This window comes from Coenobita brevimanus, chromosome 66, assembly GCF_032717465.1.
Source record: "Coenobita brevimanus isolate Jiangsu-jjx chromosome 66, ASM3271746v2, whole genome shotgun sequence".
NCBI classification, from domain to species: Eukaryota; Metazoa; Arthropoda; class Malacostraca; order Decapoda; family Coenobitidae; genus Coenobita; species Coenobita brevimanus.
In genome coordinates this window covers 593,200-737,378 of record NC_137019.1, presented here as the reverse complement: position 1 = coordinate 737,378, position 144,179 = coordinate 593,200, and the positions used below count along the sequence as shown (strand labels likewise).

At 43.2% G+C, this 144,179-nt stretch overlaps 2 protein-coding genes across 2 annotated transcripts in view; both read left to right on the top strand.

Annotated features, from left to right (window-relative positions):
* Positions 1-30,555: 30,555 nt before the first annotated feature.
* On the top strand, positions 30,556-106,285 carry LOC145405223 (uncharacterized). The gene is made up of 13 exons (XM_080276643.1): positions 30,556-30,622; positions 49,636-49,827; positions 54,534-54,652; positions 57,072-57,177; positions 60,239-60,319; positions 65,805-65,914; positions 66,399-66,439; positions 67,642-67,791; positions 72,201-72,347; positions 73,281-73,298; positions 88,992-89,209; positions 94,996-96,265; positions 103,921-106,285. Exons 1-13 carry the CDS (start codon positions 30,620-30,622, stop codon positions 104,115-104,117), a joined length of 2,652 nt encoding a protein of 883 aa, XP_080132769.1. The 5' UTR covers positions 30,556-30,619; the 3' UTR covers positions 104,118-106,285.
* A 33,011-nt stretch (positions 106,286-139,296) lies between these two features.
* Positions 139,297-144,179, top strand: part of LOC145405384 (uncharacterized) — an 83,435-nt gene continuing 78,552 nt past the window's right edge. Inside the window, exon 1 of the mRNA XM_080276791.1 lies at positions 139,297-139,767. Within this exon, the coding sequence (XP_080132917.1) occupies positions 139,495-139,767 (273 nt within the window). The 5' untranslated portion in view covers positions 139,297-139,494. The remainder of the gene's footprint in view (positions 139,768-144,179) is intronic.

Below are 144,179 nucleotides of genomic sequence, written 5' to 3'. Positions count from 1 at the left end.
TTCCTCATATACCGCTCCATGACCCTACCCTGGACATGCCTTGTATACACGCTCTACCCTACACGCACCCAGCACACACACTCTACCATGCACACACGTTATCCTGCTCATATATCCTACTTGCACACACTTTACTCTGCACACAGCCTACATTGAACATACTCCTGCACGCAACCTACTGTACACACACCCTACCCTGCGCATAACCCTGAATGAACCGTACCCTGAACACATACCCTACACTGAACACACAACCTGCACACAACCTACCTTGTACACATACTATCCGACACAAATGCCCGCGCGCACACACACACACACACACACACACACACACACACACACACACACACACACACACACACACACACACACACACTCACACACAAGCAATATTATACACACATACACACACAATACTACAAACACACACACACACACACACAAACACACACACACACACACACCGCTCGCTGGCTCAGTGGTAACGTTCTCGCTTGCCATCTGGTAGACGGGAGTTCGCGCCTCGCTCAGGTTGCGAAAAGTTTCACTGACGAAGTGGGTGGTTACTGTCGCCCTTGAGCAAGGGTACGGGTGTGTGCATGTGTGAAGGTCACAGCCTTGCCCTTAGATCGGACTATATGAGCTCTCAGCTCCCTTCCGGGAGGGTAAAAGCTGACGATCACGACCATCACGTGATCCTGACCGACCCTGTGAATTACACACACACACACACACACACACACACACTACCCTACCCTACTCACACTTTCCTACAAAAAGCGGTATCAACAGACTGCCCAACAAAATGAACCACACCTCTCTTCACTCATCATCCAAGCTTTCTAAATTCTCGATTCCATCACACAGGCAAAACCTTACACATTAACATGCTATATATGATTAATTTGCCCTGACAGCACACACACACACACACACACACACACACACACACACACACACACACACACACACACACACAGTCATAAGAAGGAATGTGTGGGTAGGCGAGGAATGGTTGACGGAATGATGAGCAAGTAAAAGTACTGACGAAAGACAGAAGTGGATTGATGAAGTATGTGAGGGAAAAAACCAAGACAGGAGCCTCACTCTTAACCAGCTCAGTATAATGGCGTCTTTTCTATTTTACTCTGGCTACTTTCAGACGATTTTAATCAACTTAGGGGTGAGTTTTCGAAGCAGAGACGTTAAATATAGCTATCACTTACTTTTCTACCGGAGGCTCTCGTAAACAGAGTATAATCATTTGGCAGCAGACGTCCGTAGGTATAAAAGGACCTTACCATACTGCAGTGGTTCATTTGGCAAGGAATGGAATGGCAGCCATCCCGTCAACGTCCAAATAACAAAAGGGGTGGAACTCTTGTCATGTGTGTCACAGTACGTACTCCATGCATCAATTTCTGTCTTTCGTCAGCTTCTTCACTTCCTCCTCATCAGTACCTATAATTAACTTTTACGTATGGCTTTCCACATTTCTTTCTACTCTTAACCTCACTGACATATACCCTTTTCACCACCGGAAGAATATCCTTTCCCTCTATATAACCATACAGTAGCCTCACAGTCTTTAGGCTTTTGATTAATAGGCCTCCTTACTCCACGTCTTTCACGAGTCCCTGTATTTCTTATTCCACGTAGCTTACGAGATCCACTATTGTATTCCTGATTAGTTCTATTTCCACTGATTTCGTGCTAAACTTTTCGAAATCCTGTCGTACCAGTGACTCACACCCACGCGTTAATGTGGATACTATCGTACCCTCAAGCAGTCATCGTGTAGCCTCTGTAATAAGCTTCCTATTCCAAATCAAGGCCTTCATAGCACCAGTCAGTTTCCAACTATCCATTTGCTCCCACTTAACGCTTAACTACACTCACTTTCAGACCTCATCGCTCGCGGACGCTGAACCACAGTCCAAAGAAATTACCCTTCATAGTCATCAGTACAACCATATTATACCCGCATCTGGCAAGTAAAATGAATGTAGAGAAATGTAGCTTTCCTTCACCCATATCATCATCATTCCAGTTCTGCCTCGGCCCACCCAATTCACGCCACTCAGTCCAAGTATCCGCTTCCACCTCGCCCATTTCACATCCTTACTTCCGTCCCACCCAGTCCACACCTCCACATGCACTCCGCCTGGTCCACATTCGTAACCCCACCCCATCCAGTCCACTCCCCTACTGACCCACACTATATGCCAACCTCCATCCCCACACTACCCCCATCACACCACTACTCCACCCACACCCCGTCCAACCTACACCAACACCTCTGCTCCCTATCCACATACACCACATGCTCACCTCTATCCCCATCACATAAACCCGTTCATTTCCACTTCAAACATACACGCCATCTCTCCATGTTCACCTCGCAAACTCATCTCCATCACAATCTGTCCTCAACCCACTATTTTCAAATCCCTCCAACCCGACCCAACGCATACCTATCCCATCCATACATCTTCATCTACACCCTATCCCACCCTCACCCCACCCCACCCACAAACCTCCATATACACCCCACCCCACCCACCAACCTCCATCTACACCCTACCCCACCCACACACTTCCACCCATACTCCACCTACTCACAACATTCATTCTTACACGACTTCAACTACACACCTCCACTCTTACCCTACCCCAGCCACGCACCTCCATCTCCTCTTCACCCTACTCATGTACCTCCACCTCCTCTTCACCCCATCCACACACCTCCACCCATACCCCCTCCCCCGCCACACACTTCCACCCACACCCTCCCCTCCCACACACACACACCTCCATTTTCACACCACTTCACCTACACACCTCCTCTGTTATCCCACCCCACCCACACTCCTCCACCCACACCCTACCCAGCGCACACTCTGTCCCCGCCCACGCCACGCCAGACACCAAATACGGAAGGAAAGGTGTATTTTTACCAGGTATTCCACAAACACGGCATCATTCAAAGCCACCCCTGCACATGTCCCCCCAAGCCGCCCTAACTCACCCTTGCATCTCACACTCCACCCTGTCATCTCACACTCAACTCTGCCACTTCATACTCCACCCTGTCATCCCACACTCCACCCTGCCACTTCACACTCCACCCTGTCATCCCACACTCCACTCTGCGACCTCACACTCCGCCCTGTCATCCCACAATCCATCCTGCCATCTCACACTCCACCCTGCCGTCTCACACTTCACCCTGCCATCTCACTCTCCACTTTGCCACCTCACACTTTACCCCGCCACCTCACACTCTATTTCTTCCTACCATCTAGCACTCCACTCTGTCACTTCACACTCCACCCTGCCATCTCACACTTTACCCTGCCACCCCACACTTCATCCTACCACCACACTCTACCCTGCCACTTCACACTGTATCCTACCACATCACATTCCACCCTGCAATCTCACACTGCACCCTACCACATCACACTCTACCTTGCCACCTCACACCTCACCTTGCCACCCCACACTCCACCCTGCCACGCCACATTCCACCTACCACCCCACACTTCACCCCACCACCTCACTCCCACACTGACACATTCATATAAACCGCCTGGACGATAAGGAAGTGCAGGTTGATGGTAAACAATCTCAAGGTGATGAGCTGTTACCGTCCAATTATAGTGTGTCGTAAGCCCCACCAATGATGCTTAGAACTGTGAATTAGGCTGACGCTCTTCATCATCGATCATATAACACGACCTATGAAGACTCTTGCTCCCGTAAACACTATAAACATTACCCTCAGATTATATATTTAACGTAACTATAACGGGAACGAGTTTAGCAAGGCTCGTTAATCAAAGCTGTGCGAGCGTCAGAAAGCTAGATGTTATAGAAAGCAGTTATATTACAGTGATACATCGGCGTGTACAGAAATAACGCTTGTACAAAAAACAGCACTTGGGTAATAACACATGGACCCCAGTAACTATACATACACATGATGTCTGAAGTAACACGTGCCTATAATTATTAACAGGTACTCACTACACCTGACTTAAAACACCTGTATCACCTGTAAAATGACTGCTTACTGGAGCAGGATCCGTACTCATACTGCATATGCGGAAACAAACCTTCACCTTAATAACAACTACACCAAATCACTTCAATAACCCACAGCAAATTAACTGCAGTAACATCCACACCTACATCCTCTCGCAATAGCTTCTTTTTATGTTTATTTTTGTATTACTTTGTGTATTTTATGTGATGCTGCTTCGTCTATTTTTCTTTTTTATGTCCAAATGTTGACCTATAAGTAACTAAGCCATGCAAACTTTCCCTTTACTTTTGTACACTCCATGTGGCTATCCCATTTAACTGGGAAATAATTTTGTTCGGTGTGCTTGCCATCGTTATCATAGTCGGTTTGTTTTCACCTGATGGAACTAGGTCGATCCCACAACCTGAGTACTAAGTTATGGTTGCATGAAGCTCGATAGGTCTTCGTTATGAGGCAGAAATGAGTCTCCTTGGTAACTAGTCCCTCCAGTCTGACTATACTGCCATCAACTAAGCTGGAAGGGTTTAGGGATCATCAACAGGTGACAACAAACCGACTACTGTTATTCACCCACATATGTGCTGTTAACCCAAGCCTGTGCTGCCGTGGGTGAAGTTTCTGCTCTAATGCTTGCTGAGAATAACATGAGAATAACATTGTATTTTTATTTATTCTTTTATGGCTGTTCGGCGGCAGTGAGCTTTGATATTTACCCCGCCATTATTAGCTCCTGTAATCAATTAATCCATCTGCCCTAACGCTTGTTCTGTTTTCCCCATCTCCAGCAAGACCTCCCCCCCTTCTGTGCCCCCTCCCACAACACCAATAACCCTAGCAGCGCCATCTACCCCCAGGATCCGTTTATGCTCGACTACGCTCCCCCAAGGGTCAGTTGCCGGATTGGTCTATACCCTTTTCACTTTAACTTGGCCTAAAATTGTGCAGTCTCTTCATCTTAATGCTGAGTGTTTGGAACAGATTAACACTACAATGATCCTAGTGACGAAAAGGTGTTCTGGATAGGATGTAGAGCCGAAGCATTGATTTTTTCTTGCTTTTACTGCTAAGCTACGTGATTTATGCTACACAAGGACAAAAATCTAGGGCCAAGTTAAGGTGAAAAGAGTATAGCTGCCCATTGTAGTGCGTTTTCCTTCGTTGGCTTTTTATTTTGTCTTTAGGTTTGATTTCGTTAGTTTTATTAGTGCTAGATTTGTTTTGATTAAGTTTTAGTGTCTCAATGTGTTTTGTTTTCTATGTTGTTTATCTTTTTTTTTATATTCAGTTGATTGTTAGTTTTAGATTTTGTTTTGTTTCATTTATTTTCTTCTGTATTTTTATGTACCTCGTCTTTAATATTTGTAGTTTGTTTATGTTGACTTTGTGTATTCAATCACTTTACTTTTACAATCTTATTTTTCAGTATAACTTCCTTAGTGTTTTTTATTATTATTTTTTTCGACGTGTAACCTTAGTCTAGTCTGATTTTTCTCTTATTCGTGTTTCAGTTGTATAATTTATCTAACATTATTTATTTTTGTTACCTTGACAATTTTATTTATACGAGTTAATGATATATTTTAAGTGTCTGTTTTACCTGTTAACTTCCTGTTACCTGGACTACCGTTGTATATCCAATTTGCTGCCTTACACTGCTGTACTGACCAAACCTGTTTCATGGACAAGAAGTTACATTTCCAAAGGTACTCTCACGTCTCTAGTTTTGATAAGAAAAACAGAAGGAAGCGACTTTTTTCATATAACTCTTATTAACATCTTATCTAAATAAACCTCCTTCATTCAAACTAATCTCCTCTTTTCAACACCTAGCGTTAGGAAACTTGTCATTTGCATCGTGACTGATTCAGAGTTGGTTTATGTTAATGAAGAACGAGTATGATATATAAATAACGATGTGTAGGAAGAAGAGTAGCGTGGGGATGGACAGGGGTGGTAAGGGGCAGGGTAAAAGGGTCAGAGGGGACGAGACTGTGAGGTGAGGGTGGGTAAAGGGAGGATAGGAGGATGGAAGGATGGGGAAGGGAGATGAAGCACAGAGAGAGGAAATGTGATCATTGGTCGTGCTGTATGTGGTTTGGATATTTCGCAAAACATATTCCCTGGCGATTTATTTTACAATTTACACCTGATGCAGCTTATGTCACAATTAAAACGATATCAACAACGGACGAGGGAGGGTTGAGATATGGCATAAAAAACAAATCGCTATGGAAAAGACGCTACGAAGACTCCTATATAGCCTGGAATACGGCCCTGTGAGTGGCTAAACAGAGCACCGACGAGGAGGAGGGGGAAGGAAAAGACGAGAGGGAAGAGGGAAATAAAATGTATGTGAATGGATAGACCGGGTGCCATACTGTTTTAAAGGCAGATGCAAGTGTGTGTGTGTGTGTGTGTGTGTGTGTGTGTGTGTGTGTGTGTGTGTGTGTGTGTGTGTGTGTGTGCCATTAATATGTATTCAAACCGGTGACGTATGGCGTAGTTAAAAAGAAAAAAAGGAACAAACGCAACACATCCGCCGCGCCAGGGGAAAATAAAGCAGCTGTACAAGACACACAAGTTCCTCTCCAGCTCATCACATCTAAATCATACTGGAAGCGAGGCAGGCGAGGCAGGATCAGATAGTACCCTTGCTTCACCCTTCTCCCTTCACCCTGCCTAAGTAATGTCTCCGTCCTCTCGATCCTCTACCAGTTGTATGAATGTAACGTCAGAATTGTATTATTTTACAGCGGGCTTTCTCCTCAAGCTTAGTTAAACTCTACAAGGACACAGCGCTCACTACATCTAATATTTCTGAGGCATGGTTGGTACTAATGACAGACTTGAAGAGATTGGTAAGAGCGAGTGAGGGGCAACGAAAGTGAGGGAGGAAATGGCATTGTCCTCCTCCTCCTCCTCCTCCTTCATTTAAAAACACCGTCCGAACTGCTGTGCAACCGGAAGTCTCAAGATAAAATATGGATCTGGCGTCATGATTATAATTAAATATGTCTAGTGTGGAAATGCTCCGTCTCGAGACCTATGCAAAAAGATTGGTTTAACCCTACAACCTTTCAATACACACACACACACACACACACACACACACACACACACACACACACACACACACACACCAGCTCCACAAAACAACACACTTGTGACTGATGGGCGAGTAAATGAGGATCTGCAAGCATGCCAACAGCCGCAGTCTCTAAAGACGATATTCTCGAGGGATTTGAACGATCAGTATCATTTCTGGGGCGTATTCTAAGTGGCTTTGGATATTTCGGAACACATCTCCGTTTTCGACTTATTCTGCACATTATTTCTTTATATCCTCTTGTATATTATCGATGGGAACAATGTCGATATTAAAGAGATATAACTGACATGCAAGAGAATGCTAAGGTGTAATATGCAAAATAAATCACTATGGAGGAGTTGTTACGAAGTCTCCTCTACCGCCACGAATACGAGCCTGTGTCTTATCATTAGCCTGTTTATCCGTGTCACGTTAAGCCCTTCACTACGATGCCGTCTAGTTTGTTGTATTCTTTCCACTGCCACACGACTATATGCAGTTTAAGGAAGAGTCCATGTAGGGAAGAGGTTAATGACGACCTTATTCTACACTCTTGCCCCGAAAAAATTCTCCCAAACATAATGTAATCGTCCACCGGTTGCAGGATAATATGAAAATTGTCACCGTAATGATGGGGCTGATAGTCTTTTGTATGTTACTGATGCATATTATGCTCTCATCAAAAAGATGTAACTCAATAATATACTTGATACTAATATTTTTCACAGGGCAGGTAGTCAGTGTGTGGAGTGCAGTGGTAAACTGTAGAGTACTGTAATTTAATGTACCCCATTGTACTACACAGTAACGTACTGTAAAGTGCTGTGCTATTCTGTGCGGTACTGTGTTATGCTACGTTGTGCTGTGCTGTGACGTGCTCTCTTGTGCGGTACTGTATTATATGGTGCCGTGCCGAGCCGTGCATAACCCCTTACTTGCCAGGGCCCCCTGGTGTGTGCTGCTGACCTTCCAATGTGCTGCAAGTGGGGAGTCGGTTTTGTGGGGGGTAGGGGGGGAAGAGGTTGTTTACAGGGTAGGCTGTACAGTATGTTAAGAGTTGGCAGGTTGCGAGATGGATGGTGTGTGTGTGTGTGTGTGTGTGTGTGTGTGTGTGTGTGTGTGTGTGTGTGTGTGTGTGTGTGTGTGTGTGTGTGTGTGTGTGTGTGTGTGTGTGTGTGTGTGTGTGTGTGTGTGTGTGTGCAAAGGAAGAATGTCATGTCTATCTCTCAGTCTTTTCTCCTCTCTCTGTCTCGTCATGTCTCCTAAATGTCATGTCGAATGTAATGGACCTGCCAAAACACATCACCCTCATATCATATTACTCTCTCTCTCTCTCTCTCTCTCTCCCTCTCTCTCTCTCTCTCAGACTCATTATTACTTCCTCATTCTTGTCCATTCAGTCCCAACTACTTACTCGCTCATTCAAAAATTCTCTCTCTCTCTCTCTCTCTCTCTCTCTCATTAACTGCCTCACTTCGAGTATAATTTCTGGCTCATAAACGCTACAAAAATCGTAAATGTCATCGAGAGAGAGAGAGAGAGAGAGAGAGAGAGAGATGAAGTATGCAGATTAAGCAGAAAAAGGATGCAGAGAAACAGAAAGAAAAATAAAAAATAAAAAACAAGACTGAAAAGCTGGAGAATATAATGTTTTTGGCTGGGCGATAAAGCCAGATTAAGATGGAAAGATGGCGACAGGAAGGCGGGGAAGGAGAGGAAATAAACAGGTAAAGCACACACACACACACACACACACATACACACACACACACACACACACACACACACACACACACACACACAGAACCCAACAGGAAGGCAAAAGCTGGAGATAGAAACTGATGACGATGATGATGATGATGATGATGATGATGATGATGATGATGATGTCAGGTAAACAGGTGGAAAAAGATACGGATGGGTGAGACGTTATAATAACAGGGACGATGAGGCAGCAGAGAAGAGGACGTTCAGGTAAGGACGATGACGGGTGGTTCAGGGAGACACAACCGCGGATTTAATTATCGATCATGACGATAAATATGGAGACAGTGAACGATAACTTCTGAAATCCAGTGATGCGATCTTCGAAACCCATCAAACTTTTCAAAATGTTGTGTAAGAGTTTCATAACTGTTCGACTAAAAAGTGGGCCGATATTCCTAACCGCGACTGTACAGCACACTCCCGCCCATTACATTATTTTTTGTTTTGTTTTCATTTGTGGGGTTCCGAGCTAATGAACTGGCATTCCAACACATCTGACTTTTGCTGGGTAGGTTGGCAAGATCTCATTACGTGCTGACGAGAATCTGACGCGGTTTCGAGACCGCGCAAAGAGACTGTTGAACGTGTGTCTAAATAGGCAGGCTGAGGAAAACGGAAGGAACGATGATGTTAAGTAAAGGTATGGCGGTAGGAAAAGAGAGAAAAATTAAAAAGACAAGTAGAATGGAAAGTAATGAGAAAGTGGGGTCCCGACAATAAAGCAAGCTAAGGAAGATGACGAGAGATAGCAAGGTATGTAGACAACTAGGAAAAAAACAAGATGGCGATATGTGTAGGTGGGAAGGTAAATGAAGGAAAGAAGATGATAGGAGAAAGGAATGATGAAAAATGGGGAGGGTAGGCGCGGACGATAAGGTATGAAAGATGGTGGTAGATGGGAAGATGTGTGGGCAAGTTGCAAGAGAACAAGAAATGATGACGATAAGTAAAGGCAGCAAGGGGAGAGATAATTGGAAGGACGGGGAGAGATAAGGCAGGAGAGAGGTGTGAGAGACATAATACGAACGGGAGGGAGGAAGATAAAAAGGGAGAGAGGCATGAGGGAGAGACGGAAGAGAAAATGGCAGGTACGAAGAAAATCTGATACAAGAAAGACACAGGAACAAAGGAAGGGGTGCTAACAGAAGATAGACAGATGAAAAAAGGAAGGAAAGAGTAAGAGAGAAAGAGGAAAAGATAGAGACGGAAGAGAATATTACGAGGGAAAGAAGGCGACAGGTGGAGGAGAAGGTGATGGAGGAGAGTAAGGGAAGATGAGGGCTGAGACCGACAAAACATGGCGGAAGGGAGATAAAAAAGTGGATGCCGGAAGAGAAAATGATGAGAGGGAGAGAGGCGAGAGTGAGGGAGGGAGGAACAGAAGTGAAAGGGAGGGAGGAACAGAGGTGAGTGGGAGGGAGGAACGAAGGTCAAAGGGAGGACGGTAGGGACTGAGGCGAGAGGGAGGAAAGGAAGGGAAAAAAGGCAGGGAGAGGGAAAAAGGAAGGAAAGATAATGGGGAGGCAACAGAATTGAGAAGGAAAAGAGGGAGGGAGGAAAGATAAACGGAGGGAATAATGGATGAGGGGATGATGGTAGGAGGAAGGGAGATACAAAGTAAGATAATATACAAGAAAGATAAAGAAAGAGTTAAAGATGAAGAGTATGAAAAAATAAAGGATGAGAAAGAAATAATGATGATGAGGGGGAGAAAGACGGGGGAAGGGGGAAAAGATGGAAAGTGGCACATGTATGAAGATAGGGGTAAGAGCATGAGAGGAAGGAAGGAAATAAGCAGAGGGGAGAGAAGATGACGGAAGAGAGGGAGGGATGGAGGGAGAGAGACATGAGGGAGGGGAGGGGAGGGGGGCGGTAACCTGACACTAGAGTTCCACATTTAGCGCTGCTCAACTGGGACCGGGATTTGCCAACAAGTGTGATCGCTCCCTCTCCTGCCTAACTCTCTCACCCTGTACTTCATTCACTCTCACACTCTCTCACCCTGTACTTCATTCACTCACACTCTCTCACCCTGTACTTCATTCACTCTCACACTCTCTCACCCTGTACTTCATTCACTCACACTCTCTCACTCTGTACTTCATTCACTCACTCTGTACTTCATCCACTCACACTCTCTCACTCTGTACTTCATTCACTCATACTCTCTCACCCTGTACTTCATTCACTCACACTCTCTCACTCTGTACTTCATTCACTCACACTCTCTCACTCTGTACTTCATTCACTCACACTCTCTCACTCTGTACTTCATTCACTCTCACACTCTCGCTCTGTACTTCATTCACTCACACTCTGTCTTCATTCATTCTCACTCCGCACTTCATTCACTCAGTCTGCATATCATTCACTCACTCACTCTACACTTCATTCGCTCCCTCACTCCACACTAATTCACCCATTCCCCATTGTGCTCTCTCTCTCTTTCTCTCTCTCTCCTTACTGTACACACAATCCTCTCGTGCATTCATCATTTTTCACTACTGCCTTCATTCAGTCTCCTTTTAGTCAGTGCTTTATTCATTATACACTTCTTCACTATTTTCCCCATTCTTTCCACTTCTTCATCACTTCCTTCATTTATTTCAGTGTTTTTCTGCTTCCGTCATTTCCTTCAGCACAATATTTCCTTCCTACTTAATTTGTGTTTTTCATATCCTCTTCCTTCGCTTTCTTCCTTACTTCCTTCAATCATTTAACTTTTTTCACTGCCTCTTTCGTTTCTTTCATATTTTTTTCAGCAGTTATTCATTTAAATTGCTCACTGCTCAATTCCTCCATTATTATTTTTAGTGTTTTACTTCTTTAACATTTGTCACTAAATTCGTCGAGTATATATGCATCGAACATCTTTTCTCCATTCATCCATTAAAATATATTCACTGCCTCTTTCTTTCTGTATAAAATATTTTCACTTAACTGATTTTATATTTTTTTCATTGCTACCTTCACGTTTAACTCTTTTTTTTTAAGCGTGTGCCATGTGTTTACTTGTTTCTACTTCCTTCATTTATCTAACATTTCTTACTACATCATTTATGATAAATATATATATATTTTTTTAACTGTTTCTCTTTGACGTTTCTTCACTGCTTATTTCTTTAACATTTTCTCCACTACCTCCTTTATTCATTTCACTTTTTCGCCGTTTCCTCCACTGATATTAATTATTCACGGGTTTCCTTATTCCTTTCATATTTTTTATTTTCCTTCATTAATTTCAACCTTGTTTTTTAGCCTTTCCTCTTTCACTGCACCCTTTTTAAAGTCTCCCTACATCTGTCCCACATTTTTCAGTATTTCCTACATTCATTCTTCATTAGCTCAGTACTCCCTTCATTGTCTAAGCTCATAATACATTGTTCCTCTTATTCATTTTACTTTTCAATATTATCTACAGTATTCTAGCGTTCAGTATTACTACGCTCACTCATTCTCTGTTCACTAAATCATCATACTGTCTCTTGTTTCAATCACTTCCTCCTGTTCACTTTATATCTGTTGTGCTATCCTTGTCTTATTCTTCTCTGGCTAAGAAATAGAAAGTACTGCGAATATCGAAACTGGGATCGCAATGTCCGTGTGACATGTGTTTCTATGTAACTGTATATAATTTCTCTTGATTTTACTCCTCTTCACGTCCCCTTTCTCATACCTTCTAACTTTCCCCTCTCTCTCTCTCTCTCTCTCTCTCTCTCTCTAAGTCGTCCTCTAATACAACCATTTTTTCCATTGGTCTTTTCCCCAACCCCCTTTCTCCCTCAATTTCTTGCTCTCTCCCCATTCCTGTGTCTCACTCTAACAACTCCCTCTAACTCCACTTTCCTGTTTCCCACACCCTTACACTCCTGCTTCCTACTCTCTCACTTCCCAAATAGCTCTCCTTCGCAGTATTTCTAATCTTCACTTTCTCCCCAAATTCCTCTTCACACACTCTCCTCTCCAGTCCCTCATTTTCTCACACTTTACTCTACTCCTAGTTTGCACTCCCTACTCTCTATTCCCTTTCCTTCCCACTGCACTCTTAACGTTACTAATTCTACGCCCCGCACCCGTCTTTGCACACCTCATTTCACCTTCATTATTACCGTCCTCCACAACTTTCCTAACCCATTTCTCGTCTACATTCTACGATGCCTCCCATCTCTCTCTCTCTCTCTCTCTCTCTCACACACACACACACACACACACACACGCACACACACACCAGCAAACCTACCCTTTGGCCTAAATATCTCTCCTCTTTGCTCGTACACAACACGACTAACGCAAGTGTTGGCGTAATCAAAGCACTGATAATGAAAAATAAAAAAATAGTATAGGGGCCAAAGAATAACATCAAAATAAGAAAACAAAAGTATTAAACATGAAGCATTACAATTTTCTTCCTAAAACTGACAACATCTGACTTACGGCCTACTAAGGTCAATTTGTCTGGGATCACATGCTTGGTGAGGACAGGCTTCGTTTCGGAATCTCATTTGTTATATTTATGGTTATTATAAACAGTTACTTTTAGAATATTAGTCTCATTACATTACCTCTATTAAGGGTATACATTATGTTCCTTTACTTCTCTATGGAGTGCAGAGAGGGAAAAGGAATGTTACCTTTTAACTGTTCTAGCTCTCGTCCTTATACTCCGTCTCTTCCCCCGTACTCTACATACCCTCAATCTCATTATTCTCTATGGTGACACTTATATTAGGATGACTTACCATACGCTCCCCCTACCACCCTCTTCACCTCCCATACCAAGAACCATGTTTTAATCTTTCTCTCCAATATATTTCTGTGTCTGCGAGGTTAATCACTTTTTCCTATTCACTATTTCACACTATATTGATATAAGAAGGATATATAAATAAAATACATGGAATTATCTATATTATAATGATCCGATTTCTGTATGTTTGTTGGTTTGTTTGTTCCCGTAACAATGCAAAAACGGCGCAACGTAGCTCAATTTCTGTTAAAGCAAGGTACTGTTAAAATGCTCTAACTTGAAGAATAAAAAAAAAAAAAAAAAAATTCCAGTCCAATTGGGTCACCGGTTCCCGAGTTATGACTCATTTCTGACCTTTTGACATTCAGCGAAGGCCGCCGAAGGCAGCCTTTAAACGAGTAAGGTTTAATATTCCAAATAAATCGTTACAGAATAGGTGCTAAAAAGTCTCTCAAGTTAACAATAATATGGCTCCAAGACAAATAACAAAACTAGAGAAGAAGGGGGAATGGCTCTCTCCCCTTCCTCCTACCATTCTCATTAACTTCTATCCCTCACTGTCCACCCGATCCTCGAACCATCCCACTCCCCAACTATTCCCCACGACCCCATAACTCAGGGGTTCCCAACCTTGTTAAGCTGACAGGCACACAGCTGTTTTCTGGATAATTATGAGAACACCACCATAATTTTGGATACTAAGAAGCAGTTCAGTTTGTAAGACCTATTTTAAAGACCATAAAATCTTTAAATTACTTGCATGGAAGATTCACAAATAAATCTTGTACAAGTCGGATATATATATGGAAGTTATCAACATTTACCAAACTTGCACATTATACACATAGATATATAATGGCATACACACCAATAGTTTGCCTCTTCAGATAATATTTCTAAATAAGCTGCAACTGTACATTAATCATCCACATTCCAGATGATCCCGTGTAAATGAAGACTGCCCAGGGAAATTCATCAATGTTACATATACTGCACCTTATATAAGTTATGCAGTTTACTCACATTACTGTAATTTAGAGAGTAACAGAAAATAATGACTAAAACCAACCGCAATGGAACACTGGCATCAGTGATTGCTTATGCATTTATAATCAGCAGGTTTGCTCGATAACTGATGAGAAGTCTTACATCGTGACTATCAGCTCTTTGTCAGACTTTGGCCTACAAAGAGCTGATACTCGTGAGAATGATTTTAACCACTGTGAAAGATCACTGCCAGACCATCAAAGAGCACAGTGGTGGTCGCAAGCAATAGGTTGGGAATCCCTGCTCTAACTCCTCAACTATGCTTCAGTACCCAATTTCTTTACCCATCTCCCATTAAGTATCCATTCCTCAGTCATCCCCACAACTCTATCACTCCCATCTTTTTCCTCACTATCCCTAATCCCTACCTGTCCACTACTCTCCCACTCCCCATCCATCCACACCACTGTCTCACTCTCCTATCCCCCTTCCACTCCTACCTTTCAATACCATCTCACTCCCACCTATTCACTACCTTCTTACATCTTATTTATCCAATACTCCTCTACTCCCCGCCGCCCCCTTCCATCCTCACTCCTCGGCCAGCACATATGTTTGCATTCCAAGGGATGACGGAATGACACACACACACACACACACACACACACACACACACACACACACACACACACACACACACACACACACACACACGTACACAGTACACACAACTACACGAACACGCACAAATGCACAAACGCATACAAAAACAATCACACATGCTCGCCCCCCCCCCCCTCTCTCTCTCTGATCTTATAATAGTGGGGTTGATATGAAGGTCGGCATCTCGCAGGCCTCCCTCCTGGTCAGCATCCCGGCGCATCACATTGGCAGTAGAGTGAGTGTCCGCGGCCCAGCTTGGCACCCATGACGCGCCGCCCAGTAACATGACACCGGGGGGCAGCCAAGGGACGGGGTACACTGGGCGTGGACTGCTGACTTTACCTGTGCTATTCGACTATTTCTTAATTTTTCACTTCATTTCAGTTTACCTCATTTTCTCTCCTCATTTTACCTTCATTTTCCCTCTTACCTCAGTTTACTCTTGTCTTTCTCACCTCAATTAACTTTAGCTCTTTCTCACATCAGTTAACATTCTTTCTCTTTTTACTTTTCAGCTTAGCTTTTGTTTTCTTCACTCCTCTCTCTCTAACTTTCATTTTCTGGGCTTCTCTGAGTTGAGTACCTGGGCAGATAAGTATTCCTTGCTGACCCTAGATTACATTCCCCTACTACTTTATCGTACTACATTTTTCGAGCCAGCAAGTACAGGGCATATTTTAAAACCGGTGTCTCTTTCTTATCCTAGACTTACTTTTTCTCTGTTTCATTTAAATTCAATGACAAATTCCTTTTCTTTTTCATATAACTTTAACCTCTTTGCTTCGAGAAAAAAATCGCATGGCAGAAGTCACATAATGTTGTTAGGAAGTAATCGCATTGAAGAGTTTACTGAAAATATCTTCCATCGCTTAACTACCAATGATTTCACCTAAGCTAAGTAAACTCGCCTCGTGATAGCCAGAAAAAAAAAATCGTATCAGAGGGGATAATGGAAAGCTTCTTATCTCTTCGCTACAACAGTTTTCTCCTGACCTGGATATAAGTCGTCGAGGGTCAGCTAGAATACTCTTAATATGTAAAGCATTATCTAAATGAAAAGGTTGATCGTTCTGCTTTCCCTTTTTTCCTTATTCATTCTCCTCCTCTCTCACTAATTTCCTTTCTCCTCTCCTTGCATCCTTCCACAACTGAGTCTCCCACCTCACACCTCTTCCATCTCTCTCCTCATCTGCCTCATTTCATATCACCTCACACTTCTCATCTCCTCATGTCCTATCTTTACTTCATGTTTCCTTTATCATTGTACTCCCTCCTAATTTTCCCTTACTTCGTTTCCTCTTCTTACGTTTCCTCCTCTTTTCCGTGCTTCATCTTCTTCCGAGTGCCTCTCTGCAACAATTACTTTTCTTGTCCATATTCTGTTCCTTTATCACTTTTCCAGTCCAACTCTTAACTACTCCTGCTATTTCCCTTCCACCATTATCATCTCTCCCTACCTATTGCCTCACCACCCATCCCTCTCTCCGCTTCAGTCGTTTGTCTCCTAGCCTGCTTCTCCTTTCGCCGTTCTTCTTCCTTCGTTTCCTCTTCATGTCTTCTGTCTTCCGTACCTCTTTATCCCTCCCATACCTCATCTCTCATTACCCCTTTCTCCTTACTTCTTTTATCTCTCCTGCTCCTCCTCTTCCTACCAATCTTCTTTCCCCTCCATTTTCTTCCTTCCTTTTCTCATATCCCTTCCTTATTCCCTTACTCCCCCCCCCCTACCTTGCCTCTCCTTTTTCCCCCAGCCTCCCCTTCCCTGCCCTGCCTGTTCGTGTGTTGCCCACCATCCCTGCCTCATCTACCTTCCCCTGTCACTCTTGCCCTACCATGCCTTACGTGCCGACCAGCTGTCCATCTCGTGCTCTAGCTGCTGGCTACCCTTGACATACTTCTGTCCCTTCCCCTGCCAACTGCCCTCACTGCACCTTAACCTTAACTAACCTAACCTAACCTAACCTAACCTAACCTAGGCCTAACTTATTCACAATCTACCGTTACTTCATCCAGCTAAACCTATCCGAGCCTAGTCTAGCCAAGCATACCCCAGCATAGGCTGGCCTAGCCTAATCTAGCTTAACCTATTCTAACCTGACCTGACCTAAGGAAATCTAGCCTAATCAAATCTAACCTAAGCTAACCCAGTCCAACTTAGTCTAATCTAATTTAATCCGGCCTAACCTTATCTAATCTAACTTACCCTGACAACCTATGCTAATCAAACGTAACCTAGTCGAACCAAATCCTGCCTGATCTAGTTTATCCGACCCTAACCTGACCGAACCCAGCCTAACCCCATCTGACATACACCCACCCTAAACTAAAGTACTTGCCTAACCTAACAAAATCTCTCCTGCTTTAATCAGCCAGTCAAAATCTAACCTAATTAACTCTCTTTTCTCGCCCCTTAGCTAACCTAACTTGGCCTAATCTAAATTACTCAGCTCTCCCTTTCACGCTACTCACCCTACGCTACCACACACACACACACACACACACACAGAGCGCTTGACAGGCCCCTAACGTGAACATAATGGCGTCATAGTTCACATACTTCATTATCCACACGTGAAAAGAAGTACACGGGCACAAAAATAAATAAATAAGACGAAGCAGAAGAAAAGAGAAAGAAAAACTATATAACCTGTCATATACATCATTAAGACATCACGTGATCTCACTATAAATACACCATCACCGAGAGACTTAATCTGTTGCTTATGCTATCATATCGCCATCCACGCCGTCAAAATACAAAATAACCAACGCTAAGCAAGGTTACTATAGCGTCAAACCTTACCATTATGTAACATCGTAATACCTAAACACTTTACTCATACGGTTAATAGACAGTAAACTGCTCCGTATATATTCTACGACAGTGATGGATAGAATGAAACACCTCAGATACGGTGTCTAAAATCGCCCGAATGAATAAAAAATACAATAAAATATATAATGATCTAGGAGGGATTAATCTGTTTTTCTCAGCCTCTGTCACAGTGCACGTTGAAATGCAGACAGTTAAGGTCAGATATAATGAAACTCATAAAATAAATAAATTATTATCAATAGTGTCTATTTATACTTCCCTTAGCCTTCCGTCACAGGCCTTAATATCGTCATCATTTCTGTCTCCCTAAATCCCCACTTCCTCGTCCTAACCTGTACTTTCCCATTCCTTTATTTTCTTGCAACCAGTTCATCGCAAAATTCATCGATACTAAAATTCATTTGCTAATAATCAAGGTAGAAACGGTTCATATTAACTAGAAACAGAAACTATCACCACCAGCATCTACTGTCCAGGGCTTAAAACAGCTCTCTCTCTCTCTCTCTCTCTCTCTCTCTCTCTCTCTCTCTCTCTCTCTCTCTCTCACGAATGCTGGGTTTAAAAGTCGAAAATTTCCCTCAAGTTATGGTGGGCCGTGTATAATCACAATGACAATTCTATGTCTCTACCACACTCATCCATCATCATTACCAATACCCATCCCAAGTACCACTATTACCAACAGTAGGGAGCACCAGATGTGAGTGATGTGGCTATAAATACTAGCACCATCACCACTGTCACTACCACCATCACTGGCATTATAGTACCCATCAATCACCTTAACTAAAACCATCTGCTGCCAAACGCTAAACACACTACAACCATCGGTATCACGGCAACTTTTTTTTTTTTTTTTTTTTTTTTTTTTTTTTTTTTTTTTTTATGTGTCCGACTCTGGGCATAGGCTTCACAGCCTGCTATCAAGGCCCAGCAGTCCTTCTACATACCATACACCTCTACATGTCACCACTTCGGCGCTAACACCCACCGTCCATATTGAATACATGCTAGGGCTGTCTCATACAGGACTGGTGTGTTGGTATTAGCGGGGGTATTTTTACGACATGTCGGCGGGTCTACTGGTAGATCAGTAAAGCCTGATTGAATGAAATTCAAATCCTTAAACTGTTCCCTGCCTCAGCCGGGATTCGAACCTGGGTCCGTTAGGACTGCAGACCACCTCTCTACCGATTGAGCCAACGCCTCCCCCACCGCCTACTACCATTAAGCCACACTTACCACAGAAGCTACATGACATCCTCGTAAACTGTACATTTAACTGAAGGTTTCCATCAAGGAAATATTCCATTTAAAATTAACCTTAGAATATTACTCAGAATAGTTACAGACAGTTGTTAGGGCATTATATATATATATATATATATATATATATATATATATATATATATATATATATATATATATATATATATATATACTCAAACGTTCCAGACAGTGGCATTACGATAACACTTTGTGACATCAGTTTCCCTCTCAGCATGATGAGTAAACGTTAGTCCTTAATACGAGACGCTAACGAGAGCGTGGGTGTGTGCTTGTAACACCATAAACCAGCTGGCGTAAGGGAGAACTGTTAGACCTTGAAAATGGGATTCGAGCATAATTTCACAAACGAAGACCGAGGAGGAGGAGGAGAGGAAAGAAATCTACTAACACCTTTCTCGACCGTGCCACATCAACCCATCAATCCCGGCACACACCCCTGTATACCCCACGTGGCGGTGCTGGCCTAACAAACCAAACATTGGAGCCAGGATGTGGTGTGGTGAGGGCCGGGGGCTGCCTTAATACCTCCCATCCCACCCGCTTCCTTCAACACTCACTTCCCAGTTTACCTCCACAACTTCCTCTCATACCTTCCTGGATTTATGTCTAGTTCGTCGTAAATCTCTTCTTATTCCACCTGTGTAACAATGCCCAGGTTCTCCATTTTTACAAACGCGTTCAAGGTTTAATAATCGTGTCTCCTTGGTTTATTCCTTACCTTTTTTTTTTTCTCCTACCTTAGTTACTTACCTTCTACATATTACGAACCTACGTTGTCGGCTTATCTCTTCCCGTTATAAACGTTAACTCTTGCCTCCAAGCTGTACGATAACAATTAAACTCACGTCCTCTTTCTTTAGAAACATTTATCGCGCTTAAGCGATTCACTACGAGAGGTCTTTCAGATCCCTTCAACACAAGGGCGTCATTTCCACTCTGTTCTAGTTGACATCTGACTCTCTTGTTCAGCTTAGGATACATGCTGCCGGGGGTATTTTAACTTTCCAGATCGAAAAAGACTATCCAAAGCCAAATAAAGTCGTCAGGAGATAGCAAGCATGAAATGAAAAGATTTTTTTTTTTTGCTGAAAAAACTGTCGGAAGGTGGTCAGAATGAACTACAAAACAAAAACTATCATCCTATCATATTACTGCTGACAGATTTTTTTTTTTGATATGCGTTCACAGACACATCTGCAAGACTCACACACCTTGTTCCCGCTGTGTATACTGTTTGAGAGCAAGTATAAGTAGAAGTGAGATGGTAACATGGTGGCAATGTGTTAAGTTGGCGTGTACTTCTCTCGTATTTTTCACTTAAACGGGGCTCTCAAAGCTGCTTCGTCTGTTTGCCCTGTCTGTGCTCAAGGTATTGTCATCATTATCATCATCAATATTGATCTTCTTATCGATATCATCAAACGCTATCCAAACCACCGCCACCAACGTCACAACCACTACCATCATTATTACCGTGACAATTGCCATCAATATCGGAAAAACCACGACCATTATCACCACTACGACAGCCATCATTACCACCACCACCACCATTATCACCACGACCCAACCAATGCCATCACCACCGCCATCACTACTCTCACAGTCACCATCAACGCCACCATCACCACCACCACCGCTACTGCCGCGACGACCACGGCCATCATTGCCACCATAACCACAGCCATCAATACCACCACATTACGACCAGTTTCACCACCACCACAACCACGACCACCACCATCGTGCAGAGATTACATCAGTGACAAGAGACAATGGATGAGTGTATTCCTATTATTACACCCCGCTGTCATGTTAATGGGGCCAACACACTGACCGCACCATATTATACACCTACGTCCACACCAAACAGGGTCTGCTACACACACGTCCGCATCTCACAGGGGCTGCTACACACAAATACGCACCTCAAAGTGCAAGGGTGGTTGGGAGCGGAGACAGGGAGGCGGAATTACAAGTGAACAAGTCGGGGTAGTATAATATGATGTATTGTAGCTGAAATGGATTCGAAATTATACACTGTTTTTTTTAATTGGTGTGTGTGTGTGTGTGTGTGTGTGTGTGTGTGTGTGTGTGTGTGTGTGTGTGTGTGTGTGTGTGTGTGTGTGTGTGTGTGTGTGTAAGGTTTTTCCTATTTCCGTAAGAGATTTGGTCTTGAGGAAGGCATTAAGAATAGTGACTACATTGTTGTACGACAGTGGTGGAAGGGGGAGGGGGAGGGGGAAGGTGGGGCATGAGTGAGGGGGAGGGGGAGGGGGAAGGTGGGGCATGAGTGAGGGGGAGGGACGGGATGGAGGAAGGTGTCTGGGAATAGGGCTGCTTACACGCCTCCAAGCCATAGATAGGTAAATGGATAAACAGGAGTGGATGATATATTTTCTATTTTTGTGTTATGACGGTGTGAGCGTGTGGTATGGCTCCATTTACGTGGCATGAGTATTTACGTAACAGTGTGAGTGCCATGCCAACACACCACACCACTCTCACGCATGTCCACGGCTGCTTGTGATAGCCTTACCCCTCTCTCTATCTCTCTCTCTCTCTCTCTCAAAGTGGAAATGGTAGAGAGGAGTAGGAAGAACAGATGGAGAAGAGGTATTAGGAAAATGACAAAAAAGCAGGAAATGGGAAAGACGGAGAAAAAATGAAGACACGAAAGGATAGAGAAGTGAGGGGAAGGATGAAGAACACGGGCGAGAGAGATGGAGAGGAGAGATGAAGGTAGGAGTTGAAATATGAAAGAAGAGGGAGAGGAAGGGAAAGATGAAAAACAGAGGAGATAGTGAAGGGGAAGAAGAAAGGAAAAGTGAAGGGAGAGAGTGATGAAGAAGGGATGAAAGAAGCAGGAGATATGGAGAGAGGAAAGTAAATGAAAGATGAAGGGAAGGAGGGTAGGAAAGAAGACAGTTTGGCAAGCATCATACTCCCGTAGACACAGTGTTGCCACAACCTTACGATCACACACACACACACACACACACACACACACACACACACACAAGCAAGCAAACACACAATAAAATAAAGAACTAGAATGGCGCTCAGTAGAGCGCATACCTCCGCCAACGCCCTATCTCGTAATGTGAAAGAAAGTGAAAAAAAAAAAAAAATCCTGGATCCGCACCTTTATCCGGATCCGCACCAAAATTTAATGGAGTGTATTCTAGGCCAAGGCACATTCTTCTACCAAGTTTCGTGGAAATCCGTCCAGTAGTTTTTGTATAACCTTGCTCACAAACCAACCAACCGACCAACAAAAAAACGGACAGGGGTGAAAACATAACTTCCTTGGCGGAGGTAACTAAACCGCACTCAGAGAGCGCATATCTCCGTCAATACCTACTTGTACAGTATTTCACACAATACAGATAACCACTAAAATTTAATCAACCCCTCCTTGGCCCATGACCAACATATCCACAAAATTTCACTGAAATCCATCAACAACTTTCAAAGATATCTTGCGAATGCACAAACAATAAACGGTCCAGAACCGGGACTCAAACTTAGATCGCCACCAATATTTAATCAATTCTTCCTTGATCCATAACCTATATATTCACGTAATTTCACTGAAATCAACAGATAACTTTCTGAGATATCTTGGGGACAAACAGACAAACACGGGTGAATAAATAACCCCCTCCAACTTTCATTGGCGGAGATAACAGACGGGTTCTGCCACCAGGTGACCGACGTCGCGTCATGACGCCGTCATAGGGGAATAAAGCACTGGGTGTGGTGAGCAATGGAATGGGCGGGATGAGTTGAAATGCTTGCGGCGGAACTAGGGCACGAAAATATAACTTGTGAAAATGAGTGTTGTAGGATTAGTGGAGTGCAATGAATGTTCATTTAAGAATATACTGTACTCCAAGAGTGATGACCTGGGAAGGGGAGTGGGTAAGGAAATGGTCGTGAGGGACAAAAAACAACATTGATGGAATGAGGTGGCATAGTGGTGGAGGATGGGGAAGATTCAATCAGTTCATTCCTGGCCCATGGCCACCCTTCCATAAAATTTCATTGAAATTCATTGAGGACTTTTGGAGATATCGTGTAGACAAACAAACAGAAAAACACAGGTGAATACATAACCTCTTCCAACTTCGTAGGCGAAGGTAATGAGGTGAAATTGTGGTGGAGGATTGGGAGGGGCTATGAGAGTATGCTCTGTGAAAATGGGTGCAGTATGATGAGCGGTTTGAGTCCTGTTTTAAAATGTTCTCCAACGACACCAACAGAAGCAAGACAAACTTACGTTGCTCAAATTAGCCTGGCGTTCTTGCGACACACGTAAAATAATTCAGTGATATATCACCCTCTTTGACTTGTAGGGTTACGAGGTTAGGCTACCGCAGGCCAGAAAACTTAAAAAGAACATCACCTGATTTCATTATATATATATATATATATATATATATATATATATATATATATATATATATATATATATATATATATATATATATATATATAATCTAGCCGCCTGGTCACCTGTGGGAAATCCAAGCCTATGTAAATACAAAGCTACCATTCCAATTGGTACCTTCTGACCAAATCATCAGATGTCGGAAAGCATACCACTGTGGTATTTTGATATTTGTAAATGAAAATTCACTGCGTCTGCGTTCTTCAATAGAGCATTAGAACAGATTCTCAGAACATCTTCGAATATATGAAGGCAATACTTACGAGGGAAGGCAAGGATGACATAAAGTGAGGTCATGTACCTTACTCTACCATACTGTGCTAATTCTCTCTCTCTCCCTCCCTTCTTCCCTGACTGCAGTCTCTCCACCCGCACACCTACCTCTTAGTGTCCGGATTTTGTGAAAAATGTATAATCTAACCAATAAACTCTGTAGTTAACGTAATTATGTTCTAGAGTCTAAACCACTGTCGATAAATTTTTCCTTCACCATACGAGGTCTCTCTCTCTCTCTCTCTCTCTCTCTCCTACTTTCGTCGTCAGAATATGGTACAGTACCTGATTCCTGCACCACCAAATTATTCCTGACATTCCACTTGCCCGCTGAGAAAAACAGCTCTTAAATGCAATATTCGTACCGTATGTTATTGATGTGGCTTGAAACTGCGTATTTTCCCCCCCCCACTCTTCTCTCACTCTCATATCCCTCTTATTTTCTTTCTTTTTTTTACATTTTTCCTTTCTTGAGTTTTTCTTGTATATTTTACTATATTTTCGTCAACTTCTAGTCTATTGATGCGTTACCGGCACTGTGTGAAACTTGGGTATTGTACAGAAGGAATAGGTATTCTATACAATGTCTAGGATTTTTTGGCAAAGTATGAAATAAGCTTAACTCATTCTGACCTTTTATACTTTACCTAGGGATTTTAATAGCATGCCTTGGTATTCTATAGAAAGTCTAGCATTTTTTGGGCAAACTTTAATATAATAGACAGCAGGGGGATTAGGCTGGGATAATCTATAGGTTAAGTTTAAATTAGGTCATGCTGAGTTAGTTCAGGTTAGGTTGGGCTAGGTTCGATTAGGTTAATTTAGAAGGCATAGATATGTTACGCGTTTATCTAATTAATCAAACCTAACCTTACTAACCAAGTTTAATCTAACCTAAACTTAACCTAGCTTATCCCAGCCTAAGAACACAGCCTAAAGTAACCTAATGTAAATGAAATGACTGATATCACAGTTTGCCTGTTTGCTGCAATTTCGTCGTTTCACACATTGCCTAAAACAAACTCGGTAATCTACAGAATACCTAGGAATGTGTACAGATGATTTATCTTTTACCTTGTCTTGAAGTTTTAGGCAATCTGTATAGTGACAGGTTTCCCACTTTGCCGGTAACATATGCACGTCATTTTATTCTTTCTGTTTCCTCTCATTTCATGCTGATGTTATCTCATATTTTTCGATCTTCCTCCCTCTCTTCCTCCCTCACTTATTCCCACATGTACGCTCCTCTCTGTGTGTGTGTGTGTGTGTGTGTGTGTGTGTGTGTGTGTGTGTGTGTGTGTGTGTGTGTGTGTGTGTGTGTGTGTGTGCCGCCAGTGTGTCGCCTGTACCACAAGAACCCTCCCTTCGGCAGGAGGGGAGGGGAGGGGCGGGGTGGAGGTGGAGGTGGAGGTGGAGGGGGATCTAGCTAATCTTAGTGTGCCAGGACTGTGGGTGTGGGCGGGAGTTTAGGACTGGGCGTGGCTGGGTGGTTAGGTTGTATTAGGTTAGGTTAGGTTAGGTTAGGACCGGTTGAGTTGGGTTAGATTAGGTGAGTGTGGTTAGGTGATAAGGTATGGAATGGTCAAGTGAGAAACGGTGATTAGGGGTAGATGAGGTAATGTGGTTAAGTTAGGTATGAGTGTGGCAGAGTGGTTCGACTAGGTATTATAGGGTGGTCAGGTGAGAAAGAATGGTCAGGCGTAGAAGTGGTAATGGGGCTAGGTTAGGTAAGATGTGTTTAAGTGTGAGTGTGGTAGGATGGCTAGGTACGGTAGGGTGGTCAGGTGTGGCAGTGTGGGTTTGTGATGGTGTGGCAATATGGGTAGGTGTGGGAAAGGTAAAGTGCTTAGCTATAGGTATGGTAAGATCGTTTACCTGTGGCTGGGGAAGGTTGGGTAGACGTGGAAGAATGGCTGGGTGTGTCATGGTGGTTGGGAGGTGGTGTGGTAGGGTGGTTGGGTATGGTGCAATGGAGTATGTAGTTTAGTGTATAGATGGAGGGTTAGGTGTGTGTGTTTGGCGTGTGGCTAATATCTCACCTGCAGCTGAATGAAAACTGCGTGGCGGTAGCCCACCTAGAGTGATATACAGAATACGTGTTGGTACTGAAAGGTGCAGGCAGGAGAGAAGGTGAAGCTGTGGTCGGCATGAAGAAAGACTCCTACTGTATACCTTATGTCGGGTGGCAAGGAATGGTTGTCGACTGGCGAAGGTGGTGTGTGTGTGTGTGGGGGGGGACAGGGTAGGGTCTGTTGTGGGTGTGGATGTGTGAACAGGAAGATGTAGATGTGGGTGTGTATGTTTGGCGTAAGGGTGAGGGAAGTGCGAGGGAGGAGTGTCTGAGTGTGGGCGGGCTTTGTTTAGGTATGCGTGTGGACTGGTGGGCTGGGTGTGGGAGGTGAGACAGGAGGATGCGTGGGTGGACGTGTGTGGATAATAATGGCTCAACTGACATGATGAAGTGTACAAGAAAATGCACAAAAGAGTGGAAAAGAGGGTAGGAAGAGAGGTCGCTGAACTTAGAAATGGGAGAGTCGCAAGGTGCAGATGTAAATGTGTCGGGGATAGATTAAAAAAAAAAAAAACAGTGTAGGTAAGGAAATTAATTGGGTGACAGGTGAGGATGAGAGGGTGACAGGTGAGGTTGAATGAGGTTATGGGGGTGTATAGGTCGGGGTGGGGGTGGGGGTGGGGATGAGTGGGTTTACAGATGAAAGATAAGATGGGTTGATGCGATGAGTGGGTGTGGGATGAAATGCTAGACTGCCTGTGAGGGTGCATGAGAAAATGGATGTGGTTTTGTGTGGATGGATGGATCAAAGCGTATGTGGCTCAGTGGGTGGATAGGTGGTGAATTAGGTATGTGGATGAGTGGATGGAAGGGCGGAAAAATTGATAAGCAGAGAGATGGAAGGTTCACTGGTTGGATGTGTTGACTTATAAGGTATTCAGTTACTGGATGTAGAGAATGACGAGTTGATGGATGGGGGATAAGCTGACCTAGTGGGTGGACAGGCAAAAAGTTCACTGATCAAATGGATAGATAGACAGAGGAAATATTAAATGATACAGGATGTGGACGGATGGAAGACCGGGACCCAAAGTGGATTGATGAACGGGATGCAGACTGATACAATGAGAGGGTAGGTGGATCGAAGATAATGATGTTCAGTTATTGGCAGAGTGAAAGAATATGTGGACGACTGGAAAAGTAGGTGGGTGAGTGAATGAAGAGATGGAAGGTGGGTGGCTGGGTGGAAAGTTATTTGAGTCAGTGGGTGGCTGGGTGGAAAGGTAGGTGAGTCAGTGGGTGGCTGGGCGGAAGGTTGTGTGACGATACGGATGGTTGGGTATCTGTCGCGTGAATTATCTTTAGGGTGACTGGTGGGAAGATCAGGAAATAAATTATATAGATATTCGTGAACACTAGCCAAATTCCTTCACACAGACAGACACACACACACACAAACACACACACACACACACACACACACACACACACACACACACACATGCGCTTAAATAAACATTCAGACCTTAAAAACTAAGTGTAAACGTACAAACAGGGGAGGAAACAATGAGGGGAAGTGGAGAGAGTGAGGAGAGGAAGAGAGGGAAAAGGGGAGAGAGAGAGAGAGAGAGAGAGAGAGAGAGAGAGAGAGAGAGAGAGAGAGAGAGAGACTGACGGACTATCACGGACACAGCTGAAGAGAATCAATGTGTTAGCTACAACTATGTACAAAATTACAATACTCGTACATAGGTGTATGCATGTATATCTGTCTACCAGTCTACTCATCTATCTACACATACACTCTCTCTCTCTCTCTCTCTCTCTCTCTCTCTCTCTCTCTCTCTATACATATATATACAGTGTATATATAAAATGTAGGCTAATGTGCAAGGGAAAAAAGACAGACGGAAGTGGGAAGCGGAGACAATAGGAGAGTGAAGGCAACAGGTGTAGGCGCTAGAAAGTGCCCCGGAACACCATCCTCCAACATATTCTCACAAACTCACAAACATCTAAACAGCAACTCATCACACAATATCCTCACACTAATCTCACGTTACACTCAAATTCCTTCACACAGCAGTGTGAAAGAATTTGTATTAGGGTATGTGCAGCTGATGATATGCTGACAGACTTGGAAATATAAGCATCTTACTTTTTACTGATATGTAAATGCCTCGTGTCTAAGGCATCCCTGTTTGGACAAGAACCAAGAAGGAGAAGAGGGGTTGAAGTTACAGGATATAGATTTTACAGGGGTCATTAAGGCAGGTCATCAATTTCTGCTTTATTCCAATCATGCCACTGAATACGACACGCAACAATCTAAGTTACACTCAGGTATACAGTTGTTTTGCTGGGTAAACAGGAATAAGGCCGAAACAGTTTTTTCTAACAGTTTAACCGGGAGCTACTAAGCCGTTTTCTAGATCCGACAGTCCAACCAGAGGCCAACAAGTGTCGCCACATATCTACATAACACCACTTGGACGCTAATATCCATCAGTCTACAATGTGAACTACAATGACTGTTTCATTTAAGAGAGGCGTGCTGCTTGTACGGACTGTTTAGCGAAAGGATGTTGGATCCAAGGGCGTAGATGGGATTTAAAACACGGGATGGCCAAGCCTGATGATGGGATGGTCCATGAAGAACAATTTAGCGGGATCCGGGGGGCACTGCTCTAGATTTCTGAGGTGGCTACAGGGGTGGCCATTCTGTCTACGCCAGTTGGTGGAACTTATGACGGGTTATTGATTATGTTCAAGAAAAAGGATGTATTTAGTCCTGCACGTTCCTCCGCCACACCACGCTAAGGTGTCATTAACTTAATCATTTCAGCCCGGTTAAGTATTTGTCAACGTGTTCTTGCTACTTCCAGACGCTTTTACTCAGTTTAGAAGGGATATGTCGCACTAAGCGGATTAATGAAGGCCACGTCTGACCCTTCCAGTTCGACATATGGCTCACGAGCTTAACGTAACGCAAAGTACATCTTTAAGGTGAAGCTCTCAGTCAGTATTGTTTATTATGCCTCAGACTTACTCTTACCAACATTTAACCACAACACTTCGATGGCATTGTTCTTATTTTACTCTTGTTACTTTCAGAGGATTACATTCAGTTTGGAGAGGCATCTTGGTACAGGAATTTAATGGAGACTGTTTCTACGGTTCCCACAGCAAGACGTTTCCCCAGAGTTAAACAAAAATTTTGAGGAGGCAAGAAAAATAATAAAAATAATAATTAAAAAAAAGACGAACTGAAGGAGCTAATCGCCTCGTACATGGGTTAACAGGAACAGCCCTACAAATTCCAATTATAATACTATTAATGACAAATAGACGGATAGACAGAGACAGATGTTTAGCAAGACAGACAGACTGGCAGACAGACAACAAACAGGCAGACTGACAGACCAAGGGAGACGTGCAGGAGGTAAAAACATAGCTTCCCTTTATCTTCGGTGCTGGAGTCAAGAAGTAAAGACTATCAGGATCTTTTGTGTACTATCTGTGTGCCATCATTGAATAAATGTCTAATACCCCCCCCTCACACACACACACACACACACACACACACACACACACACGCACGCAAAACCCCAGCACATACGCAAAAACTCTCAAGCACTTAACAAACACAACAGCCACACAGAGGCACGTGTCGTCAGTATTAATCACTCACCAATTTTACCTCCACACTCGACCAACATTTCCTCTCTCTCTCTCTCTCTCTCTCTCTCTCTCTCCCTCCCTTCCGTCTTCCTCATTAACTCTCCCCAATTCTTCCCTTTCATTTCCACTTCCTACATTCCTCCTTCCTTCCTTTCTACCCCCCTTCTCTTTTTTTCCATCTTCTCTTCCTCTTTACCACCCACGACTCCTCTTTCTTCTTCGTCCCAGTTCTTACATACCTCTCTCTCTCTCTCTCTCTCTCTCTCTCATCTGCGATCTTTAACTTTCTATTTCATATTCATACTTATAATTTTCTCTCCATCCTAGCTCCCCCAATCTCTTTTACCACACCCTTATCCCTCTCTTCCTTTTCCTAATCCTCCTCAATCTTACACTGCCTTCTCCTTCCCTTATCCAACCCTCCTTTTCAGAATCTACATAATTCTTGCATTTATTATTCCTTGCTCTCTGCCTTTTCCAATTTATCTCCCTCTTGGCCACTCACCAAATCTTCCATTTACTGATCCATCATAATTCTTACATTTTCCTGTCCTTCCTCTCTCCCTCTTCTATCTTTCCTCTTTCCCCCTCCCTCCTCTCCAACTCACCCCCCCCCTCTCACCTCTTGCCTGCCACCTCCCTCACCACCCCAGCGTGGCCGCCTCTTCTTCCCTGTATGTGTCCAAAATACCATGTTGGCTCAGTCCCCTTTAGTGAGGTGGTGGTGGCCGGTGGGTGGTGTCCCAGCTCTAGACTCGTTCACACTGGAATCATGGTACCGTCACAGACACTCTCATTTGCGATTTTTTTTTTCCTTTTTCCGAATCCGTAAACCTTAAAGCCGACCTTCCCATTTGTTTTTCTTTTTCCGAATCCGCAAACTAGAAAATCTGTTAACATCCTCCATCTCTGTAAGATAAAGTTTTGTTAGTTGCAGAAAACAATTTTTGTATGTCTACTCCCGGAAAGCATATTGGCATTCTGTGTTGCGAGTATTACTAGTTGCAAATGTTTTATACCGTTAATAACTAATAAGTATAATCTTGTGGTTGCTATGTAGTGATTTTTGTTGCATTAGATAATAATCAGATACCGTTCCTTTGCATTCTCAAAATATTATGCCATTTACCTGTGTTGTAAAAGTTGGTTTCTGCGCTTTTGTCATTGAGAAAAATTCCCAAAGTTACATCTAAAATATAGTCAAGTTGCTTCATATTATAAACAAACATTTTGTCCAATCCTACGGTGGAAACAATTTCTTCTTCACAAAAAATTTTACACCTAAATTCTGCAAATGTCTCAAACTCGCTTGCTTACTTAAGACGGAGATGCTAATAAAAATTGTACCCACGTCCAGTCCTCTCCAAATACTACCTAAAAGTATGTCCCCGTGAAAATCTGAATCTCCTTTTTATGCTACTACCGAATGTCTACAGATGGCTAATGTTTATGTTCACTGTTCAGTTTTATAGATCGTTAACATCGGTAATACCTGGCCATAGCTAATATGATGTCCCGAGAGAAGTGTTATTCTTGAAGGTTTACATATTGTTAAGTTTACTGTAGATAACATCAAAACACTGTTCACATTTCTTACTGATTTTTTTGTCAGTTGTTATAAGTGAGTCATAATTAAATTTTTACATTGTACCCTCTCCTTATCGTTATGAATGACACCTTTTTATCATAGCTTAGTTATTGTTTTAAAAAGTTTTCAGTACTACTACATGCTGGTTGGGTTATCATAAATGTAGTTAGTTCCACTTAGATCTCTTTGAAAATTCTTGCTCATTAGGGCAGACTTTGTCTTAGTGGTAAGATGTGATGTAACCTACATATCAGAATTTTAGACATTTTTACCTAATAATTTTTTTTAAATGACAAGCCTTTCAGCAAACAGGCTCATTCAGTTGACCACCTCTAAGCTGTATACGCTTACATCACTAGATATTGTATGAAGGTGTTTCATTTAGCCAGAAGTTATGACTGTGCATTGAAGAAAGTTACTGAGTATTTTGGCCTTCGGTCCCTTTATCCATATGTGCTGCATTGATGACTGAACACCAGCTTTTCATACTCAGCTGAAATGTGTCCATCTAGTTAGGTGTACTAACTACATTTTAACATCCCTGGATGTATGTTAATGCAATTTACATTTAAATCTTAGTTCTAAGCAAAGAAACAACTTCGATTCACACCTATAGTTACGAATCCGTGCAAAATCTTACAAAGCGGTACAGTGATGAGAGAGTAGGTTTCGAAAGGTTTAACAAGCTCGTAAACTGTGGCTGTGGACTCCAGCAATGCCAGTGCACGGAGCGGGTGTAAAGTACGTACCGAAGAACACCAAATATCATACCCTGTCCACTATAAATTCGCCTAAAATTAACATCTCGATCTTGAAAGCTGAGCTGAAACAAGAGATTATAACCACAGTATGATGCTAGTCACGAGGAAGTTCTATGGAAAGGACGAAGAGCCGTAGTATTTTCTTATTGTGCCACTGAGCTCAGGGAAGTAAGGTGCAAAAGGACGCAAACCTCAGCCAATCCATGGTGGACAAAGTAGAGGTTGATAAAAATACCAGGACTCCCGTGGCCTGAATGTTGAGGCCCATTCCCCAAGGCATGCAATTAATAGTCCTCGCTCTTTTGTATCTATTCTTTCCCCGTACTCTGAACCCTGCCTCATCCCTTTCTTCGATGGGAAATATGGATCAGGATAATGATGACGGGCGCACCATATACTTCTATATATCGCTATTTATGTTTACTAGACCGATAAAAGGCAGAACATATCTGCACTTCAACATGTACTAGATAATGCAGGTCTTTCCTTATCTCTTTCACTATGATGATGTCCTCGTTTATTCCCCTCATGCAATACGGTACAACTCTGTAAGGATTTCTCGCAGTGAAGTGATTAATGGAGGCTTTATCCAACTCCAGCAATTCGAAAAGTGTCTCACAAACTGAGGAACATCGACTAGAGATGGCAATAATGAAGTAAAAACCACGTCACCGTATTACAGGAATTCAACCATGCTGGAATGAAAAAGCATGAACACAGAAACACGTTCGCCGAGCAGACTTATGAAACAGACATCTGAAGGCGATGACATCAGTCGGATGGGACGAAGAATCACTTAGCTTCCTCCTTAAAACGAATGACAGTGGAAGAATTAAGGAATACATGTAACCCCATAACATTACTCCTCGACAACAAGTATTTGCCTGTAAGCGTTTCCTATCAGTGTGCACTTATGTTCCTTTCTATGAAATTATGTCTCTATCTATTTATAGCCCGACGCCCTAATCCCTCAAAGGGTGGCCGCAGACAAAACGCCTTCAAGTCGCTCTGTCACCCACCACCATTTGACTGCCCTCCTTCCAACTCTCTCCCCTCTCCCTCATATACCTCTCAACTCCATAATGGAGTGTTGTACATTCTTTACGAGGGCCACAACATACACCACAGCTCATTACATCACAAGCTGCTAATTCACCCAAACCGCACACACACACACACACACACACACACACACACACACACACACACACACAGAGACAACCACGTTTACAGTGACGATCCTGACACAAATTAATAACCACACTGAACCCCACACTCCAACACCACCTTGTACCACACCTCTACCCTACATCCCTCCACACCTGTACTCCACACCCCTCCACACCTGTACCCCACACCCCTCCACTTCTGTATCGCACACTCCTTCACACCTCCATCCCACACCTCTCCCCTACACCCCTCTACACCTGCACCCCACATCCCTTCACATCTCTACCCGACACCCTCCATATCTGTAGCCGACACCCCTCCACACCTGCACCCCACACCCCTCCACACCCCTAACTCACACCTTTCCACATCCCTACTCCACATCCCTCCACATTCCTAACCCACATCCCTCCACACCTCTACCCCACACTTCAACCCCACAACCATCCAGACCCCTACCCTACACACCTCCATACCCCTCCACACCTGCACCCAACACCCTTAAACCCCCGCCACAACCCCCTACAACCAGGCCACACTCAGATAGCATCGCTGCATCTGGGTCACCCATAGATTCCCGTTTTTAATCTACATTCGAGAGTTTTCCTTGTGACGTGAGCCTGAGGAAGGAAAAGAGCGAAAGGGGACTTCTGTGGGGGTATGGAGGAAATAGGGTGGGGGTGGAAGGCTTTCTTGGGTGGCTGAAGAAGGGAGGGAGACTTTTGAGAGTGACCGAGGGAGGGAGAGAAACTTCAGTGGAGGGCTGGGGGAGTGAACGAAGACTGGTGAGTGTAGGGACACAGGCGTTCTTCTGTGAAAGGCTAGAGCAGGGTGCGAGGGAGGGCAGCTTTATGCATGTGAGAGGCTGAGAGAGGAAGGAAGGATATGAGAAAGAGGCACAGAGGGGGCTTCTGTAAGATCTAGAAGGAGGGGACGGAGACTTCTGTGAGAGTCAAAATGAGGGAAGGGAGACATCTGCGAGAGAATGAAAGAGGGAGAGAGACAGAGAAATACTGTGATGAGCTGAAGGCGAGAATTGTGAAAGATCTGTGAAAGGCTGAGAAAGAGGAACTACTGCAAAAAGCTGCGGAAGGGAGGGAGGGGGGATATCTGTGAGAGTTTAAGGGAGGGGTGATGGGAAGTATTCTGTGAGATGGAGGAGGGAGAGAGGGAGGGAGGGAGAAGGGGAAAATCTGCGTGAGACTGTGGAGGTGTGGAGAGAGAGAGAGGGGGCCTGATTTAGACCGTGATCCAAGACACTATTATAGCCTTGTGGCCTGGGGTGGCTGTCAGGCCCTGGGATGAAGGCAACACTGAGCTATGGGAGGTCGATAGCCATGTAGGGGGGCGATGAAAAAGAGAAAGAGAGAGAGAGAGAGAGAGAGAGAGAGAGAGAGACAGACAGACAGACAGACAGACAGACAGAATGGAAGGTAAATAGACCTGATAAGAACATTAGACCGTGTGAGTGAATGCGTAGAGACGAAAAATAATATGGGAAAGGAATGGAAAGGAAAAAGAATAAGAGAGATGATGAACAAAGCAATCATCATCATCATCATCATCATCACCTCCGATATCGTCGTTCACACCCGGTATACCCTCGGAAGAAAAAAGTTCTAGTACCCCACGCCCACACCCACAGCCACACCCACACCCCTTGCTTCCTTACGGTCGAAAATGAGTGAAGGGCAACTCTGCTGTGAGACAAAGTAACACCAAAAGAGTATGAGATGAGCGTGAGATGACGGGGGAGATAATGGAAGATGAGAAACGTAACTTTTGAGGCGCTGATCGTTGGAGAGGATGGGGTAGAGGTGGCTGTTATTGCTTTCGAGCATTGCCAGGGACGAAGAATGTCCGCTAGCCGTGTACTATGGTGGGGGTTGCTTGAAACATAACAAAAGGCATCGGGCAAACCAGAAACCCTGCACGATACTTGTGTGTGTGTGTGTGTGTGTGTGTGTGTGTGTGTGTGTGTGTGTGTGTGTGTGTGTGTGTGTGTGTGTGTGTGTGTAATATTAGGTGGAGGATATACAGGATATATTTTGGGACACGAATATTAGGAGAGAGAAGTCACAGTTTCATTCCCGCCTCTACCCTGTGTACAGTATGGTCAAGGTCGTCATGTACCTATGCCAGTACAAGATCGAGGTGGGGGAAGGGGGACGGGGATTCTCGTCAAGACCCTCACCCTCCCCTTTACTTGCCTCGACTAACACGCAGGGAATACGTGAGCATCATTCTTACTGCCATTCTTCAGTAGGTAGGAGAAACAGACGAATGGGTAATAGAGAGAATCATCATCATTATCATCTTAACCTTTTTACCTATATTAAGACTGGCAGGATCCAGAAAAAGTGCCACACAAAAATAGGAGAATTTGTCCTCAGAAACTGAACTAACCCATACATTCTTCCACTCATCATTCGAGTTCTATTCTCAGTTCCATTCCAGAGGCAGAATCATCCACATTTAAGTGCTTACCCTGAAGAGAAGACTCATTTCCGTCCATTGCCAAAGGAAAAAAAGTGCACCCCTTGTCGTCTTCGTCACCAGACACACGACTACCATCTTTCTCTGTCATTTTTTGCTTCCTCCTCGTCAATATCTCACTTTCTCACACATTCACCTATCAAGTCATCATCTTCTTGGCCATCAACACCCCCTTCTTCAGACTCACTCATATTCACCACCACAGTCACATCTCTTTTCTTTATGTGACCATCCCGTCTATAAGTACTCACTCCTCTACCCTTATAATCATCAAACTTCCTTACTTTTCGTCATCCACAGCTCTCAGTATTTCCTATTTTATCCACTCAAGGCACCCAGCGTATAATTCTCATCCGCCACATTTCCACTGTTCTCCCTCCAAACCTTTCACACTAAGGTCATGGCAGAATTTCACACCTAAATGTTTACGCCACCACAAAACACCTTCCTGCAGCCTCATGCATCCCCTGCACTCAGTTTCCGGTTCAGAATCAAGGCCTTCACCGCATCAGCCACGTTTCTCTCTCACACGACCATTTTGTTTTGCACTTTTTCATACTTTTCGCACTTTTCTATCACTGCACGAAGGTACTTAAAACCTTAGACTAAGTTAAGTGTTTGTCCACTCACTTTATCTGTATTCAGTCATCACTTTACCCTTTCCTGCATTCACTATCAACACCAAATCCCTCATACCATCACCAGTCTTGAATTAGATAACCTTAGCATGTGTCAGGATAGAAGCTACGGTATTAGCGATGAAGCGCTGATATGTGGAGGTGTGTGGCACTGCCTTTTACGCATGAGGAGGAGGCTGCAGGCCCTTAGGGAACGGATGTTATTGTGTATGTCTAAAGTTACACACACACACACACTGCAAAAGTCCCATTCACAGTTATAAAGCACCAGATATCACCTACAGACACCCTTTTTTACATATTTATTCATATACCATCCTTATCATCTTCATTCCTGCTTCATGTACTCTAGTTTTGAGCTCTCTCATAGCCCCACTCAAATACACAATGAACAACCAAGGAGACAGCACACATCCTTGTCTCACTTCACAATCGACAACGAAGCACTTAAAATTTCATCTACCTGTACACATGCTTTACTACGATACTGCTGCATTTCCCTACCACACCTAGCAGCACTGGGAGACGCACTAGTCTGACGCCCCGGAATAACGCCGATATATCCTTTATTAACGAAAGGATTTAAATAATGCACTGTACTTGCAAACATCAGTCTATGGCAACCAAACACTGCACTTGAGAAACACCCCAACATCTGAACACATAGAGAGGCCGAAAATGAAATCAAGTTCTCTCACCAGTGCGGCGCTGAGTGAGCATCAACTGGAAAGCTGTATTAATCCACTGACTACGCCATACTCGATAACTGCCCGCGTACTTTTGATTCGCCTGGTTGAATTAACGACTTCTTCCTGGCTTTCGGGGATGTGAAAACAAAACTCGCACACTCTTTAGTTAAATGAAAACATTTTGAGGGAGACTGCAGCCATCAAGGAAGATAAAATTACACCCAAAATTCGCTATTTTTGGAGCACCAGGATTCAGTATGCTTAAACGCTGACAGAGATCGCTTTAACACTTCGTATATATGTGGATGAATTCTAATGAAGAAAATAAATTATAAATGTAAAGCAACTCGATTCATTAATAAGGGGAATATTTACATTACTCTGGAGCCTCAGAGTACTGAAGTATTCTGTATTTAGGCAATACGTAAGGCCAACCATATTGTAAAAAACACGAGAGAGAGAGAGAGAGAGAGAGAGAGAGAGAGAGAGAGAGAGAGAGAGAGAGAGAGAGAGAGAGAGAGAGAGAGAGAGAGAGAGAGAGAAATATCGACTAACGAAAAAATCTACATGAAACAACTGCAAAATGAAAATCTTTTTAATGAAAAGAGAATAAACTTATTAGTGACGGAACCTGTAGGAATGGAAAGCTGGGAGAGGGGAGAGTGTGAGAATGAGAAAGAAAAGAGAGAGTGAGAAAGAGTGAGTCAGAGACAGACAGTTTGGCAGACAGACCAACAGCCCGAAGGACATTTGTATAAGGGGATGGGTGGGAGGGGGGAGGGGTAAGTACACACACACAAACAAACAAACAAACACACACACACACACACACACACACACAGAAAGAGAGAGAGAGAGAGAGAGAGAGAGAGAGAGAGAGAGAGAGAGAGAGAGAGCGAGAGAGAACAACACGATAACACGTAAACAGAAAATAGCGTGCAAAGTGGCGGAATGAGAAGGTTAGCGGAAGACAAAATACGAGAAGAGGAAGAAGGACGCACAATTACCGGAAGAAAGGAATAGCAAATAAGAAAGAAAATGACAAGATGTAAAGGGATCAGGGGATGGGAAATAAAGAAAGGCAGATCTAAAACAATAAGAACGGATGATGTAAACAAGAAAATGTAAAGGAAACAAAACAGAAAAATTGAGAGAGTCATAAAACTGTAAGAAGTAAAGATCTATGTCTATCTATCTATCTATTGCCAGACGCCATAATCCCGTGGCCATTTGACTCTGAGTTATTTGCTTTACAGGGAGGGGCACTAACCCTCCACCAACCCACTTGACACGTAGGCAGCACGTATGGTTTGGTTATATGGTTACCGCCCAGCGTTGTATATGGTTTCTTGGCTTACAGGAAACCATTCAGCTTGTCACTCAATGTAAAGCCACCTCTAACGGAAAGAAATGCATGAGGTAGTGACAGGAAAGATGGGAGAAATAGGAAGAGAGGAGGGCAGGCACAGAAAAAGAATGATGAAGGCTAAGGAAGAAGTAGGCAGCACTACATCAAGTGAGTGGATGATGGTCGCCACCACCTACCACAAAAGGTCTATGTGAAAGGAAATAATAAATAGTACTAGAGGTGTTAATTAAAGGCTGTATCTAGTCCCCCCAGTTCGATAATCTGTATTAAGGTGGGAAAAAGAATAAATGACGTCATGGAGCTGAAGAGGTTAATAGGTACTCTTACGATACAGCGAATAAGATACATCTCTCTCTCTCTCTCTCTCTCTCTCTATCTATCTATCTATCTCTATCTCGTGTCCCCATTCGCACCGGAGTGCATACCTAGAAATCTATTGGCGTATCTCCCCTCCTAACCTAAATTTCTAGAACCAGCTATCAGAAGGGACCGAGGTGACACGAGATCACCATCCCAATAAAATTTTTAGGACATACCACGCCACTCTTCACTTACACCCAAAATAGAGTACAATCAGGGAGAAGAGTCTGTGTGCTACTCCACTCCATCAACTTTACACTTTGATTATGTCCGTCATTCTTTTTCCCCGACACACCATATCAGGCAGAACCATCTATGGGAGGTGAAATACGCCAAGCGTCTCTCAGCTAAGGAATATCAGCCGGCAAAGGAAGCTCACAGGTAGAAGAGGTGAACTGTTAGGCGATGTTTTGCCCCATGCTGCTCAGTCAGGGAATCAACTGTTTTCTGTTCGGTCTGAATATCTAAAACTACTGTAGCACACCCAATGTCTGGACTGGACTATTCATGTCTGCCTCAGATGGCTCCACATTTAAGCGATGTATCCAAACTTTAGGGAGATAAGTAGTTCCCTTCCAGTAACGGCGCAAAGTGCGAGATAACTGACGGAATACTTAATAACTTCTTCTCAGTTCTGTGTTTCTAGGTCTCTTTCAACACTATGTGTGTTTGTGTTGATGTGGAAGAGTGAAGAGCACAATAATAGACGGTGTGATGATGTCCTTTATTATGGTATACTGACACAGGTGTAACAATGCTGCTTACGTTTACCTGCGTCATTAAAAAAACGAATACCAGCGATGAGAGACAGGAGTATGGTACACTACTTGCTGTTACATGCAAACTTTTAACTCCTGCGACACAGAAGAAAGGAGATGTATAACTAGGTCTTTACTTTCGCCTGTCTTCATGCTTCAAAAGATCCATGCTGTTACTACCTTTATCCACTGTATAGAGTCAGGGGACAATGGTTCGCCAAATACTCTACCACTCCTCCTTCCCTCCTCCCTTTACTGGCTTACATTCCTACTCTGACAAAGGCTTGACATTTTCCTCTGCGAACAGATAACCCTCTGATACGATGCGTCAGAGATGAAAGCCATGAACATACCGTTATCATGAAGCAGACGCAGTGGAATATTGGGAAAACCTATCTTCATGCATGCTTATGGGAAACTCAATATTGATAATGCTGAACGATAGATGAAACTCATAAGACTCTCACTAGATGTTGGTCATAAGCGTTGAGTCATGTCCACGTCAGTAAGGGTTAGTGCGAGTGGTGTGGTGTGAGTGTGGTGGAGGTGCTGGTGTGAGTGTGGCGGTGTTGGTGTGAATGTGGTGGTGTTGGTGTAGCGTGGTGGACCTGCCAGGGAGCGTATTTATAAAGAATCATAATTACTTTACAGGAGAAAAACAAGTCTCAATAATATTTTACTATCATAATTTTTTGTTTCTCGTATTTTTCACACTGATATTAACTCCATTCGATGTGAAATATTTGATGCCTACATGAGGGAAAGTAAACGAACATAAGAGCTTATTACACACGACTCAGGGAGAGTTTATAAATACGGTTCCTGGGCGCCTACCAAGTGGAGGGCATGCTTCGTGGCCACGGCGTGTTAATAGGCACGCCAGAAAAATGTGAGACCCCCTACTCTACAAGAATGATATTTTAATGCTCCCTATCTTATCTAAATCACAGTTAAGGAGGTTGAATAAGAAGATAATAGGCTAGACTGAAGAGTGTCTGGCTGAATACACTGATGGCGAACTAAACCTGCTGTAATTGGCTAGTTAAAATACTTAGTTCTCCGTGCCAATACATGCTAGCGCCAAAGAATGACTAAACCTCACGACCTTTGCGTCTCTGTTTACATTCGAATAACACTGATTCTCACGTCCCTGGGTTCACCTTGCATAACAGCCTTTCTAAAAGCTCTTAAAAAACACCTATAAACCTTGGTACACGCGGAGTTAGGGAGTCTAGGAAAGTAAGTATATATAAAGGATGCTACCCCTTCAAATCGAGGACACTTATTTTTATTTTCTGCTGGTATCGTCGCTTTTATTAGCTAAAGAACGCAGCAGTGAAGAAGTTAGATATATCTAACAACTCTGCTCGAAAATTCTCTCTTAAACAAAGTAACAATCGTCTTGTGGAAGCAAAAAATAATATATGAAAGACGTTTTCTTCACTACAGGATTTACATTTTTCAATGATACCCGTGTCTCTACAGATATCGTCAGAAATAATTTTCATTGGAACTATGCTTCACTTTAATATTCACTCCAGTTAATCTCTTAATTGCTTGGCAGTTGTGTGAGTGAACGTACAAGTATAAGAAAGCAATATAACACACAGTTTAAGCTTCAGAAAGTTACTGCACCGTGGGGTTATTGGGCCCGATTTATTTTCCATATTATAAGCATTACATGAAACACCTATTGGAAATTTAAGCATTCTGTTTAATCAGAACGTAAGAATTTACTGTGAGCAAGCATGGCATAAAAGAAAATATTGTATCGTTTATAATAACTGAACTAGATATTCTTAAAGTCGTGGGCCCAGTTGCTCCGCACACACACTCATGTAAATGGGCTCAGATAACTGGAAATTCTGCTTATGATACCAATACACTACTACTGATTCACTTGTACAGTACCAAAATTAACGAACAATTACATCATCAAATAAATGAAAGAAAGAAAGAAAGAAAGAAAGACAACTGTGCCTTAAGAGGGAAAGGTTTTTTAGTTAGCCGGGACAACGGGAGATGAAGATGGCACACTATCAGGATGGCAGGTTGTGTCGTGCTTTCGGCAACAGTACTTGATCTCCAAGCTGCTGTTTTCAGGTTACACAAGTTTCATTAACTTACCAACATACTGGTGATTGGATTTCTCTGAAGGAAACCTAACTGGAACATAATCTCCCGGCTCTTAATTTCTTTTCCAAGACCGTCGTATCATCTGTATTAACTGGATGCTTTTCAATCTCGTGCATTTCTAACTTGACTTTTTCATTGATGATAACTTCTTTAACTAGTATGTGTATTATTATCCTACAGAAAACTTACTAAAAATAATCTGCGGTAACATAAACAGTAGGTATTGTAACATAATAAGGGATCAGGGTACATATAAACAAGAATATAAATAAGACTAAATACTTGCTTCACCTGTGACACACGTAATTAAGGCATCCACGAGGGTCCATTCACTAACATACGATGGGCCCCAATTGTCCCAGGGATTTTAATAGAACCCCTGTCAGGTGGAAAGATTTTCAAGTTGGCTAGGTGCTACCTTAGCGTATTTACCGTACAGTTCCTGTATAAAATATCTGAGGATTTTGTAGTATCCTTCATGTTGTGCAGATGCTTTGCCTTGCCTTATTTTTTTAAAGGGAAAATCATCCTCTTTGGGGAAAAAAAAAAAAACTACCATAAACAAGTTCAAACTTCCTGATTAGACTCTCATTTGTTCATAAGGAATCAAGAATTAAAATCTGTACTTAAAAAACTTATTTGAAATAATATTTCCATTTCAAATTAGCCTCATAAGTATTTCTTTTTTTTTTTTCTTTCCTTTTATACATTGTGAACCGTCCGAGACACGCATTAGTCCAGTCGGCCCCTTCTATCCTATGGCGTATTTAAGACTTTGGTCTTGGTACCTCCTGCCGATTCTCTTCAGCTTTGGATAGACTTTTCGAGCTGGAAGGGTTAGATACAGCATTGATTAACCCCTTCGTCACTACAGGTCGTCCTTAAGGTCAACAAAATAGTGTGGAGGAAGAGTGGATAAACTGAATAAATACTTCATCAGAGTTAAAGGGGCTAAGAACTGGTTATGTTTCCCTGGTTCCAAGTACTCTTCAGACACAGCTAGAAAGGTAATTAATTTCCAGGCTTTACCTGGCCGCCATTCCATTTATACATTCACACATTTGATACACACTGCTACAAACAGAGTATGTTGGCGTGAACCGGTTTGTGTGTAGCTGACAGGAGGAAGTGGTGAGGGAGATTAAAGATATCTCCGTTTCTGACTCAAAGGCTAAAAAATTGTGCACAAGAGGGGGTGGAAGGAGGACTTAATGTTTGTTTGTGAGAGGAACATCTGTCAGCTGAGATGAGGGAGAATATTTGCCATTAACAAGAAGAGGAAGGAGAATATTTGCCATTAACAAGAAGAGGAAGGAGAATATTTGGTTTCAGCACTTTCAACTCGATGGGTTCCTCCTGACAGCCCAGCCCTACGAGATGTGGTGAAGTAGGATTAAAGAACAAAAAAAGAGAAACGTAAAAGTAGGAGAAGCATCAACATTATGGTCATAGAAATGGGACCCTTTCATTCCCACATCACCCGAACCTTCGAAATCGTGATTGTACTTCAAAAGCAAAATGATCTGCGCATATATACCCTATCTGTGTTCTTCCAGTTTCGATGCGTTTAACATACAATTATGAGGTACCAGAGTACGTCAATTACAAGGTCAGAACACTGGTGCAGCCCTTGTCACATGCATCTCTCAGCATGCTACATCCACTCATTTCGTTTCCTTGTCAACACCTTAGCTTCCTCAACTTCCACGCCTCGCTATCCATAATGACCTCATTTCTCATATCCAAGGATTTTTTTTTTTGGCCTACCACAGTTAATATATTTGCTGGTAAAAGAAAGACACTGAGAACATATATTAATAAGATCAAGTTTGCGGATTCCTGGTGGTATGGGATAAAGAGAAGAGGGAGAGCATCTGCTTAAATGACAGCAGTATGTTCGCTTGTAAGAAAAATAAGGCGTAATAAGAGATAAAAATGACAGAATAAGACGTAATAAGAAATAGGAATGACGGAATAAGACGTAACGGGAAATACGAACGATAAAGACAGTCAGCGGGATCAAGACAGTGTTATAAGAGGGAGAAGGAGAAAGAGCGGGAGGTACATACACAAAGGAGGAGAAATATTGCTGTTGACATTAGTTCCGCTTTCTCTCATCCTGCGTGTAGGTAAAGGACTCTCTCTCTCTCTCTCTCTCTTTCTCCTTCGTTTCCACCTCATATCAGGGAAGGCTCAACAGGGGAAGAGCAGGACTTACGCACGCAGGGACACACAAATAGACAAAGTGATGGAAAAATAAGTACAGAAATAGATAAACACAGCCAAGTAAACAAGGAAATCTATACAATTTGGCCACGATTACGAGAAGGCTGAAAACAGGAGAACGAGTGCGGGAAAAAGCAGATGACATAGACGGCATAAAGATAGACACAACCTGAGGCACAAAATTAATTAAAAAGTTGGCAAGGAATAGAGAAAGCAAGTGAGGACCATGGAAAGAATTGTGAGGAGTAGGCGAGAGTAAAATATTGGGAAAATGAGGGACAGAAAGGAAGCAGTTTGAGAAGGTTTGAGAATGATCGTAAGTAGGAAACAGACTGGGAGGGAAATAATAACCAAGGAGAACGTTGGGGAAATGATGAAAGCCGATAAGATGGAGTGAAGAACATGAGAAAATCGGAAAGACGGAGAAAGGAATCAGTAGTGTTGAAGAAAGAAAATGAGGGAGGGAGGGAGAGAGAGAGAGAGAGAGAGAGAGAGAGAGAGAGAATCGTGCCAAACCCCCGTCCCAAAATAAGCTAACATATGCCGTTCTGCCGAGGTCTCTCCCTCCTTACACTCTCTCCCTCCACGCTCACACTACTTTACGTACTCAACACTCACACTTACACACACTTGCACACTAATCACCCTTGTAAATTCCCTCATACTTGTGTACCCCTTGCCTTCCCCACAGTTATACACGTCATTCACATTCACACTTCTTTACTTAATACTTACGCACATATTCACACTTACACACTATTTATACTCCGTTTAATATACCCACGCTTCACACTTGTACTTGCTCCCGAGGCCCAGTAGTCCTCCTAAACACCATACACCTCTACATGTCACCACTTCGGCGCTAACACCCACCGTCCATATTGAATACATGCTAGGGCTGTCTCATACAGGACTGTTGTATTGGTATTAGCGACATTAAAACAATATAAATAACATCAAAGACAATACTAAGATGTAATCCATCCATCCATCATCCAATCCTAAGTTGCCCCATGAGAAGCGAAGGAGCCCAGGGCTAGGCAAGTTGGTCCTGACATTTAAGAGGAGAGTGACCAGCCTCACTCATCCTTGAGTGGCATTATATGCATAACAAATCGGTAAGGAAGATGTGCTACGAAGCTCCTACATCACCTAGAATGAGGGTCACAAACTCATAAAGAAGAAAAAGTACTATGAGTAAAGCCCTTACTCTCGCAGACTAAAGTGGCTCCTTGGTATCTCTTCCTTACCAGAATATTTCAGGATCTGATATGTTGATATATTTTTGTGTTATATGTTTTTGCGAGAAGTCGATATAAAAGAGCTACAACTAACAAATAAGAGAATAATATGCATCAATATGCAAAATAACTGCTAAGGAAGAGGCGCAAGAAATCTTCCTAACCTGACAGGAATACAGACTTAATATTAGGACTGAGAGAGGCAGGTATGTCAAAATTCAGATATAAAGTATTTCATGATCAGCGTTGCATTGACCACCCCTGTTACCTGCATCGACTACAGGTATTTCAGTATTTCAACCACATGCTAATCTCTGTACGGTACACCTAGATACATTATGCGTACCTGCGTGCATAAATACATACTCCAAAGTCAAATAATTTCAAAACGCGGAACTAAATACCGACACCATATAATTTGTATGATGGACTGGTAAAAATGAATAAGTGAATTAAGAAAAAAGGTTTGATGCATCACCCAACACTGCTTTATATAAATACTGGTACACATTCCGAACATCAGCTCGCGGAGCCCACGCCCCATGTGCTACCACTAACACACTCAGAACTTGCTCGAAACTAACAATAACTCCCACCGACGATTTCCCCAGCAACCAACTGTACACACCATCCTCCTCACGCACTCTAACACCCGAGAACTAACTGTAACCTCACCCTTAACGCACTCTAACCGCTAGAAGAAATTTAGGGGAATTTCCATATTAACAAATCTAAAAAGCGGGTCCATCAAAACCATTTACAGTAAGCAAAAGAGTAAATTTAAATGGTGAGCGTGACTTACTGGGCCAGCAATGGTTAAATGTCCGAGTAACACACACCCCACGCGCCCAGCTGTTCAATATACAAAGGACGGGTGCAGACAAAGAGAGATTTATTACTTGTTAAAATACACCAACCGTATCCCTGTATGTGACTCTCCGATAGCTGCATTAAATTATAATCTTGGCATAAAATGTCGCTTGCTGTAGTTTATAAATGGATATATGTAGTTGCTCATATAAAAAAAATGACAATTACACGACAAAAGTGCACCAGGAGATAACTATAGTTTACTGTATTTACCGCCATATTAGACATACCGGAATGGAAAGTGAACTTCTTATTTTGCTGAGTTTTAGAGGGAACACATTACTGGGCTTTAGTAGCAGTCATTAACTTCCTCGTCAGTGCTACCGTACACACATTAACCTACATTAAAGAAGAAACTTAACTTAGAATGAACGTTTCCTTTTACAAAAGCAAGTACCATGAAACTGATTTTATTATCCAATGCGCCAGATATATGATTATTATTTTTTCAGTGTATCTGACTTTCTGCAAAGACTTGTTAGTTTGTTCCCCTCGCCCCAGCGCACTATTCAACCGATGTAGTTTCTGCGGATCACCATTAGTTCTCATGCAATCAGCTTGGGCACTGCTTGCCCACCACATTTCTTTACAGCACTGAATTTCATGCAGTATGGAAGGGCAACAATGACAGAATTTCCAAAGACATTTGCAGATTAGATGAAGAGAGGTTATTTGTGAGTAAAACGCTTTATAGTGAGATAATTATATGGCAAGTCACCCATCACTACTGGTGTTTTATGTGTTTCCTTTTGTGTAAACCATTAGTTTAGTGGGCAAAAATTACCTGATGTTTGTTTTTAGTACAGGTCCAGTAAATGTCTTAGTCGAGTAGCTTTCATTAGGTTTCCCTGAAAAGCTTTCAGTGTCAGCGGTTACAAAAGTCATGAATTCAACTGTTGATCAGATACTGACTAAATTATTGTCCTTGGCTCAAAATTTATCGAATTGCTGTTCAAAGACAGGCACTTAACTTTCTCAATACTATATTTAGATATTAACCGGTGTAATTCTTTGATTGTTAGCATAATTAGTAGTAAATTAAAGAAGCATGTGTGTGTGAGCATCAGGTGGTGCCTCAAGACATTACTCCCCCACCTAAACCCAAGCGGCGGCGGGGCAGGACAGGCAAGAGGGAGGGTCCAACAGGGCGGAGTCGCAGCTCCAGCACCGGCCTGCCTTTCCTCTGGCCAGAGGTGGACAACGACCTCATGGAACGCAAGATACGCAAGGGATGGTACAAGGTCGATTTTGGCGGCGGGCAGGAACCGATGCTCTGGTACCTCCCCACATACAAAGACCGACTGAACTTTATGGAGAGGCACGCTGGAATGAGCACAGCCTCCAAGCTCGACCTCAACCTCAAGGCCACCTCCGTCCCTCCACCCAGCAGCTCCTCCGTCAAGACCGTGGACAGGAAAGGCAGAACGACAACCACCACTACCACGTACCGCTTCCCTAGGTCCAAGTCCGTCTATGCCTACCGCACCGTCCACAGACCCGAACTGGGTGTGTACGCCAGTCCCAGCCGCCTCTCTTTCTTGGATCTGTACAATCCCCCTCCTGGTCGTCTCTGGTCGCTGCACTACTACCCTGAAGCACGATGCCGCTCGCTCAGTCCCCCCGTCCGAGTGGTCAGCCCTTGGAGCGTAAGTCAGCATCCACGAGCTCCGGTTTCAAGCCAGCCAGTCTCGTGTCCTGCCCCCTCATATTTATACCTTCCTAATTGCACGCAAGTTTATTTCTAGTGGTCGAGCATTTCTTTTTTTTATTATTTCGTTTGTGGCTGCCGTGTTGCATTTGTCCGTGTGTGTTGCAACCAGTTCGCACACCCAACCACCCACCCACCCAACCACCGACCACCTCACGTTCCATGCAGCCACCCAACTTTCAGCTCCTCACCCACCCACCTACTCAACTTTCCATCCCTCGGGCAACCCCTCGGCCCACTTCAGCCTTACCCCCATCCCTCAAGCACCAACCAGTCCTTCTTTCCACACTTCACCCTCCCTCCTCACCCTTCCATACTTCTCATCCCTCACTCCCAACTTTCCATTCTTGCACACTCTGTCAGGACTATGAAATTACTTCGTATACACAAAAAAGTAGGTTCTCTCTTTAGTGGTGTTGACCTACTGTTCACCCACGACCCGTACAACCTCACGTCTCACCACAACTAAACTCTCACTCCTTCACCACAACTAAACCTCCCACACCATCACCACCACATACAGGCTCGGATCGATCCATGAGTCACTCCAACTGTCCTACAACAATGTCAGTGACTCTATACCCTGTGACATCTCTACAGGACACTGTTGGAGATTACATGACACTCTTGTGTGATTACGTATGACAATTTGGTAGATATGGTATTGTTTGGACTTGGAAAGGCTGTGATAACTGACTGACTCTCTCATTCTGTCTATATACTCTTTCGATACTTTATTTTTTTTTTTACAAGAGGAGGAACTTCATACATCTCCAGGTAGCCTATTATGGGCGGGAGGGAGATACGAAGAATGTAGAAAATATGGGGAAGGGGAGGAAGGAAACCAGAAGGGGATCCCAGATTATATGGATGATGTGACTATCAGTATCAATTCTACGCATCTCTCTCTGTTTCCCTATTAATATAACTTATACGTGTCTCTATAAACTTTACGTGTCTCTCTCTCTCTACATAGCCTATGTTTCGCTGCTGCGCCTGTAGATGTCACCCGTGTTTCTGGTGCGTTATAATAATGTCTGTAACGTGCCTTAGATCGTCTTCGTTGTCTCTTCTGGTTCGTGGCGTCACCTTTGAGAGTACAAGGGGTTTAGTGGTAGTGGAGTCCATGTTTAGAGAATAACAGTGGCGTCTCAACGTACTCGTGTCGTGACGTAGATGTCTCAACAATGTCCTTACCTCTAGAATAAATGAACACAAAATAAAGGCAATAAAATAATATTCAAAGCAATAAATAAATAAGATGCATATTTTTAACATCATGGAAAACAGTAAATAATGAACTTAGTAAATAAAAACTTTGGCTAATAATACAACCATTGCACGTTACCAAAACAACGCGTTCTCTCTCCCGCATCCATACATTTACGAACGCATCAGTGTCTCACTTGATAAAACGTGTTCGTAATTTCACAAACACCAACTACATACTCTAAATATGAAAAAAATAATTACTGAGTTAACATTAGTCTTTGAAACATAGATGAAACACTGTAGTCTACATACGTTAAGCTTCATGATCACTTTACCACTTATTAACTAATGGTAAAATAAAAGCACACACATAGTAACTAACACCCCAGGTAATACATAGCAGACAAACAAGTGCACGTACATTACCAGACCCCAAAAACGTGCAGAGTTCGTACTTATAATGATATAAGCCACGTAGTGTTAAGTAAAACGTGTCCCTGGACCCCTGCACACAGCACTACTCTGTACAAAAAGCACGTATACTCATTCTTCCTTACGTGCCCTAGGACTCGTACACGTCGCCGTACTCGTATTCGGGAAGCACGAGCACGGACATGAGGGAGCGGAGCACGTCCCCCGCCCCACTCTCCACCGCGCAAGTGTCCTCCTACAGACCGTCGGCCGCTACTCAGCTCATCCTCAACAGGGTAGCTCTCGGCCGTAGCTCGCTGCCCAACCCCCCGCCAACCTACCACAGGGTACGTCTATAATGCACTCACGCACTCTCAGATAGAACACCCAGCATTAACCCCTTTAGCCCGACGACGTATCCGCATTCTCTTCATGCCTCCACCAGACGGCCTTATTCAACTCCGGCCAGACCTCTAGTGGTGAAGGAGTTAAGGAGAGCTGTAACCTAACTCCCCTAGTTCAAAAAGTCTCTCCTGAGCTGAATATAATAATCTGGTGGTGGCAATAATAGAATATAAAACACGTCATCGGAATCAGGTGGTTAAAATGTAGTAAAAATTGATAGTACAACCAATTGGAAACTTGGCAAAAAAACAGATTTACAAAATCTGAAGTACACAGTTTTGAATTTGCAAATGCTGGTGTGCACGGTGCAGATGTCTACGGTAATGTATAGCGAAATTTAAGCGATGTTACTCAATGAATAACTCTATGCTTCCCACGCGCTATATTTCAATATAATACTAATAAAAAATTCTTTTACAGTGTACTGCTGTTTATTATATTGTTTCTCCGTTATCTGTAACCAGTATTTACAGAATATTTTGATTATGTTTAAACATTTCCGATTCTGTTATGAACTATCTCTTTCGCACTCTATTAACTGCTGATTACCTTATTTTTTTTTCGTTATTATTTATTTATTTATCCTTTTTGCCAGTATAAACGAAGTTATTTTAATGGTCTGCAAACTTACGCTTGCATTCCGTTACTTAATCCTTCTCTCGAATTTTATCATCAAACACCATTTCTTTTCCCGCTTTTATTTGAACGCTGGACTCGTTTGCCCGCTTTTATTCGAATAATTTCCGCGCTGACTTTCTCCGCTGTTATCATCTGGTTTGGACCTGTGATTTATTTTTCGCAGTGATGCTTCATCTCTCGCTGCTGCTTCATCTGGAGTTTATTTTCCTTATTTCCTCTTTTGCTCATTTATGCATTCATTACATTATCATTTTATTTCTGCTTCGTTTTAGACAGCCATGTTATTTGTCTACATTAACTCAGGTACAACATGTAAAAAATGCACTACAGTTTTGTTATATATTACTAACGAGAGTCAGCTGCAGTAGATATATATATATATATATATATATATATATATATATATATATATATATATATATATATATATATATATATATATATATAGCTTACCATAGTATAACAAATATTTATTTTACCTTTATACTTTATTTCTATGCACTTCACTTGCCATTAACATTCAGTGAAATGTTAAAGATATGGCACTATAAATTAACCTATCACTTCTCTAAACCACATTATAAATCGGCCCTTAAAGCACCAACAGAAGTGAAGCAGGATCATGAAACAACTTCTGCCCCAAACCCTAGACTCAGAAGTGTCCATGGTGACGACAAGCTTAGAATCATATGAACACGGATTTTGAGCACTGGGTGTGGACACGAGTTTGAACACAGAAGCTGTTTAATAATCAATGGTTCACTTACAACTAAACTTTAAAATCCCAGCTAATATTCTGGACTGTAAGCTAACTGTAAATGAATGATAATGGTGGAACTATAATTTAATCCTAGAGGTAACTTGGTATCGCACGCTTACCTTGGCTCGGCAGCCTGGAACGGGCCACACTGGAGGTAAGTCACTGCTGGAGGCACTGATAAAATCACACATGATGTAGCATTCACACGTGTGGGATTTTTCAGAACTTATACGCAAAGAATATATATATATATATATATATATATATATATATATATATATATATATATATATATATATATATATATATATATATATATATATATATATATATATTCTTGTACCCCTCAAACTGTTTTTTCTTCACTGGTCCACTCTTCAATTTTGGCTTACTTTTGGACAGTCAGTAGGCAACAGTTTGTTTTTAATTTATATCATGTAAATAAGAATGCAGTCCATCTTATGGGTGACATTGTACAAATCTTTTGATCTTAACAGATTTAACGCATTTTGAGTATTCAATCTTGTCACTTGAGTTTCAACTACTTCGTTTGTGACCAAACTCACTTAAACATTCCTCTTCAGCAATCTTATATTACCCGACGCCTCTAAATCTTACATCTAGTACAGCTTTATCAGTGTGGCTTACTTTTTATTTATTGAACTATCTGTGTCATAACTTTCATTTTTTTAATACCTTAAATTCATGAGAATTCCCCAGTCCATTCACCTTTCCCCTCTGCACCCAAGTCACTCCTGTTTCCATCCAATCACCTCCCTCACCATCTTCTCTTTCGTATCTACATTACTCAAGCACCCACCACCCTCGGCCCTTCCCTTTCCACGTAGGACTATAGTGTTAAGATTTTCACTCCTCTCAGCCACCTCCCATCGCCCTTATAATAAATACAGCCAGTTCCGGAAAATCATATCACTCCACTTCCAAAACAAATAATCATGAAACTCTTACATGAAATTCTCAAATACACTTGTAACACATCCACTACACCCCAGTTTCTCCTCCAATGCCTTCTAGTACTTGTATCTCCCCTTCCTCCTCCTCTCCCATGTAATCTGGTGCCAATATCCCTCCTCTCCCACGTATACTAGTGCCAATATCTCCACTCCCACGTATTCTAGTGCCAATAACCCCTTCTATCCCAAATAATCTGGTGCCAAGATCCCCACCTCCCCCACGTATTCTACTGCCAATATTTCTTCCCCAATAACATGAATCCATAGATAGATAGATTGATAGATAGAAGACAGATAGACAGATAGATAGATAGAGAGACAGATAGATAGATAGATGGACAGACAGACAGACAGATAGACAGATACAGAAAACTGTTCAGTATGCATGCCCAATCGCATCTCCCATATATTTTGATCATTTCTTATCATCATCCCTGACTCCACTCCGTTTGCATAATATATACTACTACTCATATTCTCTACCCACCTACATTGCTCAAGTACTTTAAATATCTTCTCACTATTCACATCTCATTATATTTAAGTACTCATTAACCCTAGACACATACAAAACTTATGTATTAATCAACGTCCCCTTTTCCAGTTTCTACGAGTCACATATATTCAGTGACTCCTATTCGCGAATCTACCTATATTGCTCAAGTAACTATTATCTTACTCTTTATCATACATTACTGAAGTACTTCGTGTCTCAATCTCCCCGTCCTTTCCAAGTATATTCACGTATTTATTTCCTCTTGTCTTCCTGTCCCACTGATTAACCGCTTCAGTACAACGACATCAAAGACTAGTTTGTTCTCGTTAACTTCAGGCGATTTTAGTTAGCAGCAACGCCTCTGGTAGTGATGTGGCTAAGGATGACTCTTTCTAACTCCTTTAATTTGAGAGGTTCCTTTCACTGAGCAAAATCGTCTGGTGGTTGCAAGACGTATGAAAAAAGATGTCACAGTACTGAATGGGTTAAACAAGTACAAATTACACATTCACTTTCCCTCTCTCTCATGTAAATTCAATTAGTGGAGGTACTTCCCATGTCTCTCATCCCTCCCATCTCCCATTCCCTGGCTCCTTCCTTCTCCCACCTCCAGTGAAATTCAGCTCACTCATATCCTCCTTCCTTGCACCCATGTACACAGCTCACGTGCATACATATCAATTTTCTCATTCTACATCTCTTCAGCTCTCACATATTTTCAAGTACTACCGCCTCCTTAACTCCTCTCATCCCCTTCTCCCTCCCTCAAAATTACCATACTTTCACAAAATATACTTACGTCACCTACCCTTCTTTTCCCTCCCTCCCCATCCCTTCCTTGCCCCTTCCCCTCTTCCTCCCCTTCCTTTCCTTGCCCCTCCCCCTCTTCCTCCCTTTCCTTCCTTCACACCCCTGTTCCCTCGCCTCTCTCATCCCTTTCGTTTCCTTTCCCTCTAAATTATCAACTATTCTCAAGTAGCCAAGCCACGCTCTAATCCCCTTTTCCATCACCTTCCCCTCCTCTCTCACTCCCTTTTCTCCCCTCTCTTAAAATCATCACTCTTTATCAGGTAGGCCTACTCATACTCCCGTCCCCCTTCCCTCCCCCACCTTAAAACTCTCATGCACCCTGAAATACTTATGCTCCCCTGCTTCTTCTCATACACTCCCCCCTTTTCGGCTTTCTCCCCATTTCAAAACCACGCATTTTTAGTTTATCATTCCCCTACGTCTCCCCTTCTCAACAGTATCATGCGCCCTCAGTTACTCACGCCCCTTCCCCCTTCCCTCTCCGATTCTCCCCCCCCCCTTCCTTCCTTCTTCAAAATACTCACCAATTCTCTGTAACTGACCTCCCTCTCCCCCAGTGCCTCAATATTCTAATCTATTATGCAGTACACATGTCTCTCTCATTCTTTTTCCCCTTCCCACTCTTCTCCTACCCCCTCTCTCCCGTCTCCTCTTCCTCAAAATTCTCATGCATTCTCAGCTACTCCTTCCTCCTCTTCCTATCCCCTTTGTCACCATTCTTACGTATTCCATAGCACAGCACTTCTCCCCCAATTCTTACTACCTTCTCCACATACCACTGCCTCTCCATCCTTTCACCTATTCTCAGTTACTCATCTCTCTCTCTCTCTCTCTCTCTCTCTCTCTCTCTCTCTCCTCCGCCCTTCCCCCCAAATCATCACATATTCCGTTGTCCATTCCGCCCTCCCCTCCTCAACACTGTGACGTATACTGCCGTTCTCATGCCCCCTCCCCCTGCCACCCCCACAGGGCTACCCCCCGATGGGTCCTCCCCCACGCATGATGCCCAGGTACCCCCCCGCCTACTACGACTACGACTACGGCTATGGAGGGTACTACTACTACCCCCCTCCACCACCACGCATGAGGTAGGCAGAAAGGAGACACAGGCAGCAAGAAAAAGGGTTAGAGGGAGAGGTTGAAAAAATGGTGGATGGAGACGTGGATGAAGAAACTGATAAACAGCTGGAGGTGGAGGCGGTGTTACGGGCGGAAGCAGAGGTGGAACTGGAGGCACAGACGTAGGCAGAAATGGAGATAGATGATGAGGTAGTAGTGAAGGTGGAGAAGGAAGTAGAAATAGTGATGCAGGAAAGAGGTAGAGAGAGATAAAACAAGGGGTAAAAGGAGAGGTGAAAGCAGATAAAGGTAGAGGCAGAGGCAGAGAGCGTTACAGCAAAAGATGGAAGAAGAAACAAAGGTGGAAATGGAGACAGGCAGAGGCAGACACGAAGATGGGAATAGAAGTAGAGGTTGAGACAGAGGTGGAGAAGGTATATGGTAACAGAAGAAGAGACGAGGTAGGAGAAACAGACGTCGAGGTGGAGAAGGCAGTAGAGACAGGAGTCAGTGGGAGTGAGGGTAGATTTGGGGGCACAGGGAGCAGTAAGGTATAAGGAGAGGGAGAAAAAGAAAGAAACAAAGACGGATTTGTGAATGTTTTTGTAGATATTTATGCAGGAGGGAACAGACAGACGTAGAAGAGAAAGCTGTTGTGTAGAACGGTAAGTACCTGAGCTACGCGGGTAAAAAGGACAGTGAGGATGTAGAAGCATGTAGGTGGAAGGTAAGTATGTGTGGGAGTGTAAGCAATTACGTCTGAGCAGGTAATGTAGGAGGAGAGGAAGAAAACAGGTGTGGAAGTGTAGGTGTGTAAAATGATATGTGCTGTATTTATGCTCAGACAAATCAAGCAGGTAAGACAGATGGGATGTAAGTGTGTAGATGTGTAGAACTGTAAGTACTTATTCATTAACAGGTAAAGGAAAATGTATGACAGGTGTGACGATAGCTGTTATATCCTTAAAATAAGTATAGAGTAAATAAATAAAACAAGTGTCAGATATTTATGGAAAGTGATAGCTGATATAAATATAAATAAATACAAACATTGAATGGTTGATAGTTTAGTACAGAGCAGTCAAAGTTTAAACCCGTCTGTACGATATCTCTTTATCTGTTTCATTCTTGGCGCCACGAGATTATTCTCTTTAGCTTAGGGGAGACTTCTCAGACTAGAAAGAGTATAATTCAGTAACCTCCTCAGACCAAGATGTTTTTCCTAGACCTGAACATAACATCCTGAGGGAAGGAAGAATAAGCTAAAACAAGACGTTATTGCAGAGAATGCATTATGTAAGACAGATGTATGAGTGGTTGTAAATACACGTGCTCGGGAGGCTAATGAAGATACGAAGTACAGTATATGATTTGCGCCAACTTTCTGTCTAACCCCCTTCTGACGACCCTCAGGTATTTCCTAATGAATGTGTCCAGGCATCTTAAAATGAATAGAAGGTGCTTCTGGCTTTCTTTGATTTGACTTTACTTGAGAAGGGGACAGTTTTGCTGGATCTCAACCTCTGATAACAACAGATTACTTAATATGTATATACAAAAGAGTTATGTATTAAGTCTGGAAACTATTAATACACTATAGGGTAAAGAGAAATATCAAACCATCTATCTAATCCACTGTATTTCAGCAGTTTAATTACATCGTTAGTAATTAAAATATTCTCTCTTCCCCCCCCCCTCCTCCAACTCTTCCTCACTCATCTCCTGCTTCCAATTCTTCCAATCTCCTTCCATACCTCCACCTACCTCCTGCCCTACCTCCACCATTCCTAACCCCTTCTTTTACTTTTCCTGAACCGTTCCCTCAACCTCTTTACCTCATCCCCATAATCCTGCCCCTCCCCCACTCCCCGTTTATCCTTACCTACCTCACCTAATCTCTGTCCTCACATTCTCTCTCTTTCGTTCCTACCTTCTCTTCTGTCTCCCCCTCCCTTTCCCTCTCCCTACATTCTCCCCTCTCCCACCTTTTGCTTGCTCTCCCTCTCCCAATTTTCCCTCATTCATTCTACTTCTCTCCCTCTCTCTCTCTCTCTCTCCGCATTTTTTCTCACCCACTCCCACTCCCTACATTCTCTCCTCTTTCTCCCACCCGTGTTTCCTCATCCCTTTCTCCCCACTCCCTACTCTTTCTCCCCTTGCTCCCCACCCCCTACTTTTTCTCCCCTTTCTCCCCACCCCCTACTTTTTCTCCCCTTGCTCCCCACCCCCTACTTTTTCCCCATCCCTGCTTCCTCTCCCCATCCCATATTCTCTCTCCCCTTTCTCCCCACCCCCATACTTTCTCCTTTCTCACCACTCCATACTTTGTCTCCTCTTCCTCCCCACCCCCTATTTTCTCTCCCCTTTCTCCCCATCCCCTACACTCTCCCCTTTCTCCCCACCCCTACTCTTTCTCCCCTTTCTCCCCACCCCCTACTTTCTCCCCAGCCGGTACGACAACTACCTGGATGATAGTGAGGTCTACAACACTCCCTACGTGCCCAGTTACCGCCCCCGAGTGGTTGACATGGATGACACCGAACTCAGGGACAAGGTTAGTGACACGTTCATCCACGCAGCCGTACGTGTGTTGGCTCCTATCATCCGCCAGGCAATGATACGCCGCCTTGTGTCATCCGCCAGTTATTTAGAGTTGTGCCTAGTTTCATCCGTCAATTATTTATATTTGTGCTTAGTTTCATCCGTCAGTTATATATATTTGAGGTTCGTTTCATCCGTCAATCAGTTTTTCTTACTCCTGTCAGGTACATATGTGCTTAGTTTCAACCGGTGGTCAGTTATTCATGTGCTTAGTTTCATCCGTTTGTCAGTTATTCATGTTAGTTTCTTCCGTTAGTCAGTTATTCATGTTAGTTTCATCCGTTAGTCAGTAATTCATTTTAGTTTCATCCGTTAGTCAGTTATTCATTTTTGTTTCACTCGTTGGTCAGTTATTCATGTTAGTTTCATCCGTTAGTCAGTTACTCATTTTAGTTTCATCCGTTAGTCAATTATTCATGTTATCATCCTCCATTAACCTTACCATCCGTCAGTCAATTACCTGTGTTCGTAGCTTCATTCTCCAATCAATTTCATAAATGCTAAATATCATTCGTCACTCAAAAATGCTAGTTCTCATCCACCGGCCACCAATTTCTTGTTTCTCATCCGTCAGCGAATCATCAACGGTTCAGGTTTATCACCCATCAGTCATAAATGTGTAAGCTTTCTCATCCCTTAATCATCCATGTCCTATTTCACATCCATTACTCAGCCGTCGGTGTTGTAATTCTCTCATTCGTCAGTCATATGCAAGGTATGTTTTTTTTCTCTCATCCACCGATCACCTGAGTCTTATTTCTCACCTGTTTGTTATTGATCTAGTCGCTATACCGTTTTTCACTCTAACTTGGAGCGGATATTTGTCCTTCTGCAGCTATTTCACGTAGCACAGTTGCAGAAAAAGACAATACTGCGGTTACACATCCTTTCATAGCACTTCTTCGTGACTAGCATCGTATTCTAGTGTTAGTCTACTATTACAGCTCAGCATTCAAGGTGGAGAGATGGCAATTTCAGGCCAAGTTTGAGTAAAAGGAGTATAGTTATTCATCCGTCATTCATTCATACATTAGTTTTTTCCTCCGTTAATAAAAAATCTAATAAAATGCATTACTTCTCTCACCCGTCAGTCATCCATGCTTATCCTCTAGCCGTCATCCATCAGTTAAACCGTCTCAATCTTCCATCAAACATCATCTGGCATCGATTTTCAAGTGTCATCCGGCCACACATACCATCCACGTCAACCATCCACCATCCATCACCCGTCATCCGTATGGTTCATCTGTCATATCAATCGTATCTTTTTGTCAGCCCTCCAAGATATACGACTGTAGGTCATAATAGGAAAGCTGATCTCGACAATACCATGGCGCCTTATATTGCTGCTGACATGAGGAGAGTTTTTTTCAGAGAGGGAGAGAGAGAGAGGCGTGTGTGTGTGTGTGTGTGTGTGTGTGTGTGTGTGTGTGTGTGTGTGTGTGTGTGTGTGTGTGTGTGTGTGTGTGTGTGTGTGTGTGTGTGTGTGTGTCAATATTTCCACTTCTTACACTACAAAATCCCCCAAGAAGCACAAAATCGTCTGAAGATAACAAAAGGAGACAATTTAAAAGGCGTCATGATACTGAAGGGGTTAAGCGTATGTTTCTGTCAGATGTCCAAAGTCCCACGTCTGTCTGTCTGTCAACTAGGAACGTGGAGGTCATTTATGAGTGGCCAGGAATAAAGGGTTGGTCATATCTCTTTAAATGTGAGTCACCATCCATCTGTCATAGACCCACGGACAACAAACATCTTTTAATATTTCATCCTTGAAGCTCAGTTATATTATTCCAGTAAACACCACTTCATTTATCAGTCATCCACCTTAATTATTTATGCATAATTCCAGGAGACATCACCACATTTATCGGTTATTCATCTAGCTTACTCATTTACCCATCTTACTCATTTACGCACCTGTCCATGAGTTACTGTCTCAGCTGACCAACCATCCCAGCAGCCATAAACTACCTATCCATGCAGAGTAGTTATAAGCTGCTCCACTACATCACACCACTATCCTTCGATAATTCATCCAACAGTTATCCATCATCTTTAATTCCGCGGTTCATATCCAAGCCCATCCACTCTATACTCCAAAAAGATTTAAATATTCCACTATTCAAACTCCCACCATATAGAAAATGTCAAAATATCACCAAGTGCCTTCCTAAGAACGTCTGTATGTTGGTAAATCATGTCACTTCTTGGCTACTTATCTTATTACTAAGCTTCCAAAGGCATCTTTTTATGGCCATGTCATTCACTGCGCCATCATGTCAAATTTAGTCGTTACCTTGTCGAATTAGGCGTGTGGTCATGTCATATAATCAGCACTGTCTTTTATGTTTTTTTCCCCTCATGTTTACACCCATCTCTCACGTCATATTTTTCTCTCACCATTTCCCTCCTTTCTTGACATTGCGTCTCCTCCCGCACTCTGGCCATTTCATCTCCACCTACTCTCTGACTACTGCGTTTACTGAGTCATGTTTAATTTTCATGTCACCTGAGTGTTGTGATGATGAAGTGTGAGATGAGGTGTGCTGTCTTGCTGTGTATGATGTTGCTGTGATGTTACCTCATGTTGACGTGATGGGTGATGTTTGTGCTCTGAAGGTGAATACGTGGTGAGGTGACGACTGAGGTGTTATGTTGTGAGGTGTTATGTATGTAATGTGGCCATGTGATGTGTAGTGGTGATAGGGATGTGATGTGGTGCTGCAACTTGAGGTACTGTAACGTGATGAAGTGATGTTATGTGGTGATGTGGCGTATAATATGGTGACGTTATGGTGTTGCTGTGACGCTATAGGGGTGTGATGATGTGGTGCTGTGACGTGTGATGTGGTGACGATATGATGTTTTAGAGATGCTATGGTGATGTGACGCTGTGATGATACTGTATAGTGACGCTATAGCGGTGTGATATGTGATGAAGTGACTTTTAGTGTTGTTCTGGTGCTGTGACGCTGTGGTGATGTGACGTGTCGTGCTGGTCCCCCCCACAGAGTGTTCCCCACGTCACCACCACCACCTCCACCACAACCATACCCCGGACAACCAGCTACACAAGACCATACTCTCCCGGTGTAAGTGTTCCTATCTGGGCCCTCCTACACCCGCTGTAACTCACACTCTCCTCTTGTATCTTTCCTTGTATCCCTCCTAGTTGCCTCTGTACCTTTCCTTGCTGTACATCTTCTCACATATCCTCCTTACTTGTATCCCTCCTTGCTGCTCCTGTTTCAATATAATCCTGACTCTCACCCCGGATCGCCTTTCTTGCATCCTTTCTAGCTACTGTTTTCCCTCCATATCGTCCTTACTTGTACCCTTCCTAGCTGCTCTTCTATTCGTTGTACCTTTGATTCTCCTGTATCTTCAACATTGTACCTTTCCTAGCTCCTGTATCCCTAGTAACCCTGGCTGTTCTCCAGGATCCTCTTGATTAAATATCTTTCCTAGCCGTTCATCTTTTCCTGAACCCTCCTAATAAGTACCGTTCTGAGTTGTCCCTGTACCCTTCTGTACCTTCCCTTCGCATCTTACCTAACTCCTATAACCCTGTCTGTAATCTCTGTATCTCTTCTTACTTGTACTCCTCCTGTGCTCTGTAGCCTCTTCATTCTACTCTAGCCACAGCACATTTTCCCAAACTCCCTGCCTCTCATCCAACACCTCAACTCGTTAATCCTGCTCTGTGATCCATAGTGTTGTGTCTCGCAGAGCTCAGGTACTAGTCTGTGGTTTTGCAATATGAGGGACTAAAGAGTTGAATACTGAAATATTAAGTCACTTGCCGTACGTTCTGTTACTATAATATTTTGTTGCATACTGTGATATGTGCTTGTATAATAAGATATATACTTCTTTTTACTGCTCTATTCCTTATACTCCTACGCTGTATAATGATAAAATATGTGACAAATGGAAGTTGCAGGAATCTTGTTCGTATTAATATCATTACTGACAGTTCTAATGACGTTAATAGAAATGATAACTCTCATAACAATATTAATACCAATCATTTAATAACAGAAACAACAATAATAAAATAATAATCATAGTAATAAAACAATTATAATAAAACAATAATAATAATAATAATAATAATAACAATAATGATAAATATAATGAGTCGATACAGTAAGGTAAAAATGCCATCAACAATAAAAAGGTAACACCTACTCCTTATAATCCAACAACCAGCTGATACAGGACGTACAGGCAGCAATATGATAACCCAGTCGCAAATCCCATGTCAGTGTAATCTCTCTCTTATCACATCCCTCTCCCCCTCACCCTCCTTATCAGTCCCCCTCCATCACTATCTCTCGTATATATCCCACCCTGGCCTTTATCACCCTGCATATTGAACACTCTATAAGCACACCACAAATACGGAGTAAATCTATGTTCCTGCTCAATATTACGGGAAACTTAGTAACATACTGAAACGTACAACCCCAAACACTCAGATTCTCAATGTATTTCGATCTTCTCCATTACGTTAGTGGTCATTGGGAATACAATTTTGCCCCGAGTCTGGTGTCAAGTTGGCCATGTTTTCTTCCTTCTCCCTCCTGCTCCTCCATCCTCTCTCAGTCTTTTCCCTCTCCGTGTCCCTTTTTACCTTCTTCCCTCTTCACGTTCCTTTCCTCTGCGTCCTTTTCCCATTTTACCTTCTGCTATTTCTGCTTTTCCTCCTTCTCCTCCTTGCGTTCCCTACTTCCATCTGTCCCATTTCCTCCTTTCTTCTTCATCTTCCTCTTTTGCTCCTGCTCCTCCTCCTCCCCTTCTCTTTTTCCTTCCTCCTCCTCCTCCTCCTCTTCTCTCTCTCTCTCAGCCTACCAGGAGAGCACTACCCCGCTACTAAAACCCACAACAAGCCACTCCGCTACTCACAGTACTCACAAAACACTAAGACAACTCACTCGCACCACTCACACCCTCACCCTTTCATTAAGATTCCGCTTTTTCTTTTTTTTTTTTTGCTGGTACCGTTTTTTTTGTTTTGTTTATTATTTCCGGGAGGTCCCCGTAGTGAAGGGGTTGGCATCCTCACCTCTCACGCTTACTGTCATTCATTGTTTTTTCAATGACTGTTTATATTTTCCTTGCGCCTTTTTTTAACATTCGTTTTCTTGATAGTGTTTTTAAATTCACTTTTCGTATACCATGTTTTTTTTTATTCATTCTCCTTACGGTCTGTGTTTGTCATTAATTTTCTTTATACTGTGTTGTATCATTCTTTTATACATACTCGTACTTTGTTTTATCATTCATTTTCATTACACCCTGGTTTTATCACTCATTTTCCTTGTGCCAGATTTCCATCACTCACCTCCATATTCCTCGTTTTCATCAGTCATTTTACTTAAGTGTTTTTTTTTAGTCACCCATTTTTCCCTATGCATAGTTATCATTTTTCTTGTGTCTGTTTTTGATCATTCCTTTCTCTTGTCATTTTTTTTTATTCCTTACGCTTTGCTCTTCTCTAATCTGTCCTTCTATTAGTTTTACAGAGATTGCTTCCTTTATTTCCGTGTCTCGTCGCTTTAGTCATCCTTTACCGTTGCTCTTTGTAAGTTACGTTATCTCATGAATTCTCGTTTGTTCAGTAGTGAGTAATATTTTGGCCATTTACTTTCGTTCTTTCAGTAGAGATCAGTATTTTGGTTTTTAGTGGTCCATGTGTGTTGTAACTGTAGCGAGTTGAAAGTTTTATTTATTTTTATAGTTTCCTTTATAATTTTTCACTGTTATTTTCTTTTGCGTTATTATTAAGACCAACAGACGATTTTGTTGCTTTTAGAAAGGGGGGTCCGGTGGTAGTCAAGGGGTTAATGAAGACTGTCTCTACCCATCCTCTTAGCTGAATAAAACAGAAGATAGCGAGGGTAAAACTGAAACGAGGCATTGACGTAGTGGCTTCATGTCACCTTTATTTTTCTTTCACCAATAAATTCATTCATTCAGATTTGACACTTAGAGCTGAAGGGTTAGATACAGCCGTTAGTAACTCCTTTACAACAAGAGGTCTTTCCTAAACTGAATAAAATCGTCTGGAGGTAACATGAAAACAATGAAAAAAGACTTCCTCGTAGTGAAGAGGTTAAGTAACTCCCTCCCTCTGATTTCATTTTATATTTCCTTTGCGTTATCATCTTCATTTCATAATAATGTCATGTGCTAACTATCGCTTCCGCACATTATACTGTAGTAATTTAGTCAACATAGTAATTATAACATGGAGAGTAATACGTGTAGAGTAGCAGCTAATAATAATAATAATAATAATAATAATAATAATAACAATAATAAATGAAAACAAATCTGTTAACTGCTTCCCAGAGCTGAACAAAACACTTTTTAATGAACTGAAAATTGTTCACAGTAGCTTATATTAAACTCTGTACACACCTTCAAATCATATCTTTTCGTTTTAGTCTTTTAGTTCTCTACCCTCCTTTCTTTATTCTCTTCCTTTCAAATATTACCTCTCTCTCTCTCTCTCTCTCTCTCTCTCCATAATGTGTTCATTATTTTTCTCCATCCGCACCTTTTTTATTTTGTCTCCCTTCCTTCCTCATATTCTTATCATTCTCCTTTCCCTCATTTTGCTCCGATTATTTTGCTCTTCTTTCTCTCTCTTTCTTTTCCCCCTTTGTTTCTTAGTCTCCAATATTTCCATTTGCTTTTCCATTTCTCTCTCTTTCCTCCTTTGCACTATTATCATTCTCTCGCTTTTCCTCATGTTTCACTCATACCAACTTCCTTTTTTAGTTTAAAGAAAAATAATGCTAAGCTTGGTCTCACAACAAGCTCGCCACAATAAAAAAAAAATATATATATATATTTCTAGGATGTTAGCTTGAAATATGTTTCGCCTTTAAATACAAGCAAAATCTGAGCCCTCTTCTTGTTGGAACAGGAGAATTCGCAGCTCTTCTTCTTTAGCGATTTATTTTGCCTATTAATCTTTCATATCTTCTTTTTTTGTTACTGACGCAAACTATGTCCATATGGAAAGGGCATTAGCGGCAAACGAGAATATCGCAGTGTAATATGCAAAATAAATCACCGAGGGAAAAATGCCACGAAAGCTCCAAAGCCCACGAAAATATGGTCCCCAAAGAATCTCTAAGTTGACTGAATGACTTGTCCTCTAGCTCTAAAAATCTGACTGATTCCGTATTTCGATTATCAACTTACGAGTAAATAATTATAAGATTTCAGTGTTTAAGTTCAATCGCTAATGTGGTGTCGTTTAGTTTGTTTTTCTTTACCCAAAACATCTCTTATGTCAATGAAAACGATGTAAATATTCAATTCAGAATCTTTGTCACTGCAAAAGGAGACCTTAGTAAGAAAGTGCAAGATAATCATATGGAAGATATTTGGGAAGTAAAAAGGAGCTTAAAAATAAAGACATAAGGCAGAGGCTAGTGATGAGAGTGAAGAAAACCCAGACAGATTAGATTAATGAGTTGGTGGGGAGAAGGTATGTGTACCTGGGTCAGAAGTAGAGGCAGTGAGGCAGTAGGACACACTACACTACACTAAACTTAACGCTTCTGAAGAAGAAGGCCGTTTACGTAGTGGCACTGATGTAACCATACGTATACTGTATCTACGTTCCTTAACTCCCTCCGCATCTCCAAAAGATGGATGGTGGACTACGAGAAGAGGGCAATTGCAGCCTGTAGACCATTGGGTTCACTTCCAGATGAAACCATAAGAAAAACAACAACACTCCATTACATTGCTTGCCTCAACCCCTCTGCAGTAGTAGCTCTAGGCCACCTGTGTAATTCCTCGCCTGGGATCACAACTTTAAGCCATGTCGTTCCCAAAGCCTACATAAATCTCTATTGATTCATATTCTGCCCAAATCCTGGAAAAATACTGTTCTTTAATAACAATCATCGTCATCATCATCCCAACCAAACTGCCTCGCTGCACGAACAATGAAGTGTGGAGTAGCAAAATCACGTCAGTACAAACCCTCAATCCTTGCTTTCAGTCGCATTTTACAAGCAGGACGAAATACGTGGCCTGTATCTAAATATAAAATAATTGCGCACATTAACCTGTGAGATGCTGGCAATAACATAAAGGATGTGATCTTGGGCAGTAGTTATTAGTTGTGTTATAATGCTGCTTGCTTCCACCCTCCTGTAGTTTCAGCTGCTGTGCTTGTCGGTGTAGCCAGAACCGCTAGTACTGTGAATGTTCTTGTAACCTCGGGCGCTACTGAGTTGGCCTGTGAGGTAACAGGAGTGCAACAGAGGCACGCACGATCCTTCTTTAAGGCGTAGTGGCAGCATCAGCAGCTTCTACTAACAGACTAACACTAACCAACAGGCGGCCGTTGGACTACACCCACCGGCCCCGCCCCACCATCACCCAGCACCACGGGGCCCAGAAGAGAACCTGGCTCTGGTGCCCCGGCCCGAGCCAAAGCTGTCTCGAAAGCACGGCAACGAGGGCCCCGGGTTAGGAGGTGAGAGTGAGGGCGACCGTCACCTTGCCCGTCTGGCCGCCCGCTACCCGTCTCTCTCTGAACCGCAGATGCTCCAGGACCACGTGGACAAGATGAGGATTAGGCTCAAGTCCCTCGCTTACTCCCTCGACCCCACCGGACCCGTGCCAGAGATCATCCTGCCAGAACGCACTAAGAAGTAGGTACACAACACACTCTGCCACACGTCACTCTACACCATACTTCACACTACACCATATCACACACTATACCGTACCAGTCTTCACCCTATTGCTCACCACAGTCCACACCATACTGCACACCACACCACACCTCACCTAACACTATCACACTACACCCATACTACACACCACAGCTCACACTCTACCACATTACATTCAACATCACAACGCATTTTGTCATCACACACACACACACACACACACACACACACACACACACACACACTCCAAAATACATTTCTCTTACGAACAGTATAAGTAGCCATTAATTCATGTAGAGTATCTGTATGTACGTCTGCAGTTATTAATAGGGTGAAGCAGTGTTCAATTTCGTAATAATAAAGTGTGTGTGTGTGTGTGTGTGTGTGTGTGTCAGAGAGAGAGAGAGAGAGAGAGAGAGAGAGAGAGAGAGAGAGCCTGATCCATCTTTCTCTGTCGCAGGGCTGTCGGCGCCGCTACTGACGACAAGAAGTATTCGTCGGGTGAGATGATGTCCCTCGTTACTTACCTCACCCTCATTATCACACTCTCTCACTTTCAGCCTCACTTACTCTATATTCTCCTTCTTGTTCTCTTACTTTCATGATTCTTATCTCTTACTTTCTTCCGTTTTTCATGTTCACCTGAGTGTTCAATTTGCCATTTTGTTTGTACTGAAAACAGTCATCCAGATTATAAAACTTATTGCATTTATTAAATTCTAGCATATGATAAGTGGTGTATATATTATTAATAATGCTATTTACATTACTCTTTTTCAGGTAATTTTTTGCCTTTACAATACAACCTTACAATTCACTTGTAAAATTTTCTGATACTCTTTACTGAATTAAGAATTAAGAATTTAGCATTAAGTTGCTATTCACATTTCTTATTTACAAGTTACAAGTTAAACATAGCCCAAGAATGATATAATACAAACTTTTTTCACGAACAAATGTACAATCTATAAACTTCCATATAAACAAGTTACTATAATCACAGTTTCTATTGATATATATATATATACATGATGTAAATATGTGCTAATCCCCTTCCTTATACACCCCGCCCCAACACCCCCTTATATACCGCTTCCCTCCGACCCTGTGACTGTGTGAGTGATCCATCTAAGACCTGAGGCATGCAGTGTGTAGACGTGTACAGTATGTGTAGTGATGTCTAATGTGTATGTGTTGAGGGCAGTGTGTTGTGGTGTGCGAGTGGTGACCTGCCTGAGTGTATGTGCAGCGTGTTGTCGGAATAAGTGAAGTGTAGTGTGGTATGTGGCCACGACTATAGGCCAGAGAGAACATCGCAGAAGAACTTATCAGGTTACGAGTCACACGTACATCCCTGGATACAGTTTACTGTGCAGAACTCCGATCACGATGTGGACATATGTCCGCAAGACTCAAGCCAAGCACACACGGAAGAAACAGGTGTGTGTATATACCATCAAGGCACGCACATCAAGCTGTACGCTTACCAGGAGTCCTCAAGTGCACTAAAAGGCCGAATAGAGTACACACGGCCGATCCATGTTGCTTCATGAAGCAACGTCTGCATTTGTATGAGTAACCAGACACATGCCATGGTCATATACGGAGTTGGAAAGTCCGTTACGCTGGTGTGATGCACACGGGCAAGAAGTGTGTATGCACCCTGAGACGATGAGTGCACATCTGTGATAAACAAAACGCAGGTCCGAAGCACCTGGCGTGCGTGGAGTTCGCCGGGGGTCAGCCGCAGTGGAAGCGCAGGGCACGGGCACGATACCCCTCAGACGACCCCGACCACATCACCGCCATCTGCAAGGCCGAGTATCTGGACGGCGACAGGGAGAACAGGCCGGGTAGGTCAACAACTCTCTCACTATCTCACTCACTTGCTCACAATGCTCGCTCGCTCACTCTCTTGTGTTTCTTCGTTCATTCAGATTATCTCTCTCTCTCTCTCTTTCTCTCTCTCTCTCTCTCTCACCCCTACTTTACCGATATATCACTTACTCTTCGGTTCACTATATCTTGATTCATTAGTAGCTCTAGGCTTGCTCGCTCTCATTAGATTACTTCCTAGCATCTCTTGGTTCGTTTTCTTTTGAGTACTTATTCCCTCTAAGCTCACTCTTGCAGGACTGATCACTCACTTGCTCTGGACTCACTCTACTTGGATCGATGCTTACTCGCTGTTGACTCACATAACTCACTTTGTGGGTGGATGATCACTGACTCGCCCTTTGCTCACCCTGTATAGTGCAATAAATCATTTACATACTCCTTACTCACTCTGGTTAGACTGACAGATCCTAACCCTTGGTAGTTAAACTCTAGGCTCTGTTCTTGGATATTAAGATATTTAGGAGACATCAGCCTTTCTGTCTACCTATAGTCTTCCAAGGCGGTGACCTCTTCTTATTTTCAGAACTGCCCTTAGTCTCCTTTATTATTTTCCTTTATTCTCAGCTGTTTTAAATGTAAAGGTATGGTCGCCATGCTCTTATATTTATCACAAACTTTCTACTTCGCCTCTTTCTATTCTCTCGCTCTCTCTGCTATCCTTCTCTTCGTCTTCCTTCAGTTCTCTAATTCCCACTCCTCTCCACCACCTGTCACCTTCCTCTTCATTTCACCATACTTTTCATTATATTCGCTCACCTTTACACCTTCCATCCTCCCCACATCTCTTCTATCACCCATGGCACCTCCTCACTCTAGGATCTTACTCTTCTCCCCATCCTCTTCATATTTTCTCCCCCCATCTGCATCTCTCTGGCTATTTACTTCTTTGAACTTCTGTTGGCTGACATGCATAGTGTACACTGATGCCTGATGCTAATATCGTATGCACTGAGCCTAGTGTGTGTGTGTGTGTGTGTGTGTGTGTGTGTGTGTGTGTGTGTGTGTGTGTGTGTGTGTGTGTGTGTGTGTGTGTGTGTGTGTGTGTGTGTGTGTGTGTGTGTGTGTGTGTGTGTGTGTGTGTGTGTGTGTGTGTGTGTGTGTGTGTGTGTGTGTGTGTGCGTGCGCGTTCATCATGAAAGGGACATCTCTTAAATGATAAAAACATGCCCCCTCCCCTTTAATCTCTTTAAACCATGCAAAAATCAGTCATAAAACCATCAAAGTCTCCCACATAAATGCCAACAACAGCCAGTTAACCACTTCACAACGAGGACGTTATATTACTCTATTCTTGATGCCTTCAGATAATTTTATTCAGATTACAAGGGTCTTTTTTGAGCTGAGGAGGGTTGGATGCAGCCTTCATTAACCCCTTCAGTACAAGACCCTCATTCCAAATCTAATTAAAACGTTTGGAGGTAACAAGAGGAGAATTAAGAGAAAATAAGACGTCATTTAGTGAAGGGGTTAAGGTTTCTTTTTTAACTCTGAAGCAGGTGACTGAGAGAGAAAAGATGGAGGTGGCGTGGATGATGTCAGGCCCGGCCCCTGATGAAGGACTGGGAGGCTCAAGAAATAATCCACCGCTCCTTCACTAACTCCTAAACAGGCACAAGACTCACCCCTCGATAACTTATTTAAAAAGCTTGGACCTAATATCCTTTTATTTTATGTTGGATTCTATTTTATTTGACAGCGCGCGATGGTAACTCGATCCGAATCTGATTGTTAGGTTCATTTTTGTGTTCTTTTTATTTCCTTCTTAATGATTTACTTAACATCGAAGGAGTGTTGGAAATGTGGCGCGGCGCGGTGTTGAGTCTGGTCAAGTGGCAGCAGCTTGGGCATAACACACCCGCCTGCCAATAACGCTGAGCTCACACTAACATCAAAACATTTCGTCTACTTTCCTCGACCAAGAAGTGATCAAAATGAAACATTTCTCTTGTACATGACTGCAATAATCTTTTAAATACGTATAAATAATTTCCATAAGACCGCATATAACTGTTCCTTAATGTAATATTACTCTCGTCATCCATCGGGCACAAAAATGAAACTCATAAATCGTGTATACTGAAGTAACTGAACTAGATAAAATACAACTTAAAGCGAATAGCACAATGGCTTCGGTGTAACAGCATCAAATATAAAAATCACTTTAATCTGCTGATGCTTGATTATATAAAAAATTTGCCAAACAGACACAGGAGTCTGGATTAGAATTTAACGAAAGCATCAAAGTGATGATACATGGTCTATGCGCACAGGAGTTGTGCACACCAAGCAAAACAATAACCTTAATATGATCACACCAACCCACATTTACGCAAGAGAATATGTCACTAGTTGAAAACAAAGGAACTAAGATTACACTCTTAAAATTTTAACTTTAACTCCGACATGAATGAAATGAATTAAAGAAAACAAATTGGCTGAGCTGCCCTCTTACTGTTACCGCGAGACTGTGACTGGGTGCAGATGTGGCGGTGACGAGGTCGTGGTGCCCGCTGACCTGACCTAGCCTACCCTGACCGCATAGGCCTGCCACTGTGTTGCGCACCTCAGGCTGTCCTTGTCTTGACCCCATGTCCTTGTCGAGTGAAAGTAGCAGAAGTGAATCGATACTCTACCAAGGAAGCGAGACCACTTGACTAGAAACCCAAAATTCAGGAAAATAAACAAAAGAAATCTAACTCTGAAATCACAACATCAAACTCCTTAGCTGACAGAGGACGAACCAACGGCCCAGATACAAGCACCTAAACACACATCCCATCCAAAATAATCCCATTCACGACAAGAAATTGAACGTGTTCGTCCCGGTGGGGGGCTCCTGGTCCTCTCTTAAACAGCCCTGGAGTTCAATGAGCTGCCCAGGCTGGCCTCTCGCCGCCAACGCTACTACCCTGAAGACGACCAGATGAAGGACAACCTGAGGATCAAGTGCCTGAGTCACTACAAGACCACCCGCACGCAGGCTGGTAAGTGTCCTCTCCCCATCCACCCCCTCCACCACACCCACATGACCCTACCATCTTGAGAGACACTTGACCAAATTTATTGAGGAAGAACAATATAAACAAAATCCCTTATGCAATACTTTATGAAAATAAAAATAAGCTGTATTACTGTGACGATTGAAGCTCTCTTTCTTCTCGTATGATAGAGCAGTTTGTTGAAGCATCCCAACACGGTCTCTTAAAACAGGTGCAACAGCAACGGGCAGGTTGAAAAACTCAAATACAATAAACGGTATGGCAGCAGTTAGACTATATAATGCTTTGACTTATCTATATGAAACGTGCAACGCCAAACACTGTGCAACCACCACGACAACAACGACGGCGGCGGCGACAAAGCGAAATACCGTGAGAAACTTACGCCACATCGCCGGCAGGTTGGGGTGGTGATATATGGCAAGGTCTGTGCCGTCCACCCCGTCCAACGGTACCATTACTGTCTTCTCGAGCGTTTCTCCTCGTCTCTCGTTCTTACTCAGTTTCTTTATGTTTCTTTAACCCTGGCAACTAAGGCTGCCTGCAGCGCTAGCATGGAGTACGCAAGGTGGCTGGTTGATAACTTGCTTCTCTCGGAGTGTAGCATCGCTCACTAACCCACAACAGTAACCCACAACTACAAGTCTCACACTAACACCAACAGCAACCCTAGATATAGCCAGTCTCATGACTGTTTTATATATAGCATCATGCATCAACTTCTTTAACATTAAAGATAAGGTTATGTTTTGAGATCTTTTTTTTTTTTAATGGCACAAAGGATAGACTTGTACCCTAATTTGAAAAAGTTTTCAAATATCATGGATATTTTTTACTGCAAAGTTTTGTTAGCTTAGACTAGTTTGAAAAAAAAATGAAATCAAAACTGTCATTCTTTTAAAAATATTTTGTACAACGGTAAACGTGCAACATGGTGAAATTTTGCATGTATTTTCCAATAACGAAATTAGCAAATAAGACTGGCCTTTACTTTACATCGGCCAATATATTTTTGTCTATACTATAATCTAAAACAGATTTTTCCCATCATCCAATAATGATGCTAAAGATTACACTTAAGTCTAGTCACATATAGTATAATACAGCAAAGCAAAGTGCTACAAAAACACACAAATCAATACAAAATCACGATTACACAATCAACTAAGACAAACGCTGCTAACATTACATAGTACAAAACATCGTGCCACCACCAAGTGGCCAACTGAACACCACAACCCACAGCCCAAACTGAGCATTCCCTAGTCAGACGGCATAGATATCGACCCCCAAGTTCCCCACTCCCTTCTGACAACCCTTCACGGTACTTACACCCACGCTCCCGGGTCCTCCCACCTCACCAGAAAAGGAAAAAGAGAAGCTTATCCTGAAGGACCGCCTCTCCAACCGGATCCACCAGTTTTTCAACAGCACCCTGAGCCCTGAACAGTTCGACAGATATCTCAAGTCGTACCGGGAACCAGGCCAACCAGTGCCAACCAAATCTACGAGTAAGTAAAAGGGAGCTGTAGGCCACATTAATTCAAGAGCATAGAGATACTGTAGCTTGAGGTTTATGATGGTCGCTCACTCCAGCCGATACAAGTGGTGTGAAGACGGTGAGTAAACACAGGTTCTATGAGGATTCTAACGTTTAAACATTTTGATATAAAAATATCTACTGCTGCTTCATGCTCTATCAAATTATACCTCCTGCCGCTGCAATAATACCTGCCTCTAACTGCTATACTGCTGCACCTGTTACTTCTTCATAAACTTCTGACTGTCATTTCCCTGTAGAAAAATAAGTAACAAACGGGATCGCATCAGCTTCTAACCTATTTACGAATTAACGTAATGGTAAGCGAAGAGCTGACGTCGACTAATACTCCTAATGCTTTGCTGTAAACTGTTAAACATAGCCACTGCCTGATATTAAAATGACAAACCTCCTTAGAGCGGTGGAGATAACGAGAACAGAAGACAGCAAAGTAGACAAGACGAGAAAAGCAAGTATGGTTGAAGGCGTTCCTGCACTGCGTCTCTCCGAACTTGCGTAGCTGAGAGTATAAACGTTGATATAATACAGCAAGTTAGAACCCAGTGCTTAAGAGTGGTCATTTTTCATAATAGCTCGTAGATTTTTCCAAACCTCATTATTATTATTATTTTTTTTTACCTTCACATTAGAGTCTGTCAGCAGTAGAATTCATGACAATTTTATCCTCAACTGTAACACTCTTTTCTCCTTTAGAGTATTTGTAGATATGAACCAACCCATATTTTTCCATTACTGTAGTTACCCCTCCCTTCAGAAAAACAGATAGCTAAAAAAATGAATCTTGTGCACTCTTAACTTTACCGACACCCCACCCCTGAAGGCCTCCTCACGACCCAACCATTTTTGTGTATAAACAAGGCTCTTTTTTCTCGTTTATTTACAGAATCGCAATTGAGGGAGCGTAAGTATAAGAGAGCCAAAGGGGCGTTTTACTGTCTTTTTCGTTTATTCTTTACTATGCATGGCTCGCGTCCCTTGTATTTTTGTTCACAGAAAGCATTTTTGTGTTTTTAGATTTTTCGAGTCTACCAACCCATTTCTTCGTCAGAAATAAGAAACAGACCATATATTTTTATTTATTTGTTCTATCATTTTTAGCAGGTGCTACTGACTGTACATGTGCCTGTACTGTGCATGCGACTCCCCTCTCCCCCGTCCATATAACATCCGAAGCCCCCACCCCATTCTGAAGCTGCTCGTGAAACCCCCAGAGTCCTTGCATGTGTTCAAGAGGCCTCTCTGGAGCTTCAGTCCCGTCCTGAAGTGCAAAGAATATGTTCATGTCGAGTTTCTGTTATAGTCTCCCATTTTCTTTTCTTTTTAATCTGTTTAATTAATAATCATCGCAGCTCGGGAACAGCAACATGAAGGAAATTTATGATGCATCTGCAACATAAGCCGCAAAAGAGATGAAAGATTATTTTGCACACGGTTTTCGTCACTTATGAAAGTTACCCGTCGGAGAAGTTAATACTGCCAGCGGAGGAGTCAGGAATGGCATTTTAAAGCAGTTTTTAAAATATATAAAATCTGTGAATCCAGAAAAAGTACAAAAAAAAAAAAAAGATCTGTATGGGTTGTGGTGGGTAGGGGAGCTCACCATCCACTCACTCGATGTAGTGCTGTTCTCGGATGTCTGCTCTTTCCTCTCCTCCATCCTTCATTTCCTCAATCCTCTTCTGTCTTTCTTTCCTTTATTCTTTCCTCGTCCTTCTACCTACGGATGACTTTACACACTGTCTTCTGTATTTCTTTCCTTCATTCTTTCCTCTTCCTTCTGCCTGTGGGCGACTCTACACTGAGTGACAAGCCAAATGGTTTCCTGTACAACAGGAAACCATTTACTACAATGGGTGGTAACCAAATAACCAAATTTTGGCGCCTGGTGGTTTAGTGGGTAATTACGGCGCTCCAATCGGATTGAGCTGGTGAAGGTTTATATCCAAGGGATGGTTAGAGTTTACTGCTCACGTAATGCCACTCAGGGATGAGTGAGGCTGGTCACTCTCATCTTAAGTGTCAGGACCAAAAGGCCTAGCCCCGGGCTCCTACGCTCTTCATGGCGCAACGTAGGATTCGATGATGATGAAGGGGTTTTGGTAAAAAAGTAAGCCAGTGGTACCAGGAAAAACATTAGTATCACATACAATACAGACACTACAGGATACAAAATATTTAACAAAAAAGAAAAAAAAGAAAAAAATTATATGCGGAAGGTTTTGCGTATGATGCGAAAGTGCGATTTCGAGACGATCAGCAAAGAATAGTTTGATTCATTTCACCGCGCATTTTTCTTTTCCTGGATCCTGCCCCAATCCATCTCTCAAGGGGGGAGTGAAGGTTAGGATGATGACCATGACTGACAACCAGCGAATGTGGAAACAGCAATTTGAGGGAGAGGGAATTACAAAAACCCTATTACATATGCTCTTCAGACAAAATAATTTTTCTAGTATACATTTCTCAAATTTCATTAAAGCTACCCATACATAAAATAGAGAATAATGATAATCACCTACAGTATGCGAAAATGTGAATAATCACTAGAAGAATATCAGAAACAAGTTATATACGTTGTTCGTGTTGGCAGTAAAAGATGTGAGTAAAGGCTGAGTTGTTGGGTGAGTGGTGGTGTGTTGTGTTGTGTCACGTGATACTGGGGGAGGCCAGGATATTGGCACAGGATAGCGTGATAGTGGTGAGGGGTGGTGGCATGGTGGGAGGTGGTAGGGGGAGTAAGATAGTCGCAGGTGATGGCGATGTTAAGATAGTGGCAGGGTGGTGGTGATGTTGGTGGTTGGAGATGCGATAGTGATTGATGTGATGATAGTAAGGGCTGAGATTGTGGAAGGGGAGTGAGGAGGTAATAGTGGGTAGTGGTGCTGGGACAGAGGTAGGGTGTTGGTGATGCCAGTGGTAAGGGTTGGGATTGTGGAAGAGGAGAGAGGAAATAATAGGGGGTCTTAGTGTTGAGACAGTGGTAGGGTGGTGGTGATGCTAGTGGTAGGGGTTGGGAAAGTGGATGGTAGCGTGGTGGTAGTGGTGTTGGTGGTCACAGTGGGGATGGTAGTAGAACTAGTGGTAACTGTAGCGTTGCTGGAGAAATTGGTAGTGGTGAATATAGCGTTGACGATGGTAGAGGCAAACTGGTGGTGACTGCTGATGTTGTGGCGGTGGTGACGTGGACAAATGTAACGATGGTGGGGCTCAGAATGACGGTGGTGATAGCAGTGAGAAAAATAATTATGATGGTGACAGCGACGTAAGTGATAGTCATATCAGTGGTAGTGATAGTGATCTCAGTAGTAGTGATGGTGATCTCAGAGGTAGCGACAATTGTCAGTAGTAGTGATATTGATGTTTGTGGTAGTAAGCATGATGTTTGTGATACTGATACTGAAAGTGATGTCAGTGGTAATGACGGTGTTGTCAGCGGTAATGACAGTGCTGTCTGTGATAACCGTGATGCCAGTATGTCACTAGTTATGACAGTGATGTCAGTGGTAATGAAAATGTTGTCAGTGGCAGTGACAGTGATGTCTATAATTGTGCTGTCAGTGATAGTGACAGTGATATCAGTGGCAGTGGCAGTGATGTCAGTAATTGTGATGTCAGTGGTAGTGACAATGATGTCAGTGACAGAAACTGATGTCAGTGGAAGTGACTGGCTGCGATGTCAGTGGTGGTGATTAATATCAGTGGTAGTGATTGATGCCAGTGGTAGTGAGTGATGTCAGTGGTGGTGATTAATATCAGTGGTAGTGATTGATGCCAGTTGTAGTGAGTGATGTCAGTGGCAGTACCAGTAATGTCAGTGGTGGTGATAGGGATGCCAGTGACAATGACAGTGATGTCACTGGCAGTGACAGTGATGTCAGAGGTAGTGACAGTGATGTCAAATGTAGTGACAGTGATGTCAGTAATGTCAGTGGCAATGGCTGATGTCGGTGGCGGTGAAAGTGATGTCAGGGGTAGTGACAGTGATGTCAGGGTTAGTGACAGTGATGTCAGGGGTAGTGATAATGATGTCAGTGGAAGTAATAACGATGTCAGTGGTAGTGAGTAATGTCAATCGTAGTGACTGTGATGCCAGTGGTAGTGATAATGATGTTAGTGGCGATGACACTGATATCAGTGACAGTGTCAGTGATGTCAATGGGAGTGTCAGTCATGTCAGTATTTGTGACAATGATGTCAGTGGTAATGGCAGTGATGTCAGTGATAGTGATGCCAGTAACAGTGATAGTGATGTCAGTGATAATGATAGTTATAATGATCTGAGCGCTTGTGACTGTCAGAGCTATAGGTGGTAGGAGGGGAGGAGGGGATGGTAGGGTTGACAAGCGAAGGAGGGCAAAGAGTCAGTGAGAGGATGGAGGGGAAAGAGTGAGGAAGTGACGTTCTCTCTCTCTCCTAAACCACCCCGACGGCCGTCACCTCCGTAACCCCAGTAACGTAACTCATCACCACATAAACCCCTCAAGTCCTGACAACCAATGGAGGCGAAAAGTTATCAGTGACTTGCTGGGTATTACAAAAGAACATACAGGTGACAGAAACTTGGTAATCATTACCCTTACACAAATATACTCCCAGAAAAGTTTCGCCATACAACGTGTGTGAAACTTAGTATAGCTGAAAGTCATTGTACTCAACGCACACAAGCGCATTATTCTAGTGACTGATGAATAGCGACATATTCAGCGAAGAGAAGAAACAGTTACAGAAAATGTGCCCAGGACAGACGTGCTCCTTTAGTCCATGTGAATGAAGGAGGCTGGTGACTGGGTGATGGGAAAGGACTCAAAACTCTGCCAAAGCGTTTGTATTACGGCAGTGTACTGTGACAACCTGTAAAGCCAACACTGCCCACTTGCCACAATCACCACCATCGATCACCATCCTCAAGGTGCTCTCATTATCCCAGCAGGTAAATATCAAGGTGGACTCACTGACCCACCAGGTAAACTGACGCCGGGATAATTATACACCGAGGAGGATAATCAGGGCTTGGAATATTATGGGCAAACTTTTACTTGTCCCTCGCCTGCTAGGGAAACACATTATTAACCACTTCAGCCAGAGGACGTATGTTTCTGTTTAATCTTGCTATCTACAGACAACTTTATTCAGCTCAGGAAATACTGCACAAACTAGGGAGATTACATACACAAACTAGGGGGGTTACATACACGAATTAGAGGGGATTACATATAGCCGTCACTAACCCTTTTGTCACCAGGGGGTCTCCTACGCTGAATGTAATCGTCTGGTAGCAGCAAGGGTGAACTACAGAAAGGCGTCCTCATACTGAAGTGGTTCACCGATATAGTACAAAGGGCGTCATTTAACTGTTTTATCCTCTCTGTGTCCTGGCGATTTTATTCAGGTTAGGAGACTTCGAATTTCAGGGATTACGTACGCTCTTCCCCGGCGACTTAATCAACAGAATCTTTTTCAACTTTAATAATATAGTCTGGAAACTAAGAATAAAGTACATAAGACGTCCTCGTGGTGAATCGGCTAAGCATAGTGTCCTGTGAAAAACTGTGTCAGACTTAGGTTTGCTTTGGGCTAATTCTGAGTAATAGGTTAAGTGTTATCTCGGCACAGGTTCAATTCTCAGCCTTTACGAAGCTACAAATTCTGATGATCTTATGACAGCGCTATTAGGAAGACCATATTCGTCCACAGGGCCATCAGTAACCCTACGTATCTTTTTATAGCCAGACGCCTTATTTCCGGAAGGGGTGGCCACAAACAAATCGCCTCCACGTCGTCCGGTCCTCCGCCATTTCGCTGCCCTCACCCCAGCTCCCCACCCATATTCAAGCATCATTAACTGTCGCTCCACGAAGGCTGAAAATTGGGTACATCAATAATTCCAGCTCTATTACGACTGACAATTAAGTCCATTTTCCATTGATTACTCAAACACATTAGCTTAATAGTAACCTCCAGGACTTGTTTTCTTGTCACCTTTTCCTTAGCGATTTATTTTTGGATATGGGTAGTTGATATCCTTTTGCACGCTATTTATGCAGAATATCGCATTACTGGGAGGATTTATGTAACACAGAGGAGGACAGTAAGGTGTAACAAACAAAATAAGTCGCTTAGTAAAATGCGTTAGGGAGCTTCACGGGTCAGAAGGGATCATGTCTGTGTTTAATCTATTTTCATGGAATTATGAACAGCACAATAAAGACTTAGATTAGCGAGTCCGTATCACCCGCTACCGACCTGTTCATTTTATCTATCAAGCCATATTACCTTCCATATGGCTCTTTATCCTGTCCACTCATTTATCTATCGAGTTACCTTTATTTATACTGATTTTGGTATTTCTCCATTTATCTATCGATCGAGCTTATTTTAAATCCAGATTCTGCTCTATCAATTTACCTCCTAATCCAAATTTACCTCTATAATAATCTTTCAGTCTAAAAATAACGCAATCGACCCCCGGTATTATTCTAAACAGTTTTCATCTATCCATGTATCTATCAACTTTAAACTTCATATCGATATTTTTGTCTGTTTATCTATCACCACATCTACCGAGTCTATCTGATCGTGGTTAAAACATGAGTATGATGGATTTTCTCTTCTACGCTTGGATATTTCGCAACAGGCCATATTCTGGATATTAAAAAAAAAAAAAAAAAAAAGGGCACAGCGTTTGTTTGGTCATACATAACTGTCACAAGTTCCTAAATATAAATGACAGATAGATAGATAGATAGACAAATATTGATAGATGGGTAGGTAGATTTTCTTTGCCATCCATTTTGGGAAATTGGATGCGGTACAACACTCGACTGGTTAGTTACGACCATTATAAATTCACAGCTTGGTTAACACAAATAATAAACAAGAAAGAAAGAAAAAGAAAGAAGAGAGAAAAAAGAACAGAGATGACAGGAAAAACTTTACGTATAAGAAAGATAATTGTTTTCTCTCTAAAGTGAACTAGCGAAAATGAAACATTACGCCTAAATATTAAGGTTCTACTTACTCAAAATAAACACAATATTCGTCTGTGAGTATAATTCTTCAGTTATCACCTTTACTACACAAGGCCAGAGAGCTCATTATCGTTTAGTAAAATTGCTGCCATACGATCTTCATTATACGAGTATAGTCATAAGAGCTTTTCCATCGGTGAAATGAGCGGTGATTATTTTGATTAGTTCGCTCAACGGTACTTTATCATTCCGTTTTATTCAGTGGCCTTTACTTTTCTCTCGACCCGGTTCACTGTCACTCGATATCGCTCGCCGGCCCGTCGCTGTTGCGCTGTTTGTCCCCTTCACTACCAGCACGATATATATATTTTTTTTTTTGGTTACCGATTGACACTTTAATTCGGCATAAGATGACCCTCTCGAGCTGAAGGGGTTGTAAGCTATCTCCATAAGCCCCTTAAATGCGATTATTAGTCATACATCTACTTAACTCTGACTAAAAAAAATATATATATATATATATAAATCACATTCACTTCAGGATGGATGTGTGGTAGTGAAGGGGTTAGGAATGCTGGTTAGGTTTAAGATGAATATTCCCACTGTCTCCATCCTTCCCCTCTGATACCCCTCCCTCACCCACACTGGTTATGTACATTCTGATTTGACATTTCTACTTAACATCTCACAGCCATGACGCCACTGATTCACTTCTTGCTGCCTTCAGACGATTCTATTCAGCTTTGGGGCGGCCCTCTGGTGGTGAAGGGGGTACAGGAGACCAGTAAACCCCCGTGACTGCATGAGGTCCTTCCAAATCTAAATAAAGTCATCCTGTAGGGGCAGGTATATAAAAGAAAAAATCCGGAGTGAAGGAAATAAGACTCCTAACGACGGTGTATATCTTCATTTATTTATTAACTTATTTGCCCTATTTATTTCATTATGATTGTGTATACCTTTTTTATTCTTGCTACCTCCAGGCAATTTTAATCAGCTCAGGAAAGACCTCTAGTCCTAATAAAGTCGGTGGAGGTGATATATACCCCTTTAATTATGAGGAGGTGCGTCTTCCAAGCTGAAAAAAATCGTGTGGGGGCAATAAGAATAAAAAATAATAAAAAAAAAGCGTCATGGTAGTGTGATGGTTAACGCACGCGGTTTTATTTCTTTATTTCTCTTTAATCATGTCTTTATTTGCACACAATTTCCGGTTCTTTATTGCAGTGCTATTGGCCCACCAGAACATTAACTCTCATTTTTTTTTTCCGCATTTCTTTTGCTTTCTTATGCTCTCACCAGTTAATTTACCCACATGATTTCTTTCTTTTCAGTTATTATTGTTATTCGTCCTTCAATTTATGCTTCTCCTTGGTTACTATTTCTTTTTTCTTATTATATATGTTATCAGTGTGTTTCTCGTCGTAATATTCTTTAGTGCGGTATTCATATCCACTGTTTTCCTGATAAATTACCTTTCTGTTATTTATTTTTGTTATTGTCATCACTCATTTCTCTCTCTCCAGTTTTGTATTGTATTTGTTAATGGTTTACTTTTTTATATATATTTTCAACGTATACTTTCCCTGTTTACCCTTATTATTATTTATTTCTGTGTATACCTTGTTGGCTTACCTTATTTATGTTCAGTTAATTCCTTACTGGTTTCCCTCTTTATTTTTTATGTATTCCTAGTTGATTTATCTTATCTGTTTATCTATTAACAGTATACATTAATTATTGGTTTACCTTTTCATTATTTATTATTACTGTTCTCACCAATTTATCCTTCTATTATTATTATTATTATTATTTATACACACTGTATTCCTCACCAGCTAACCTTTCCTTAATTTATCTGTCCATATTTTATTTCAGTTTATTCTAATTTATTCCAGGCTATTCTAAACCTCGCCTGTATGACTCCGCCTCCTATGATGGTTAGTTATTGTTTTGTTTATCAGTTATTATCATTTATCAAGGCTTTAGTATGGATTATCTTTACCACACTTCCTCCCACTTCTCATCTTTATCATTTATTCTACTAATCTGTTTCTTTATTTTTATTGTTTTTTTTCCCTGATTTAATTTCCTGTATGTCTCTGAAGTCACTATTTTCTCTTTCTTTTTATCACTCTTACTGTCTTCATCTCGAATTTTAGTGGCATTCATTTTCCTTTTCTCCTATCTTTCAGTTTCGAATCTTACTTTGCTCTCTCTCTCTCTCTCTCTCTCTCTTTCCTATCAATATCTCGAATATCAGAGGTATTTAATTTCCTTTTCAGCCTTCTTTCTTTCTCGAATTTTTCATTGCTCTCTCTCTCTCTCTCTCTCTCTCTCTCTCTCTCTCTCTCTCTCTCTCTCTCTCACATAGTACCACATTTCCAGTGATCCTTACTTTCTTCATTCAGTTTTGTTTTCTCACGTCAGGACGAACTAGAAAGGTGCACAGACGTGCGTTCATTTGTTACAGTCAAACGAAGTGTAATAAAAAGCGTACTAGATCTATTGTTACAGTAAGTCAAGATTTTATGAATGAACTTGTATTATAGATGAAGTCTGAATGGAAGAACAGATATGCACCCATCTAGTTGTGTTTCCTTTAGTTATTATTTATGAGTATTGGTTATCATTAAAGTATCATTACTGTCTTTATTAGTTCTGATTAAACAGACGTGGAGAAATATTACCTGGCTTTAGTCCGCTACTGGTTAAAGAAGCTCCCTAGCACCTCTTCCTTAGCGATTTATCTCTGGATACGGCTGGTTGATACATATTCGTATGTAGTTTATGCTGAGTAAGGTGATATTTGAGTTGCTTAAATGAAACAGGTGGATAGTAAGGAGTAATATGCAAAATAAATCGCCTGGGAAGAGGTGTTAGGGGTTTCCTTCACCGATGAGATTATATTCAGAAAACATCACTGCCTCTCTTGATTCCAAATGTATAGTCACAGTAATGAATTTCTCCACGTTATTATTTGTTTTATGCTCAAAGTCCTTCAGTTACCATGTTATTCTGTCTGTTTGTCATGCTCCTGGTATCGGGTTAGTTCACATTCATAGGGCAAATTCTGTTCATTGATATATATACAAAAAGTGGCACAGACTCTTACAACAAACACGCAAGACACACAAAACATAGAATTTATCGCCACACACACACACACACACACACACACACACACACACACACACACACACACACACACACACACACACACACAAGGAAAATATCAGGAGCATCGGAATATCAATGGACTGCATACTTTTTCCTTCCCTTTTCTATTCTTAGTTTTCATGTTTTGCTTGAGTTTTATTTTTCCTGCGCTACTAACACCTGCAGCTATTTGTTTTGTTTTTTGTCAATTATGTTCTTTTTTAAAACTTGGCTTCTTTTTAAAATGCTTCGTTTTAACTACCTTCATATTTTAAATCGATACGGCCTCTTTTTTTTAAATATTTTCTTTTATTTTACACATTAACACATTCACAAATATTTTACACCCCATTAAGTTATTATAAAAATTCTCGTAACTCGGATTTTTTGTTTTTCTTTCGTTTTTTTTTTTTTTTTACACATTAACACAATTCCATATATCCTAAACCCCCATAAATACTGAGTTACTTTATACATGACCCTACCTATGTATTTTACCTCAGAATGTTACCCAATTCCCCTCACCTTCAGGCTGACCTTACCTTCATCCTTATCGTTATCCAACCTTACATCACCTCACCTATCACCCACATCCTCTCCTGCCTTATCCTGATCCAGTCTCTGCCTTATTGCCTTCGAATGTCCTACCCAAGTCCCTTCACCAAAGGCTACAAACATCTGTCCTTACCTTTATCTTGCTCCTTATCCTTATCGACCCTTATATCCCTCACCTACCACGCACCTTCCTCTCTGCCTTACACTTGATCCTACCTCCATAATTTTTCCCCTTAGAATTTGCCATTACCTTCCCATTTCCCCATCACCCCCTAGGATCCCATTACCATTTTTTTACTTATCCCTCCTTACATCAGCTTAACCTCACCCCATCACCTCACCTATCACCCACCTCCTCTCATGCCTTAAAACTCACCTATCACCTACCTCCAACCTTGCCTTATACCTGACCTTCTTCTTCTACCCACTTCCCTCACAGGCTATACACTGCTATCTTTATCCTTACCCTGCCTTATACCAGCTCAACCTTGACTTTACTTTACTCATCACCCACCTACTTCCCTGCCCCTTTGCATCTAATTCTCCCTTATCTATCCCCTTTCTCTCCTTACTCCTCGTCTTCTCTTAGCCTGCCTTTCCTCTTCCTTAACTCCTCCTTTCTCTCCTCATCCCACTTTTTTTCTTAGCTTATCCCTCTCTTCTCTGTCTCCTTTTTCTTCCCCCTATCCCTTTCTGTTCCCTGAATCGTATTCAAAGTTTAAAAATTAAAGGAAGATATTTTTAAAAATTGGGCTTATTAAAAAACAAACCGAAAAAAACATGGTTTAAACCACCTGGTTTAAACAATTGGATTAAACCAATCCACCCTGCCCCTACCTGTTCCTCATTAGCCTACCCCTTCATTTCTTTCATTCCCCTTACCTGTCCCTCATTACCCCTACCTGTCCTTAATCATCCATACCTGTCCCTAATTACCCATACCTGTCCTTAATCATCCATACCTGTCTCTAATTACCCTTACCTGCCCCCAGTAACCTCACGAATGACCATCACGCTCCCTCCTTTACTTTACAGAGTACTGGAAGCCCAAACAGTTTATAGCCACCGAGCCCGGTCCGTATGCATACCGTTAAAACTATGTATACCCAATAAACAAACACAGTATCGTAATATGTATACAGTATAATTAATCGTATGTATATTCACTCATGTCTTAACTAAAACTCGCTCTAACCTACGCAAGAGACTTATTAATTCCATTTTCTTTGTCATGTTGATATATATAAATACGGTGTTCCTGCTTCAGCGATGGGAAGTATGTGTATGTGTTTGTATGTCCGTGTGTATAAAGGTAGAATTATACTGACCTCTAGTGTATGTGTTGTAGTAAATCGTGTGGTAGAGTTGATATTAATAATGTTACTTGTGTGAATAGCATCAGCATGGCAGAGTAAGCATAAAATTTGAATATATATGTAATGTAATACTTATTTTGTCTAAGATCTAAGGTACATAAACTCAACTTACGTACAATGAAACCAGTGATCCATAACAGTTAACAAAGATGGTTAACAGATGCACAAAACTAATACTGCGTCATACAACACTAACGATATTCAACATCCATATACACACAGCCTATTAAAGACACTAGCGTAACAATTCCCAGGTACACAACACTATATCAGCATCATAACACACTCAACTTCCAGACAAACAACTCATTAATACCCATGCAAGGAAATAAGTAAAACAGGCTACATATATCACCGTACAACACTAATAGTATTCAGCCTTTGGTTCCTTCTTCCTTGCATGAAAGAAAAAAGCACAACCAATCACTTGTATCACATATATAAGTCTGACACGTAATATATGCCAACTCTAACAATACAAAACACTTTCATAATGTTAATAATAGCTGAGGTGTACTACACTAACATTTACACCATCTAAGCAAAACTAACACATATATTTAACATCTTCACCTTACAAAAAACACATCATTTCTGGGTAAGTTTTATCCATCGAAAAACAGTCCTTCTTTGACACTTTCAACAATATGACGTCTTTTGTATTGTATATATTGGCTGCTACGAGACGACTCTGTTAGCTTAGAAGTGTAAAAGTTAGAAATCTCGCTCCCCAGATCAATAAATTTATAGATAACGCGAATAAAATATAAAACAGTGATACGTGATCCACATAAACCCCTATTTCCGTCTCCCTTCCCTACGATCAGAAATTCACTGTTAAAGAACCTTATTTACCACATTACTGAGAATAAACCTACTGTCAGTAAATTTAATCAATAATAATGATCGTAATAAGAGTACAGCCGAATAAAGGATTACTCACTCACGGTCCATAAAATTAATATATGGCCAATACACATAATATAAGGTAAAAAAAATAATGTTTCTGAAGTTACTGACTGGATTGTAAGCCTTGGATTGTCTGTTCTGTTCGTGGTGGTGCCAGTCACATAATTAAACCAACTTAACACACACACACACACACACACACACACACACACACACACACACAGCACGATACAAGGTGTGCAAAGGGGAGGGAAGGACAGAGAAAGTAGGAGGTTAATGAGGAGGAACTGAAGGAGTAAACAAACCAGAGCGGGTGGAGGAGGAAGAGGAGGAGGAGGAAGGAGGCAGGGGCCATGTTTGTTTGTATGTCTGTCTGTTTGTTTGTCTGCATGTCTGGGGGCGTTCGTGACACCAGGCCATTGTCAGCGGGTGGAGGGGGAAGGGATGGAGGAAGGGGAGGGGTTAGGGAAGGGGAAGGGGAGGGGTTAGGGAAGGGGAAGGGGAGGGGTTGGGGAAGGGGAAAGATAGGAGGATGGGAGTAGGGGAGGGAAGAGGTGAGAGGAGAAGGGAGGAGGGAAGGGAGGGAGGAGGTAAATATAGGTTAGGAAATCAGGATGGATAGGAAACGAGGATCGGATGGAGGAAGACTGAGTGATATAGAGGAAGCGGGAAAAACAAGAAAGAAAGAGTGGAAGAGGAACAGGTAAAATGCATAGAGAAGGGATACTGTGGAAAGAAAGGAAAAAGAATATATAAGAAAATTGATCAAATGGAGGGGGAAGAGGTGGAATGGAGATAAAATAACAGAGAGGAGAGCAGCCGAATGGAGAGGGAAGGGGTGGAATGAAGAGGGAAGGGGTAGGATGGAAAGAGAAGGGGTAGAATGGAGAGAGAAGTAGTGGAAAGGAGAGAGGAGGGGTAGAATGGGGAGAGAAGGGTGGAATGGGGAGAGAAGTAGTGGAAGAGAGAGAGAGAGAGAGAGAGAGAGAGAGAGAGAGAGAAACAGACAGACAGACAGACAGACAGAGACAGACAGACAGACAGAGAAAGAGACAGAGACAGACAGACAGACAGACAGACAATATGTGTGTGTGTGTGTGTGTGTGTGTGTGTGTGTGTGTGTGTGTGTGTGTGTGTGTGTGTGTGTGTGTGTGTGTGTGTGTGTGTGTGTGTGCACAGGGTGCAGGGTGAACAGTGAGGAAGAAGGAGAAAAAAGACAGAGGAACGAGGTAGAGACGGAGTGAGGCAGGGGCAAGGATGGGGTTAGGCAAGGGCGGGGAGGGAGTGAGCCATGGGCAGGGACAGGGACTGAGGAGAAGGTTGGGGCAGGGGCAGGGACGAGGTTTGGCAGGGATGGGATGAGGAGGGTCAGGGATGTGAGGCAGGGACACAGACTCGGTAAGGCAGAGGCAGAGGTATAGTCAGACGGGGATAGGGTGAGAGGAGAGGACAGGGAGAAGTACGGACACAGGCGGAATGAGAAGGGACAAGGATGGAGTTGTGAGGCAAGGACAGGGATTGAGTGAGACAAGAACAGGGGGGAAGGAGGGACGGGTGAGGCAGACATAGGGAAAAAGCAGGGGGAGGCATGGGTAAAGAAGAGTGGGGGTGAAGCACGGGTAAGGCTGAGGCAAGGGTAAGAAAGAGGCAGGGGGTGAGGCAGGGAGAGTCCACAGTAAAGTTAATTAACCCCCGTGACCTCTCCCTCTGTTGTCCTGCATCCAATACATCCTTTAATTACAAAACACACCCATCACCACCCCCACAAATGACTCCATCGCCACAAATGAACCACAGCGTAAATTAACTACCACACCAATTCCAACGCGACACATAATTTCCTTACCACACTTCTAAGGCTATACAAGTCACTAAATTTGAAGAGACTGGCAGATTACAATGCTACTAAAAAAAAAATCACCGAAATAAGCTAACAGTGCTGATCTATATTTTCAAAGGCCAAGGAAACCATCATTTCCAACAACACTTCACCGCATTGCACATTCAGTTACTATTATTGAACAATAATATTTAACACTCGCAGTTCACAATCGGCTTCTATTATTTTATTTAACACTGACACCTAATTAACACTTTATCGTATTTCACATTTCGGTTTCCATTATTTAACATCTGCCACACTAGCTTTAATTTCCACCATTGATAAATAACAATAATTACTGCACATGCCACAAAACTAATCGCTTTTTACTTAAACTTGCAAGATTTGAGGAGACATCACCTAATGTGGGAGCTACTAACCTCACACCGCACAAACGACGCACACACCAACCATCAGAGCTTCATTATCAACACACACACACACACACACACACACACACACACACACACACAACCATCGGTCAAGGCTTCATTGATCACTGCACATATACACACACTCCCTCCATCACATCTCCCCTTACATCACACAAACGACCTTGTCAGAGGGGAAAGACAGGTCGTTAAGGGTCGGCGTAATAGAGACCCCTTAACGATCAATGTGCTTGTTATCTTACACTTTAGCCTGTCATACTACTTGAACAAAATCATTCCAGGTTTTGACACACAGAAGATGCTTGAGACTATACACACAGTCCTTCTATACAAGACTACATTTTTAACTGGTGTGTAGAGATGTGAGGGTTCACGCAAGCACACATACTGTGGCTAAACTACACTATCAGTCCTGCTTTTAACTGTACGTCCATTAGATGTGTAGAGAGATGAGATATGATACAAGCACAATACACACACACACACACACACACACACACACACACACACACACACACACACACACACACACACACACACACACACAATCCTTGCATAACTATATTTTCTACGGGTGAGTAGTGAAGTGAGAATGGACACAAGCACACCTACCAAGCCAACACCTCTTTCACAGCACTCAAACTCACTGAGGATGGTTGACAGACACACACACACACACACACACACACACACACACACACACACACACACACACACACACACACACACACACAGTCCTGGCTTTACACATAACCACATTTTACATGGCATGTGTAACGTGAGGACTGACACGAGCACACTTTCCAACACATTCCCCGCTGGACCTGACACCTGTCCGCCGTTCCAGGTAGGTTTGTGCCGTGTTGGAGATGACCACGTGAGTACCGTGTTGATTTTACGTTTAACACAAATCTGAGACATGAAGCTACTCAGCAACTAGATTACTACTCTACTCAAAGACAAACTATGATCGCAAAATTAGCACTTCCATCACGATCAAAACTGAACAACTGGCTCTTTGACCAGCACAGTTCTCTACAATGTCACCTCAGCTTCACTTATACTATAAATCTCTGTCATAAAGCCGTCTTTCATTATCGTCTGAACCAGGAACACACAATCTTGCAGTGACAAACAGCAAACAAACTGTTGTTACTGAGATGGTCCTGGTCGAAGAGTCAGAGTACAGTATTTCATGAGTTTGATAAGCAGTTCAGCAATTAAAGTTAACATAACCATATCACATAATGGCGATACAGGCCAAGCTGATGATAGGACAGTACAGAGATTACTTGAAGGCAGTAGGAGAATGTAGTGTACTGTTAAGGACTAAGCCTCATTTACCACCTGCAGTGCTGCCCGACTCCGCCTCGCGTCTGTCCAAGTACTCGTCCAGCAAGTGGGAAGAACCCGACACTGTCTTCGGCGGTCCCTCCGACAGGAAACCCTACTCCAAGGTAGAGACAGGTTCCTCCTTCTTCTCCACCTATGGGTACACCAACCGAAAGAAGGACTATGTGGCAGAGAAGGTGCGTGATTATTACTACTTCGGGGCGGACCGCGGCGGTAAGGTGCGTCGCAGCTCGGCGTACCACACACTACACTTGAATAGACATGCGCATGGATTGTTGTGGTTGTTCTTGGTGGATGGATTAGACCGTCCTTGGTTATTAGACCTTTCTTCCTTGTTCCTGTTCTTTGTTAACGCTTGGACAGTCTCTGCAGTACATTTTCCCTCAGACGGCTTCTCCTATTTTGGAAGTTCGTCTGAGAGTATTAGTTTCACTTTTGATGAGTCTCCCTTCCTGTCCCGTGTTAAGCTTGTCTTCTCTATAGTCTCTCTCCGTTTAGATCTTTAGTCATCAGTCACTGTTAGTGTCTTTTGAAAATTTGGCTTAGGTTAGCAGTCTTTGTACACCAAGTAATAATTAACTTAGTCACGAAGTAGTTATTTCTCAGTCTCGACGTAATGGTATTTCCATTTACAACTCACATTCGTCTAAAAAATAAAAATAAATAAAAACTAGTCTTTGGATTCTGTCGTAACAAAATGCCATTTCTCGATGAATTGTTGTACACATTGGTGACTGTACTGTGCATCGCGCAGTGCAATGAACGGGCAGCAGTACGACAGTGCTAGACAAGAGTCCAGTCTGGATATATGGGTTGGCAAAAAGATGTAGGTATACTAAGATCTTTAGTAAAGGTGTGGGAGTACTAAAGACATAGGTACGGTATACTGGACTATATAGGTGTACACGTGTACAGATGCAGATGTAGTAAATGTAGCCCATGAAGTGTGGACAGGTGTAGCCGTAAGTGAGGGAGTTACATGGTGCGCAGGTGAGGGTGGGGAGCGACAAAGGGAGAAGGTGAAAACAGGAGAAATTAAGGTAACATTGCAGACACGACCTGGGCCTCACCTCGAAGGCAATGAGCCGAGCATAGCCTCCTCGTTCCTCACCCGTCCACACCCACAACACCCACACCCACAGTAAAGTCCATAGTTCGCAGGGCGAGGCGGCAGGGGTAAGTTAACAAAGGTTTAGAGGTTAAAAGTATCACTGGTATGGGTCGCAAGTAGGTTGTCAGCGATAGTGGTGACAGTGGTAGTGGTGGAGGTAACGGTGCTGGAGTAAGGTGGCAGTGTACAGCTGGTGATAAGGGTGGTGATGATGGTGGTGTGGCGACAGTGTTTGGTGGTATTAACAGTAGTGGTGGCAGTTTATGGTGGTGATGATGGTGGTGACGATAGTGTTTGGTGGTGGTGGTAGTGTATGGTGATGATGATGGTGGCGGCGACAGTTTGATGCAACAGTTCGGCCCTTCTACACATCCGGTACGGTTCCTTCCCTCTCAAGCCACGACCCAGGATAAGGACTATTCATTCAACTCCCTCTATATCAGTTGAAAAAGAACCATAGTGTAACTTCTATCACAGTTCCGGGATAGCTGTATCGATTAATGTACTCGTATCAATCTGTTTAATACGGTCTTAAAATATGTCAATAACCAATAATATGAAAAGAAAATAGTATAGAGTGTTAACTAGTGGGAGTAAGAAGGCAAACACAGTGGTGAATGGAGTCCAAGCCCTGTGGTGCTGAGCTTGAGAGGATTATTTATAAGGAGGTCGATATTTTGGCTCTGTAGTGACAAGAGGGTCGACCTGGCTGCGTGGAGTCCGTCTCTGCCTCAGCCCCGTCACACTCTCTCACTGAGGGGGCCACAGCATAGTAAGTGCAGACTTGCCGTGTCTCACTTTATCATTAAGACTTTAGCTTTCTAATACTGTAGACCTTTGGCAAAATCTTCATATCTATGTTGTGAGTGACAAAGTTTGCTCTTTTAATGTAACTGATTATCATATTCTATATTTCATTCTGCTTTTATAAAACAGCATCAAAATTTATCGTCACTGCCAAAGGTAGGCATCTCCGCTATCATCATATAACCCAGGGCGACGCAGTGGAAGTGTACGTTCCTCAGACGCAATACTAACAAAAATTAATAAAGAACTTATATCACTTTCTTAGAGAGATGAACTTCCTAACATCTTCATTATGGTGACGTCTTTTCATTTTAGTCTGGCTATCTCCAGACGATTATATTCCCTTAGAAAAGAGTTTTGAAACTGAGATATCATATAGTCAAGTAGTGAAAGAATTGTTCCCTTCGCTACCGGGGCGCTCGGCTAAGCTGATTAAAGTAATCTGGTAGTGCCAAGAAGAACTACTAAAGGCGTGACCGTATTGAAGATTTTAAGGTGGCAACAGTGACCAGCAGCACGGTAAGGCCTTGCAGTGGACAACATAGATATGAAATTTTGACCACAGGTTCTGCCACATTAACAGTCAATTCTAAACATATATCATAAGGTATTATTTTGGTTCTGCCTCATTAAAAGTCTACTTTAAACGTCTATTCTAAACTATTACCGTAATAATTATGCTCAGCACTCAGGACGGGGTAAGGAAGACATACGAGTTGCTCAAGTTAGTTGCGGGTGTAGCGGGAAAATTCACGTCAATAGGAAAATATGTACTGTAGAATCGATCGCTTGTAAGGCGAACAGTAGTGGTGGCATGTGTACTATGTCGGGGATGTGCCGTATTGTCCTTTGGTGTCCAGTCAAGTCACCAGCCTTAGACCTGCATCTGCCTTAGATTCGCTTTCTGTAGACGCTTTTTCGTATACCATAGCATAAAATAATAACACTCATCCGAGCTTACACCACCAAAAATAACTCCTCAGCTTCCATAACACAAGCTAAAAATAATAATAATATCAAAATAAGCGCCGAGATCCTTAACCTTATCCGTCAGGTATTTTGTGCTTGATTATGGCGAACATTTGACATTGTTATTCAGTTAAGAAGTCACCCCTCGGTATGACGACATTTACTGAATCTATTTCTTCTATTGCCAGATGACTTTATTCAGCTTAGGGGACACCTATCATAGTGACAAGCTTATGAACAGTGAGGTCTCCCACGCTGAATAACGTTGTGTGGTGGTGATGGCAAGAATTAAATGTAAAAGGTATCATGGCATGTTTTTATCACTCAGTGCGTAATTTCAAGTGTTGCCTCGTCTCCTCTACTACGAGGCTTGAAATCTGTTGGTTCAGTCATTAATTACGAGGCGTAGGCTTGGGTGAGTGTGATAGCAGCTTAGCGTACCCCGCCACACCACACACCAGCGCATAACTCAGGCTAACCTCTAACTGCTTCATTGCCTCGCACGCTACCAACACTGCCAGGGGGGGGTAGAACTCTATCAAATATACTTCCTCTGATTTTTCTCTCTTAAGATTTTGTAATTTTAGAAGTAGATTTTTGAGCCTTCAAGTAGCTATAAGTTTAAATAATTTTTGATGAAATGGTTTTGGTCATTTTTGGATAATAACGTATATTTTTCTCTGCTTTTCCTTCATGATTCTTATTTCATCGTATTCTTCATTTCAGCTGTAATTTTAATAAGATTATAGGCTGCAGACATTTTTATACCCTTTTGAAAGTTCTATCTTGCTTCATATATTAGGTGTGTTTAAACAATTTCAAGCATTTTCGGTGCAGAAGTCGCTTAGCCAAGAACATTCCACTGAATAACTCTCATAAGTCAGTTTCATGTATTTCAAGTATGATAGATTAAGTTCGAAAAATATACACACGTCTTTGCAATCGGTATACCAGTCCTACAATTAATATAGTTTCACTGGCAACGCGACTTAAGCACCGATCTGTTTATAACCAAGAAATGTTTCCCAATATTTATTTTACCCCCAGATGAACCACATGGCCAGCAATAACACGCCCTCCCATCGTATATTTTCCCAACACCCTTAAATACGCCAGTCTTCCTATTGCTTTATTCCGAAAACCTCAAATACATCACTCTTCCTTCCATATATTTTTTCCAACGACCGCAAATACTTTAATCTTCCAACCAGCTTCTCCAAAAAACGCAAATACATTAATTTTCCCACCATATGATTCCAACAAGCAGTCCTCCTGTACCTCAGAGGTTATTCCCCAGCTTCACAGGTCCACCACCACCCCCACAGCTGCATTCCCGCTATCCCCACCGCACTGTGGTCATCGCTCAGCAGTCGTGGAACATCACATACCCTGCGCCCTGCCTGCCTTAACAGCGGAGCCATACACAGCCTCACTCACAACTATTTCTGCTTACTGCTTCAGGGGCTTTTCTGATTTACCCTTTCCCAAGTCCAACTCTCTCTTCCCAGCCAGATGACTGAACGCTCGAAGGATATTTGAACATTAGTACAACATAAACAAGGAAAACTGACAAAAGCAAACTTCTGGTGGTTAACTGTAAAGACGTGGAAGAGAAGAGAGAACGCGGGGAAGTAATGGACTACATATCATATAATGGTAGCACGTTCCCTCACTGATACTCACAGAAAAACTAAATGAAAACTAAATTTTCAACAGACATGAAGATTTCACACATCGCCAAGGCTTCAGCACACAAACCTACAAGAAACTGAATTGCCTAAAGACACTTGTCCCCTTACCAGACTGGTAAATACTGAATGCTCATCATTTTAATGCACAATTTCTGTACTTGTCATAAAAGTATCGTTAATTCAACAGAACTTCTTATGCTTCCAAAAATCTTCACAAGAACGAGAAATGGAACAGTTACATTTACAACTCATACCCATCACTGGGACTTGAACCTACGCCACTACTGCAACACTGTACATGCCCCTACCTTGAGACACTACACAATCCAGCACCCCTCTTGCCAGCCACGCCACTAATCCAGCCCACCCTCTTGCCCCACGCCAGGACAGCCGCGGCGTGCGCTTCGACGGGACTGCCGTGAAGGTGAGGGAGGCCGCCACTTGGATTGCCCACACCTCTACATCGATTTATGCGACACTTTAAACCGATGTGTATTTCATTTTTCCTAGGATTACCACCAGAGCATTTATTTCACGTAAAGCTGTAGTCACGAGAAGTGAATAGTTATACACATTTACGAAATGAAAAGGATTTCTTTATTTTTCATATAGGCTTACTTAGAGTTAATGCTTCGTGTTGTAGATAGAAAAATTAGAAAAGTAAGGACGATACTGATATGGAACACTCTACGCATGCGTAACAAGCACAAATTTGTCTGAGCTCTCAGCACCCAGGGAACTACCCATATGCTCACACAATAACAATGACATGCATCCTTTTAGGAAACCGGACAAAAGTAACTCGCATACTTCAGAAACTCTGACCTTGAATTTTCAATATAACTAAGTGTTAGCAGTTTGTTAACTATTTAACGGCAAACTATATTTTGGCCAAAATCAAAAGTGCAATAAAATAAAAATATGAAAGTACTTTTACTGAAGCAGAGGATGTTACAGTACATCTGGGTTGCTGAGAGTGATGCCATTAGTCACTCTCAAGACACACACACCATCCAACTCGTCACTGCCGGACTGAACCTGATGCTTTATGCAACACAATGACCTGTGCCGCTGTATATAAGTGACTGAATACAGATATACTGGGGATTTTTCAGAATACTGCATATGCTTATAATTTACTGAGACACACATGCTCTCTTATTTTGGCTAGAAATAAACCATTTGTGATGCGCAAGTGGGGACAAGGTTGGCCCTTGGCAAGTAGTGTTGCCGCCCCACGGCAGGTAAGTAAGGAAGATTTGCTTGCTATAAATTTCTCAGTAGTGTTGTCCGGCTCCAATGTGTGTGAGGGACTGACTGAGGGGTGACTGAAGGACTGCTGGGGCTACTGACTGACTTGCACGATGGGACGGATTGGTGGGGACCCCTGGAGCGTGAGTGAGGCTGACAAGTGTGTCGTCCGCAGGCCATCACTGACGGCACCACTGAGGAGGCCAGCGAGGAGAAGAAGGAACGCAGGAAGAAGAAGAAGTCTAAGGAGCGTGAGCTGGCGGCTGAGGCCGCCCCCCTCGCCACGGAGTCTGCTCCCTCTGCTGCTCTCGTTGCTGACGTGTCCAATTCAGAGGTGGAGGCAGTGTCCGCTCCCAGCGAGAGCAACGACATCAGCCTGGACGCTATTGACGACGAGAAAGAGCGCAAGAAGCAAGAAAAGAAGAAGAGGAAGGCTGAGCGCGAGGCCGCTGCTAAGGCCGCCATGGAGGCCGAGCTGGCCGCCCTGGCCGCCGCCGAGGCCGAGTTGGCCCGTCTCGAGGCCGAGAGCAGCAAGCCCGAAGCTCCTGCCCCTGAGGCAGCCCCGGAACCCGCCCCTGAACCTGCCCCTGCTGAAGTCGCCGCTGAGGTGAAAAGTGAGTCCGCTGCTGAAAAATGTGAGTCATCGGGCAAGGTTGTGAGTGAGGGTGTGTGTGTGACGCCTGACCCCGCCCCCCCTGTCCCCCTCCAGGCCCCCCCACAGGTACCCCCTCAGGTCCCAGAGGAACCCAAGGCCCCAGAGCCATCCCAAGAGCCCCAGCCTGAGCCACCAGTACAGGAGCCTGTGGCTGAGCCACCCGTAGAGGACCTCCTGGTGTATGAGCCTCCTCCTCTGACGGAAACTCAAGTGGAGGTTGTACAGGAAGAGCCCAAGGTAGAACCTCCAGTGGAAGAAACTCCAGTTGAGGAGCCTCCAAAGGAGGAACCAAAAGTGGAAATACCACCAGTGGAAGAGCCACCAGTGGCAGAGCCACCAGTGGCAGAACCACCAGTGGCAGAACCACCAGTGGTAGAACCACCAGTGGCAGAACCACAGGTGGAAGAACCACAGGTGGAAGAACCACAGGTGGAAGAACTAAAAGTGGAGGAACCACAAATAGAACTTCCAGTGGAGGAACCAAAACTGGAGTCTCCTTTGGAGGAGCCCAAAGCTCAAGTTGAGCCTCCAGTTGAGGAATCTACAGTGGAGGAGCCTCTAGCTGAGGAGGCTCCAGTAAAGCCTCCAGTGGAGGAAGCCCCGGTAGTGGAGCCCGAAGAGGCCCCTCCAGTGGAGGCTGTGGTGGATGGCGAGGCTGGGGGTGATGACACCAGCCCCGTGTGGCAGCCTCGGCCGGCCCGGCGCACTGGCCTGGAAGATGACGAGGGGTGGTTGGACGCATGGGCCGGGGAGCAGCAGCAGCAGGAGGCTGTGGGGTCACCGCCGCTAGGTTAGTGGCTCACCGCACCATCGCCACTCACCACCGCTCCGCCGCAACTCGCCGCAACGACGTCTTGATTTCTCTCTCTTTCACTTTATTTTCTGCTCCCCCTCCCTTCCCATCGTGTGTGCCCAGGGCGTGACGCGGACCCGCCAGTGCCCCGCCTCTTGCCCCTACCCCACCCCTCACCGCCGTCCTCACTGCAAAACTCACTATCCCACCCGAAATTTCAATGCCTATCTAGTCATGCCCAGGCTCTCTTCATCGTACAATAGCATACCGTGGTGGCAGTCAATTTTTCAGTGAGGGGGCACGTGTGCATGCTTCTCCCAGTGTCACTGTGTAGTCCAGCAGTCTCTGTCATCCACATCCACCACTCTAACGTCACACTTGCTTCTTATACACAACATCTACTTCCGTTAAGCATGATGATTTAGTTTGATGTGGCTGTGTTCTGTTTTAATGACACAAACCAACACACACATCACCAGCACATAATCACTCTCGTACGATAATTTGCATGAAATATCTTAATCAATCCAACCTAACGAGAGGCTCTGGTGGTTCAAAGCATCTTGCGAATACCGAGATATGAAAGTCGTGTACACAGCGATTCTCCATTCTGGATGCGTTTGGCACATAATAACCGTATTCTTTAAAAATGTATCTTCTAGTTAACAGCATCTCAGTGAGTGATTAAAAACTGTAATTCCTGTATACCGTGACGATGGTTGATGTGGCCGTGGTCCACACCATGGTAGTGACCACGTGACTGTGGCAGATGATAGTGCAGCTTACATCACCATCCACAGTCCACTCAGCCCTCACTTCACATAGGGTCCAGCAGGTACTGTGCACACCAGCCTGGTTTTACGTGTCCCAAAGTGCGGGTGCCGTGTTGTGTGAATTTGTATATTCAGCACAGAATCGACTTGGTGATATATTCATGGTTCTTTCTCTTCGTTTTGTAACTGTGCTGTGCCGTGGGTATCACAGTGGTCACATCAATGACCGCTCATTCTTATCTAACCGTATACGGCAGCAACGGTGCAGAAAGCAGGCTTCAAAACCGGTTACACACTGTACTGTACTAACAAATGCGAACAGATTACTAAAATTATTTTTAAATCATAAAAGACAAATGACATTTGGTTGAATTCAGGTGACAGTGAATGAATATATGAGTGCTGAGTTTTCCGTGAATGTTGGCGTGCATCAGGAGTCAGTCTTGAGCCCCTTACTGTTTGTCATGGTCATGGGGTATGATGTTAGCAGATGACTTGGTGTTAATTACAGAGTACGGAGGAAACAGGAAAAGGGGAGACAGAATGGGACACAAAGGCTTGAGAATAAATGCGGATAAAACAAAACTGATAATATCTAGTGCTGGTGGGGGTACTGTCAAAGCAGAGGGAATGTGGCCATGTGCAGTCTGCCACAAAGGTGTGCGAAATAACTCCATCACGTGCAGTGTTTGTGGTAATTGGGTGCATAAGAAGTATAGTGGTATCAGAAGTAGACTGCAAAATAATGCTGATTTCGTGTAAGCAGCGTGTCTGGGAGAGAGTGAAGAGATTATCAGGCGAGAAAGGATTGATCTGGCTGGAGAGTCTCTTGCATGTATGGAGTTTTGTTATTTGGGGGACATATTACGTGCTGGAAGTGCGGCTGGAGCTAGTTCGGTGGCTAGGGTTAGGAGTGATTGGAGGGAGTTCAGGAAGCTGTTGCCTAGCCTAACAATGAGCGGGCTCTCCCTTCGTGCTAAGCGACCTTTGTATGAGGCATGTATTAGGAGTGTAATGCTGTATGGCAGTGAGACCTGGGCAGTAAAGGAAGAGGATATTCGCAGAAATGAGTGATTAGATGGATGTGTGGTGCGTCCTTGAATGCAAGGCCTGAGGGGAAGGGGGGCTAGGATTGCAATTGAAGAGTTGAGCGAAAGGATGGGACTGGAATGTATTGGTGGTGTGATAAGGAGGGGTAGAGTGAGATGGTCTGGGCATACTGTGAGGATGGAAGATGACGGTTGGGTGCGGAAGATGAGAGGTGTGAACGTCGTGGGTAGGGTTGCGAAAGGCAGACCTAAAAAGACCTAGGACGAGGTCATAGAATGTGACCTCAAGGATAAGGGACTGAATTGGGAGGCTGTCAGAGATCGAACAGCGTGGAAAGCCGCCAGTAGATGACTAAGGCCGACACATACAAGTATGGTGGAGCCTATCTGTATGATACGACGACGATATTTGGTTCAGTAAACTTGCCTAGTCCCGGGCTCCTACGCTCCTCATGGGGCAACACTGGGTTAGATGATGATGATGATGATGATGATGATGATGATGATGATGATGATGATGATGATGATGAACAATGAACAATTTTTCGCTGTTTCAAATCATTAAACTATGTGAAAAAAAATATATCTATATTGGTTTAATACACCACGAATATTCACTGATTATCGAAGTATCACCCATGCACCTTTAAATATATATATCATCATCAGCCGTTTTGAGTATCCACTGCAGGACCGGCCTATCCCGACCGAAGTCAGGACGATACAGCCAATGTATCTCTACAAAGTGGCTTAGGCTGTCTGGTAGAGATTGTATGTAGGGTGAGAAGTGCTTGTAAGTGTAATTGTAGTGTTGGAGTGGCTTTGGATGTGTGTGTAGTCTGTGAACTAAGTGTAATCGGCCCGCGCAAGCCGACTGGGTGCAAGCATACTTTATAGTAAGCGACACTGGTTCAACCACAGCACCCCCTGTGTCCGCCAATGTAGTACGTGGCCGGATGAACACTCCCAAAGTTTATTATCCTGGCTGGGCGCGAACCCTGGTTCACCCGTGTACGAAACGTACACTCTACCACTGGACCACAGAGGCTCCAATATATATATATATATATATATATATATATATATATATATATACCTTGGCATGGTGCCACCAAAATTTTGGATAATGTAATCTCATACGCTCACATTCATAGCCGGAACTACTATGTATACCGGTATGAGCGTATGTACTGTATATCAACATAACTGGAAACTGGACGACTATGACACGGGGACCTAGCTTGTAAACCGACCGTGTGTCCCGACAGCTTGGGAAGTCGTCATAGGACATGTTGCCTTCTCACGTTTCCCTACAACGTTCTGATTAGCTACACACTGCCATTCCTTGAAAAGTAGCAAATAAAGACAAAAACGATTATTGGCCATGTGTGAATGAGATGAGTATGAGTCACTGCTGGGCCTCGCCTCAGCCCTTGACAATACAAGCGTCCACCTCGGGGTCACAGCATGGAGAATGATTCATACCCTTCCAATCGCTTTTATAGAAAGTTTGACCCTTTTACCCTTTATTTTTAAGGCATATCAATAAGTAGTACTTTCAGCATTATTCATAATAATCACTATTATTATCATCATCATCATCATTATTATTATTATTATTATTATCATCATCGTCATCATTATTATCATCATCATCATCATTATTATTTTATTATTTCTTTTACAGTATTTATTATAATTATCAGTAACTAACATTCATACTAAACACTGCATTTCTGTTATATTAAACTGTGCTTTTCATAAATATGTATTCCTATAAACTAATATGAAACGAATACTTTCTTTAGCATATTTACTTTATCATTCACCTACAGTTCCGTCAACCAACTTCCTTAGCCGAGTGGTGGGTGTGTATGCAGGTGTTGTTATGATCTAGGAACACCCTTAAAAACCCCGAGACGTCCCACACCACTAAGGGTAAACTATTTCATTCCCACCCACCATCAATCTATACCACCATCACCCTTCCCTCTCCTGTTGTAGCCGTCCAGCCCAATAAAGTCAGGAAGAGGTGGAACTCGGCTATTGCTCCTTGCTCTAGGGGCATTCTTGCGATCACATAAAACGCGGAAGAAACACTAAGGTACGTTTACCCCAATCGAAACTCGAAGGGTTAGGTCACTAAACAGTTTCTCAGAAATAAAACCCTTTTCGCGAACTTTCTTCACAGCGCTGTTCAAAAATACCTGCTGATACGATAATGACATCCAGCTAATAATTTTACATGACGATAACGGGAGAGAGGAGCATAGATATCAAGTACACAAGAGCGGTGCATGATTAGAAACCTTTTTTTTTTTAAACTATACACAACAGCAGTTCACAAACTCTCTGCATCACTTTCATATCGAAGCAGAAAACAAACGTGTCTTGTCGAGTCGGGGCTACAATATCTTCATTTTCTCTGAATCACGACAGAGTACCGTACCAAAGAAAACAGACACCTAACTGCAACACGACTACTTCCTTACATTGTCAAATATCTAATAAATGACAAATAACTAAATAATGAATTGACGTGTAACGCATATCTAGATAAACAATACTATTAACCAGCATAAAAAAAAAAAGGTTTAGTTTAATTATGTGCTTTAGTACATAATAATGTCATTTTCTTTTTGTCAAAGCGAGCAAGACTAAATCAATTTTCATTTGGGTTTTGTTTGCTTCCGTTGTAGCGGAGTAGGACTTCCTAGATGTAAAAACTCACCTCTCCTGCACCTCATGTCTCTGGGTATGTATCACTTCTTGTTCTTTGATTAATGACGTTTTCCTTCTTATATTGCTTTACTTTTTTTGTCTTGGTGTTTTAATAATGACAAATATGTTTTCCTGTTATTATTTCTCTTCTCTTAATATCCTATAATTTCAAAATCTTGATATTCTTCCAAAACATTTACGTATAATAATATTATGTTCTTATTATACACTTGCACCATAATTTATCTTAAATGCTTGTTTTGCATTAATGTGACCAGAAAATTGATGTCATACATTTACAAAATATCTTCATCTTCCTGTCAACTTTAGTTAGAAATTCTTCACCTTCAGCTTTCATTATTATGTTTGATCTGTGTCTGAGAATAAGTTTACGTTTCTATATATATTATTTCATCTTCCAATCACTTTATTTCGTACTGTTTCATTTTCCTTTAACCTGTACAGGAATGCCTGCTGTGTCAAATGTCTGGCGTCGCTACACCTTCTTGACTGTCCCTCTTAGCTGTTGTGGCGTTGTTGTATACTGCTTACATACGAATGTTGTTGATTGATTTAGTTGTCGCTGGTGATGATGACAATCTGCATCTGTAGTACCATGCTCTTTAGAATGAGTTATGTGAAATGGATGCCTCGCACATCGAAAGGGATATACGAGTATATTCACCTAAACAGCACAAGGTTTCAACCGCAGCTGTGACTTTTAATGTATCTTACTTCATTACTGTGTGGGATCTCCATTTCATTCTCTTCCTTGATCAAAATAATCCTTACCACTACTCCGTCTGCATCTAGCGAATGAATCTGGCCCGATTTTTTTTTTTTTTATTCAATATATTTTTACGAGCGTTAAATACTTTTTTGCATATTTAGTAACATCCATTATATCATTGGCTAACTAGTTATCATCACTTTTGTCATGCTTTTGTCACTCCTGATCGTGCAGTTGTCCCTGAGTGTCCAAAAACGTGTATATAGACTTCCTTTTAAAATATCCATTTGTGTATGTGTCCATAAACGTGTAAATAGACGTCCTTTCAAAATATCCTTTTGTGCACGTGTCCCAAAACTTGTCTTTAGACCTTCCTATAAAGAAAAAAAAAATCCTTTTGTTCCTCTATGTTCCCCATTACACTACAACCTAAGACTTCCTTCCTCCCTTCATCCTTGACCTCCCAGTAGCCTACAACTGACACACAACTCACACTAGGCTCTCACGTCCCTCCTTCCAACTAGTATTTGGCTAGCGACGCTAAACCCCAGGCAAGTATCCCGCCGCTGTCACCACAACGCCTGCACACCCTCTACATCTAATAAAAGACACCTCCATCATTCTACCCCGACTTCACTTCGTATTATCGACATCTTCACTGAACTTAAATGATTGAACGTCCAATTTCAGCCACTGAAAGAACCACTGTGCCTTACTTAAGAGTGCACCAGTATAGGGATTTAATTTCTCCAATGCGATGACATCTTTTCTGATTTTTTCTTGGATACTCCAAATAATTATACCCAGCTTAAGAAAGACCCTACTAACTCCTTCCTTACTTGGGTACTCTTAAGCTATGTAAAATAAGGAAGTGGGAGCAAGATTATCTAGAAACATTCGTCACTGGACAAAGATATAAGTCTAGTTTTGTGGTTCACGGGATCTGTGTCCAAAATGGTGGAGGTGATCTTAATGTATATTTACAAAAAACAAAAAGGCGCCACTAACCTGCCCCTACACTTACGCTCACACTCACTCCTAACGCAACAACACGGATTTACCAATACATTAACAATATTCATATATGTGTTCAAATATAAGGTAGGTCACAATTCCCCCCTCACAGTAGTGACGTCCTGTTTAATCTATTCTTGCTGCCACCAAATGTTTATATTCAGCTTTGGAAGGGCCTAGTGTACTGAAGGGACTAGAAACTGCCTTCACTCTTCTCTTCGTTATAACTGGCTTCTATTGAGCTAAAAAAAAATCTTCTGGTGGTAATAAGCGTCCAAAAAAGACGTCTTGATTGTGAAGGGGTTGATAAATAACCCAGTAATAAACTCACAACCATAAGACTTCCTCAGCATGAGTCTAAATACTCAAGCATAAGAACATAACCAGTATGTTATCCTTAATGCCTCAAACAAGGCTTAAGAATAAAACAACTTAATAATAAAACAATAACTACAAAAACTAACCAGGTAATAAATAATGTCTATAATTCCTGACTATAAATGAATAAATAAATAAATAAGAAATCTTGAAAACAATAAATAATGAATGTCTAAATAAGCCCTTAAATCACTGTGACCTGTGACCATACCATAAAAACATACCTGGTTTCAAATTGAGTTACAGGAAAAAAATGTTTCAGTGATCAGACAAGAAGTAAAACGTCAACATGAACAATTATATAAAGTTTCCATTGTCAACATATAAAATTCCACTGTTGCATCTCCCACAAAATTGTCTGTTTCAGTTCATTCACTCTGTCCTTCACGACTCTGTTTTCATTCTGTCCAATCCTTCAAAACTTCAATTTCCATTTTACAGTTTTCGTTCAGACCTCCAAACGTTTCATTTCCCTCATTTACCTTTTTCGTTCAGACTTCCTGAGTTTCCTTTATCCCTTTACTTCTGCGTTCAGCTCTCCAAAAGTTTCATTTGTCCCCTTAACTTTTTTTGTTCCGACCTCCAAGCTTCATTTATTCACACACTTGTTTTTTTTACTTCAGGTCTCCAAGAGTATTGTTTAACCACAAGTTTTTTTTTTTCAACCTCAAGTGTCTTTTATCCCCTAACTTTTTTTTATCATTCAGACCTCCAATTTTTTTATTGATACCCTTCGTTTTCTCTCAAATATTCTACTTTTGAAACCCTTATAACTTGACCACATTTGAGTTACATGCACATTTACCCATTCTGTTTAGTTCTCAACCATGTAGCCATTTTCACTTTGGTTTGTCCCTGTACCAATCGTTCCTTTCCCTTTTCTCTTTCTTTTTTTGACGTGTCCACACCGACCTTCTCTCTACCACCACCTCCACATCACCTCCCTATCTGTCTGCAAGCATACGAATAGGCTGCACGCTTTTCTAGGAACAGTCGCCAGCGGAGTAGTGGAGCCAGACACCGCCCCGGCCCAAGACGACCCCCCTGCCCCCGCTGACGAACCCGCCCCTGCCCCTGCCGCCCCTGCCGACGACATCCCTGTTCCTGCTGATGACGTTGACATCCCTGAAGTCAGCGCCCCTGTATCCGCCACCCAAAGGTCCGAGGATGAGCCAGAGGAGTAAATTAATAACGCGGGCCGATGGTGTTATGCTCTGTTCACTTTAACTTGGCCTTAAATGACCACCTCTTCATCTTGAATGTTCAGTTGTAACGACAGATTAACATCAGAAGATGGTACTAATCATGAAGAAATGCTATGGATAGAATGTAGTGCCGCAGCATTCTTATATCTACCACTGAGCTCCGTGAAGTAAGCCGCAAAAGGACGAAAAGCTGGGCCAAGTTAAGGTGAAAGAACTATAGTTGTAATGGTAGGCTGAGGATTGCGGACCAGCCGAGTTATTGTAGTTGTAGGGTAAATGATAAGTGGATGAGTTGGCGCCAGCACAGCGTACCACCTCACGTTGTAGTTGTATAAATGACACTGCACATCAGCGGACGGGATGTTACCTCAACCAACAACCGACTTCGTAGACTGACTCGTATTCTCAGTAGCCTCTGGAGACTTCGTAACACAGCATTTTTAGCGATTTTTTCTTCATATTACACTTCACTATCCTCTTGTATGCTACTGATGCGAATTATCTCAGTACTCAAACAATACAGATAACATACAAGAGAATATTAAGGTAAATAATTATGCAAAATAGATCGCAAAGGAGACGGTGCTACGAAGTCTCCTGTGTTAACTAGAATACGGTTCACAATGCTACGATGGAGTAGAATTGTATGTAGGACTGGATGTGGTATTACTTACGCAACTTCCTGAATATAATCAATAAATCCCACTACTTATTGCGTTCGACGTATGAACCTGTTTGTTATGTGGGTTATGGATGAGTGTCAGCAGAAGCACGCACGAGAAATAACTATACCGTATCTTTAAATATACCGCATACTCAACTACAACCTATCAGAGCGTACTACGACTGAAGTACTGCCTGTATTACTTGAATATATTCGTTAGTTCTTTGTTAAGTATATCAAAGAATCTACTCATGAACCTGTGAGATATATTACACTATATTATGAACACTAACAGACTTGAGAATGTGTGGAGTTTTGTTCCTGTACCGATTTCACAGTCATAATACCAGTGATTAATCAAAGTCATGCTATAAATGCAATCACTATTTCATGTACTTAAAAGAGAAGCAAGGTCTTACACCCCCAAAGTAATCAATGTACTATATTTTCTCACTTTTAAGATTCAAAATAAGCCTCAATTAACTAAAGGCCATTAAACCAAGAGTGTATTATGGAAAAGCTCAAGTGTAATCAAGACGCTTTATCGAGATCTTAAGACGACAGAACCGCAAATGAGTTTTTGATTTTGCATAGTGAGTTTATGATATGCAAATGAGTTTTTAATTACGCAAATGAGTTTGTACTGTAATTATGCATCACATGTGTTAATGGTAAAGTGAGAGACGAACAGTTCTCTCCACCTATCAATTTCTTTTTGTTTTCACGTAGCTTTCTGATTGTCAAATTTCTCTCAGTATGGTTGTGTGACGTCTCTATCTCTCTCTGTCTCTCCCCACTCCTCCCCCCCTTGCCAGAGCCACGGTAGAGCTATCTCATATTGCTCCTTTAAGAGATATTGAGAGCCATATCGCACTCTTTTTTTGAGAGGGGGAAGGGTGAAGGGATTTTTTTTTTTTTTCGTTTTTTTAGAATACATAGTTACGTGTTTTTCACTTTATGGTTGGTTTAATTTTTTTGTATGTAGTGAAAAAAAGCTGCGCTGGACAAAAACCATTATACCACACTCAAAAAGTATATATGTGTCTTCTTTTTCAAGGCTGTACATAATTACCACGCGCAGGCCTGAAAGTAGGAAATATAAAAACTAGCCAACTGGTTCCCTTGGCTGTTTCAAATCTGGCGCCACTGACAAAGCGATTGTCGCTTGTTTTTGTCCGTAATTTCTGAGATATATGATGACAGTTCGCATTATTTTATAGATGCATTAGTGATGTTTCTCTCTATTATCTGTTTATTTCTATCTTACACTTTGAATCTTTTATCTGGAAGACAGTGTTTACGAATCTTATGACAGGAAGACTATTTATTAATCTTTTCTTTGGAAGACAGTGTTCAGAAATCAATGAACATCTTCCTTTTTCTTGTCACAGATTTTGTTTCAGTTACAAAAAACTTGTGAGTCATTATATTCTTTCTTCTCTTCCTCTGAATGTCTTGTTCAAAATAAAGATGTTCAATATACCCCTCCCTCAGTTTTATTAAGCGAAACTCAGACCTGGTGTTCTTCGTAATTAATATGAAAACAGTAACTTATGTGCTTTACTGTGTCTGTAAATCACTTCTTCTTCCAGGATTACTTTCTTATACGATTATTAACATCCCTAATTACTTCACTATTTCAGTAGAACAAGCTTTCTTATTACTTCAAAGCTCAGTAACCAGGTATTATTATCAATTTTCTAACTAATTATCCAGCAACAGCCCAATAACTTGTCTCTAAACAACCAACTGACCCCCTGTTAAGCATACCCTGACTCAGAAGCATAACATGTTCTTTAAAATTCTCATAACTGCCCAGCAAACCACCAATCTACTCCTAACCAGGCCCAACTACCTAACCGTTTTTACTAGTCTCCTAACCACCGAAATGATCACCTACCCTCTCTCAATTATACCATAACTATATCATCAAGTTCCTTTAATAATCTAACCATGTAGCTGACTATTTACCCTCTCTTAATTTTGCCCTAATTACATATTCTTTAGAAGCCTTATATCTATCCAACTAACCACTTAACCACTCTTATAAAGGCTCTAACTACGAAACTAATTTTTACTAGTCCTCTGAATACCCAATTAACCACCTATCCTGTCTTCATGATACCCTAATCATCTAATAACATCCATAACCACATTACTAACCTGACCTTCTCCTCCCACACACGCACTCAGACCTGGGAAATACAAACTCTTCAAGACAGAATCAAATGTCAGGTGAGTTTCATTATTGTTCGTATTCTCTTCTCTGTAATTAAGGTCACCAATATTTTCTTTCTCTTGATTACACGTGTCTTGGCTTAACCTCTTGGCTGCGATACTGATACCTCTCTGTTTTATTTCTGCTAATGCCAGACGCCTTTCTCGTACGGGTGTGTGTGTGTGTGTGTGTGTGTGTGTGTGTGTGTGTGTGTGTGTGTGTGTGTGTGTGTGTGTGTGTGTGTGTGGGCTTTACCCCAGAGAACCCCAACTCAGCAGAAAGGTTAAAAACTATCTCGATTAACATTTGGCCGAAAATTACGAACTGTGCATTTTATTCCAGCAAACGGCACACGCTTTTATTCAGAATAGACTCCACCGCAGCCAAAGGGTTAACCAAAACTATTACCTCGATGCAATAATGAGAAACCAATCTATGTATTATAAAAACATTCACTTGTATCACCCGTGCTTAAAACGTTCCTAATGCATTTACCACATTTAATTTAATAATAAAAAGGGATAAATATAACTACTGTAGGCTAAAATAATCCCATACAGTGAAATGTTGCATCGCTGAAACGTTAAATTAAATACCGCTATACAGTGAACCATACATGAACTGACAGGTGAAAAAAGAAAAAAAAATCTGTACTCTAACTCAACTTCTGACAAGACAAAAAATATATATTGCCTGGTTATAATAAGCCGCTTTGCAATCTGTATGCAGTTCATATAAGGATTTTATGGGGAATTAGGTTTGATATGATGATGATGATGATTACTATTATTATTATTATTATTATCATTATTTTTATTATTATTATTCGTGGACAATGGAGTTCCCGCCATGACCCTCTCTTAGAAATCAGTCTACACCCCCACTTCCTCTCCCAGGCTCCCCAAACACCCACCCTCAGACAAGCCGTTCCATTACACCTGCCTTCTCTTAATGGGCCTCTCCTCCACACCTGGTAATACAGATGTGACTCTTACTCCTACCACGGCATACTCCTTTAATGCGGTGAAGTTTGTCCTGTTATTTTTGGTGTTTTGGGTGATATTATTCGACTCATCAGTACTACCCGAACTTGAAGGATTGCGTCTCTCTCTCTCTCTCTCTCTCTCTTCCCTACATTTCCAATATCCCCTTATCTCTCTTCTACTCTCACAATCCTTCCCAATACGTTCCTTTCCTCCCCCTCCCTCTTATCACCCCCTCATAATTTCCCCTCCCGTTTCCAATATCCCCTCTATCATTCCCCTCCCGTTCCTTCGTCTCTCCCTCTCTGTATTCTCTTCTCTTTCCTCCCCCTCTCCCTCTTCCTTCTCCCTCACTCACCTCTTCCCTCGACCTCATCCTCATATTCTCAGTATCAATCTCCTTTCATGAACCCTCGCCATTCTCTTCCCCTTAAGCCCTACCTTCTCCCTCCTTAAAATTCCTCTTCCATTCCTTCCTCTTCCTCTTCCCTTCCCCTTTCCTCATCCCCGTCTCCCTCCACTTCCTTCATCTCCTTCCCTCTCCTCTCCTCTCATGTTCCCTCCCCTTCTCCCTTCCCTGCTGTTTTCCTCCCTCCTCCTCCCTTACCTCTCCCCTTTGATTTTCCCAAGCTTCCTCTCCTCCCCACCCCTTTCCAGTATTCCCTCGTCCTCTTCTTCCCCCACCTCACTCCAGCTCCCCTCCTCCTCCCTCTCCCTCGTCCCTCCCCTCCGTACCGTATCTCTCACCCCCTCCCTTCCATGATCACCCTCCCTTTATCCTCCTCTCCCTCATCCCCTCCCCTCCCCTTGATCCATCACCCTCTCTCTCCTCCTCCCTCGCCCCTCTCCTCCCCCTAACACCTCTCCCCTCCATAATCCCCTCCCCCCTCCCCCTGGCTCTTCCTCCTTCCCCGCACAGGAGGGGGGGTGAGGTGACGTCACTAGAATTAATCCCACAGTAGTTTATGGTAATCGATTGTGGGGAAGGTCTGGCCACAGCTGCACCCCCCCCCAGCTCTCTCTCTCTCTCTCTCTCTCTCTCTCTCTCTCTCCCTGTCAAACTACACAAACTCCTATCGACACTCCTCTAACCCTCTCACTCTGATGCTCCACTCCCCTCCCACTCCATTCCACCTCGCTCCACTCCCCTACTACTCCATTCCACCTAGATTATCTCTCTCAAACCACTCTATTCCACCTCGCTCCACTCCCCTAAAACTCCACTCCACCTCGCTCCATTCCCCTCCCACTCCACTCCACCTCGCTCCTCTCCCCTCACTCCATTCCACCTCGCTTCACTCCCACTCACTCTATTCCATCTCACTCCACTCCCCCTCCCACTCCATTCCATCTCACTTCACTCCCTTCTACCACTCCACTCTTCAGTACATCCTTCCCTCTTAATTCACTTTCCATCCAGAGCCACTCTTTTGTTCCACTCCCTCCCACTTCACCTGCATACCACTCCCACTCCACCTGCATACCACACCCACTCCACCTACATACCACTCCCACTCCACCTACATACCACTCCCACTCCACCTACATACCACTCCCACTCCACCTGCATACCACACCCACTCCACCTGCATACCACTCCCACTCCACCTACATACCACTCCCACTCCACCTACATACCACTCCCACTCCACCTGCATACCACACCCACTCCACCTGCATACCTCTCTCACTCCACATACACCACTCCATTCCATCTCGCTCCACTCCCCTCCCACTCCATTCCATCTCGCTCCACTCCCCTCCCACTCCATTCCATCTCGCTCCACTCCACCTGCATACCTCTCTCACTCCACCTGCATACCTCTCTCACTCCACCTGCATACCACTCCCACTCCACCTGCATACCACTCTCACTCCGCCTGCATACCACTCCATTCCATCTCGCTCCACTCCCTTCTACCACTCCACTCCTCAGTACATCCTTCCCTCTTAATTCACTTTCCATCCAGATCCACTCTTTTGTTCCACTCCCTCCCACTCCACCTGCATACCACTCCCACTCCATCTACATTCCAGTCTTCTACAATCCATATTTCACCGCATGTCCACACTCCTCACTCCACCCACTCCACTCCCCCCCACTCCACACTCTCACTCCACTTTCTCAGTCCCAACACTTCCACTCCACACTCCACACTCAACACTCATACTCCTACTCTTACACACCCCACACTCTCACTCCACTCACTCGCACTCAGCATCCACTCCACACTTCACTCTCTCAGTCCACACTATCATTCCACACTCCCAGCCCATACTCACAGTCCTAATCCACATCCCACTCTCGCTCCACACCCACACTCCCTACTCTCACTATCGCTCCACTCTCTTACTCTCACACCACACCCTTATGCCACACTCCCATTCTGCACTCCACACTCCCACTCACTCCATACTCCCACTCACTCCACACTCCCATTTCATACCCTCACTCCTCTCTGAATCTATATCCTCACCCACCCACTCCCTGCACACTCCCTGCCACTCCACACTCCCTCTCACTCCACACTCACACTCTTCCCACTCCATTCCACTCCCACGGGCAAGTGAGGTGGAGGTGGAGGAAGCAAACGGGAACTAATCATCAATGTTAATGTGGAGATGTATGGCGGGTGGAAGGGGTGGGGTGGAAGGGGGTGGATAGAAGAGGAAGAGGAGGAAGGAGGGAAGAGGAAGAGGAGGAAAGGAGAAAGAAGAAGGAGGGGTAGGTGGTGGAGGTGGGAAAAGGAGGGAAAGAAAAGGGTGGGGGGAAAAGAAGAGTGGGAAGGAGGAGGTGGAGGAAGATGTGAAGGTATGCTGAGAGAGAAAGAGAGAGAGAGAGAGAGAGAGAGAGAGAGAAGGTTAAAAAAAAAGGGGGGAAGGGGGAACGAAGAACACAGACAGGAAAGAAAGATGATGATAATAATAAAGAACCAACACTCATCACGACAATGGCCTATTAACAAACACATTAAATTAATCGTGAACAAAATTGAAATAATTATCTTTAATACCAGACCTCTTCCCATAACACACACACACAATCAGAAAAGAAATACGAAATCCTCCCAATTATAATCGTAAAAAGTATAAATTATGTCACCTCCGACAAAATTCTGACCTCAGAAATCACGTTAGAAATCATCACCTGCAAGGCCGAAACTACAATATTATCGCGCGTCTAGTGGGGTATTAAAAAACAGGTGTAAATCCAAAATCGAACTTAGAAACAAAGTGGTGTAATGTATAATGCAGCAGCACCCTAGTTTCATGATACCCTCCCCATCCACGGCCAGCCTTGACCTTCAAATGTTAGCGGGGAAAAATCGATAGGGGGCGCAGCACGTGACTCGAAAACTCTACGGTCACAGCATGCCAGATTTCACCTCCCTTGCTTTGGTAATGGTGAGGCAGGGGTGAAGGCGATGTGATGGGTGGGGTTAGGCAGTGAGGACGGGATAAGGGGGCTGGGTGAAAGGAGTTAGGGGGTGCACTGGGAGAGGTTAAGGGCGTGAAGTGGGAGGCGTTAAGGGGGAGAGGTGGGAGGGATTAAGGAGGAGAGGTGGGAGGCGTTATAGGGGAAACGTGGGAGGGATGAATGGGTGAGGTGGGGGGGTTAAGAGGGTAAGATGGGAGGGGTTAATGGGGTGAGATGAGAGGAGGTTAATGAGGTGAGTGGGAGGGGTTAATGGAGTGATTGGAAGGGGTTAATGAGGTAAGTGGAAGGGGTTAACGGCGTGAGGTGGGAGAGGTTAAGGGGATAAGGGAGGTAGTTAAGGAGACAATGGAGAGGTTAATGGGGTGAGGTTTGTAACGTGATGGGGTAAAGGAGAATATGACTGTGGAACCCTGAATGCGCTTCCTCTCATTTCACGTAACCCGGTTCATTTTCCACGCCTACCAACCAATAATGCAAAAATAACTGGACGAATAAAAATAACACGAAATATTCACACTTTTTTCCTGCCAGGTGAATAAGCAATAACCAATTCATGAGCAAGAAATCAGTATACAGCCGCTGTCTCATTGCCTTCGCCAGCAAAACATCAACATTATATATATAGCCTACCCTGACCTTCAATAACCTTCCCTGACCTTCAACATCACAAAATCAAGCATGTAAACTCTCAATGCATCACCTAACACACACATACACACACACATACACCCTACCGTACCTTGACCTCATAACAAAAACAGACGCCAAAACTCTCATTAACTTTACCCTGACTTCTATGGCGTCATCAGGGTTAAGCGCCTCATCACCTGCATGACACAAAATGCAAATAAATACACCATAGTTTTTATCAAGACTACTTAGTTTTAATACAAGCCCGACCGCTCTAGAGGCCGATGTCGCTGAACACCAAAGAGGTATGGGTGAAATATGACAAATAAATATAACCTGGAAAATACCCGAAAAAAGAGAGCAATGATACAAGGACAAATGGGCAAAGTATTCGAGAAACATGTTTACCTACGTTTTCTCTGTTCCCAAATAATTCTCGTTTTCTCTCACACCTGCTGCCCATGACTGAAAGGGCAAACTTGAGGACCCATTGTAATGGTTTTCCAATATATCTGTGAGGCCCAGGTCTGCGCAGGGGATGAAATATGGAAGAGGAAGAGAGGGTGAGGGAGTGGTGGGTCTCTGGCGGGAGGGAAGAGCTGGAGAGACGTGACGGAAATAACATATTGGCGCTCGTCCAACAGTCTTCCCTCGTTTCACTCACAATTTTGTTTTTCTAAGGTTACATATCTACTATCGTCTTTTCTCTGTACATCTAGGTTTGTCCTCACCTCTCTCTCTCTCTCTCTCTCTCTCCTAATCCAATAATTCTGTATCTGTTCTCTTTCCCTTCCTGTTCCCTCTAATCACATGTAACACACCTTTCTCTTCCTCTCATACCTCCAATCACTCCCTTCCTCCTCTCTCTGTCTCCCTCTCGCTTCTCATCTTTTCCTGCCAATCAGTTCCTTCGTTTCCACTCTGCTCTTCCTTACATCACTTCTCCATTTTTCCTAAGCATCCTCTCAATGTATCAGAAGTTCAGAGGCTTATAAACCTTGCTAAAACCTTAATAAACATCGCCAAACCTCTTATAAATAATGCTAGCACCTGTACAAACATCAGCCACTTCCAAACACACTCCCAGCAGCACCTGAAACAAACATACGAGTGTGTTTGGAGAAAAAGAAGGCACGCGCGATACGGATGTACCCATAATGCACCGCGGCTTTGTTTACCGTGACGTCATGCACCGCGGCCATGTTTATAGTGACGTCATCATCCTCCCCGGGTCAAGGAAATAAAATCATCGAGCTGGAAATTCCGGACATATAAGGGCGATGATGAAAGGATGAAGTGGTAAATAAAACTGGTACGGTGTGTGTGTGTGTGTGTGTGTGTGTGTGTGTGTGTGTGTGTGTGTGTGTGTGTGTGTTTCTTCATTAGTATTCTGAAAATGGGCGAACTGTAATATTAAATTACCGATGAGTTCGTTCTCCAGCAGTTAATCTTATTCCTTCGCCTTCATTAATTACTCCCTCTCCCCCCGTCTCTCTCTCTCTCTCTCTCTCTCTCTCTCTCTCTCTCTCTCTCATATTCACACAAGTAAATAAAGTTTTAATCAGATTTTGTTCCCAAGTTCTCCCTTCACTCTCGCTCTTACTTTCCTCCTTCATTCGTCGCCTCCCTACTCTTCCTCCTTCCTAACCTTCCTCATTTCCTCGCTCAAATATTTCTTCATTTCCTCATCCATGACCCGAATTCCTCTGTCTCTCACTCTCCTGATTTTCCCCTCCTTCAGTCTCTCTTAACTTCTCTTCCGTCTCTCATTTTTCCTCTCATTTTATTTCCCTTCTCCCCGCTTGCTTCCTTTACCCCTTACCTAACCCCTTTCTCTTCTTTCTCCCTCTCCTTCTCCCCTCTCCCTCTTTCTTTTCCTCTTTCCTTCTTTCTATCATCTTCTCAAACACAGAAGTTAGGTCTTCATTATAGTTACTTACACCCCAGGTAATAACTTCCCTACAGACTGATACGCCTCCTGTAATCTGTACTTTCCATATATTCCTTTGTAGCTTATTCTTTTCCTTCACTTCCACACTCTCACTTCTCCCTCTTTCCGTCTCCCCTTCATTATCTCCCTCGCTCATTCCTTCTCTCCCTATATCCTTCTTTTCCCTACCTCTTTCCCATCCTTCTTGCCCTCTCCTTCTTTCCTTCCCTTCCTCTAACTTTCCACTTCTCCCCTTTTGCTTCTTCCCTTTCTTTTCCTCCTACCTCCCCTCCTTCCTCTTCTTTCCTCTCTCTTCCTGCTTTGTTATCCATGTCATTCTATCTAACTACCTATGGCCAGATGCCTTAATCCCGTAAGGGGTGGCCATAAACATATCACCTCCATGTCGCCCCGTCCCGTGTCATTTCGCTGCCCCCTCCCTTGCTCACCCTCTCCTCTCTCATATACCTCTCCACTCCATCCCCCGATCTCATCCTCAGTCACCCCCTCCCTCTCCCCCCACCACATACACTCTCCTCGTTAGTGTCGCTCTCCATCCTCTGCCTGTCATTCACCCCATAAAAACTGCACCGAAAGGCCAATACGTCTGTTGTTCTTTGGTTTCCTTCGTACCCTTTGCAGTTTTTCTATTCTATTTTCTTCACTCTCTCTCTCTCTCTCTCTCTCTCTCTCTCTCCCCTCACTTCCCGCATCTTCTTCCATCTCCCTCCACCCATCCTTCTCATCTCCTCCCTACCCCCCTCCTCTTCTTCTCGCTTCCTCTCTCCTTCCCTCTCCACTCCACCTTCCCCTCCTCATCTTCCCTCTCCCTCTCTCCTTCCTTTTCCTCTCAGTCCTCCCCTCCTCATCTTCCCTCTCTCTCTCTCCTTCCTTCACTCTTTTTTTCTTCTCTTCTTCCCTCTCCTCCTCTCCTTCCTTCACTCCTCTTACCCTCTTCTTCCTTCTCCCTCTCTCCTTCCTTCACTCCTCTTTCTCCTTTTCTTCCTTCTCCCTCTCTCCTTCCTTTTCTCCTCTTCCCTCTCCTCTTCTCCCGTCTTCCTTCCTTGCCGATATGCTAAACAGTTATTCTTCCACACCTTTGGCCAATATTCACGTGATGTGAGGTTGCATTAATACACACTCTCTCTCTCTCTCTCTCTCTCACACACACACACACAAACTTTTCTCCTTCTCCCTCTTTCCGCGTCCCTTTTTCTCCTCTCCCTTCTTTTCCTTCTCTTCCTCCCTTTATTTCTGTTTCACTGCTGTTTTCTGCAACTTCCCTGTACACGGAAATACACACAGGTTTTTTGCTGATTTCTTTCCTTTTTACTCTTTTGTCTTTCCTTTTCTCACTCTTTCCTCTTCAGTTCATCAACTTTTTCCCCTCCCTTTCCTTCTTTTCATTATCTGCTTCCATCTTCTCCCATTCCTTCTTCCCTCCCGTTTCTTCTCCTTCCCCGTTCCTTCCCTCCCTCTCCGATCTTTCCCTCACCCTATCCCCTTCCCTCTCTTTGCTCATCTCCCTCTTCCCCCCCTCCCCCCTCCTTTTCCCATTCTATTCTTGACACTATTCCTCCCTTTCCCTTTTTTTCTATCTTTTTCCCCTTCCATTATTTTCTTCCCTCCTCGCTCCTTCCTTCTCTCACCCACATTCTCCCTTTCTCATTTTGTCTTCCTCCTCACTACCTCTCCTGCCTCTTTCCTTCCTTTTTCTCTCTCTTCGTCTTTCTCTTTCTCCCATTTTTCCCCCTCCTCTATCCTTTCTCTCTTTCCTTCTTCCTTCCTTTTGCTTCTCTTCCTCCTTTTTTCCGCCTTCCCTCTCATCTTGCATTTCCTCTTCTCTTCTCCTTCCTTCCTTCTTTCCTCTCCTTCCCTCTCTTCCTCACCCTTTTCTCTGCCTCCCTCCAACCATCCTCTTTCCCATCTCCCAACCTCCTGACTTTCATCCTCCATTCCTCTCTTTCCCTCCCTCCCTCTCTTTCTCTTCCTCTCCCACTTCTTCACTCTCTTTACCTTTCCTCTCCCTCCTTCCTCCCTCCCTTTCCCTTCTGCTTCCCTCCTCCCTCCCTCCCTTTTCCTTCTGCTTCCCTCTTCCCTCCCTCCCTTTCTCTTCTGCTTCCCTCTTCCCTCCCTCCCTTTCCCTTCTGCTTCCCTCTTCCCTCCCTCCTTCCCTCCCTTCCTGCCTCTATGACGTAACTCGTTAAGAAAAAGCCCTTGCGTCATGGATGTGGGCCAAGTGGGGAGGAGAGAGAAGGGAAGGAAGAGGGAGGAAGGGGAAGGAGAAGGGAGGAAGGGAGGGGAGGGAAAGGGGGAGGGGGGAGCGAAATGGATAGTGAACAGGAGGTGGAGGAAAAGGGGAGGGGAAGTGCATAGATGCGGGGGGGGGGGAAGGAAGAGGTAGGGAAGGTAAGTGAATGAAGTGGAAGGGGGAGGGGGAAGGAGAGAAAAGAAATATGAGGAAATAGGGAGAGGGAAAGTAGGCGCTGTGTAAATGAGGAAGGAGAATGATAAGGGAAGGGAAAGAGGAGGGGATTTGAGACGCAGGAAAGGGAAAGTTGAGTGAATGGGGAGGAGAGAAGGGGAGGAATGCAGGGGAGGATGGGTGAATAGGGAGGATAAGTGAATGAGGAGGAAGGAGGGAGAGGAGGGATTGGAGGAGGGAAGGGGAGGATGAGTAAATGGAGAGAGAAGTGGAGGAAGAAAGGGTAGGATGAGTAAATGGGGAGGAGGGAAGGGGAAGATGAGTGAAGGGGGAGGAAGGAAGGAAGGAGAGGACAAGGAAGAGAAGAAGGAGGAGGGAAAGGGGGAGGAAAAGGGGAAGGGAGAACTGACGACCTGGAAGGGAGGGGGAGGAAAGGAGAAAAAGGGAGAGAGAGAGAGAGATGGGGAGGAAATTGGAGGGGTTGCGGAAGATGAGTGCATGGGGAGGAGGGGAGGCAGAGAGGGAAGCAGTTCATAAATAAATGAAGAAGAAGGAAGGAAGGGGAAGTAAGGGAATGACTGAGTGGAGAGAGAGAGAGAGAGAGAGAGAGAGAGAGAGAGAGAGAGAGAGAGAGAGAGAGAGAAGCGAAACAGCGACGGTAAAACAGGAACAGATAAAAGATAAGAAGTAACGTAATACCACGTAATACCAGATACCAGTCATACCCAAAATATGTGAAGGAAAAAGGGGATAATACCACCATAATAAACCACCAATATATACCACCAAATTATACCACCAGAATATACCAGTTTCTCTTATAAGTCTTTGGAAAAATGGAATGAAACAGAGAAACATGCAGGAAAATGTGTTGGTGAAAACATATTTCGCTTAATTCGTGGAAAATAGGAATATGATGATGATGCACACACACACACACACACACATGAAGAGGAGAATGACATTGCTTGAATCGTAATGTCCCCCCCCTTCTCTCTCTCTCTCTCTCTCTCTCTCTCTCTCTCTCTCTCTTTGTTCCTTTAGCTCATCATATACTCCTTAAGTTACATTTTTTCTCTTCCTTCTTCCCCTCTTCTTCTCCTTTCTTCCCTTCTTTCTTCCCTTCCTCTTTTTTCCACTCCTCTGCTTCTTCTCTCAGTTCTTCGTGTCTGTGTCTTACTCCATTTATTCCTCCTTTGTTCCTCCTTCCCTTCCTCCATCCCTGTCGGACCGCCTGCCTGTCTGCCTTGTTCCCTATTCTCTATTTCCTCCCAATTGCAGCTTCTCCATCCCATCTACCTTCCTTCTCTCCTTCCCTCCCACCCACCTTCCATCCCTCCTTTCCTCCCACCCATCCTCCCTCCTTACCTCCCTCCTGCTCCTCATTCCTTCTTTCCTTTCACTATTGCTCCTCCTTCCCTCCAACCCCTCTCCCTCCCTCTCTTCTTCTCTTTCTCCTTCCCTCCCTCAATAGCTCTCTTGTTCTCCATTCCTTTTGTTCTCCTCCACTGTGGTTCCCCCACCCACCCTCTCTCCCTTCCTCTCTGTCTCTGTCTGTCTGTCTGTCTGTCTCTCTCTCTCTCTCTCTCTCTCTCTCTCTCTCTCTCTCTCTCTCTCTCTCTCTCTCTCTCTCTCTCTTCCCGAGCTTTACGGAAAACCATTTCCATGAATACAAAAACAGCATTATCATCTCTTATTCAAGTCAATACAACACACACACACACACACACACACACACACACACACACACACACACACTATATATATATATATATATATATATATATATATATATATATATATATATATATATATATATACACACACACACACAGGCAAAGGTACACACACATAAAATTATCTCTTACTTAAGTCAACACAGTGTACACATACATACACACATACCGAAGATAAACATATCTCCTTAAAACACACACACACACACACACACACACACACACACACACACACACACTTAGCCCATAACACTGAATTTATTTAATGAAATGAAGGATCGAAAATGTATTACAACTATAAGGAGTAATCAGAGTGCAACGTCCGCAATTTACAAACAGTTGACCTGGCTCTGTGACCTTGACCTCTGACCTATTGTTCTGAAAATCCAGCCAATTCATCTTTGACAGAACCTCGGTCTCTCCACCAAGTTTGGCCCAAATCGAACATTCATATTGTTCGAATGAGGGGCTCCGAACATTTGATCCTGCCCTGTGACCTTGATCTTTGCCTTTCTATTCTGAAAATCAAATCACTGTATATTTGAGTTATGCTTAACCCTTCCACCAAGTTTGTTCTAAATCAGATCACCATCGCAACATCTCCACCACAACTATCACCATCCACACACCACCCGTCCTTCTCAATCACCATCATCATCAAAACACCCCTATAACCCTCTTTCTCTACCCTATTCTCTTCTACATCATATCATCATCACATCTTTCATATATATAAATCATCAAAATCATTACCACCACACCACACCACACTACACTTTCAGCACCATATTGTACATTCCCCATCACACACACACACACACACACACACACACACACACACACACACACACACACAGAGGCATCATCATCAATCTCCCTCTCCCCCTCACCCTCATATCATCCTTCACCCCTCTACCCCTCCTTCTCTTCCCCACTCCTCCCTCCTACTCTCCCCCACCCACATATCCATCTCTCATCCCTACCCCTCCATCATATCTCCCTCTCCTCTCCCCTTCCTCCACCTCATATCTCCCTCTCCTCTCCCCTTACTCCTGTTCACATCTCCCTACCTCCCTCCCTTTTCTCTCCCTACCCTAACATCCATTTCTGGCCCAATATACAAGAGGCAGTGAACGGGAAGAGGCGAGTAACAGCTTTCAGTACGGCGGCTAACAGTTATACGGTTTGGCGGCCATATTAGTCGTGCAGGAAGTCGTACAAGGGTCGTGGAGGCTCAGTCATAACCATTGTGTAGAGATGAAGGAGAGAGAGATGGTCGTTACGCTTCTGGTAGTGGGGATGGAGGTGGAGGAAAGGAAGGGGGAGGTAGAGGGAGAGAAGGAGGGGTAGCGGAGGGAAGGGGATGGGGAGAGGGAGGAGAATGGGAGGGGGTTAATGGTGTGGTGATGCTGAAGGCGGTGTGTGGTACAATGGCAGGAAGTTTGGGACGCTACACTGATAACTGAGGGCACGCATGTACCTGACGGCGAGAACGAGGGAAGGGTAAGAGAGGAACAAGGTTTCAGCAAGGGGAAAGGGAATGTAAACCAGATTTTCTCTCTAAGAATTAGACTACATAAGTAGTTAGTGAAGGGAAAGTTGTTGTATGCTGCCTTCATATATCTGGATAAAGCATATGACATAGTCAGATATGGAATGTGAAAGATGCTGAGAATATATGGATTAGATGGGAAGTAGCTGAATGCTGTTAAGAGGATGCACAGGCAGCAGTCCGTGTGACAGCCTAACTATGCGAGTTGTTTCATTTGCCTGTTGGATTGAAAGAGGGGTGACTAAGTTGTTGTTCAGTGTACTCGAAGACATGGATAATATTACAAAATAAATACAAGATAGGACAAAGGATGTGTGAGAGGGGAGGGCATGGAAACTGCCTCTACTGTTGTCTGCTGATGATACAGTTCTGCTAAGTGAAGACAAGTGGTGAGAATTACAAGGAAGGCTGGATGTGTTTAAATAGCCTATATGTATTAAACAAGTACCGTAAAGTTTAAAGTGAGTGTAGCAGTTTTTTCTTTTCCTAAGAGCAATCAAGTCACAAAGTAGTGAGGCTAAATGGTTCGAAAACAGAGAACTTTAACGCCAATGCGTATCTAGGCAGCGTGTTAAGTAAGTATGGGAGTTTATAAAATGAAGAGATAATGCACAGATGGGAAAGAGGTAAAATGGTAGCAGGAACAAAGAAAAGGGAGATGTGCATGGAAGTAAAGAAGTTGCATGACAACACTGTTGTTACTACACTAACGTATGGATGTGAACCTTGGGCTTTGCTGGAGGGAAACGAGTCAACAGTGAGAGAAATGAAAATGAATTATACGAGAGAAGTGTGTGTGAAGTTACGTGGAGAGAGGCACAAATGAATAATAAATGCTGTGGTGGCGATGTGGATGTGCTGGGAACTGTCAGGAGGAGTAGGCTACCCTGAGATGGTTTGGCCATGTGGAACGAATGAAGAGTGAGAGATTGATTGGCACAGTGTATATGAGTGAGGCAGATTGAAAGAGAGGGAGAGGGTTACTGGATATAAGATGGAAAGACTGACCAGACTGGAGAGGAATATACATGAGAGTTGTGTGAGATGGAGAGGGGACAGCTCAATGGCGGAGGACGGGGCGACATGAAAGAGATTTGTTCGTGGCCACTTCCCTGACAGACAGAGTGATGAATGCTTCGGTGTATAATTACATAATAATTTAATGTCCGTATCAAACTGAAAGACTTTCATATAAACCTACATGAAGGCATATAAAACTGGTTCAGTATATGTTTCCATTAAAAACTGGTACTGAATATATATTACACACCATGACAATAATGTTAAAAAAAGTAATATGGTAGTAGTATGCCACAGAGACTGTAACATCAACATGCTGCACAAACGTTTTTGCGTCTTGCAACTCGCCAGTGGCTATTCATATGCTTTACAGGTTTCAGTATAATCCAGGGATTTGTCTTGTAAAGAAGCCTGAGTTTAACAATCCTCTTACACACACACACACACACACACACACACACACACACCGGTGAGACAGACAACAACATGTTTGCGGCCAATCAGGGCATTACACGGGGCTCGTTCATCATCCCGCCACGCTCCACGCAGGCAGGCAGGCAGGCAGGGGATGTAGACACATAGTAGGCGGCATGACAACGTAGGCATATTTGCAATCTGGCAAGTGGGATAATAGGCAAAGGAAAAAAGTAGGCAATATAGGCACAGAGTCAGGCAGGAAGGCAGGTGGGGAGACGAAGATGCATACTTAGTAGACAGACTTATATTAAAGGCGATCAGATTGCGTGAAATGCAGGAAGACAGGTAAATGAGGAATGCAGGCAATAAATGAACACAGGCAGATGTGCAGGGAGGAAGGCAGGTAGACGAAGGTAGAGGCAGACATGAGCACGCAGATGGTTAGGCAGGGAGGCAGGCAGGTAGACGATGGCTGAGGCAGACACAAGCTCACAGACAGGCAGGGAGGGAGGAAGGTGGAAGGTCAAAGAGACAGATGTTGGAGGATGAATGGAACAGGCAATCATATAGGCAGGCGAGGCAGGTATGTATGTATGTATGTATGTATGTAAGTATGTATGTATGAGTGTGTTTATGTACGAGTATATAATACAAATGTATGTTAGCTGGGAAAGAAGGCACGCGTTTACTGTATGTGAATAGGCATACAAGAAAAGGTGCTTATGTTAGACTGTTGGGATGGGTCACGTATGTATGAGACTAGACACATGAAAAAAGATATGTATGTATGTATGTATGTCGGGGGAAAAGCATATTAGGCAGCCATGCATATCAGTAAGCACGTAGGTAGGTAGGTTGGTAGTCAGGTAAGGCGGTAGGTTGGCAACATGTCGTGCATGCATTTATAGTTGTAATTTGCGGGAAAACGCATATAACGTATGTATAATGTATGAAAGAATGAATGTACGTAGGTTGGCAGGTATACTGGGAACAAAGATACAGGTATATAGATAGGTAAGCAGATTGGTAAGTAGGTAGGTAGGTAGGTAGATAGGTAAGTACGAGTTAGTAAGAAAAAGACTCAATATGAGAACAGGTAGGTAAGAAGGCATTTACGTATGTATGACAGTACGCGCGTAGGTAAAATGTATGACGTGTGTGCATGGGTGTATGGCATGTCAGTGGACTTATTTGAAATGTATTGCTTCTACTGTAGTTTGGAAAAAAAAATCAAATCGCAAAAATATCGTCCCTTGCTACACAGGGATTTGAATCTATGTACAATGACCACTCAGCTACGCCCCCATGTACGTGTGTATGTACGCACTGTATACCTTCAGGCAGGCAGGTAGGCAGGCAGGCAGGTAGTTAAGAAGGGTAGACGTGAACGCAATTAGGCTACTACGTAAAAACATTAATAGAGAGAGTGAGAGAGAAATAACAGGTAGGGAGAGGTACAAGCGGGCTCGAATGAGAAGAGGGGTAGGGGAGAGGCAGGGAGGTAGTAAGGTACAGGGGAAGAGGTAGGCACATAGGCAGGCAGGCAGGCAGGGCCCCAGACAAGCAAGCAGGCAAGCAGGAGGGTGTAAGAATAGAGACGGAGGACAGGCAGACAGGCGAGGAAGAGGGTGGCAAAGAAGACTGGAGTGGGGAAGAATGCTGGGAGGTACAGCAAATGAGAGAGAGAGAGAGAGAGAGGGGGGGGGTGAGAAGGTGAGAATGAGTAAGAAAGTAAGCTAACGAGATGCAAACACACCGTCCCCTATCCTCACCTCTCACTCACTTCAGCTCCTCACCCTGCCCATCTACACTTTTCTTTTCTCTTTCTCCTTCCTTCCATCATCCCTTCACTATCCAATTACTTTACCTGACAAGACCATATCAGGTATACACTCTCTCTCTCTCTCTCTCTCTCTCTCTCTCTCTCTCTCTCTCTCTCTCCCTATCTATCTATCTATCTATCTATCTATCTATCTATATATATATATATATATATATATATATACGCATGTATGTATGTCCTTTATCTGTCTATCACGCTCTCTCCGTCTCTCGTTCTATATTCCTCGCTTATCTGTACATATATTTATATCCTTCGCTTATCAATATATATATCTGTCTATCTATCCATATCCATCTGTTTATCTATCTGCATGGTTGTGTGTCTATCTATCCATCTATTTCCTCTGTTTCACAAGATTATATCCCCTAACTTCTTAATCTGTTTGTCTCATCTCATTTCCCATTCTCTCTCTCTCCCCCCCTTCCTCTCTCTCTCTCTCTCTCTCTCTCTCTCTCTCTCTCTCTCCTTATATTTAGACATTTTCCCTGGTCCTTGACATTACCCACCTTCTCGTTCACATTCCTTATTCCACCTCCTCTCTCCTTGCCTCCTTCCTTCCCTCTCTCTCTCTACCTCCCTCCTTCCTTCCCTCGGTCTCTCCCTCCCACGTTGCTTCCCTCTGTCTCCCTTCCTCCTTCCTTCCCTCTCTCTCCCTTCCTCCTTCCTTCCCTCTCTCCCTCCCTTTAACCTTCCCTCTCTCCTACCTTTCACCTCTCTCATTCACTGTCCTCTCCTGCCTTCTCTCCCTCTTTCCTTCCTTACCCCCCTCTCATTTTCTGCTTTCCTCCCTCCCTTTCTCAATCCTTCCTCCATCCTGTCATCTCTCTCTTCCAGTGTCATCTCTCTCCTTCTCTCCCCCCCCCTTCTCCTTTCTCCCCTCCCTCCCTCCCGCCTTTCTTCCAACTTTCGCCCTCATGCCTTCCCTCCCTCCGTCTTTCCTTCATTTCTTCTGCCTAAATTCTATATCTTGTCCTTCATTCTCTCCTTCCCTCATATTTAGCTCTTCCTTCTCTCCTTCCCTCCTATTTAGCTCTTTCTCTCCTTTCCCTATTTCCTTCACTCCCTCCTTCCTCCCTCAAACTAACTCCTTCCATCTTACGCCCTCTCCTCTCCTCCCCCCCCCACCTCTACCTCCTATCTCCTCTACCTTCTCCCAGTTCCTTCTCACGCTCTCTCCTTCTTTACGTTCCTCTCTCTCCAATTCTCTTTCCTTCATTCTTTCCTTCCCTCCTTCCTTCTTCTTTACCTCCCTCCTTCAGTAGTTTCTCGTTTCTCTTCTTCGCTCTATCCCTTCTTCCTCCCACTCACTCATTCCATCTCTCTCTTCCCTACTTCCCTCCTTTCTGTTCTCCCTCCACGCAGTACCCTCTTATTAGTTCTCTCTCTCTCTCTCTCTCTCTCTCTCTCTCTCTCTCTCTCTCTCTCCTTGTCTCCCTCAGAATCATTTCACTCCTTCCCCCGGTCTCTCTCTCTCTCTCTCTCTCTCTCTCTCTCTCTCTCTCATTCCTTCCTCTCCCCCTCACTCAATCAGACTCTCTCCTCTCCCTCCCTCCTTTTCTCCCTTTCTTTCTCTCCCCAAGTACTATTTCTCTCCTTCCCTCTGTCGCTCCTCCTTCCACCTCAACTTCCATCACCCTTCTCTCCCCCTACCTCCTTCTCTCCTTCCATCTCTCTCCCTTCCCTCCTTCCATCTCTCTTCCTTCCCTCCCTCCATCTCTCTCCCTTTCCTCCCCATTCCCTCCGCGCCAACAGTAGGGTGAGAGAGGAATGGGGTGATGAAAGAGACAGAGGTGTTGGTGAGACTGCAAGGTATTGATCTCGACGCCTCCCTTGCAATCCCACCACGTTGCTAACACCACCACCGTAAGCACACCAGTCGAGGAAGGAAGGAAGGAAAGAGGGAGGAAGGAAGAAGGGAGGAAGGGAGGAGCGAGTGAGAACTGGAAGAGAATGGAGAGAGCGAAGAAAGGAAGGAAGGGAAGAACGAGAGCGGACAGGAAGGGATGGTGAGAGAGAGAGAGAGAGAGAGAGAGAGAGAGAGAGAGAGAGAGAGAAAGAAAGAGAGAGAGAGAGAGAGAGAGAGAGAGAGAGAGAGAGAGAGAGAAAGAGAGAGAGAGAGAGAGAGAGAGAGAGAGAGAGAGAGAGAGAAAGAAAGAGAGAGAGAGAGAGAGAGAGAGAATAAGGATTAATTGTCCAGCAAGGAAAAATGAAACGCAGGTGTGAAGGAAGTTTGAGGAATGGAAGAAAAAAGGGAAAAAATGAATGAAGGAAGGAAGCAAGAAAGGAAGAATGGACAGACAGAAGGAAGGAAGGGAGGAAAGAAGGAAGGAGGAAGGGAGGGAGGGAGGGACAGAAGAAGAGAAAGTGAGAGGAGGCAGAAAGGGTCGATTTGAACAGGGAGGGAAAAAGATAGGAAGGAGGGAAGGCGAGGACATGGAGAACTGCAAAGGGAAGGACTGAAGGAAAGAAGCAGGGAGGAAGGAAGGAAAAACGAAATGAATGATGGAAAAGAGAAACGAACAAACGTGGAAAGGAAGAGGGGAAAAAATATTAATGAAGGAAGGAAGGAAGGGAGGGAGAGAAGAAGAGAAAGGAAGAGGGATGGAAGAAAAACAGGGAGTGAGAAGAGAGCGGGGGAAGGAAGGAAGGAAGGAAAGAAAGAAGGAAGGAAGAAGAATGAAAAGACTATGGGAGGAAGAAAGAAGAACATGAAGGAGGGAAAATGGAAAGGAGACGAAAATAATATAGAAAAAGATGCAAAGAAAAGACAAAGAAAGGAAACAAAGACGAGAGGGCTGCACGTGGAAAGGAAGGAAGGATGGAAGGAAGGCTGTAAGGAATGGCTGTAAAAGTGTGGGTAAGAAGAAAGGAAGGAAGGAAGTGAGGGAGGACAACAAGCAGAATGGAAGGAAGGAGGGAAGGAAAGAATGAAAGACACAGGGAGAAAAGGGAGGACTTCAAGTGGAGTGAACGGGAAGGTAGGAAGGATGGAAAGAAACCGGGAAGGAAGGGAGGCCCTCAAGTGGAATGAACAGAAGGAAGGAATTAATGGGGAAGGACGGGAAAGTAGAAAGTACGTAAGAAAAAAGAAATGACGGAACGAAAAAGGTGAGAATGAAAGGAGAAACGAGGGACTAAAAGAACTAGGGAAGAGGAGCTGAAGAAGGAATGGAATAAAAGAGGATGGAAGGAAGGAATGGGGGGAACACGAATACCAGAGAACTACAAGGGCAAGGGGAAAGAGGAAGAAGTAAGAGAGAGGAAACAGTAAGAGAAAGAGGAGGCGAGGTTGTGCAACGGAGGGGAGAGGGGAAAAGTTGTTAGCTTAGGGCATGGAAATGAACCAAAAAAGGTAAAATAAAATAAAAAGGAAGAGAGAGAGAAAGCACGGAATGAGAGAGAAAATAGGAAGGATGGAAAAACAAATGAAAGTAGAGCATACACCATTAATAAAAGGAGAAAGCAGAATTGTGAGAAAATAATATGACTGGAGAATACTGACAACAGAAGAGAAAGCGAAGAAACAAAAAATACACAAATAATAAAGAATACTGAATAATAAATACGGTAGCATAATAATAAAAAATAATGGGGAAAAAAGAAACACGGACTAAACCAAAGAGCAGCCCTCAAAGAGTGCAATTAATTGGCCTAACGACTGAAAAATTACCTTAATCCTGTGACCTTGACCATCGAGCGACTGTTCTCAAAATCGGGTTACCTTATCCTTCCCAGACCTTTAACCCTTCCACCAAGTTTGATCCAAAGTAGAATAAAACGACTTAAGTTGACCTTGCCCTGTGACCTTGACCTTCGACCTATAACTGTGATGTTAACCTTGACCTGATTGGTCTCAAAACAGAATACCTTTATCCTTGCCTTACCCTGAAACCTACCAAAACGTTTGGTATAAGCCGGATAAAAACCACCATGTGACCTTGAACTTTGACCTATTATTCTCAAAAAACAAAAAGTGAGTCCAGTGGGTGATCCTTAAACTTTCCATCAAGTATGGTTCAAATCAGACTATTTTAGTCACTTTGTTCACTCACAGACACACACATCGAACCTTGACCTTGCCGTGTGATCTTGACCTGTAATTAATTGCTCTCAAAATGAACGCCTTTTGCTCCTGCCATACTCACAGCCCTTCCCCAAGCATGGTCTAAATTGTACAAGTTATTTTGTTCACACACACACACACACACACACACACACACACACACACACACACACACACACACACACGTTGAGTAAAACACCCGCATTCGCTTCACGAGCTCGGGTGTAACAGAAGGACAGACACATAAAACGAAAGACAGGGGGAGGACGCCACATCGCAAACCGTACTGACGCATAATAAGAAGCAATATGAAGAACTGAAAGAATCAAGAGTGAGAAGAGGTAAGAAGCCGAGAGACAAACGGAAAAAGCAGAGAAACAAGAGAGTCGAGAAAAAACTAGAGAGAGATCGGAGAGAGGGAGGGAAAAAATGAAAAATCGGGAAGCCACGCAGAGCGATATTAAATTTCAGCCAAGTGTTGTTGTGGATGGGACGGCTGGGATTGGCTGGGTCTTTGTCAGGGGCGCGGGTAGTGAAATATGGCGGGTGACTTCCGTAGGTTTTATTGTGTTTGTGTTGGCAGTGAAGGGTGGGGATGGGGGGCAGGGAAGGGTTGCATAATAAACTCTCTCTCTCTCTCTCTCTCTCTCTCTCTCTCTCTCTCTCTCTGTCTCTCTCTCTCTTTATAGCTCTAGACTCTCTACATACCCCGATGCACCTAACCCCGTCATATGCCTTAACTTGTACTCGTAGATACCTAACATTCTCTCTTTCTCCACACACACACACACACGCATACACGATTCCATTTTCCTTACTGGGCAGTGGAGTGGAAAAGTGGTTGACTGGAGAGTGTGGGGTCACGGATTCGATTCTGGCTATTGCAGAAAAACAAATGATAAATGAAACTGGAACTAATTGTGGTTTTGTTCATGATTCCAATGATGTAATTAAGATCATCCCCGTAAAACCATGACACCTGGGCTCGTATTCTAACCAGGTAAGGAGGCTCCCTGACACCTCTTCCTCAGCGATTTATTTCCGAGTATGGCTGGTTCATATCCTTTTGTACGTTATCTATGCAGGGTATGACGATATTAGAATGATGTATGAAGCACGGATATGGCCAGTAAGGTGTAAAAGGGTAAAATGAGTTGCTTAGGAAAATGTGTTACGGAGCTTCCTTATGTACGCGTCCCGTATCTGTGCAACAAACCTGCTTTATCACACAACAGGGATGGAATGAATCAGGGTTCAAATGATAAAGTTTTGCGCAGTTACTGATAAGGCCTCTGCTGATAAGGGGTGGCCTGAATACGAAACTTCAGAATCAAGTTTCCTGTTATGCATCCAGAATCACATGCATTAAAAAAATTAAAAAAAAATAATAATAAAACGAAAAGAAAGTAGAAAGAAAGAAAATCAGTCTACACACACACACTTAGCTATATCAAATGTAGGTGTATTTTCGCCACTCCCAACCTCGCTCCAACACACCTTACCTCACTCACACCTAAACACACACACACACACACACACACACACACACACACACACACACACACACACACACACACATTGCTCTCCATACACACTCTGCATTTCTCCAACACACACTCGACCTTTCTTCCACATGCACCCTACTCCTGTCACATACAACCTGCTTCACACACACATTCTACCTTACACACACACACACACACACACACACACACACACACACACACTCTCCCTCTCTCTCTCTCTCTCTCTCTCTCTCTCTCTCTCTCTCTCTCTCTCTCTCTCTCTCTCTCTCTCTCTGCTCACAATTTGCTCTCCCCACCTCCTGACTGACAACACTGAATGAAGACGGGGAGTGGAATAAAGCAACGGTAGGGGAATAGGGGAAAGGAAAGGCAAGATATTGGAGAGAGAGAGAGAGAGAGAGAGAGAGAGAGAGAGAGAGAGAATGGGGGGAGTGGATGCTATAGACGTTGAAGCAGGGAAGTAACAAAAACAAAAAAAATTGCCTTTTCCCCATACTTGTGTGAGAAAGGAGGTAAAGATAAGAATGATAGAAACTGATATAAAACAGATAAATGTCAGGCAGAATAATTCATGGAAAGAGCAAGAAAATATGTCAGAAAAAGAACAGAGGTAATCGATGAAGAAAGGCAGAAAGGAGGGGAAGAAATCAGGGTGGAGAGTAGGATGGAAGGACGAAAACGGAAAAGAAAGGGAAGAAAATGGAAAGAAGGAAGGAGAGATGGAAGGAAGGAGGGACGGAAGCAAGGAAGGAAGAACCGAGAAAGAGAAGTTGGGAGGGAGAAAAGATAAAGGAGGAGAGGGGAGGGAGAGGAGAGGGGAGGAGAGGGGAGGGAGAGGAGAGGGGAGGGAGAGGAGAGGGGAGGAGAGGAAGACAGGGAGATCAAAACAACGGAGAGAACACGAAGGAAATGAAGAATGAAGGAAATGAGGAGGAAGGAGGGAGAGAAAACGAAAATAAAGAAGGAGAAAGAGAGAGGAGAAAGACAATGGAGGAAAGGAAGGGGGGGAAAGAAGAATAAAAGGAGAAGGAAACGAGTAAGGAAAGAGGGAGAGGAGGAAAGAATCAGGCGAAGGAAAGGCGAAAAAAGAAGGAATGAAGAAGGAATGTAGGAAAAGAAGGACAGGAGAGAAGGCGATATGAAGGGAGGGATTCAAGGAAGGAGGGTGAGAAAGACGTAAAGAAGGATTAGGAGCTGGGAGAGAGACAAGGAAGGACAGGCGGAAGGGGATCAAGGAGAAAGAGGAGGAGAGACACAATGAAGGAAGGAGGGAGCGAAGGAGATTAAGGAGAGGGAAGACAAGGAAGAAAATGAAGGAAATAATGAAGAAGGAGAGGAGAGGGTGACGTGAAAGGAAAGAGGAAGGGAAGGAAGAAGGGACGGAGGTAAAAGAAGAAGGAAAAGCTGGGAGACAAGGATGGAAGGAAGGAAGGAGGGAAGGAAAGACGAAGAAGTAAAGAGTGAGAAGGAGAGGGGATGGAGACAAGGAAGGATGAGACGAAGGAAGGAATAAAGGATAAAAGAGGAGCAAGGAAGAAAGAAACGAAAGGAATGAGGGAAGAAAGACAAGGAAGGACGGAAGGAAGGAGATAAAAGAAGAGGGAAAAGATAGGAAGACAAGGCAGGAAGGGAGGAGGGAGGGAGGGAGGGGGGAAGGGGAAGAGGGAGGGAAGACGGGGAAGGAGAGAGGATGGAAAATGGAAGAGGAGAAAGTGATAAAGAATGAGAAGGAGAGGGAAGTGAGACAAGGAAAGAAGGAAGGAGAGATGGAGGGTAGAAAGGAAGGAGATGAGGGAGGAAAAGGGGGGGAAGCGGGAGGGATGGAAGAAAGAAGGTAAAGAATGAGAGGGAAGGGAAAGAAGGAATGGAGGAAGGAAGGGAGAAACAAAAGCAGGAATGAGGAGTGAAAGACATGAAAAGGGAGAGGGAGGGAGCGAGAAGAAGATGCAAAGGGGAAGGAAGAAAAGAGATAAGGAAGAAGAAGGAGAGGGGAGGGAGGGAGGGAAGGAGGTAAAGGAGGAGGAGCGGGAAGGAGGGAAGGAGATAAAGAAGGAGAAGGAGAGGGGAGGGAGACAAGGAAGGAGTCACTTGAGCCCTCTTGGCTAAATTGCACAGCACATGAGAGGCAGCGAAGAAGGAGGCAAGGAGGAGGGAGGGAAAGAGAGGAGGAAGGAAAGAAAGAGAGGAGGAAGGAGAGAAAGAGAGGAGGAAGGAGGGAAAGAGAGAAGGAAGGAGAGAAAGAGAGGAGGAAGGAGAGAAAGAGAGGAGGAAGGAGAGAAAGAGAAGAGGAAATACGGAAAGAAAGAAAGAAAGAAAGAAAGAAAGGTAGACAGAGGCAATAATTAGCGTAGACAGATACAGATAGACAGACTGACAAAGAGAGAGAGAGAGAGAGAGAGAGAGAGAGAGAGGGGGGAGGGGGGGAGAGGGGGGAGAGAGGGGGGGAGGTGAAAGATTAGAAGAGGGAGGGATTGAAAGTAAACAACACGAGAAGGAGCGACTAAATAAGACAGAAAAAAGGAGAAAAAGGGGGAAGACGGAAAGAAAGGGAGGGAAGGACAAGAAGGGAGAAAAACAGATTAATGAAGGAAGGTGAAATAGGGAATGGAGAGTACATACAGAGAGGAAGTGAGAAGTAGGTAGGGAAGAGTTGGAGGAAAAGGAAAAAAGAGAGAGAGAGAGAGAGAGGGGGGCAAAAGCGGGAGAGAAGAAAATAAACTGAGAGGAGTAAAGGGGAGAGATGGGGAATAGGAAAGATAGGAAGAAAAGAAGAGAGGGGGAAAGGCAAGTGGAGTAAAGGATAAGAAAAGAAGAAGAAAGAAGGAAATACACAGCAGAAGAGAGGAACAGAATGAAAAAATACGGAAGGAAAACAGAAAAAAAAAAAAAATTCACGGACCGAATGCTAATCGTCCGCCAAAATATGTCGTTGGATAAGGTACAAATTACCTACAAAATAAATATGAAAAATATTTGCAAAACTCTACGGAATTCAGTCACTGCGCTTCGCAAAATGCCAGTCAATATTAAAAAATATATGGAGGCCGGCATTCGGACGTCACTGATCAAACCCCCACCAAAAGTAATAGGCTTCTGCACATCCACATAGTTGCTATTTCCCGAGGGTTTGGTGAAAATTCGTCCACAACTTTTCGAGATATGTTGGGTACACACACACACACACACACACACACGCTGGCAAAAACATTATCGCTTCGCCTTGCTAAAGACCGGCGATAATGAGAGAGAAAAGGACAAGGACTACTAAGGAGAAAGAAGTAAAATAATAAAAATGAGAATGGAAAGCGTAGTGAGTGAGACAAAATGAGAGGATGAAGGATGAAAGAAGAGAAGCAGCAGGGATGATAAGGAAAGAAGGAGGAGGAGGAGGAGAATGCGAGATCAAAGGACGAGGGACCGAAGGTGTGTGTGTGTGTGTGTGTGTGTGTGTGTGTGTGTGTGTGTGTGTGTGTGTGTGTGTGTGTGTGTGTGTGTGAGAGAGAGAGAGAGAGAGTTACAAAGATACACTAATTATACAGACGTTACCATCCTTACCATAGCCGGTTCATTTTCACCCGACGGAACTGAGCCACTCCCACGATTTTATGCTGTGTCGTAGTTGCAAGAAATTCAATGTTCCTAGGTTATGAGGTGGAAACGAGTCTCCCTGGTTGCTAGTCAAAACAGCCCTCCAACCTGACAACACCTGGCCATCAACTTTGCTGGTTAGGGATATTTGTCAGGTGAAAGCAAATGCGTTAAAGATAATTCGGCTTAAATATATAGAGAGTCTGATAGTGATTTCAAAGTACATTTTCTTTATTCTTATAGAAATGAGGGATAGAAGGACGGCCAAGGAGAGGGAAGGAAAGGAATAGAAAGGATAGAGGAAAGAGTGGTGAGTAAGACAAGATGAAAGGATGAAGGTACGAAGGAGAGAAGACAAATTCATTCACCCAGGATTTTTTTTGGCATATACCCCACAAACAGTTCATTGTACTCTTTTAACTGCATTTTGTCGTTCCTGCAGTTTATCCCATCCACACCTACTCTCTTCCTGTTCTTATCCTTGTCTGCTCTCTTCCTGTTCTCATCCACACCTGCTCTCTTCCTCTTAAATCTTTTCACAGCATATCTTCACATCTATTAACAACACATACTTGGGCAACATAATCCCTTCCTGTACACGCCACATATCCAGTCCCATCTGCCACATCTCCTCTTTCGTCATTCCCATGCATTAATATTTACAAGGCTCTCCCGCCTACTACTCCATATTTCATTCATTTCCATTGGCTAGCGTTCATCCATTTCCATCTCTTACTTTTCAGACACCTCTACCACATTTTATTTCGTATATTACCACACTTCTTTCCAAAACCGCTTCGTGTTCGTTAAAAAAAATCCTTAATCCATTTTTCTTCCTATTTCTCCTTTTGCCTTATTTTTCAGCTTATTTAATTACACGTTTCTTTCAAAGTATTTCCTACGTTCTTTATCCGATTCTTTTCTCATCCATCTTCATCACCATTTCTTCTTTCTTTTCCACTTTATCTACGTCATCCCCATTTCTTCTCTTTCTCTTCCACTTTCATCCACTTCATCTCCATTTCTTCTCCTTCTCTTCCACTTTCATCCGCGTCATCTCCATTTCTTCTCTCTCTCTCTCTCTTCCACAGTTCATGCCATTTCCACGCCCCACCATTCTGCTCATTTTTATCAGCTGACACCCTTGCAACACCACACACTTTTTTCTGCACTTTTAATCAGTTTTTACAAGCTTTCCACACATTTCTAAATCCATTTCGAAATTCATCTGCTCGTAGTTCAGCGACCCTTCTACGCCTCCCCCTTCCCCATTCTTCCTTTATTTAGGTATTAATTTGCTAATATTCCTCTGCTACTACACAATTCCACAGCTTTTCCATTTATATTATCTCATTCTGTGTCCCTTCCACACGCCTTTTCTTCCATGTTCCTCTCCGTCTCGCCTTGCATACCACAGTAATATAAGACAGTCCTCCGCAACGCACTCGTTCAACTCACGCGTCAGTATCAAGCCTCATTTCTCTCGACAAGCACATAATCAGTTAAGTTTCTGTCAGCATTCATTCCAGGCTCTCTGTACAGTGTGTATTTATGGACGTTTTCGTACTTAGAATATAATATACTGTATTTTTCACATCTCTCTTGACACATCCCTCAGCCGACGTCATTTGTCATTTTCTTCCGGCACACCAGTACAACCTATTACATAATCTACAGAACTTGCACCGACTGTTCCATTCGAGATCACGCATCACAAACGCTCCATAACTCATTATATAATGTTTTGTCTCTCTACACGGTTGATTCTAAACCCTGCTCTTCTCTTCCACACCTACGTTAACAGCCGGTACTTACTGTATGCTATAATCAGATCCACACTCATCCTTTCAATTTCAAACCTGACATGCATATACCTTGGGCTTATACATTTACAATCTCTCACTCCTCTCCTCTCTTCATCATTCATCAACAAACCAACTCTCTCTTTACCTCGACCGTGAGTCCGAATACCAGGCGTCATGATGTCTGGTGAGTGATGAAGAATGTGGCTTCCCCGGGGGGTACGGAATGTGTGGATCAAATATTTGCAGTACGGCAGGTAGTGCAGGAAGTATGTGAGAAAGACTGCTGTATATTTATGGAATTTAAGGTTTGGAAAAGGCGTATGACAATGAACGAATAAGCAGTATGTAATATGCTACGTGTGTACATAGTCGACGGAATAGTGCTGCTTGTTGTAAACAGTTTTATGATACGAGGAAAACTGATGCAGCAGCAGAAGGATGCCTGGGTGAGAGATTCTGTATCAATACTGGAATGAGATAAGGGTTTGGAATTTTATATATATCTATTTGCAATACATATAAACCTTTGGAAAGCCAAGAGTACCAAATATCAGGATTGAGAGAGTTAGAAAAGGGACTGACAAAGCCTGTATGTGAGCTGCATTGGCTGGATAGGATACGACAGCAGAGATTCGTGCAGTAAGTGGACTAAGGAAATCTGGTAATATAGGATGTGCTTAGTTGGTATGGTGACACAGAGAGACTGAATGAGAGGAGGGTGGTGAAAACGATATCTGTTCGTGAGTACCAGGGTTGGAGGAAGCTTGGAAGACTACAAGAAGGAGAGTGGATTGTGGTAAATGAATGTGTCAATCAAGGGGGAAAGGATATTGAGGAACCACACGAAGAAGAAGGCTAGAAATGGTTGGATGTAATGTATTTGGAGATGCACATGACAAAGGATTTACCCCTGTTTTATTCATTTATTTATTTATTTATTTTTTGCAATCAGAGGAGTAGTCTTTCTCACAGAGGAGTTATGAACCGAACTGCTGTATGGATCGTTTGGAGCGTCAGAAGGTCTAGAATTTTCTCAGATCTGGATGATGCGTGAAGAATATGTGTCGCTCCTTCTTCTCGACTCTTCCTTCATAGTTCTCCTGTATTCATGGATTTCTGTTACTATTCTTGTTTCCCTCCCTGCCCATGTAGCGTAGCAGCGGGAAAGAAGATTTACATGATGATGATGATGATAATAGTGGTGGTGGCGAGGACTAGAGAAAGAGAGAGAGAGAGAGAGAGAGAGAGAGAGAGAGAGAGAGAGAGAGAGACAGACAGACAGACAGACAGAGACAGAGACAGAGACAGACAGACAGACAGACAAACGAGGGAGGGAGAATCTGCATGCCAAGCAGGTGAATGAAAATGCCGCGAGAGAGAGAGAGAGAGAGAGAGAGAGAGAGAGAGAGAGAGAGAGAGAGAGAGAGAGAGAATCTGCATGACAAGCAGGTGAATGGAAATGCCAATACTGTGAACGGACGGAGGGATGAATGCGGGGTGGACAGGGAAGGGGGAGGATGGATGGATGGATGGATGGATGGAAGGAAGGAAGGAAGGCAGGAAGGAAGGCAGGAAGGAAGGAAGAAAGGATGGATGGATGGATGACAGGTTGATGGATGGATGGATGGCAAATGAGTTGGACGAGTGACTGAATGATGCATGGACGGATAGCTGATTCACTAGCATATGAATGATTATACAGCGGAATGGCAGGTGGATGGTTGGAGAATGGAGTAGCAGGTGGAAATGCGGGTGGGTGATGGAGGAATGGGTGGACGAATGGACAGTGGACAGAAGGTGGAGTGGTTAGTGGATGGCTGGATGGTGATATAGCAGGCTCTGTGGACTCCTGAATAATGGAGTGAAGGTGAATGAATAGCTGATGAATAGAGAGGAGGGTAAGGGAGGTAAATATATGGATGAATGCTGTATAGATGAAAGTATGACTGCTGTGATGTATGAATGTATGATGTATGGATGAATGTTTACCAGATCAAAGGTTCCCAAACTTCTCCCGGCCATTCCCAACTTTTACCGGGAAATCTTTGACGATCCCTCCCAAACTGCCAAAGGAGAGAATCACACCCCCATCTCTGGAAGCTTCTTTAAATTAACTCTAGATTCGATAGCTATTCGTCTCTATTAATTCACTGGTACTTTTTAACCTGTAACGGCATGAAATCTAACGGCCTTTTGGAGATCCAGGGGGCAATAGTTTAGAGATTTTGCACTTTAATGTGGCAAGATAATTATTTGAGGATCCAAACCCTAATCGTACTTTTAAAAATCACAAATTAAAAGACTCAGAGCATTTGGCTATAAAATCTGGCTATAACATTTGGCTATAAAATTTGGCTATAAAATCTGGCTACAACATTTGGCTATAAAATCTGGCTATAATATCTGGCTATAAAATTTGGCTATAAAATCAATCGTATCTATAATCAAATACAATTGAAAAAGCTCATTTGGCCTTTTTGAACTTATCTATTTCCCCCCAGAATATCAAAAATCCTCCCCCGCACCTCCATCTGGGCACCATTGGTCTAGATGAATGGATTTTGTGATACGTGGAGGGCTTGAGCTGAATTCATGAACGAACGCTTGCTTAAGAAAGATCTGATGATAAGTAGGAAAGTGGGCGAAGACGTCAATGAGCATAACACGATCGATAACACACACACACACACACACACACACACACACACACACACACACACACACACACAAACCTAATCAGTCCTCAACAGTCATAACAGTAATTGTGGAAAATAATAATAATAATAATAATAATAATGATAATAAAACTTTCTTCCCACTCTTATAAACGGGGAAGTAGGTCTAGAAGGTCGAAAATGACAACAAAAGAGTATTCCAAATTCCCTCCTAGAAACACACGTCAAATGAACCATACATCCTTTATGCATCACTCAGGCCTTCGAACTCAAAAAGTATCAACGAAAAGGGAAAAACAGAAAAAACTATAATAATAATAATAATAATAATAATAATAATAACAATAAAACAGTAGAGATAAATTCAAAATATACGATAAAACTCAGCTAAAATAAACGATAAAATCAGTAAATATAACAATAAAAATAATGGCTGAAAAATCCCAGAAAAACAAACTTTCGATTAAAATTACAGTAAATTAAAAAAAAATCAATGTTAATAAACCAAAATACAGAGTAAAGGAAATGTCTAAAACTAATATAAACAAATAAGGAAGTTTTAAACAGACACGGTACTATCGGGGCAATAACAGAGGGGGTTCCCAAATGTCTACGAGAGTGAACCACCTCGCGTTCGAATATCCTTTGGGAGTGACTGCTGACAGACAAGCCCAATTCAAGGCTGACTGCTGGAGAGAGAGAGAGAGAGAGAGAGAGAGAGAGAGAGATTCCCGATGCCATATTAGGGGTAAGCGAAGACCAGTGCTTAGTTTAACGTCATCCAGAACGTTTAAGGACACATGACCAACTCAGGCATGTGGTGGTATTCAGTGATCGATAAACTCCTACCGCCTCTACGGAGATTCGAATCAATGCGTCAACCCTCACCGTGACTGGCGATTCAGACCACTACTTCGTCACCAAAATATACCCGAATAAGTGAATAAATACATGAAGTCATAATAAATAAAAGAATCCCAACATCGTCAGTACAAGAGGTTAAGACTGACGTGAATAAAATCATGTGTAGGTAGCAAGAAAAACAAAACAAAATGCTGTACTTGAAGGCGCAATATAAGATTCTTCGGCACTGCTAATAAACGAGAATAAAACGACAAGCTATAATATATCCGTGAACAGGACAGGTGAAATAAAAAATCGCAACTAATAAGATAAGTAGCGTGAATTAAGCGATACAGTGGAAGGGATGGCAATTCCTGATAACAGATAGCTAAACAGTCGAAACCAGCCCACGCCGACCCCCTCCCCACCCCACTCCACCCCACCTCGCAATTGCAGCGCGGCAGGAGGGGGGAGGAGGAAGGGGAGGGGGACTGGGTATGGAGAGGGAAGAGGAGGAAGGGGGATGAAGAGGGAGAGGAGAATCGACGATAGAAAGAGAGGGGAATATAGTAGAGGGTATGAAGAAGGAGAGAAAGAAAGGGGTTGGAAAGGAAAAAACGAAGGAGAGGCAAAGTAGGGGAGAAACGAAGGAGGGGGATGGTAAGCTTAATGAAAGGAAGAGGAGGGGGAATAGAGAGGGAGAGCAGGGGGAACAGAGAGGGAAAGAAGTCACTGGGTGATGATGTAAGGGTAGGCTAAGGGGTGAGACTTGGATGGGACCAAAGAAAAGCAGAAGTCAGAAGGAAATAAAAAGAGAAGAGGGAAGAAGAAGCGAGGAACAAGGAAGGGGGGAAAGAGGCACAGGAGAGAGGAGGTGGTAGGTTAAGGTAGGGGGGACGTAGGGGGCAGGTGAGTGAGGGGGAGGGGGGTTTGTGCGCATTATTACCAACATCGGGCGCGCAGGTCTCACCATGCCACTACTGCCAACTCACACTCACTCCACTCTCTCTCTTACGCGGGACTCCAAAACACACTGCATCACACTTTTAACATCACCCTGTCATACACAAGCCAAGTTGAAACATTAAGGTGTATTAAACGGCAACTGCAGCTCAAATAATATACGAGAGAGACCGCAGGAAGGCTGTGCAATGGGATGGTTAGAGGGACGCGTATGTCGGGATGTGGCAACACGCGGGAGAGCCACAGTAAACAAGTGACTGTCAGGGGATCTGCGCTGCCGCCTCGCTCAGTCTGGCTCTACCTCCCCTCGCCAGCGGTCCTCACTCATCACACGCTCTACCAACACCACCAACACCAAAAACAAAAAAAAAAGAAACAAAATCAAGAAACAAAGACACGCTGAGTTGCCCATTTCCTGCAAGGTGAAAAATACAGCTTCCGGACGGACTCAATTCACTTTATCTCATCTGTGCTGGGAGTCCGAGGGCCCCGAGCGGCAATAAACAGGTGTCTCCACGTGTGTTAGGCAGCAAACAACACACCAAAACCCGTGCCATTTAGAAACATTATCCAGGTCTGAACTTGGGCACCAGAGAAAAGCTGCATGACAAAACTTCTGCACCGAACACAACGAGTCAAAACACTTAGGACCGCCGTCTGTTCCTCCCGCCCTCTCCTTCCTTCCCTCTCCCCCTCTTTGTTCCTCAGCCTCCATTCGTAAGAGCGATTGATGGAGGAAACTTTGCGTGGACCTAGTAAGAAGCGACGAAGCCAAGACTCACAGCCCCACCTGACCCCACGTTGACCTTCCCACACACCTCTGACCTGTTCTGAGTAGCCTGAGGTCAAAAGCAGCACAAGAAATCACTCCCAGGCTAGAAATAATCCTTCCCAGACCATCATCCAAAAGGCTGGACATAATCCTAGCCGGGCCATCCATCTAGCTTTTAACATTCTCCTAGGCTAGATATAAATCTAGCCAGACCATCCATTTAACATCCAGCCCTCTAGCCTCCCCCCACTGAGATCCAACAACATGGCGGCTGCCCTGGTAGCCCGCGGTCCTGTGCGTTCGCGTTCGACTGAAATCCTGTGCGCTGGGTCCTTCAGCATCGTGGTGGACAGCGTGGATGGGGAAGTCACGGGCGGCGCGGCGGACGAGGAGGTGTTCGGTGAGGTGGCGGGGGGCGGCGGAGGCACGGGGGGCGGCGATATGGAGGTGCGCAGTGACATCTCCAACGCCTCCAGTCGCGGCTCCAGGACATCGCTATCCAAGGAGGAGACCGACGCAAAACTGGCACTCTTCAAGGTTAGACCCATTACCCTATACTCTAGTTAGTTAAGGAAGCTCCCTGGGACAAGTGCCTTCCCATTTTCTTTCTGCTTTTGGTACTTCAATATATTCCTCTTCAAAAACTCAGGCCATTATACCAGAGATATAAATAACATCAATGTGAATAATAAGGTAAACTATGGGAAATAAATCGTTAAGAAAGAGGTATTACAACGCCAGCTAAATTAACGAGAACAAGACCCTTACGGTACTCCTCAGGGACGTATTCTTGGCTGGGCTTAGTTTTCCTAACACCTCCTCTTTAACGATACATTTTTCTTACTGCCTCTTAATTATCTCTTGAATGTCTTTAACATTTTGCTAATAAAAACTCACCGACATAAAAAGCAATGGTAGGGAAGGGCTAGGGAGCCTCCTTAGCTGGCAGGGAACACCGTCCTATAATTCATATTTTCTTGTTATCTACCTTTGTGCTTCACTTCGCCGTTCCAATTATTTTCATACAATACATACTTCTGTAATAACCTAATCGGCGACTCCTCCACACTCTCTTCTGATTGATTTACTGGGTACTGTTCAACCAAATCTTCAGTTTACTCTCACCTATTTAGTGCCCTTTTTCATGCCTCTCATCTGGATTTCGTCTGTTCGCTGTATTCGTAGCCAATTTAATCCTCTGAACACGGGAACGCATTTGTCATTTTAATCTGTATATAGATGAACTTTTTAAATCATTATAATAAACACTTGCACTAATAAGAATACTCTGTTACGGTACATACATCCTTCTCCTTTCAGCTGTACGTTTGGAAACCTATATATAGCCTAATGTACCGTAATGGGCTATCTTCTGACAGACTGATATTACTGTTATTCTGACTGTCATATTATCACTGCGACACACACACACACACACACACACACACACACACACACACACACACACACACACACACACACACACATTCTCTCTCTCTCTCTCTCCGTGCCGTGTCACCATAAAAATTAAACCTGCTTACATAACATCGCCCACTGCCAAACTATGAAGCAAGAACAGTCTCTCTCTCTCTCTCTCTCTCTCCCTCTCTCTCTCTCTCTCTCTCTCTCTCTCTCTCTCTCTCTCTCACACACACACACACACACATACATTTTATCTCTTTACCTACCTACCTATCCGTCTATCTACATTTTGTCTGATGCCGCATCTTGTGAGGGGTGGCGACGACTATGGACCCTCCAGGAATTTCAGCCTTTACTCAATAATGACCCCTCTTTCCACGACACACCACTCTTCCTTGCATAATCTCGCGCCTTTATCTCTCCACCACGCTCTCAGTCTGATTCTCCTCTTCCCAACCACCTCATTTATACACTCTCCTAGTCAGTCTCTCAAACTCTATTCGCTCCACATGCTGATCCACCTCACAGTGTTTCTTCATATCTGCATACAACATCAGCCTCAACACCATATTTGTCACGAATATTTTCATTTTTTCATCGTATCACACTACGTCACTCCACAGGCACTTCTAGGGCTACAGTTCTCACTTTGGATTTATATAGTATTTACATAGTCCACGTTTCACTACTGTACGTTAGTGTTGGGGCGAATATACGGCCATGGAAAGCTTACAAACTCCCCAACTTACTATTTTTCGTTACTACTCTCATTGTCCCTCCCACGTTTCTTCCTTATTGCGCCATTTTCTGAAGTTCATCCTCCATACTATCATCTTTTCTCACACCACTACTTAAGTACTTGAACACTGGGCCTATTCCCTGTTAGTACCATTCAGTCTTAACCTACAATTTGCCTCAGTGCTTCTCCAGATACCATCACTTTGCTATTCCTTACATTCACTTTTAAATTCTTCTTTCACATACACGACCAAAGTTTCTGCAAGACTGTAACTTCCACTCCACATCTGTTACTATCACTTCATCGACTGGAAACAGAAGCCTAGACAGTTCCCATTCATTACCTCCAATCTTCAGAGCCACTCCCCTGCCAGATATCTTCGCTTTCATCTTCCTCTTTACTCCATCTACACATACACTGAACGACTAAGGTGACTTGATATATACCTGTTTTAATCCAACAATGAGGCTGAATCTCTCACTTAATCGAACATCCACTGTTACACATACTTTTACTTAATCCTACATACTCGGGATAGCTTTATGGCATCTACCGTCCGCCCCATACAGTCTTAGTATCCTTTCCAATGCCTGCCAATCTACTCTGACATATACCATTTCCATATCCGTAAATAATGCAACATCCACTCTCAAAGGCGCTTTTTGCTCCGTCATACATACTCTGGATAGTCTTATGTAATCTCTCCACCCGATATATCTCTAGTACCCTACACAATATCCTTCGATCAGCACTTTTCACAAATTTCTCTAGGTCCATAAATACTAAAGCAATCTTCTGTTCTTTTTCTAAACCTCTTCTGTCAGACATCTTGAGGCAAATATTTGATGAAAACATTCCTTCTCGATGAGACTACCCTCTTCTTTACACTCACACTCTGCTGTAATTCTCACCAGGCAGCTACCCCTGTAGTTCTCACACTCTATCCTCTCACCCTCTCCCTTCTACGAGTCTAATTATACCTTCCTTCCACTCTTCAGACACTCTCCCTTGCATCCAGGTTAACCTCGGGTTTCAGGGTCCCGTCTGTAATTACCTTCCTTCCCCATACCACCTTTTCTTAGCTCACATCATACACTTCTGAAACCATTTATATCCTGAGATGTTCTTCCCTTACTGATCACATTACTCCATCGATCTCCCTTAACGCCCGTACTCCTCCTTCCCCTAGTCTTATCCTCCCCAAGTGATACCACAGAACCCTTTTCACTTGCCACATTTAGCAACAAACACAAGTGCTTTTATAAAAACAGCACACAAAATACATACACAGCAGCAAACTTAATCTCACATACACATTCATATATTCACAAACGCTTTCCCAATACAGATAAAAAATGCGCGACCCACATAGCTCTCTCTCTCTCTCTCTCTCTCTCTCTCTCCCCGACCAACCATCAGTTATCTCTTCCTGTCTTCGCACCATCCATCCATCCATCCATCTCTTCCTATCGATCCCTTGTATAATCAGTCTTTCATCCAACAATTCCTTTTTCTTCAACCATCCATCCATCCATCCTTCACCACATAAATCATCCTTCCTTCACCATATCACCCATCCATCTCTCTCTCTCTCTCTCTCTCTCTCTCTCTCTCTCTCTCAATATAAGCCATCTTTCTCCTCCAAACAACCATCAATCTCTTCACTATACAACCATCATTATTCTTTGTGGTACCATTCTGTCCCTCCTCTAACAACCATCCTTTCTATAACCAACCATCCAGCCTGCCTCACACAAACCATCCATCCTATCTCTTCCCACCTGTTTGTCTTCTCTTCAACCATCCATCCTTCCTTCCTAACCATCCACCTTTCCTTCAACCACTGCCCACTTTTCCTCCATCCCTCCACTCACTGACCATCCCTATTTTCTCTCCAATCATCCCTCGCTCCTTTCACTGACCATCCAAGTTTCCTTTAGTTCCTCTCTTCCATCAGTCCTCCAACCCTTCCATATCTCATTCGACTATCCATCCTTCTCCTAACCATCCATCCTTCCTCCAACCATCCATTCTACCTCCAACCAACTATTCGTCCTCCATCCACCATCCATCCGTCCTCTCATAACCCATCCATATTTCCTTTAACCTACCCTTCCTGTCTTTTCTTCAGTTAACCATCCATCCTTCCTCTCACTGCTCTTCCATCCCTCCTTCAACCATTCATCCATCCTTCCTCCAACCAATCATGCTTACTTTCCATACCCATACATCCTTCCTACAACCATCCACCCTTCCACCTTTCTTCCAACCATCCATCCATCCTCCAACTATAGACTCTTCTTCTTGCGGCTTATCCACCTTTCCTTCAACCATCCATCCGTCCTCGTGCAACCCACCATCCTTCCTTCCCCCCAGTCCCTCTGTCCTTTCTCTCTCTCCCCAAACCATCCATGTTTCCTCTCGTCATCCATCCATCTTTTCTCTTGTTATCCATCCATCTTTCCTTAACCGTTTCATTCTTCCTCAAATCATCCGTTCTTCTCAAAACCACCCATCCATCCTTTTTCAGTCATCCGTCCTTCCCCAACCATGCATCCATCCTCCTTCAACCATCCGTCCTTCCTACCTACCCATCCACCTTTTCTTCGACTGTCCTCCAATCCCCATACATTTCTCATCCACACCTCCCCTATCCATCCTCTCACTACCCAGCTAATCCATCTTCCGTCAACCATCCACTTTTCCTCTCCACAACCATTCCTTCTTCCTCTCACTATTCATCCACTTGTCATCCACCCTCCAACCACCCATCCTTCCCCGAGACATC

Excerpts from the sequence above, each read along its gene's own strand:
- LOC145405223 (XM_080276643.1), top strand. Across the intron at positions 49,828-54,533 it reads CCCCGCCAACCTACCACAGG|GGCTACCCCCCGATGGGTCC; the intron begins GTACGTCTATAA and ends CCACCCCCACAG. Across the intron at positions 54,653-57,071 it reads CCTCCACCACCACGCATGAG|CCGGTACGACAACTACCTGG; the intron begins GTAGGCAGAAAG and ends CTTTCTCCCCAG.